The sequence below is a fragment of the Lissotriton vulgaris genome, unplaced genomic scaffold (genome assembly GCF_964263255.1).
Source record: "Lissotriton vulgaris unplaced genomic scaffold, aLisVul1.2 SCAFFOLD_170, whole genome shotgun sequence".
NCBI classification, from domain to species: Eukaryota; Metazoa; Chordata; class Amphibia; order Caudata; family Salamandridae; genus Lissotriton; species Lissotriton vulgaris.
The window spans coordinates 2029754-2173932 of NW_028241432.1; positions in this window are offsets into that span (position 1 = coordinate 2029754).

A 144179-nucleotide genomic window follows, 5' to 3' on the forward strand; every position below is an offset into this window, starting at 1 on the left:
GGCCAATTTACTCACTCTGAGTTCTCAAAAAGGGTTTCTTCACCCCGGGAAGTTAATTAAATACCATTTGGAGGCATTTAATGTTCGAGCAAAAACGGCTGATTTTCGACAAAAGAGATAACACCCCCCATTACGTCATGCTTCAGAAATGTGGAAAATGGTCCGTTTTCAAATGTTTTATTTTTGAACGTCAGTTCACATTTGTAGGTGGATCATCAGTGTTCGAGCTAAAATTAGCATGTTTAAAGTGATTTTCATGCTTCCAGGGGCTCGGGAAGTGAATTAAATACTATTTGGAGGCATTTAATGTTCAATCAAAAACAGCTGATTTTTGACAAAAGAGATATCACCCCCCCATTATGTCATGCTTCAGAAATGTGGAAAATGGTCCGTTTTCAAATGTTTTATTTTTGAACGTCAGTTCACATTTGTAGGTGGATCATCAGTGTTAGAGCTAAAATTAGCATGTTTAAAGTGATTTTCATGCTTCCAGGGGCCCTAAACACAAGATTTATGGAATGGTTAAAAGTGCATGAAAATGGCCAATTTACTCACTCTGAGTTCTCAAAAAGGGTTTCTTCACCCCGGGAAGTTAATTAAATACCATTTGGAGGCATTTAATGTTCGAGCAAAAACGGCTGATTTTCGACAAAAGAGATAACACCCCCCATTACGTCATACTTCAGAAATGTGGAAAATGGTCCGTTTTCAAATGTTTTATTTTTGAACCTCAGTTCACATTTGTAGGTGGATCATCAGTGTTAGAGCTAAAATTAGCATGTTTAAAGTGATTTTCATGCTTCCAGGGGCTCGGGAAGTGAATTAAATACTATTTGAAGGCATTTAACGTTCAATCAAAAACAGCTGATTTTTGACAAAAGAGATAACACCCCCACATTACCTCATGCTTCAGAAATGTGGAAAATGGTCCGTTTTCAAATGTTTTATTTTTGAACGTCAGTTCACATTTGTAGGTGGATCATCAGTGTTAGAGCTAAAATTAGCATGTTTAAAGTGATTTTCATGCTTCCAGGGGCCCTAAACACAAGATTTAAGGAATGGTTAAAAGTGCATGAAAATGGCCAATTTACTCACTCTGAGTTCTCAAGAAGGGTTTCTTCACCCCGGGAAGTTAATTAAATACCATTTGGAGGCATTTAACGTTCGAGCAAAAACGTCTGATTTTCGACAAAAGAGATAACACCCCCCATTACGTCATGCTTCAGAAATGTGGAAAATGGTCCGTTTTCAAATGTTTTATTTTTGAACCTCAGTTCACATTTGTAGGTGGATCATCAGTGTTAGAGCTAAAATTAGCATGTTTAAAGTGATTTTCATGCTTCCAGGGGCTCGGGAAGTGAATTAAATACTATTTGGAGGCATTTAATGTTCAAGCAAAAACAGCTGATTTTTGACAAAAGAGATAACACCCCCCCATTACGTCATGCTTCAGAAATGTGGAAAATGGTCCGTTTTCAAATGTTTTATTTTTGAACGTCAGTTCACATTTGTAGGTGGATCATCAGTGTTAGAGCTAAAATGAGCATGTTTAAAGTGATTTTCATGCTTCCAGGGGCTCGGGAAGTGAATTAAATACTATTTGGAGGCATTTAATGTTCAATCAAAAACAGCTGATTTTTGACAAAAGAGATAACACCCCCCATTACGTCATGCTTCAGAAATGTGGAAAATGGTCCGTTTTCAAATGTTTTATTTTTGAATGTCAGTTCACATTTGTAGGTGGATCATCAGTGTTAGAGCTCAAATTAGCATGTTTAAAGTGATTTTCATGCTTCCAGGGGCCCTAAACACAAGATTTATGGAATGGTTAAAAGTGCATGAAAATGGCCAATTTACTCACTCTGAGTTCTCAAAAAGGGTTTCTTCACCCCGGGAAGTTAATTAAATACCATTTGGAGGCATTTAATGTTCAATCAAAAACAGCTGATTTTTGACAAAAGAGATAACACCCCCCTATTACGTCATGCTTCAGAAATGTGGAAAATGGTCCGTTTTCAAATGTTTTATTTTTGAACGTCAGTTCACATTTGTAGGTGGATCATCAGTGTTAGAGCTAAAATTAGCAAGTTTAAAGTGATTTTCATGCTTCCAGGGGCTCGGGAAGTGAATTAAATACTATTTGGAGGCATTTACAGCCTGATTCATGTACGGGCCGTTTTGCGTGGCCCTAATAGCGAATCATAGCGACTCGCTATTGAGGACACGCAAAACGGCATTCATGTAGGAATTGCTAAATCAATAGCGATTCCTACATGTTCTCTATTTGCGAGTAGCAATTTGCTACTCGCAAAAAAAGGAATTTCTCCCCATTCAATCCTATGGGCCAAAAGGCCCATAGGAATGAATGGGGAGTATCCCTTATTTGCGAGTAGCAATTTGCTACTCGCAAATCAGATAGCGATTTTAAGGGTGCCAGGGGTGTCCAAAGGACACCCTGTAGCACCCCTAAAATGCACATTTGAACAGGTGTTGCGCACACACATGTCCAAAGGACATGTGTGTGTGCAACATGCAACTTAGAAAAATGCTTTTAAAAGCATTTTTCTATGTTTTTGCTATTTACCGAGAGGTCTGACCTCTCGGTAAATAGCGGCCCAATTTTGCTAAATCGCAATGTTTGCAAGTGTCATGAATAGCATTTAAGGAATCTCTAATAGAGATTCCTTAAATGCTAATCCTCGCATATTTGCTAATTCCTCATTAGCGATTTTAGCATTTGGGATTGTGAATCCCAAATGCCAAAATTGCACTCGCAAAAGGCAAGATTCTGAGAATCTTGCCCTTTGCGAGTGCAATTTTGCTTCATGAATCAGGCGGTTAATGTTCAATCAAAAACAGCTGATTTTTGACAAAAGAGATAACACCCCCCATTACGTCATGCTTCAGAAATGTGGAAAATGGTCCGTTTTCAAATGTTTTATTTTTGAACCTCAGTTCACATTTGTAGGTGGATCATCAGTGTTAGAGCTAAAATTAGCATGTTTAAAGTGATTTTCATGCTTCCAGGGGCTCGGGAACTGAATTAAATACTATTTGGAGGCATTTAATGTTCAAGCAAAAACAGCTGATTTTTGACAAAAGAGATAACACCCCCCATTACGTCATGCTTCAGAAATGTGGAAAATGGTCCGTTTTCAAATGTTTTATTTTTGAACCTCAGTTCACATTTGTAGGTGGATCATCAGTGTTAGAGCTAAAATTAGCATGTTTAAAGTGATTTTCATGCTTCCAGGGGCTCGGGAACTGAATTAAATACTATTTGGAGGCATTTAATGTTCAAGCAAAAACAGCTGATTTTTGACAAAAGAGATAACACCCCCCCATTACGCATGCTTCAGAAATGTGGAAAATGGTCCGTTTTCAAATGTTTTATTTTTGAACGTCAGTTCACATTTGTAGGTGGATCATCAGTGTTAGAGCTAAAATTAGCATGTTTAAAGTGATTTTCATGCTTCCAGGGGCCCTAAACACAAGATTTATGGAATGGTTAAAAGTGCATGAAAATGGCCAATTTACTCACTCTGAGTTCTCAAGAAGGGTTTCTTCACCCCGGGAAGTTAATTAAATACCATTTGGAGGCATTTAATGTTCGAGCAAAAACGGCTGATTTTCGACAAAAGAGATAACACCCCCCCATTACGTCATGCTTCAGAAATGTGGAAAATGGTCCGTTTTCAAATGTTTTATTTTTGAACGTCAGTTCACATTTGTATGTGGATCATCAGTGTTAGAGCTAAAATTAGCATGTTTAAAGTGATTTTCATGCTTCCAGGGGCTCGGGAAGTGAATTAAATACTATTTGGAGGCATTTAATGTTCAAGCAAAAACAGCTGATTTTTGACAAAAGAGATAACACCCCCGCCATTACGTCATGCTTCAGAAATGTGGAAAATGGTCCGTTTTCAAATGTTTTATTTTTGAACGTCAGTTCACATTTGTAGGTGGATCATCAGTGTTAGAGCAAAAATTAGCATGTTTAAAGTGATTTTCATGCTTCCAGGGGCCCTAAACACAAGATTTATGGAATGGTTAAAAGTGCATGAAAATGGCCAATTTACTCACTCTGAGTTCTCAAAAAGGGTTTCTTCACCCCGGGAAGTTAATTAAATACCATTTGGAGGCATTTAATGTTCGAGCAAGAACGGCTGATTTTCGACAAAAGAGATAACACCCCCCATTACGTCATGCTTCAGAAATGTGGAAAATGGTCCGTTTTCAAATGTTTTATTTTTGAACGTCAGTTCACATTTGTAGGTGGATCATCAGTGTTAGAGCTAAAATTAGCATGTTTAAAGTGATTTTCATGCTTCCAGGGGCTCGGGAAGTGAATTAAATACTATTTGGAGGCATTTAATGTTCAATCAAAAACAGCTGGTTTTTGACAAAAGAGATAACACCCCCCATTACGTCATGCTTCAGAAATGTGGAAAATGGTCCGTTTTCAAATGTTTTATTTTTGAATGTCAGTTCACATTTGTAGGTGGATCATCAGTGTTAGAGCTCAAATTAGCATGTTTAAAGTGATTTTCATGCTTCCAGGGGCCCTAAACACAAGATTTATGGAATGGTTAAAAGTGCATGAAAATGGCCAATTTACTCACTCTGAGTTCTCAAAAAGGGTTTCTTCACCCCGGGAAGTTAATTAAATACCATTTGGAGGCATTTAATGTTCGAGCAAAAACGGCTGATTTTCGACAAAAGAGATAACACCCCCGCCATTACGTCATGCTTCAGAAATGTGGAAAATGGTCCGTTTTCAAATGTTTTATTTTTGAACGTCAGTTCACATTTGTAGGTGGATCATCAGTGTTAGAGCAAAAATTAGCATGTTTAAAGTGATTTTCATGCTTCCAGGGGCCCTAAACACAAGATTTATGGAATGGTTAAAAGTGCATGAAAATGGCCAATTTACTCACTCTGAGTTCTCAAAAAGGGTTTCTTCACCCCGGGAAGTTAATTAAATACCATTTGGAGGCATTTAATGTTCGAGCAAAAACGGCTGATTTTCGACAAAAGAGATAACACCCCCCATTACGTCATGCTTCAGAAATGTGGAAAATGGTCCGTTTTCAAATGTTTTATTTTTGAACGTCAGTTCACATTTGTAGGTGGATCATCAGTGTTCGAGCTAAAATTAGCATGTTTAAAGTGATTTTCATGCTTCCAGGGGCTCGGGAAGTGAATTAAATACTATTTGGAGGCATTTAATGTTCAATCAAAAACAGCTGATTTTTGACAAAAGAGATATCACCCCCCCATTACGTCATGCTTCAGAAATGTGGAAAATGGTCCGTTTTCAAATGTTTTATTTTTGAACGTCAGTTCACATTTGTAGGTGGATCATCAGTGTTAGAGCTAAAATTAGCATGTTTAAAGTGATTTTCATGCTTCCAGGGGCCCTAAACACAAGATTTATGGAATGGTTAAAAGTGCATGAAAATGGCCAATTTACTCACTCTGAGTTCTCAAAAAGGGTTTCTTCACCCCGGGAAGTTAATTAAATACCATTTGGAGGCATTTAATGTTCGAGCAAAAACGGCTGATTTTCGACAAAAGAGATAACACCCCCCATTACGTCATGCTTCAGAAATGTGGAAAATGGTCCGTTTTCAAATGTTTTATTTTTGAACCTCAGTTCACATTTGTAGGTGGATCATCAGTGTTAGAGCTAAAATTAGCATGTTTAAAGTGATTTTCATGCTTCCAGGGGCTCGGGAAGTGAATTAAATACTATTTGAAGGCATTTAACGTTCAATCAAAAACAGCTGATTTTTGACAAAAGAGATAACACCCCCACATTACCTCATGCTTCAGAAATGTGGAAAATGGTCCGTTTTCAAATGTTTTATTTTTGAACGTCAGTTCACATTTGTAGGTGGATCATCAGTGTTAGAGCTAAAATTAGCATGTTTAAAGTGATTTTCATGCTTCCAGGGGCCCTAAACACAAGATTTAAGGAATGGTTAAAAGTGCATGAAAATGGCCAATTTACTCACTCTGAGTTCTCAAGAAGGGTTTCTTCACCCCGGGAAGTTAATTAAATACCATTTGGAGGCATTTAACGTTCGAGCAAAAACGTCTGATTTTCGACAAAAGAGATAACACCCCCCATTACGTCATGCTTCAGAAATGTGGAAAATGGTCCGTTTTCAAATGTTTTATTTTTGAACCTCAGTTCACATTTGTAGGTGGATCATCAGTGTTAGAGCTAAAATTAGCATGTTTAAAGTGATTTTCATGCTTCCAGGGGCTCGGGAAGTGAATTAAATACTATTTGGAGGCATTTAATGTTCAAGCAAAAACAGCTGATTTTTGACAAAAGAGATAACACCCCCCATTACGTCATGCTTCAGAAATGTGGAAAATGGTCCGTTTTCAAATGTTTTATTTTTGAACGTCAGTTCACATTTGTAGGTGGATCATCAGTGTTAGAGCTAAAATTAGCATGTTTAAAGTGATTTTCATGCTTCCAGGGGCCCTAAACACAAGATTTATGGAATGGTTAAAAGTGCATGAAAATGGCCAATTTACTCACTCTGAGTTCTCAAAAAGGGTTTCTTCACCCCGGGAAGTTAATTAAATACCATTTGGAGGCATTTAATGTTCGAGCAAAAACGGCTGATTTTTGACAAAAGAGATAACACCCCCCCATTACGTCATGCTTCAGAAATGTGGAAAATGGTCCGTTTTCAAATGTTTTATTTTTGAACGTCAGTTCACATTTGTAGGTGGATCATCAGTGTTAGAGCTAAAATTAGCATGTTTAAAGTGATTTTCATGCTTCCAGGGGCTCGGGAAGTGAATTAAATACTATTTGGAGGCATTTAATGTTCAATCAAAAACAGCTGATTTTTGACAAAAGAGATAACACCCCCCATTACGTCATGCTTCAGAAATGTGGAAAATGGTCCGTTTTCAAATGTTTTATTTTTGAATGTCAGTTCACATTTGTAGGTGGATCATCAGTGTTAGAGCTCAAATTAGCATGTTTAAAGTGATTTTCATGCTTCCAGGGGCCCTAAACACAAGATTTATGGAATGGTTAAAAGTGCATGAAAATGGCCAATTTACTCACTCTGAGTTCTCAAAAAGGGTTTCTTCACCCCGGGAAGTTAATTAAATACCATTTGGAGGCATTTAATGTTCGAGCAAAAACGGCTGATTTTCGACAAAAGAGATAACACCCCCCTATTACGTCATGCTTCAGAAATGTGGAAAATGGTCCGTTTTCAAATGTTTTATTTTTGAACGTCAGTTCACATTTGTAGGTGGATCATCAGTGTTAGAGCTAAAATTAGCAAGTTTAAAGTGATTTTCATGCTTCCAGGGGCTCGGGAAGTGAATTAAATACTATTTGGAGGCATTTACAGCCTGATTCATGTACGGGCCGTTTTGCGTGGCCCTAATAGCGAATCATAGCGACTCGCTATTGAGGACACGCAAAACGGCATTCATGTAGGAATTGCTAAATCAATAGCGATTCCTACATGTTCTCTATTTGCGAGTAGCAATTTGCTACTCGCAAAAAAAGGAATTTCTCCCCATTCAATCCTATGGGCCAAAAGGCCCATAGGAATGAATGGGGAGTATCCCTTATTTGCGAGTAGCAATTTGCTACTCGCAAATCAGATAGCGATTTTAAGGGTGCCAGGGGTGTCCAAAGGACACCCTGTAGCACCCCTAAAATGCACATTTGAACAGGTGTTGCGCACACACATGTCCAAAGGACATGTGTGTGTGCAACATGCAACTTAGAAAAATGCTTTTAAAAGCATTTTTCTATGTTTTTGCTATTTACCGAGAGGTCTGACCTCTCGGTAAATAGCGGCCCAATTTTGCTAAATCGCAATGTTTGCAAGTGTCATGAATAGCATTTAAGGAATCTCTAATAGAGATTCCTTAAATGCTAATCCTCGCATTTTTGCTAATTCCTCATTAGCGATTTTAGCATTTGGGATTGTGAATCCCAAATGCCAAAATTGCACTCGCAAAAGGCAAGATTCTGAGAATCTTGCCCTTTGCGAGTGCAATTTTGCTTCATGAATCAGGCGGTTAATGTTCAATCAAAAACAGCTGATTTTTGACAAAAGAGATAACACCCCCCATTACGTCATGCTTCAGAAATGTGGAAAATGGTCCGTTTTCAAATGTTTTATTTTTGAACCTCAGTTCACATTTGTAGGTGGATCATCAGTGTTAGAGCTAAAATTAGCATGTTTAAAGTGATTTTCATGCTTCCAGGGGCTCGGGAACTGAATTAAATACTATTTGGAGGCATTTAATGTTCAAGCAAAAACAGCTGATTTTTGACAAAAGAGATAACACCCCCCCATTACGTCATGCTTCAGAAATGTGGAAAATGGTCCGTTTTCAAATGTTTTATTTTTGAACGTCAGTTCACATTTGTAGGTGGATCATCAGTGTTAGAGCTAAAATTAGCATGTTTAAAGTGATTTTCATGCTTCCAGGGGCTCGGGAAGTGAATTAAATACTATTTGGAGGCATTTAATGTTCAATCAAAAACAGCTGATTTTTGACAAAAGAGATAACACCCCCCCATTACGCATGCTTCAGAAATGTGGAAAATGGTCCGTTTTCAAATGTTTTATTTTTGAACGTCAGTTCACATTTGTAGGTGGATCATCAGTGTTAGAGCTAAAATTAGCATGTTTAAAGTGATTTTCATGCTTCCAGGGGCCCTAAACACAAGATTTATGGAATGGTTAAAAGTGCATGAAAATGGCCAATTTACTCACTCTGAGTTCTCAAGAAGGGTTTCTTCACCCCGGGAAGTTAATTAAATACCATTTGGAGGCATTTAATGTTCGAGCAAAAACGGCTGATTTTCGACAAAAGAGATAACACCCCCCCATTACGTCATGCTTCAGAAATGTGGAAAATGGTCCGTTTTCAAATGTTTTATTTTTGAACGTCAGTTCACATTTGTATGTGGATCATCAGTGTTAGAGCTAAAATTAGCATGTTTAAAGTGATTTTCATGCTTCCAGGGGCTCGGGAAGTGAATTAAATACTATTTGGAGGCATTTAATGTTCAAGCAAAAACAGCTGATTTTTGACAAAAGAGATAACACCCCCGCCATTACGTCATGCTTCAGAAATGTGGAAAATGGTCCGTTTTCAAATGTTTTATTTTTGAACGTCAGTTCACATTTGTAGGTGGATCATCAGTGTTAGAGCAAAAATTAGCATGTTTAAAGTGATTTTCATGCTTCCAGGGGCCCTAAACACAAGATTTATGGAATGGTTAAAAGTGCATGAAAATCGCCAATTTACTCACTCTGAGTTCTCAAAAAGGGTTTCTTCACCCCGGGAAGTTAATTAAATACCATTTGGAGGCATTTAATGTTCGAGCAAAAACGGCTGATTTTCGACAAAAGAGATAACACCCCCCATTACGTCATGCTTCAGAAATGTGGAAAATGGTCCGTTTTCAAATGTTTTATTTTTGAACGTCAGTTCACATTTGTAGGTGGATCATCAGTGTTCGAGCTAAAATTAGCATGTTTAAAGTGATTTTCATGCTTCCAGGGGCTCGGGAAGTGAATTAAATACTATTTGGAGGCATTTAATGTTCAATCAAAAACAGCTGATTTTTGACAAAAGAGATATCACCCCCCCATTACGTCATGCTTCAGAAATGTGGAAAATGGTCCGTTTTCAAATGTTTTATTTTTGAACGTCAGTTCACATTTGTAGGTGGATCATCAGTGTTAGAGCTAAAATTAGCATGTTTAAAGTGATTTTCATGCTTCCAGGGGCCCTAAACACAAGATTTATGGAATGGTTAAAAGTGCATGAAAATGGCCAATTTACTCACTCTGAGTTCTCAAAAAGGGTTTCTTCACCCCGGGAAGTTAATTAAATACCATTTGGAGGCATTTAATGTTCGAGCAAAAACGGCTGATTTTCGACAAAAGAGATCACACCCCCCCATTACGTCATGCTTCAGAAATGTGGAAAATGGTCCGTTTTCAAATGTTTTATTTTTGAACCTCAGTTCACATTTGTAGGTGGATCATCAGTGTTAGAGCTAAAATTAGCATGTTTAAAGTGATTTTCATGCTTCCAGGGGCTTGGGAAGTGAATTAAATACTATTTGAAGGCATTTAACGTTCAATCAAAAACAGCTGATTTTTGACAAAAGAGATAACACCCCCACATTACCTCATGCTTCAGAAATGTGGAAAATGGTCCGTTTTCAAATGTTTTATTTTTGAACGTCAGTTCACATTTGTAGGTGGATCATCAGTGTTAGAGCTAAAATTAGCATGTTTAAAGTGATTTTCATGCTTCCAGGGGCTCGGGAAGTGAATTAAATACTATTTGGAGGCATTTAATGTTCAAGCAAAAGCAGCCGATTTTTGACAAAAGAGATAACACCCCCCCATTACGTCATGCTTCAGAAATGTGGAAAATGGTCCGTTTTCAAATGTTTTATTTTTGAACGTCAGTTCACATTTGTAGGTGGATCATCAGTGTTAGAGCTAAAATTAGCATGTTTAAAGTGATTTTCATGCTTCCAGGGGCCCTAAACACAAGATTTATGGAATGGTTAAAAGTGCATGAAAATGGCCAATTTACTCACTCTGAGTTCTCAAAAAGGGTTTCTTCACCCCGGGAAGTTAATTAAATACCATTTGGAGGCATTTAATGTTCGAGCAAAAACGGCTGATTTTCGACAAAAGAGATAACACCCCCCCATTACGTCATGCTTCAGAAATGTGGAAAATGGTCCGTTTTCAAATGTTTTATTTTTGAACGTCAGTTCACATTTGTAGGTGGATCATCAGTGTTAGAGCTAAAATTAGCATGTTTAAAGTGATTTTCATGCTTCCAGGGGCTCGGGAACTGAATTAAATACTATTTGGAGGCATTTAATGTTCAATCAAAAACAGCTGATTTTTGACAAAAGAGATAACACCCCCCCATTACGTCATGCTTCAGAAATGTGGAAAATGGTCCGTTTTCAAATGTTTTATTTTTGAACGTCAGTTCACATTTGTAGGTGGATCATCAGTGTTAGAGCTAAAATTAGCATGTTTAAAGTGATTTTCATGCTTTCAGGGGCCCTAAACACAAGATTTATGGAATGGTTAAAAGTGCATGAAAATGGCCAATTTACTCACTCTGAGTTCTCAAAAAGGGTTTCTTCACCCCGGGAAGTTAATTAAATACCATTTGGAGGCATTTAATGTTCGAGCAAAAACGGCTGATTTTCGACAAAAGAGATAACACCCCCCTATCACGTCATGCTTCAGAAATGTGGAAAATGGTCCGTTTTCAAATGTTTTATTTTTGAACGTCAGTTCATATTTGTAGGTGGATCATCAGTGTTAGAGCTAAAATTAGCATGTTTAAAGTGATTTTCATGCTTCCAGGGGCTCGGGAAGTGAATTAAATACTATTTGGAGGCATTTAATGTTCGAGCAAAAACAGCTGATTTTCGACAAAAGAGATAACACCCCCCCATTACGTCATGCTTCAGAAATGTGGAAAATGGTCCGTTTTCAAATGTTTTATTTTTGAACCTCAGTTCACATTTGTAGGTGGATCATCAGTGTTAGAGCTAAAATTAGCATGTTTAAAGTGATTTTCATGCTTCCAGGGGCTCGGGAAGTGAAGTAAATACTATTTGGAGGCATTTAATGTTCAAGCAAAAACAGCTGATTTTTGACAAAAGAGATAACACCCCCCCATTACGTCATGCTTCAGAAATGTGGAAAATGGTCCGTTTTCAAATGTTTCATTTTTGAACGTCAGTTCACATTTGTAGGTGGATCATCGGTGTTAGAGCTAAAATTAGCATGTTTAAAGTGATTTTCATGCTTCCAGGGGCCCTAAACACAAGATTTATGGAATGGTTAAAAGTGCATGAAAATGGCCAATTTACTCACTCTGAGTTCTCAAGAAGGGTTTCTTCACCCCGGGAAGTTAATTAAATACCATTTGGAGGCATTTAATGTTCGAGCAAAAACGGCTGATTTTCGACAAAAGAGATAACACCCCCCCCATTACGTCATGCTTCAGAAATGTGGAAAATGGTCAGTTTTCAAATGTTTTATTTTTGAACGTCAGTTCACATTTGTATGTGGATCATCAGTGTTAGAGCTAAAATTAGCATGTTTAAAGTGATTTTCATGCTTCCAGGGGCTCGGGAAGTGAATTAAATACTATTTGGAGGCATTTAATGTTCAAGCAAAAACAGCTCATTTTTGACAAAAGAGATAACACCCCCGCCATTACGTCATGCTTCAGAAATGTGGAAAATGGTCCGTTTTCAAATGTTTTATTTTTGAACGTCAGTTCACATTTGTAGGTGGATCATCAGTGTTAGAGCAAAAATTAGCATGTTTAAAGTGATTTTCATGCTTCCAGGGGCCCTAAACACAAGATTTATGGAATGGTTAAAAGTGCATGAAAATGGCCAATTTACTCACTCTGAGTTCTCAAAAAGGGTTTCTTCACCCCGGGAAGTTAATTAAATACCATTTGGAGGCATTTAATGTTCGAGCAAAAACGGCTGATTTTCGACAAAAGAGATAACACCCCCCATTACGTCATGCTTCAGAAATGTGGAAAATGGTCCGTTTTCAAATGTTTTATTTTTGAACGTCAGTTCACATTTGTAGGTGGATCATCAGTGTTCGAGCTAAAATTAGCATGTTTAAAGTGATTTTCATGCTTCCAGGGGCTCGGGAAGTGAATTAAATACTATTTGGAGGCATTTAATGTTCAATCAAAAACAGCTGATTTTTGACAAAAGAGATATCACCCCCCCATTACGTCATGCTTCAGAAATGTGGAAAATGGTCCGTTTTCAAATGTTTTATTTTTGAACGTCAGTTCACATTTGTAGGTGGATCATCAGTGTTAGAGCTAAAATTAGCATGTTTAAAGTGATTTTCATGCTTCCAGGGGCCCTAAACACAAGATTTATGGAATGGTTAAAAGTGCATGAAAATGGCCAATTTACTCACTCTGAGTTCTCAAAAAGGGTTTCTTCACCCCGGGAAGTTAATTAAATACCATTTGGAGGCATTTAATGTTCGAGCAAAAACGGCTGATTTTCGACAAAAGAGATAACACCCCCCATTACGTCATGCTTCAGAAATGTGGAAAATGGTCCGTTTTCAAATGTTTTATTTTTGAACCTCAGTTCACATTTGTAGGTGGATCATCAGTGTTAGAGCTAAAATTAGCATGTTTAAAGTGATTTTCATGCTTCCAGGGGCTCGGGAAGTGAATTAAATACTATTTGAAGGCATTTAACGTTCAATCAAAAACAGCTGATTTTTGACAAAAGAGATAACACCCCCACATTACCTCATGCTTCAGAAATGTGGAAAATGGTCCGTTTTCAAATGTTTTATTTTTGAACGTCAGTTCACATTTGTAGGTGGATCATCAGTGTTAGAGCTAAAATTAGCATGTTTAAAGTGATTTTCATGCTTCCAGGGGCCCTAAACACAAGATTTAAGGAATGGTTAAAAGTGCATGAAAATGGCCAATTTACTCACTCTGAGTTCTCAAGAAGGGTTTCTTCACCCCGGGAAGTTAATTAAATACCATTTGGAGGCATTTAACGTTCGAGCAAAAACGTCTGATTTTCGACAAAAGAGATAACACCCCCCATTACGTCATGCTTCAGAAATGTGGAAAATGGTCCGTTTTCAAATGTTTTATTTTTGAACCTCAGTTCACATTTGTAGGTGGATCATCAGTGTTAGAGCTAAAATTAGCATGTTTAAAGTGATTTTCATGCTTCCAGGGGCTCGGGAAGTGAATTAAATACTATTTGGAGGCATTTAATGTTCAAGCAAAAACAGCTGATTTTTGACAAAAGAGATAACACCCCCCATTACGTCATGCTTCAGAAATGTGGAAAATGGTCCGTTTTCAAATGTTTTATTTTTGAACGTCAGTTCACATTTGTAGGTGGATCATCAGTGTTAGAGCTAAAATTAGCATGTTTAAAGTGATTTTCATGCTTCCAGGGGCCCTAAACACAAGATTTATGGAATGGTTAAAAGTGCATGAAAATGGCCAATTTACTCACTCTGAGTTCTCAAAAAGGGTTTCTTCACCCCGGGAAGTTAATTAAATACCATTTGGAGGCATTTAATGTTCGAGCAAAAACGTCTGATTTTCGACAAAAGAGATAACACCCCCCCATTACGTCATGCTTCAGAAATGTGGAAAATGGTCCGTTTTCAAATGTTTTATTTTTGAACCTCAGTTCACATTTGTAGGTGGATCATCAGTGTTAGAGCTAAAATTAGCATGTTTAAAGTGATTTTCATGCTTCCAGGGGCTTGGGAAGTGAATTAAATACTATTTGAAGGCATTTAACGTTCAATCAAAAACAGCTGATTTTTGACAAAAGAGATAACACCCCCACATTACCTCATGCTTCAGAAATGTGGAAAATGGTCCGTTTTCAAATGTTTTATTTTTGAACGTCAGTTCACATTTGTAGGTGGATCATCAGTGTTAGAGCTAAAATTAGCATGTTTAAAGTGATTTTCATGCTTCCAGGGGCCCTAAACACAAGATTTAAGGAATGGTTAAAAGTGCATGAAAATGGCCAATTTACTCACTCTGAGTTCTCAAGAAGGGTTTCTTCACCCCAGGAAGTTAATTAAATACCATTTGGAGGCATTTAACGTTCGAGCAAAAACGTCTGATTTTCGACAAAAGAGATAACACCCCCCATTACGTCATGCTTCAGAAATGTGGAAAATGGTCCGTTTTCAAATGTTTTATTTTTGAACGTCAGTTCACATTTGTAGGTGGATCATCAGTGTTAGAGCTAAAATTAGCATGTTTAAAGTGATTTTCATGCTTCCAGGGGCTCGGGAAGTGAATTAAATACTATTTGGAGGCATTTAATGTTCAAGCAAAAACAGCCGATTTTTGACAAAAGAGATAACACCCCCCCATTACGTCATGCTTCAGAAATGTGGAAAATGGTCCGTTTTCAAATGTTTTATTTTTGAACGTCAGTTCACATTTGTAGGTGGATCATTAGTGTTAGAGCTAAAATTAGCATGTTTAAAGTGATTTTCATGCTTTCAGGGGCCCTAAACACAAGATTTATGGAATGGTTAAAAGTGCATGAAAATGGCCAATTTACTCACTCTGAGTTCTCAAAAAGGGTTTCTTCACCCCGGGAAGTTAATTAAATACCATTTGGAGGCATTTAATGTTCGAGCAAAAACGGCTGATTTTCGACAAAAGAGATAACACCCCCCTATCACGTCATGCTTCAGAAATGTGGAAAATGGTCCGTTTTCAAATGTTTTATTTTTGAACGTCAGTTCATATTTGTAGGTGGATCATCAGTGTTAGAGCTAAAATTAGCATGTTTAAAGTGATTTTCATGCTTCCAGGGGCTCGGGAAGTGAATTAAATACTATTTGGAGGCATTTAATGTTCGAGCAAAAACAGCTGATTTTCGACAAAAGAGATAACACCCCCCCATTACGTCATGCTTCAGAAATGTGGAAAATGGTCCGTTTTCAAATGTTTTATTTTTGAACCTCAGTTCACATTTGTAGGTGGATCATCAGTGTTAGAGCTAAAATTAGCATGTTTAAAGTGATTTTCATGCTTCCAGGGGCTCGGGAAGTGAAGTAAATACTATTTGGAGGCATTTAATGTTCAAGCAAAAACAGCTGATTTTTGACAAAAGAGATAACACCCCCCCATTACGTCATGCTTCAGAAATGTGGAAAATGGTCCGTTTTCAAATGTTTCATTTTTGAACGTCAGTTCACATTTGTAGGTGGATCATCGGTGTTAGAGCTAAAATTAGCATGTTTAAAGTGATTTTCATGCTTCCAGGGGCCCTAAACACAAGATTTATGGAATGGTTAAAAGTGCATGAAAATGGCCAATTTACTCACTCTGAGTTCTCAAGAAGGGTTTCTTCACCCCGGGAAGTTAATTAAATACCATTTGGAGGCATTTAATGTTCGAGCAAAAACGGCTGATTTTCGACAAAAGAGATAACACCCCCCCCATTACGTCATGCTTCAGAAATGTGGAAAATGGTCAGTTTTCAAATGTTTTATTTTTGAACGTCAGTTCACATTTGTATGTGGATCATCAGTGTTAGAGCTAAAATTAGCATGTTTAAAGTGATTTTCATGCTTCCAGGGGCTCGGGAAGTGAATTAAATACTATTTGGAGGCATTTAATGTTCAAGCAAAAACAGCTCATTTTTGACAAAAGAGATAACACCCCCGCCATTACGTCATGCTTCAGAAATGTGGAAAATGGTCCGTTTTCAAATGTTTTATTTTTGAACGTCAGTTCACATTTGTAGGTGGATCATCAGTGTTAGAGCAAAAATTAGCATGTTTAAAGTGATTTTCATGCTTCCAGGGGCCCTAAACACAAGATTTATGGAATGGTTAAAAGTGCATGAAAATGGCCAATTTACTCACTCTGAGTTCTCAAAAAGGGTTTCTTCACCCCGGGAAGTTAATTAAATACCATTTGGAGGCATTTAATGTTCGAGCAAAAACGGCTGATTTTCGACAAAAGAGATAACACCCCCCATTACGTCATGCTTCAGAAATGTGGAAAATGGTCCGTTTTCAAATGTTTTATTTTTGAACGTCAGTTCACATTTGTAGGTGGATCATCAGTGTTCGAGCTAAAATTAGCATGTTTAAAGTGATTTTCATGCTTCCAGGGGCTCGGGAAGTGAATTAAATACTATTTGGAGGCATTTAATGTTCAATCAAAAACAGCTGATTTTTGACAAAAGAGATATCACCCCCCCATTACGTCATGCTTCAGAAATGTGGAAAATGGTCCGTTTTCAAATGTTTTATTTTTGAACGTCAGTTCACATTTGTAGGTGGATCATCAGTGTTAGAGCTAAAATTAGCATGTTTAAAGTGATTTTCATGCTTCCAGGGGCCCTAAACACAAGATTTATGGAATGGTTAAAAGTGCATGAAAATGGCCAATTTACTCACTCTGAGTTCTCAAAAAGGGTTTCTTCACCCCGGGAAGTTAATTAAATACCATTTGGAGGCATTTAATGTTCGAGCAAAAACGGCTGATTTTCGACAAAAGAGATAACACCCCCCATTACGTCATGCTTCAGAAATGTGGAAAATGGTCCGTTTTCAAATGTTTTATTTTTGAACCTCAGTTCACATTTGTAGGTGGATCATCAGTGTTAGAGCTAAAATTAGCATGTTTAAAGTGATTTTCATGCTTCCAGGGGCTCGGGAAGTGAATTAAATACTATTTGAAGGCATTTAACGTTCAATCAAAAACAGCTGATTTTTGACAAAAGAGATAACACCCCCACATTACCTCATGCTTCAGAAATGTGGAAAATGGTCCGTTTTCAAATGTTTTATTTTTGAACGTCAGTTCACATTTGTAGGTGGATCATCAGTGTTAGAGCTAAAATTAGCATGTTTAAAGTGATTTTCATGCTTCCAGGGGCCCTAAACACAAGATTTAAGGAATGGTTAAAAGTGCATGAAAATGGCCAATTTACTCACTCTGAGTTCTCAAGAAGGGTTTCTTCACCCCGGGAAGTTAATTAAATACCATTTGGAGGCATTTAACGTTCGAGCAAAAACGTCTGATTTTCGACAAAAGAGATAACACCCCCCATTACGTCATGCTTCAGAAATGTGGAAAATGGTCCGTTTTCAAATGTTTTATTTTTGAACCTCAGTTCACATTTGTAGGTGGATCATCAGTGTTAGAGCTAAAATTAGCATGTTTAAAGTGATTTTCATGCTTCCAGGGGCTCGGGAAGTGAATTAAATACTATTTGGAGGCATTTAATGTTCAAGCAAAAACAGCTGATTTTTGACAAAAGAGATAACACCCCCCATTACGTCATGCTTCAGAAATGTGGAAAATGGTCCGTTTTCAAATGTTTTATTTTTGAACGTCAGTTCACATTTGTAGGTGGATCATCAGTGTTAGAGCTAAAATTAGCATGTTTAAAGTGATTTTCATGCTTCCAGGGGCCCTAAACACAAGATTTATGGAATGGTTAAAAGTGCATGAAAATGGCCAATTTACTCACTCTGAGTTCTCAAAAAGGGTTTCTTCACCCCGGGAAGTTAATTAAATACCATTTGGAGGCATTTAATGTTCGAGCAAAAACGGCTGATTTTCGACAAAAGAGATAACACCCCCCCATTACGTCATGCTTCAGAAATGTGGAAAATGGTCCGTTTTCAAATGTTTTATTTTTGAACCTCAGTTCACATTTGTAGGTGGATCATCAGTGTTAGAGCTAAAATTAGCATGTTTAAAGTGATTTTCATGCTTCCAGGGGCTTGGGAAGTGAATTAAATACTATTTGAAGGCATTTAACGTTCAATCAAAAACAGCTGATTTTTGACAAAAGAGATAACACCCCCACATTACCTCATGCTTCAGAAATGTGGAAAATGGTCCGTTTTCAAATGTTTTATTTTTGAACGTCAGTTCACATTTGTAGGTGGATCATCAGTGTTAGAGCTAAAATTAGCATGTTTAAAGTGATTTTCATGCTTCCAGGGGCCCTAAACACAAGATTTATGGAATGGTTAAAAGTGCATGAAAATGGCCAATTTACTCACTCTGAGTTCTCAAAAAGGGTTTCTTCACCCCGGGAAGATAATTAAATACCATTTGGAGGCATTTAACGTTCGAGCAAAAACGTCTGATTTTCGACAAAAGAGATAACACCCCCCATTACGTCATGCTTCAGAAATGTGGAAAATGGTCCGTTTTCAAATGTTTTATTTTTGAACGTCAGTTCACATTTGTAGGTGGATCATCAGTGTTAGAGCTAAAATTAGCATGTTTAAAGTGATTTTCATGCTTCCAGGGGCTCGGGAAGTGAATTAAATACTATTTGGAGGCATTTAATGTTCAAGCAAAAACAGCCGATTTTTGACAAAAGAGATAACACCCCCCCATTACGTCATGCTTCAGAAATGTGGAAAATGGTCCGTTTTCAAATGTTTTATTTTTGAACGTCAGTTCACATTTGTAGGTGGATCATCAGTGTTAGAGCTAAAATTAGCATGTTTAAAGTGATTTTCATGCTTTCAGGGGCCCTAAACACAAGATTTATGGAATGGTTAAAAGTGCATGAAAATGGCCAATTTACTCACTCTGAGTTCTCAAAAAGGGTTTCTTCACCCCGGGAAGTTAATTAAATACCATTTGGAGGCATTTAATGTTCGAGCAAAAACGGCTGATTTTCGACAAAAGAGATAACACCCCCCTATCACGTCATGCTTCAGAAATGTGGAAAATGGTCCGTTTTCAAATGTTTTATTTTTGAACGTCAGTTCATATTTGTAGGTGGATCATCAGTGTTAGAGCTAAAATTAGCATGTTTAAAGTGATTTTCATGCTTCCAGGGGCTCGGGAAGTGAATTAAATACTATTTGGAGGCATTTAATGTTCGAGCAAAAACAGCTGATTTTCGACAAAAGAGATAACACCCCCCCATTACGTCATGCTTCAGAAATGTGGAAAATGGTCCGTTTTCAAATGTTTTATTTTTGAACCTCAGTTCACATTTGTAGGTGGATCATCAGTGTTAGAGCTAAAATTAGCATGTTTAAAGTGATTTTCATGCTTCCAGGGGCTCGGGAAGTGAAGTAAATACTATTTGGAGGCATTTAATGTTCAAGCAAAAACAGCTGATTTTTGACAAAAGAGATAACACCCCCCCATTACGTCATGCTTCAGAAATGTGGAAAATGGTCCGTTTTCAAATGTTTCATTTTTGAACGTCAGTTCACATTTGTAGGTGGATCATCAGTTTTAGAGCTAAAATTAGCATGTTTAAAGTGATTTTCATGCTTCCAGGGGCCCTAAACACAAGATTTATGGAATGGTTAAAAGTGCATGAAAATGGCCAATTTACTCACTCTGAGTTCTCAAGAAGGGTTTCTTCACCCCGGGAAGTTAATTAAATACCATTTGGAGGCATTTAATGTTCGAGCAAAAACGGCTGATTTTCGACAAAAGAGATAACACCCCCCCCATTACGTCATGCTTCAGAAATGTGGAAAATGGTCAGTTTTCAAATGTTTTATTTTTGAACGTCAGTTCACATTTGTATGTGGATCATCAGTGTTAGAGCTAAAATTAGCATGTTTAAAGTGATTTTCATGCTTCCAGGGGCTCGGGAAGTGAATTAAATACTATTTGGAGGCATTTAATGTTCAAGCAAAAACAGCTCATTTTTGACAAAAGAGATAACACCCCCGCCATTACGTCATGCTTCAGAAATGTGGAAAATGGTCCGTTTTCAAATGTTTTATTTTTGAACGTCAGTTCACATTTGTAGGTGGATCATCAGTGTTAGAGCAAAAATTAGCATGTTTAAAGTGATTTTCATGCTTCCAGGGGCCCTAAACACAAGATTTATGGAATGGTTAAAAGTGCATGAAAATGGCCAATTTACTCACTCTGAGTTCTCAAAAAGGGTTTCTTCACCCCGGGAAGTTAATTAAATACCATTTGGAGGCATTTAATGTTCGAGCAAAAACGGCTGATTTTCGACAAAAGAGATAACACCCCCCATTACGTCATGCTTCAGAAATGTGGAAAATGGTCCGTTTTCAAATGTTTTATTTTTGAACGTCAGTTCACATTTGTAGGTGGATCATCAGTGTTCGAGCTAAAATTAGCATGTTTAAAGTGATTTTCATGCTTCCAGGGGCTCGGGAAGTGAATTAAATACTATTTGGAGGCATTTAATGTTCAATCAAAAACAGCTGATTTTTGACAAAAGAGATATCACCCCCCCATTACGTCATGCTTCAGAAATGTGGAAAATGGTCCGTTTTCAAATGTTTTATTTTTGAACGTCAGTTCACATTTGTAGGTGGATCATCAGTGTTAGAGCTAAAATTAGCATGTTTAAAGTGATTTTCATGCTTCCAGGGGCCCTAAACACAAGATTTATGGAATGGTTAAAAGTGCATGAAAATGGCCAATTTACTCACTCTGAGTTCTCAAAAAGGGTTTCTTCACCCCGGGAAGTTAATTAAATACCATTTGGAGGCATTTAATGTTCGAGCAAAAACGGCTGATTTTCGACAAAAGAGATAACACCCCCCATTACGTCATGCTTCAGAAATGTGGAAAATGGTCCGTTTTCAAATGTTTTATTTTTGAACCTCAGTTCACATTTGTAGGTGGATCATCAGTGTTAGAGCTAAAATTAGCATGTTTAAAGTGATTTTCATGCTTCCAGGGGCTCGGGAAGTGAATTAAATACTATTTGAAGGCATTTAACGTTCAATCAAAAACAGCTGATTTTTGACAAAAGAGATAACACCCCCACATTACCTCATGCTTCAGAAATGTGGAAAATGGTCCGTTTTCAAATGTTTTATTTTTGAACGTCAGTTCACATTTGTAGGTGGATCATCAGTGTTAGAGCTAAAATTAGCATGTTTAAAGTGATTTTCATGCTTCCAGGGGCCCTAAACACAAGATTTAAGGAATGGTTAAAAGTGCATGAAAATGGCCAATTTACTCACTCTGAGTTCTCAAGAAGGGTTTCTTCACCCCGGGAAGTTAATTAAATACCATTTGGAGGCATTTAACGTTCGAGCAAAAACGTCTGATTTTCGACAAAAGAGATAACACCCCCCATTACGTCATGCTTCAGAAATGTGGAAAATGGTCCGTTTTCAAATGTTTTATTTTTGAACCTCAGTTCACATTTGTAGGTGGATCATCAGTGTTAGAGCTAAAATTAGCATGTTTAAAGTGATTTTCATGCTTCCAGGGGCTCGGGAAGTGAATTAAATACTATTTGGAGGCATTTAATGTTCAAGCAAAAACAGCTGATTTTTGACAAAAGAGATAACACCCCCCATTACGTCATGCTTCAGAAATGTGGAAAATGGTCCGTTTTCAAATGTTTTATTTTTGAACGTCAGTTCACATTTGTAGGTGGATCATCAGTGTTAGAGCTAAAATTAGCATGTTTAAAGTGATTTTCATGCTTCCAGGGGCCCTAAACACAAGATTTATGGAATGGTTAAAAGTGCATGAAAATGGCCAATTTACTCACTCTGAGTTCTCAAAAAGGGTTTCTTCACCCCGGGAAGTTAATTAAATACCATTTGGAGGCATTTAATGTTCGAGCAAAAACGGCTGATTTTCGACAAAAGAGATAACACCCCCCCCATTACGTCATGCTTCAGAAATGTGGAAAATGGTCCGTTTTCAAATGTTTTATTTTTGAACCTCAGTTCACATTTGTAGGTGGATCATCAGTGTTAGAGCTAAAATTAGCATGTTTAAAGTGATTTTCATGCTTCCAGGGGCTTGGGAAGTGAATTAAATACTATTTGAAGGCATTTAACGTTCAATCAAAAACAGCTGATTTTTGACAAAAGAGATAACACCCCCACATTACCTCATGCTTCAGAAATGTGGAAAATGGTCCGTTTTCAAATGTTTTATTTTTGAACGTCAGTTCACATTTGTAGGTGGATCATCAGTGTTAGAGCTAAAATTAGCATGTTTAAAGTGATTTTCATGCTTCCAGGGGCCCTAAACACAAGATTTAAGGAATGGTTAAAAGTGCATGAAAATGGCCAATTTACTCACTCTGAGTTCTCAAGAAGGGTTTCTTCACCCCAGGAAGTTAATTAAATACCATTTGGAGGCATTTAACGTTCGAGCAAAAACGTCTGATTTTCGACAAAAGAGATAACACCCCCCATTACGTCATGCTTCAGAAATGTGGAAAATGGTCCGTTTTCAAATGTTTTATTTTTGAACGTCAGTTCACATTTGTAGGTGGATCATCAGTGTTAGAGCTAAAATTAGCATGTTTAAAGTGATTTTCATGCTTCCAGGGGCTCGGGAAGTGAATTAAATACTATTTGGAGGCATTTAATGTTCAAGCAAAAACAGCCGATTTTTGACAAAAGAGATAACACCCCCCCATTACGTCATGCTTCAGAAATGTGGAAAATGGTCCGTTTTCAAATGTTTTATTTTTGAACGTCAGTTCACATTTGTAGGTGGATCATCAGTGTTAGAGCTAAAATTAGCATGTTTAAAGTGATTTTCATGCTTTCAGGGGCCCTAAACACAAGATTTATGGAATGGTTAAAAGTGCATGAAAATGGCCAATTTACTCACTCTGAGTTCTCAAAAAGGGTTTCTTCACCCCGGGAAGTTAATTAAATACCATTTGGAGGCATTTAATGTTCGAGCAAAAACGGCTGATTTTCGACAAAAGAGATAACACCCCCCTATCACGTCATGCTTCAGAAATGTGGAAAATGGTCCGTTTTCAAATGTTTTATTTTTGAACGTCAGTTCATATTTGTAGGTGGATCATCAGTGTTAGAGCTAAAATTAGCATGTTTAAAGTGATTTTCATGCTTCCAGGGGCTCGGGAAGTGAATTAAATACTATTTGGAGGCATTTAATGTTCGAGCAAAAACAGCTGATTTTCGACAAAAGAGATAACACCCCCCCATTACGTCATGCTTCAGAAATGTGGAAAATGGTCCGTTTTCAAATGTTTTATTTTTGAACCTCAGTTCACATTTGTAGGTGGATCATCAGTGTTAGAGCTAAAATTAGCATGTTTAAAGTGATTTTCATGCTTCCAGGGGCTCGGGAAGTGAAGTAAATACTATTTGGAGGCATTTAATGTTCAAGCAAAAACAGCTGATTTTTGACAAAAGAGATAACACCCCCCCATTACGTCATGCTTCAGAAATGTGGAAAATGGTCCGTTTTCAAATGTTTCATTTTTGAACGTCAGTTCACATTTGTAGGTGGATCATCGGTGTTAGAGCTAAAATTAGCATGTTTAAAGTGATTTTCATGCTTCCAGGGGCCCTAAACACAAGATTTATGGAATGGTTAAAAGTGCATGAAAATGGCCAATTTACTCACTCTGAGTTCTCAAGAAGGGTTTCTTCACCCCGGGAAGTTAATTAAATACCATTTGGAGGCATTTAATGTTCGAGCAAAAACGGCTGATTTTCGACAAAAGAGATAACACCCCCCCCATTACGTCATGCTTCAGAAATGTGGAAAATGGTCAGTTTTCAAATGTTTTATTTTTGAACGTCAGTTCACATTTGTATGTGGATCATCAGTGTTAGAGCTAAAATTAGCATGTTTAAAGTGATTTTCATGCTTCCAGGGGCTCGGGAAGTGAATTAAATACTATTTGGAGGCATTTAATGTTCAAGCAAAAACAGCTCATTTTTGACAAAAGAGATAACACCCCCGCCATTACGTCATGCTTCAGAAATGTGGAAAATGGTCCGTTTTCAAATGTTTTATTTTTGAACGTCAGTTCACATTTGTAGGTGGATCATCAGTGTTAGAGCAAAAATTAGCATGTTTAAAGTGATTTTCATGCTTCCAGGGGCCCTAAACACAAGATTTATGGAATGGTTAAAAGTGCATGAAAATGGCCAATTTACTCACTCTGAGTTCTCAAAAAGGGTTTCTTCACCCCGGGAAGTTAATTAAATACCATTTGGAGGCATTTAATGTTCGAGCAAAAACGGCTGATTTTCGACAAAAGAGATAACACCCCCCATTACGTCATGCTTCAGAAATGTGGAAAATGGTCCGTTTTCAAATGTTTTATTTTTGAACGTCAGTTCACATTTGTAGGTGGATCATCAGTGTTCGAGCTAAAATTAGCATGTTTAAAGTGATTTTCATGCTTCCAGGGGCTCGGGAAGTGAATTAAATACTATTTGGAGGCATTTAATGTTCAATCAAAAACAGCTGATTTTTGACAAAAGAGATATCACCCCCCATTACGTCATGCTTCAGAAATGTGGAAAATGGTCAGTTTTCAAATGTTTTATTTTTGAACGTCAGTTCACATTTGTAGGTGGATCATCAGTGTTAGAGCTAAAATTAGCATGTTTAAAGTGATTTTCATGCTTCCAGGGGCCCTAAACACAAGATTTATGGAATGGTTAAAAGTGCATGAAAATGGCCAATTTACTCACTCTGAGTTCTCAAAAAGGGTTTCTTCACCCCGGGAAGTTAATTAAATACCATTTGGAGGCATTTAATGTTCGAGCAAAAACGGCTGATTTTCGACAAAAGAGATAACACCCCCCATTACGTCATGCTTCAGAAATGTGGAAAATGGTCCGTTTTCAAATGTTTTATTTTTGAACCTCAGTTCACATTTGTAGGTGGATCATCAGTGTTAGAGCTAAAATTAGCATGTTTAAAGTGATTTTCATGCTTCCAGGGGCTCGGGAAGTGAATTAAATACTATTTGAAGGCATTTAACGTTCAATCAAAAACAGCTGATTTTTGACAAAAGAGATAACACCCCCACATTACCTCATGCTTCAGAAATGTGGAAAATGGTCCGTTTTCAAATGTTTTATTTTTGAACGTCAGTTCACATTTGTAGGTGGATCATCAGTGTTAGAGCTAAAATTAGCATGTTTAAAGTGATTTTCATGCTTCCAGGGGCCCTAAACACAAGATTTAAGGAATGGTTAAAAGTGCATGAAAATGGCCAATTTACTCACTCTGAGTTCTCAAGAAGGGTTTCTTCACCCCGGGAAGTTAATTAAATACCATTTGGAGGCATTTAACGTTCGAGCAAAAACGTCTGATTTTCGACAAAAGAGATAACACCCCCCATTACGTCATGCTTCAGAAATGTGGAAAATGGTCCGTTTTCAAATGTTTTATTTTTGAACCTCAGTTCACATTTGTAGGTGGATCATCAGTGTTAGAGCTAAAATTAGCATGTTTAAAGTGATTTTCATGCTTCCAGGGGCTCGGGAAGTGAATTAAATACTATTTGGAGGCATTTAATGTTCAAGCAAAAACAGCTGATTTTTGACAAAAGAGATAACACCCCCCATTACGTCATGCTTCAGAAATGTGGAAAATGGTCCGTTTTCAAATGTTTTATTTTTGAACGTCAGTTCACATTTGTAGGTGGATCATCAGTGTTAGAGCTAAAATTAGCATGTTTAAAGTGATTTTCATGCTTCCAGGGGCCCTAAACACAAGATTTATGGAATGGTTAAAAGTGCATGAAAATGGCCAATTTACTCACTCTGAGTTCTCAAAAAGGGTTTCTTCACCCCGGGAAGTTAATTAAATACCATTTGGAGGCATTTAATGTTCGAGCAAAAACGGCTGATTTTCGACAAAAGAGATAACACCCCCCCATTACGTCATGCTTCAGAAATGTGGAAAATGGTCCGTTTTCAAATGTTTTATTTTTGAACCTCAGTTCACATTTGTAGGTGGATCATCAGTGTTAGAGCTAAAATTAGCATGTTTAAAGTGATTTTCATGCTTCCAGGGGCTTGGGAAGTGAATTAAATACTATTTGAAGGCATTTAACGTTCAATCAAAAACAGCTGATTTTTGACAAAAGAGATAACACCCCCACATTACCTCATGCTTCAGAAATGTGGAAAATGGTCCGTTTTCAAATGTTTTATTTTTGAACGTCAGTTCACATTTGTAGGTGGATCATCAGTGTTAGAGCTAAAATTAGCATGTTTAAAGTGATTTTCATGCTTCCAGGGGCCCTAAACACAAGATTTAAGGAATGGTTAAAAGTGCATGAAAATGGCCAATTTACTCACTCTGAGTTCTCAAGAAGGGTTTCTTCACCCCAGGAAGTTAATTAAATACCATTTGGAGGCATTTAACGTTCGAGCAAAAACGTCTGATTTTCGACAAAAGAGATAACACCCCCCATTACGTCATGCTTCAGAAATGTGGAAAATGGTCCGTTTTCAAATGTTTTATTTTTGAACGTCAGTTCACATTTGTAGGTGGATCATCAGTGTTAGAGCTAAAATTAGCATGTTTAAAGTGATTTTCATGCTTCCAGGGGCTCGGGAAGTGAATTAAATACTATTTGGAGGCATTTAATGTTCAAGCAAAAACAGCCGATTTTTGACAAAAGAGATAACACCCCCCCATTACGTCATGCTTCAGAAATGTGGAAAATGGTCCGTTTTCAAATGTTTTATTTTTGAACGTCAGTTCACATTTGTAGGTGGATCATCAGTGTTAGAGCTAAAATTAGCATGTTTAAAGTGATTTTCATGCTTCCAGGGGCCCTAAACACAAGATTTATGGAATGGTTAAAAGTGCATGAAAATGGCCAATTTACTCACTCTGAGTTCTCAAAAAGGGTTTCTTCACCCCGGGAAGTTAATTAAATACCATTTGGAGGCATTTAATGTTCGAGCAAAAACGGCTGATTTTCGACAAAAGAGATAACACCCCCCCATTACGTCATGCTTCAGAAATGTGGAAAATGGTCCGTTTTCAAATGTTTTATTTTTGAACGTCAGTTCACATTTGTAGGTGGATCATCAGTGTTAGAGCTAAAATTAGCATGTTTAAAGTGATTTTCATGCTTCCAGGGGCTCGGGAAGTGAATTAAATACTATTTGGAGGCATTTAATGTTCAATCAAAAACAGCTGATTTTTGACAAAAGAGATAACACCCCCCCATTACGTCATGCTTCAGAAATGTGGAAAATGGTCCGTTTTCAAATGTTTTATTTTTGAACGTCAGTTCACATTTGTAGGTGGATCATCAGTGTTAGAGCTAAAATTAGCATGTTTAAAGTGATTTTCATGCTTTCAGGGGCCCTAAACACAAGATTTATGGAATGGTTAAAAGTGCATGAAAATGGCCAATTTACTCACTCTGAGTTCTCAAAAAGGGTTTCTTCACCCCGGGAAGTTAATTAAATACCATTTGGAGGCATTTAATGTTCGAGCAAAAACAGCTGATTTTCGACAAAAGAGATAACACCCCCCTATCACGTCATGCTTCAGAAATGTGGAAAATGGTCCGTTTTCAAATGTTTTATTTTTGAACGTCAGTTCATATTTGTAGGTGGATCATCAGTGTTAGAGCTAAAATTAGCATGTTTAAAGTGATTTTCATGCTTCCAGGGGCTCGGGAAGTGAATTAAATACTATTTGGAGGCATTTAATGTTCGAGCAAAAACAGCTGATTTTCGACAAAAGAGATAACACCCCCCCATTACGTCATGCTTCAGAAATGTGGAAAATGGTCCGTTTTCAAATGTTTTATTTTTGAACCTCAGTTCACATTTGTAGGTGGATCATCAGTGTTAGAGCTAAAATTAGCATGTTTAAAGTGATTTTCATGCTTCCAGGGGCTCGGGAACTGAATTAAATACTATTTGGAGGCATTTAATGTTCAAGCAAAAACAGCTGATTTTTGACAAAAGAGATAACACCCCCCCATAACGTCATGCTTCAGAAATGTGGAAAATGGTCCATTTTCAAATGTTTTATTTTTGAACTTCAGTTCACATTTGTAGGTGGATCATCAGTGTTAGAGATAAAATTAGCATGTTTAAAGTGATTTTCATGCTTCCAGGGGCCCTAAACACAAGATTTATGGAATGGTTAAAAGTGCATGAAAATGGCCAATTTACTCACTCTGAGTTCTCAAAAAGGGTTTCTTCACCCCGGGAAGTTAATTAAATACCATTTGGAGGCATTTAATGTTCGAGCAAAAACGGCTGATTTTCGACAAAAGAGATAACACCCCCCCATTACGTCATGCTTCAGAAATGTGGAAAATGGTCCGTTTTCAAATGTTTTATTTTTGAACGTCAGTTCACATTTGTAGGTGGATCATCAGTGTTAGAGCTAAAATTAGCATGTTTAAAGTGATTTTCATGCTTCCAGGGGCTCGGGAAGTGAAGTAAATACTATTTGGAGGCATTTAATGTTCAAGCAAAAACAGCTGATTTTTGACAAAAGAGATAACACCCCCCCATTACGTCATGCTTCAGAAATGTGGAAAATGGTCCGTTTTCAAATGTTTCATTTTTGAACGTCAGTTCACATTTGTAGGTGGATCATCGGTGTTAGAGCTAAAATTAGCATGTTTAAAGTGATTTTCATGCTTCCAGGGGCCCTAAACACAAGATTTATGGAATGGTTAAAAGTGCATGAAAATGGCCAATTTACTCACTCTGAGTTCTCAAGAAGGGTTTCTTCACCCCGGGAAGTTAATTAAATACCATTTGGAGGCATTTAATGTTCGAGCAAAAACGGCTGATTTTCGACAAAAGAGATAACACCCCCCCCATTACGTCATGCTTCAGAAATGTGGAAAATGGTCAGTTTTCAAATGTTTTATTTTTGAACGTCAGTTCACATTTGTATGTGGATCATCAGTGTTAGAGCTAAAATTAGCATGTTTAAAGTGATTTTCATGCTTCCAGGGGCTCGGGAAGTGAATTAAATACTATTTGGAGGCATTTAATGTTCAAGCAAAAACAGCTCATTTTTGACAAAAGAGATAACACCCCCGCCATTACGTCATGCTTCAGAAATGTGGAAAATGGTCCGTTTTCAAATGTTTTATTTTTGAACGTCAGTTCACATTTGTAGGTGGATCATCAGTGTTAGAGCAAAAATTAGCATGTTTAAAGTGATTTTCATGCTTCCAGGGGCCCTAAACACAAGATTTATGGAATGGTTAAAAGTGCATGAAAATGGCCAATTTACTCACTCTGAGTTCTCAAAAAGGGTTTCTTCACCCCGGGAAGTTAATTAAATACCATTTGGAGGCATTTAATGTTCGAGCAAAAACGGCTGATTTTCGACAAAAGAGATAACACCCCCCATTACGTCATGCTTCAGAAATGTGGAAAATGGTCCGTTTTCAAATGTTTTATTTTTGAACGTCAGTTCACATTTGTAGGTGGATCATCAGTGTTCGAGCTAAAATTAGCATGTTTAAAGTGATTTTCATGCTTCCAGGGGCTCGGGAAGTGAATTAAATACTATTTGGAGGCATTTAATGTTCAATCAAAAACAGCTGATTTTTGACAAAAGAGATATCACCCCCCCATTACGTCATGCTTCAGAAATGTGGAAAATGGTCCGTTTTCAAATGTTTTATTTTTGAACGTCAGTTCACATTTGTAGGTGGATCATCAGTGTTAGAGCTAAAATTAGCATGTTTAAAGTGATTTTCATGCTTCCAGGGGCCCTAAACACAAGATTTATGGAATGGTTAAAAGTGCATGAAAATGGCCAATTTACTCACTCTGAGTTCTCAAAAAGGGTTTCTTCACCCCGGGAAGTTAATTAAATACCATTTGGAGGCATTTAATGTTCGAGCAAAAACGGCTGATTTTCGACAAAAGAGATAACACCCCCCATTACGTCATGCTTCAGAAATGTGGAAAATGGTCCGTTTTCAAATGTTTTATTTTTGAACCTCAGTTCACATTTGTAGGTGGATCATCAGTGTTAGAGCTAAAATTAGCATGTTTAAAGTGATTTTCATGCTTCCAGGGGCTTGGGAAGTGAATTAAATACTATTTGAAGGCATTTAACGTTCAATCAAAAACAGCTGATTTTTGACAAAAGAGATAACACCCCCACATTACCTCATGCTTCAGAAATGTGGAAAATGGTCCGTTTTCAAATGTTTTATTTTTGAACGTCAGTTCACATTTGTAGGTGGATCATCAGTGTTAGAGCTAAAATTAGCATGTTTAAAGTGATTTTCATGCTTCCAGGGGCCCTAAACACAAGATTTAAGGAATGGTTAAAAGTGCATGAAAATGGCCAATTTACTCACTCTGAGTTCTCAAGAAGGGTTTCTTCACCCCAGGAAGTTAATTAAATACCATTTGGAGGCATTTAACGTTCGAGCAAAAACGTCTGATTTTCGACAAAAGAGATAACACCCCCCATTACGTCATGCTTCAGAAATGTGGAAAATGGTCCGTTTTCAAATGTTTTATTTTTGAACGTCAGTTCACATTTGTAGGTGGATCATCAGTGTTAGAGCTAAAATTAGCATGTTTAAAGTGATTTTCATGCTTCCAGGGGCTCGGGAAGTGAATTAAATACTATTTGGAGGCATTTAATGTTCAAGCAAAAACAGCCGATTTTTGACAAAAGAGATAACACCCCCCCATTACGTCATGCTTCAGAAATGTGGAAAATGGTCCGTTTTCAAATGTTTTATTTTTGAACGTCAGTTCACATTTGTAGGTGGATCATCAGTGTTAGAGCTAAAATTAGCATGTTTAAAGTGATTTTCATGCTTCCAGGGGCCCTAAACACAAGATTTATGGAATGGTTAAAAGTGCATGAAAATGGCCAATTTACTCACTCTGAGTTCTCAAAAAGGGTTTCTTCACCCCGGGAAGTTAATTAAATACCATTTGGAGGCATTTAATGTTCGAGCAAAAACGGCTGATTTTCGACAAAAGAGATAACACCCCCCCATTACGTCATGCTTCAGAAATGTGGAAAATGGTCCGTTTTCAAATGTTTTATTTTTGAACGTCAGTTCACATTTGTAGGTGGATCATCAGTGTTAGAGCTAAAATTAGCATGTTTAAAGTGATTTTCATGCTTCCAGGGGCTCGGGAAGTGAATTAAATACTATTTGGAGGCATTTAATGTTCAATCAAAAACAGCTGATTTTTGACAAAAGAGATAACACCCCCCCATTACGTCATGCTTCAGAAATGTGGAAAATGGTCCGTTTTCAAATGTTTTATTTTTGAACGTCAGTTCACATTTGTAGGTGGATCATCAGTGTTAGAGCTAAAATTAGCATGTTTAAAGTGATTTTCATGCTTTCAGGGGCCCTAAACACAAGATTTATGGAATGGTTAAAAGTGCATGAAAATGGCCAATTTACTCACTCTGAGTTCTCAAAAAGGGTTTCTTCACCCCGGGAAGTTAATTAAATACCATTTGGAGGCATTTAATGTTCGAGCAAAAACGGCTGATTTTCGACAAAAGAGATAACACCCCCCTATCACGTCATGCTTCAGAAATGTGGAAAATGGTCCGTTTTCAAATGTTTTATTTTTGAACGTCAGTTCATATTTGTAGGTGGATCATCAGTGTTAGAGCTAAAATTAGCATGTTTAAAGTGATTTTCATGCTTCCAGGGGCTCGGGAAGTGAATTAAATACTATTTGGAGGCATTTAATGTTCGAGCAAAAACAGCTGATTTTCGACAAAAGAGATAACACCCCCCCATTACGTCATGCTTCAGAAATGTGGAAAATGGTCCGTTTTCAAATGTTTTATTTTTGAACCTCAGTTCACATTTGTAGGTGGATCATCAGTGTTAGAGCTAAAATTAGCATGTTTAAAGTGATTTTCATGCTTCCAGGGGCTCGGGAACTGAATTAAATACTATTTGGAGGCATTTAATGTTCAAGCAAAAACAGCTGATTTTTGACAAAAGAGATAACACCCCCCCATAACGTCATGCTTCAGAAATGTGGAAAATGGTCCATTTTCAAATGTTTTATTTTTGAACTTCAGTTCACATTTGTAGGTGGATCATCAGTGTTAGAGATAAAATTAGCATGTTTAAAGTGATTTTCATGCTTCCAGGGGCCCTAAACACAAGATTTATGGAATGGTTAAAAGTGCATGAAAATGGCCAATTTACTCACTCTGAGTTCTCAAAAAGGGTTTCTTCACCCCGGGAAGTTAATTAAATACCATTTGGAGGCATTTAATGTTCGAGCAAAACCGGCTGATTTTCGACAAAAGAGATAACACCCCCCCATTACGTCATGCTTCAGAAATGTGGAAAATGGTCCGTTTTCAAATGTTTTATTTTTGAACGTCAGTTCACATTTGTAGGTGGATCATCAGTGTTAGAGCTAAAATTAGCATGTTTAAAGTGATTTTCATGCTTCCAGGGGCTCGGGAAGTGAAGTAAATACTATTTGGAGGCATTTAATGTTCAAGCAAAAACAGCTGATTTTTGACAAAAGAGATAACACCCCCCCATTACGTCATGCTTCAGAAATGTGGAAAATGGTCCGTTTTCAAATGTTTCATTTTTGAACGTCAGTTCACATTTGTAGGTGGATCATCGGTGTTAGAGCTAAAATTAGCATGTTTAAAGTGATTTTCATGCTTCCAGGGGCCCTAAACACAAGATTTATGGAATGGTTAAAAGTGCATGAAAATGGCCAATTTACTCACTCTGAGTTCTCAAGAAGGGTTTCTTCACCCCGGGAAGTTAATTAAATACCATTTGGAGGCATTTAATGTTCGAGCAAAAACGGCTGATTTTCGACAAAAGAGATAACACCCCCCCCATTACGTCATGCTTCAGAAATGTGGAAAATGGTCAGTTTTCAAATGTTTTATTTTTGAACGTCAGTTCACATTTGTATGTGGATCATCAGTGTTAGAGCTAAAATTAGCATGTTTAAAGTGATTTTCATGCTTCCAGGGGCTCGGGAAGTGAATTAAATACTATTTGGAGGCATTTAATGTTCAAGCAAAAACAGCTCATTTTTGACAAAAGAGATAACACCCCCGCCATTACGTCATGCTTCAGAAATGTGGAAAATGGTCCGTTTTCAAATGTTTTATTTTTGAACGTCAGTTCACATTTGTAGGTGGATCATCAGTGTTAGAGCAAAAATTAGCATGTTTAAAGTGATTTTCATGCTTCCAGGGGCCCTAAACACAAGATTTATGGAATGGTTAAAAGTGCATGAAAATGGCCAATTTACTCACTCTGAGTTCTCAAAAAGGGTTTCTTCACCCCGGGAAGTTAATTAAATACCATTTGGAGGCATTTAATGTTCGAGCAAAAACGGCTGATTTTCGACAAAAGAGATAACACCCCCCATTACGTCATGCTTCAGAAATGTGGAAAATGGTCCGTTTTCAAATGTTTTATTTTTGAACGTCAGTTCACATTTGTAGGTGGATCATCAGTGTTCGAGCTAAAATTAGCATGTTTAAAGTGATTTTCATGCTTCCAGGGGCTCGGGAAGTGAATTAAATACTATTTGGAGGCATTTAATGTTCAATCAAAAACAGCTGATTTTTGACAAAAGAGATATCACCCCCCCATTACGTCATGCTTCAGAAATGTGGAAAATGGTCCGTTTTCAAAAGTTTTATTTTTGAACGTCAGTTCACATTTGTAGGTGGATCATCAGTGTTAGAGCTAAAATTAGCATGTTTAAAGTGATTTTCATGCTTCCAGGGGCCCTAAACACAAGATTTATGGAATGGTTAAAAGTGCATGAAAATGGCCAATTTACTCACTCTGAGTTCTCAAAAAGGGTTTCTTCACCCCGGGAAGTTAATTAAATACCATTTGGAGGCATTTAATGTTCGAGCAAAAACGGCTGATTTTCGACAAAAGAGATAACACCCCCCATTACGTCATGCTTCAGAAATGTGGAAAATGGTCCGTTTTCAAATGTTTTATTTTTGAACCTCAGTTCACATTTGTAGGTGGATCATCAGTGTTAGAGCTAAAATTAGCATGTTTAAAGTGATTTTCATGCTTCCAGGGGCTCGGGAAGTGAATTAAATACTATTTGAAGGCATTTAACGTTCAATCAAAAACAGCTGATTTTTGACAAAAGAGATAACACCCCCACATTACCTCATGCTTCAGAAATGTGGAAAATGGTCCGTTTTCAAATGTTTTATTTTTGAACGTCAGTTCACATTTGTAGGTGGATCATCAGTGTTAGAGCTAAAATTAGCATGTTTAAAGTGATTTTCATGCTTCCAGGGGCCCTAAACACAAGATTTAAGGAATGGTTAAAAGTGCATGAAAATGGCCAATTTACTCACTCTGAGTTCTCAAGAAGGGTTTCTTCACCCCGGGAAGTTAATTAAATACCATTTGGAGGCATTTAACGTTCGAGCAAAAACGTCTGATTTTCGACAAAAGAGATAACACCCCCCATTACGTCATGCTTCAGAAATGTGGAAAATGGTCCGTTTTCAAATGTTTTATTTTTGAACCTCAGTTCACATTTGTAGGTGGATCATCAGTGTTAGAGCTAAAATTAGCATGTTTAAAGTGATTTTCATGCTTCCAGGGGCTCGGGAAGTGAATTAAATACTATTTGGAGGCATTTAATGTTCAAGCAAAAACAGCTGATTTTTGACAAAAGAGATAACACCCCCCATTACGTCATGCTTCAGAAATGTGGAAAATGGTCCGTTTTCAAATGTTTTATTTTTGAACGTCAGTTCACATTTGTAGGTGGATCATCAGTGTTAGAGCTAAAATTAGCATGTTTAAAGTGATTTTCATGCTTCCAGGGGCCCTAAACACAAGATTTATGGAATGGTTAAAAGTGCATGAAAATGGCCAATTTACTCACTCTGAGTTCTCAAAAAGGGTTTCTTCACCCCGGGAAGTTAATTAAATACCATTTGGAGGCATTTAATGTTCGAGCAAAAACGGCTGATTTTCGACAAAAGAGATAACACCCCCCATTACGTCATGCTTCAGAAATGTGGAAAATGGTCCGTTTTCAAATGTTTTATTTTTGAACGTCAGTTCACATTTGTAGGTGGATCATCAGTGTTCGAGCTAAAATTAGCATGTTTAAAGTGATTTTCATGCTTCCAGGGGCTCGGGAAGTGAATTAAATACTATTTGGAGGCATTTAATGTTCAATCAAAAACAGCTGATTTTTGACAAAAGAGATATCACCCCCCCATTACGTCATGCTTCAGAAATGTGGAAAATGGTCCGTTTTCAAATGTTTTATTTTTGAACGTCAGTTCACATTTGTAGGTGGATCATCAGTGTTAGAGCTAAAATTAGCATGTTTAAAGTGATTTTCATGCTTCCAGGGGCCCTAAACACAAGATTTATGGAATGGTTAAAAGTGCATGAAAATGGCCAATTTACTCACTCTGAGTTCTCAAAAAGGGTTTCTTCACCCCGGGAAGTTAATTAAATACCATTTGGAGGCATTTAATGTTCGGGCAAAAACGGCTGATTTTCGACAAAAGAGATAACACCCCCCATTACGTCATGCTTCAGAAATGTGGAAAATGGTCCGTTTTCAAATGTTTTATTTTTGAACCTCAGTTCACATTTGTAGGTGGATCATCAGTGTTAGAGCTAAAATTAGCATGTTTAAAGTGATTTTCATGCTTCCAGGGGCTCGGGAAGTGAATTAAATACTATTTGAAGGCATTTAACGTTCAATCAAAAACAGCTGATTTTTGACAAAAGAGATAACACCCCCACATTACCTCATGCTTCAGAAATGTGGAAAATGGTCCGTTTTCAAATGTTTTATTTTTGAACGTCAGTTCACATTTGTAGGTGGATCATCAGTGTTAGAGCTAAAATTAGCATGTTTAAAGTGATTTTCATGCTTCCAGGGGCCCTAAACACAAGATTTAAGGAATGGTTAAAAGTGCATGAAAATGGCCAATTTACTCACTCTGAGTTCTCAAGAAGGGTTTCTTCACCCCGGGAAGTTAATTAAATACCATTTGGAGGCATTTAACATTCGAGCAAAAACGTCTGATTTTCGACAAAAGAGATAACACCCCCCATTACGTCATGCTTCAGAAATGTGGAAAATGGTCCGTTTTCAAATGTTTTATTTTTGAACCTCAGTTCACATTTGTAGGTGGATCATCAGTGTTAGAGCTAAAATTAGCATGTTTAAAGTGATTTTCATGCTTCCAGGGGCTCGGGAAGTGAATTAAATACTATTTGGAGGCATTTAATGTTCAAGCAAAAACAGCTGATTTTTGACAAAAGAGATAACACCCCCCATTACGTCATGCTTCAGAAATGTGGAAAATGGTCCGTTTTCAAATGTTTTATTTTTGAACGTCAGTTCACATTTGTAGGTGGATCATCAGTGTTAGAGCTAAAATTAGCATGTTTAAAGTGATTTTCATGCTTCCAGGGGCCCTAAACACAAGATTTATGGAATGGTTAAAAGTGCATGAAAATGGCCAATTTACTCACTCTGAGTTCTCAAAAAGGGTTTCTTCACCCCGGGAAGTTAATTAAATACCATTTGGAGGCATTTAATGTTCGAGCAAAAACGGCTGATTTTTGACAAAAGAGATAACACCCCCCCATTACGTCATGCTTCAGAAATGTGGAAAATGGTCCGTTTTCAAATGTTTTATTTTTGAACGTCAGTTCACATTTGTAGGTGGATCATCAGTGTTAGAGCTAAAATTAGCATGTTTAAAGTGATTTTCATGCTTCCAGGGGCTCGGGAAGTGAATTAAATACTATTTGGAGGCATTTAATGTTCAATCAAAAACAGCTGATTTTTGACAAAAGAGATAACACCCCCCATTACGTCATGCTTCAGAAATGTGGAAAATGGTCCGTTTTCAAATGTTTTATTTTTGAATGTCAGTTCACATTTGTAGGTGGATCATCAGTGTTAGAGCTCAAATTAGCATGTTTAAAGTGATTTTCATGCTTCCAGGGGCCCTAAACACAAGATTTATGGAATGGTTAAAAGTGCATGAAAATGGCCAATTTACTCACTCTGAGTTCTCAAAAAGGGTTTCTTCACCCCGGGAAGTTAATTAAATACCATTTGGAGGCATTTAATGTTCGAGCAAAAACGGCTGATTTTCGACAAAAGAGATAACACCCCCCTATTACGTCATGCTTCAGAAATGTGGAAAATGGTCCGTTTTCAAATGTTTTATTTTTGAACGTCAGTTCACATTTGTAGGTGGATCATCAGTGTTAGAGCTAAAATTAGCAAGTTTAAAGTGATTTTCATGCTTCCAGGGGCTCGGGAAGTGAATTAAATACTATTTGGAGGCATTTACAGCCTGATTCATGTACGGGCCGTTTTGCGTGGCCCTAATAGCGAATCATAGCGACTCGCTATTGAGGACACGCAAAACGGCATTCATGTAGGAATTGCTAAATCAATAGCGATTCCTACATGTTCTCTATTTGCGAGTAGCAATTTGCTACTCGCAAAAAAAGGAATTTCTCCCCATTCAATCCTATGGGCCAAAAGGCCCATAGGAATGAATGGGGAGTATCCCTTATTTGCGAGTAGCAATTTGCTACTCGCAAATCAGATAGCGATTTTAAGGGTGCCAGGGGTGTCCAAAGGACACCCTGTAGCACCCCTAAAATGCACATTTGAACAGGTGTTGCGCACACACATGTCCAAAGGACATGTGTGTGTGCAACATGCAACTTAGAAAAATGCTTTTAAAAGCATTTTTCTATGTTTTTGCTATTTACCGAGAGGTCTGACCTCTCGGTAAATAGCGGCCCAATTTTGCTAAATCGCAATGTTTGCAAGTGTCATGAATAGCATTTAAGGAATCTCTAATAGAGATTCCTTAAATGCTAATCCTCGCATATTTGCTAATTCCTCATTAGCGATTTTAGCATTTGGGATTGTGAATCCCAAATGCCAAAATTGCACTCGCAAAAGGCAAGATTCTGAGAATCTTGCCCTTTGCGAGTGCAATTTTGCTTCATGAATCAGGCGGTTAATGTTCAATCAAAAACAGCTGATTTTTGACAAAAGAGATAACACCCCCCATTACGTCATGCTTCAGAAATGTGGAAAATGGTCCGTTTTCAAATGTTTTATTTTTGAACCTCAGTTCACATTTGTAGGTGGATCATCAGTGTTAGAGCTAAAATTAGCATGTTTAAAGTGATTTTCATGCTTCCAGGGGCTCGGGAACTGAATTAAATACTATTTGGAGGCATTTAATGTTCAAGCAAAAACAGCTGATTTTTGACAAAAGAGATAACACCCCCCCATTACGTCATGCTTCAGAAATGTGGAAAATGGTCCGTTTTCAAATGTTTTATTTTTGAACGTCAGTTCACATTTGTAGGTGGATCATCAGTGTTAGAGCTAAAATTAGCATGTTTAAAGTGATTTTCATGCTTCCAGGGGCCCTAAACACAAGATTTATGGAATGGTTAAAAGTGCATGAAAATGGCCAATTTACTCACTCTGAGTTCTCAAAAAGGGTTTCTTCACCCCGGGAAGTTAATTAAATACCATTTGGAGGCATTTAATGTTCGAGCAAAAACGGCTGATTTTCGACAAAAGAGATAACAACCCCCCCATTACGTCATGCTTCAGAAATGTGGAAAATGGTCCGTTTTCAAATGTTTTATTTTTGAACGTCAGTTCACATTTGTAGGTGGATCATCAGTGTTAGAGCTAAAATTAGCATGTTTAAAGTGATTTTCATGCTTCCAGGGGCTCGGGAAGTGAATTAAATACTATTTGGAGGCATTTAATGTTCAATCAAAAACAGCTGATTTTTGACAAAAGAGATAACACCCCCCCCCCATTACGTCATGCTTCAGAAATGTAGAAAATGGTCCGTTTTCAAATGTTTTATTTTTGAACGTCAGTTCACATTTGTAGGTGGATTATCAGTTTTAGAGCTAAAATTAGCATGTTTAAAGTGATTTTCATGCTTCCAGGGGCCCTAAACACAAGATTTATGGAATGGTTAAAAGTGCATGAAAATGGCCAATTTACTCACTCTGAGTTCTCAAAAAGGATTTCTTCACCCCGGGAAGTTAATTAAATACCATTTGGAGGCATTTAATGTTCGAGCAAAAACGGCTGATTTTCGACAAAAGAGATAACACCCCCCCATTACGTCATGCTTCAGAAATGTGGAAAATGGTCCGTTTTCAAATGTTTTATTTTTTAACGTCAGTTCACATTTGTAGGTGGATCATCAGTGTTAGAGCAAAAATTAGCATGTTTAAAGTGATTTTCATGCTTCCAGGGGCCCTAAACACAAGATTTATGGAATGGTTAAAAGTGCATGAAAATGGCCAATTTACTCACTCTGAGTTCTCAAAAAGGGTTTCTTCACCCCGGGAAGTTAATTAAATACCATTTGGAGGCATTTAATGTTCGAGCAAAAACGGCTGATTTTCGACAAAAGAGATAACACCCCCCATTACGTCATGCTTCAGAAATGTGGAAAATGGTCCGTTTTCAAATGTTTTATTTTTGAACGTCAGTTCACATTTGTAGGTGGATCATCAGTGTTCGAGCTAAAATTAGCATGTTTAAAGTGATTTTCATGCTTCCAGGGGCTCGGGAAGTGAATTAAATACTATTTGGAGGCATTTAATGTTCAATCAAAAACAGCTGATTTTTGACAAAAGAGATATCACCCCCCCATTACGTCATGCTTCAGAAATGTGGAAAATGGTCCGTTTTCAAATGTTTTATTTTTGAACGTCAGTTCACATTTGTAGGTGGATCATCAGTGTTAGAGCTAAAATTAGCATGTTTAAAGTGATTTTCATGCTTCCAGGGGCCCTAAACACAAGATTTATGGAATGGTTAAAAGTGCATGAAAATGGCCAATTTACTCACTCTGAGTTCTCAAAAAGGGTTTCTTCACCCCGGGAAGTTAATTAAATACCATTTGGAGGCATTTAATGTTCGAGCAAAAACGGCTGATTTTCGACAAAAGAGATAACACCCCCCATTACGTCATGCTTCAGAAATGTGGAAAATGGTCCGTTTTCAAATGTTTTATTTTTGAACCTCAGTTCACATTTGTAGGTGGATCATCAGTGTTAGAGCTAAAATTAGCATGTTTAAAGTGATTTTCATGCTTCCAGGGGCTCGGGAAGTGAATTAAATACTATTTGAAGGCATTTAACGTTCAATCAAAAACAGCTGATTTTTGACAAAAGAGATAACACCCCCACATTACCTCATGCTTCAGAAATGTGGAAAATGGTCCGTTTTCAAATGTTTTATTTTTGAACGTCAGTTCACATTTGTAGGTGGATCATCAGTGTTAGAGCTAAAATTAGCATGTTTAAAGTGATTTTCATGCTTCCAGGGGCCCTAAACACAAGATTTAAGGAATGGTTAAAAGCGCATGAAAATGGCCAATTTACTCACTCTGAGTTCTCAAGAAGGGTTTCTTCACCCCGGGAAGTTAATTAAATACCATTTGGAGGCATTTAACGTTCGAGCAAAAACGTCTGATTTTCGACAAAAGAGATAACACCCCCCATTACGTCATGCTTCAGAAATGTGGAAAATGGTCCGTTTTCAAATGTTTTATTTTTGAACCTCAGTTCACATTTGTAGGTGGATCATCAGTGTTAGAGCTAAAATTAGCATGTTTAAAGTGATTTTCATGCTTCCAGGGGCTCGGGAAGTGAATTAAATACTATTTGGAGGCATTTAATGTTCAAGCAAAAACAGCTGATTTTTGACAAAAGAGATAACACCCCCCATTACGTCATGCTTCAGAAATGTGGAAAATGGTCCGTTTTCAAATGTTTTATTTTTGAACGTCAGTTCACATTTGTAGGTGGATCATCAGTGTTAGAGCTAAAATTAGCATGTTTAAAGTGATTTTCATGCTTCCAGGGGCCCTAAACACAAGATTTATGGAATGGTTAAAAGTGCATGAAAATGGCCAATTTACTCACTCTGAGTTCTCAAAAAGGGTTTCTTCACCCCGGGAAGTTAATTAAATACCATTTGGAGGCATTTAATGTTCGAGCAAAAACGGCTGATTTTCGACAAAAGAGATAACACCCCCCCATTACGTCATGCTTCAGAAATGTGGAAAATGGTCCGTTTTCAAATGTTTTATTTTTGAACCTCAGTTCACATTTGTAGGTGGATCATCAGTGTTAGAGCTAAAATTAGCATGTTTAAAGTGATTTTCATGCTTCCAGGGGCTTGGGAAGTGAATTAAATACTATTTGAAGGCATTTAACGTTCAATCAAAAACAGCTGATTTTTGACAAAAGAGATAACACCCCCACATTACCTCATGCTTCAGAAATGTGGAAAATGGTCCGTTTTCAAATGTTTTATTTTTGACGGTCAGTTCACATTTGTAGGTGGATCATCAGTGTTAGAGCTAAAATTAGCATGTTTAAAGTGATTTTCATGCTTCCAGGGGCCCTAAACACAAGATTTAAGGAATGGTTAAAAGTGCATGAAAATGGCCAATTTACTCACTCTGAGTTCTCAAGAAGGGTTTCTTCACCCCAGGAAGTTAATTAAATACCATTTGGAGGCATTTAACGTTCGAGCAAAAACGTCTGATTTTCGACAAAAGAGATAACACCCCCCATTACGTCATGCTTCAGAAATGTGGAAAATGGTCCGTTTTCAAATGTTTTATTTTTGAACGTCAGTTCACATTTGTAGGTGGATCATCAGTGTTAGAGCTAAAATTAGCATGTTTAAAGTGATTTTCATGCTTCCAGGGGCTCGGGAAGTGAATTAAATACTATTTGGAGGCATTTAATGTTCAAGCAAAAACAGCTGATTTTTGACAAAAGAGATAACACCCCCCATTACGTCATGCTTCAGAAATGTGGAAAATGGTCCGTTTTCAAATGTTTTATTTTTGAACGTCAGTTCACATTTGTAGGTGGATCATCAGTGTTAGAGCTAAAATTAGCATGTTTAAAGTGATTTTCATGCTTCCAGGGGCCCTAAACACAAGATTTATGGAATGGTTAAAAGTGCATGAAAATGGCCAATTTACTCACTCTGAGTTCTCAAAAAGGGTTTCTTCACCCCGGGAAGTTAATTAAATACCATTTGGAGGCATTTAATGTTCGAGCAAAAACGGCTGATTTTCGACAAAAGAGATAACACCCCCCCATTACGTCATGCTTCAGAAATGTGGAAAATGGTCCGTTTTCAAATGTTTTATTTTTGAACCTCAGTTCACATTTGTAGGTGGATCATCAGTGTTAGAGCTAAAATTAGCATGTTTAAAGTGATTTTCATGCTTCCAGGGGCTTGGGAAGTGAATTAAATACTATTTGAAGGCATTTAACGTTCAATCAAAAACAGCTGATTTTTGACAAAAGAGATAACACCCCCACATTACCTCATGCTTCAGAAATGTGGAAAATGGTCCGTTTTCAAATGTTTTATTTTTGACGGTCAGTTCACATTTGTAGGTGGATCATCAGTGTTAGAGCTAAAATTAGCATGTTTAAAGTGATTTTCATGCTTCCAGGGGCCCTAAACACAAGATTTAAGGAATGGTTAAAAGTGCATGAAAATGGCCAATTTACTCACTCTGAGTTCTCAAGAAGGGTTTCTTCACCCCAGGAAGTTAATTAAATACCATTTGGAGGCATTTAACGTTCGAGCAAAAACGTCTGATTTTCGACAAAAGAGATAACACCCCCCATTACGTCATGCTTCAGAAATGTGGAAAATGGTCCGTTTTCAAATGTTTTATTTTTGAACGTCAGTTCACATTTGTAGGTGGATCATCAGTGTTAGAGCTAAAATTAGCATGTTTAAAGTGATTTTCATGCTTCCAGGGGCTCGGGAAGTGAATTAAATACTATTTGGAGGCATTTAATGTTCAAGCAAAAACAGCCGATTTTTGACAAAAGAGATAACACCCCCCCATTACGTCATGCTTCAGAAATGTGGAAAATGGTCCGTTTTCAAATGTTTTATTTTTGAACGTCAGTTCACATTTGTAGGTGGATCATCAGTGTTAGAGCTAAAATTAGCATGTTTAAAGTGATTTTCATGCTTCCAGGGGCCCTAAACACAAGATTTATGGAATGGTTAAAAGTGCATGAAAATGGCCAATTTACTCACTCTGAGTTCTCAAAAAGGGTTTCTTCACCCCGGGAAGTTAATTAAATACCATTTGGAGGCATTTAATGTTCGAGCAAAAACGGCTGATTTTCGACAAAAGAGATAACACCCCCCCATTACGTCATGCTTCAGAAATGTGGAAAATGGTCCGTTTTCAAATGTTTTATTTTTGAACGTCAGTTCACATTTGTAGGTGGATCATCAGTGTTAGAGCTAAAATTAGCATGTTTAAAGTGATTTTCATGCTTCCAGGGGCTCGGGAAGTGAATTAAATACTATTTGGAGGCATTTAATGTTCAATCAAAAACAGCTGATTTTTGACAAAAGAGATAACACCCCCCCATTACGTCATGCTTCAGAAATGTGGAAAATGGTCCGTTTTCAAATGTTTTATTTTTGAACGTCAGTTCACATTTGTAGGTGGATCATCAGTGTTAGAGCTAAAATTAGCATGTTTAAAGTGATTTTCATGCTTTCAGGGGCCCTAAACACAAGATTTATGGAATGGTTAAAAGTGCATGAAAATGGCCAATTTACTCACTCTGAGTTCTCAAAAAGGGTTTCTTCACCCCGGGAAGTTAATTAAATACCATTTGGAGGCATTTAATGTTCGAGCAAAAACGGCTGATTTTCGACAAAAGAGATAACACCCCCCTATCACGTCATGCTTCAGAAATGTGGAAAATGGTCCGTTTTCAAATGTTTTATTTTTGAACGTCAGTTCATATTTGTAGGTGGATCATCAGTGTTAGAGCTAAAATTAGCATGTTTAAAGTGATTTTCATGCTTCCAGGGGCTCGGGAAGTGAATTAAATACTATTTGGAGGCATTTAATGTTCGAGCAAAAACAGCTGATTTTCGACAAAAGAGATAACACCCCCCCATTACGTCATGCTTCAGAAATGTGGAAAATGGTCCGTTTTCAAATGTTTTATTTTTGAACCTCAGTTCACATTTGTAGGTGGATCATCAGTGTTAGAGCTAAAATTAGCATGTTTAAAGTGATTTTCATGCTTCCAGGGGCTCGGGAACTGAATTAAATACTATTTGAAGGCATTTAATGTTCAAGCAAAAACAGCTGATTTTTGACAAAAGAGATAACACCCCCCCATAACGTCATGCTTCAGAAATGTGGAAAATGGTCCATTTTCAAATGTTTTATTTTTGAACTTCAGTTCACATTTGTAGGTGGATCATCAGTGTTAGAGATAAAATTAGCATGTTTAAAGTGATTTTCATGCTTCCAGGGGCCCTAAACACAAGATTTATGGAATGGTTAAAAGTGCATGAAAATGGCCAATTTACTCACTCTGAGTTCTCAAAAAGGGTTTCTTCACCCCGGGAAGTTAATTAAATACCATTTGGAGGCATTTAATGTTCGAGCAAAAACGGCTGATTTTCGACAAAAGAGATAACACCCCCCCATTACGTCATGCTTCAGAAATGTGGAAAATGGTCCGTTTTCAAATGTTTTATTTTTGAACGTCAGTTCACATTTGTAGGTGGATCATCAGTGTTAGAGCTAAAATTAGCATGTTTAAAGTGATTTTCATGCTTCCAGGGGCTCGGGAAGTGAAGTAAATACTATTTGGAGGCATTTAATGTTCAAGCAAAAACAGCTGATTTTTGACAAAAGAGATAACACCCCCCCATTACGTCATGCTTCAGAAATGTGGAAAATGGTCCGTTTTCAAATGTTTCATTTTTGAACGTCAGTTCACATTTGTAGGTGGATCATCGGTGTTAGAGCTAAAATTAGCATGTTTAAAGTGATTTTCATGCTTCCAGGGGCCCTAAACACAAGATTTATGGAATGGTTAAAAGTGCATGAAAATGGCCAATTTACTCACTCTGAGTTCTCAAGAAGGGTTTCTTCACCCCGGGAAGTTAATTAAATACCATTTGGAGGCATTTAATGTTCGAGCAAAAACGGCTGATTTTCGACAAAAGAGATAACACCCCCCCCATTACGTCATGCTTCAGAAATGTGGAAAATGGTCAGTTTTCAAATGTTTTATTTTTGAACGTCAGTTCACATTTGTATGTGGATCATCAGTGTTAGAGCTAAAATTAGCATGTTTAAAGTGATTTTCATGCTTCCAGGGGCTCGGGAAGTGAATTAAATACTATTTGGAGGCATTTAATGTTCAAGCAAAAACAGCTCATTTTTGACAAAAGAGATAACACCCCCGCCATTACGTCATGCTTCAGAAATGTGGAAAATGGTCCGTTTTCAAATGTTTTATTTTTGAACGTCAGTTCACATTTGTAGGTGGATCATCAGTGTTAGAGCAAAAATTAGCATGTTTAAAGTGATTTTCATGCTTCCAGGGGCCCTAAACACAAGATTTATGGAATGGTTAAAAGTGCATGAAAATGGCCAATTTACTCACTCTGAGTTCTCAAAAAGGGTTTCTTCACCCCGGGAAGTTAATTAAATACCATTTGGAGGCATTTAATGTTCGAGCAAAAACGGCTGATTTTCGACAAAAGAGATAACACCCCCCATTACGTCATGCTTCAGAAATGTGGAAAATGGTCCGTTTTCAAATGTTTTATTTTTGAACGTCAGTTCACATTTGTAGGTGGATCATCAGTGTTCGAGCTAAAATTAGCATGTTTAAAGTGATTTTCATGCTTCCAGGGGCTCGGGAAGTGAATTAAATACTATTTGGAGGCATTTAATGTTCAATCAAAAACAGCTGATTTTTGACAAAAGAGATATCACCCCCCCATTACGTCATGCTTCAGAAATGTGGAAAATGGTCCGTTTTCAAATGTTTTATTTTTGAACGTCAGTTCACATTTGTAGGTGGATCATCAGTGTTAGAGCTAAAATTAGCATGTTTAAAGTGATTTTCATGCTTCCAGGGGCCCTAAACACAAGATTTATGGAATGGTTAAAAGTGCATGAAAATGGCCAATTTACTCACTCTGAGTTCTCAAAAAGGGTTTCTTCACCCCGGGAAGTTAATTAAATACCATTTGGAGGCATTTAATGTTCGAGCAAAAACGGCTGATTTTCGACAAAAGAGATAACACCCCCCATTACGTCATGCTTCAGAAATGTGGAAAATGGTCCGTTTTCAAATGTTTTATTTTTGAACCTCAGTTCACATTTGTAGGTGGATCATCAGTGTTAGAGCTAAAATTAGCATGTTTAAAGTGATTTTCATGCTTCCAGGGGCTCGGGAAGTGAATTAAATACTATTTGAAGGCATTTAACGTTCAATCAAAAACAGCTGATTTTTGACAAAAGAGATAACACCCCCACATTACCTCATGCTTCAGAAATGTGGAAAATGGTCCGTTTTCAAATGTTTTATTTTTGAACGTCAGTTCACATTTGTAGGTGGATCATCAGTGTTAGAGCTAAAATTAGCATGTTTAAAGTGATTTTCATGCTTCCAGGGGCCCTAAACACAAGATTTAAGGAATGGTTAAAAGTGCATGAAAATGGCCAATTTACTCACTCTGAGTTCTCAAGAAGGGTTTCTTCACCCCGGGAAGTTAATTAAATACCATTTGGAGGCATTTAACGTTCGAGCAAAAACGTCTGATTTTCGACAAAAGAGATAACACCCCCCATTACGTCATGCTTCAGAAATGTGGAAAATGGTCCGTTTTCAAATGTTTTATTTTTGAACCTCAGTTCACATTTGTAGGTGGATCATCAGTGTTAGAGCTAAAATTAGCATGTTTAAAGTGATTTTCATGCTTCCAGGGGCTCGGGAAGTGAATTAAATACTATTTGGAGGCATTTAATGTTCAAGCAAAAACAGCTGATTTTTGACAAAAGAGATAACACCCCCCATTACGTCATGCTTCAGAAATGTGGAAAATGGTCCGTTTTCAAATGTTTTATTTTTGAACGTCAGTTCACATTTGTAGGTGGATCATCAGTGTTAGAGCTAAAATTAGCATGTTTAAAGTGATTTTCATGCTTCCAGGGGCCCTAAACACAAGATTTATGGAATGGTTAAAAGTGCATGAAAATGGCCAATTTACTCACTCTGAGTTCTCAAAAAGGGTTTCTTCACCCCGGGAAGTTAATTAAATACCATTTGGAGGCATTTAATGTTCGAGCAAAAACGGCTGATTTTTGACAAAAGAGATAACACCCCCCCATTACGTCATGCTTCAGAAATGTGGAAAATGGTCCGTTTTCAAATGTTTTATTTTTGAACGTCAGTTCACATTTGTAGGTGGATCATCAGTGTTAGAGCTAAAATTAGCATGTTTAAAGTGATTTTCATGCTTCCAGGGGCTCGGGAAGTGAATTAAATACTATTTGGAGGCATTTAATGTTCAATCAAAAACAGCTGATTTTTGACAAAAGAGATAACACCCCCCATTACGTCATGCTTCAGAAATGTGGAAAATGGTCCGTTTTCAAATGTTTTATTTTTGAATGTCAGTTCACATTTGTAGGTGGATCATCAGTGTTAGAGCTCAAATTAGCATGTTTAAAGTGATTTTCATGCTTCCAGGGGCCCTAAACACAAGATTTATGGAATGGTTAAAAGTGCATGAAAATGGCCAATTTACTCACTCTGAGTTCTCAAAAAGGGTTTCTTCACCCCGGGAAGTTAATTAAATACCATTTGGAGGCATTTAATGTTCGAGCAAAAACGGCTGATTTTCGACAAAAGAGATAACACCCCCCTATTACGTCATGCTTCAGAAATGTGGAAAATGGTCCGTTTTCAAATGTTTTATTTTTGAACGTCAGTTCACATTTGTAGGTGGATCATCAGTGTTAGAGCTAAAATTAGCAAGTTTAAAGTGATTTTCATGCTTCCAGGGGCTCGGGAAGTGAATTAAATACTATTTGGAGGCATTTACAGCCTGATTCATGTACGGGCCGTTTTGCGTGGCCCTAATAGCGAATCATAGCGACTCGCTATTGAGGACACGCAAAACGGCATTCATGTAGGAATTGCTAAATCAATAGCGATTCCTACATGTTCTCTATTTGCGAGTAGCAATTTGCTACTCGCAAAAAAAGGAATTTCTCCCCATTCAATCCTATGGGCCAAAAGGCCCATAGGAATGAATGGGGAGTATCCCTTATTTGCGAGTAGCAATTTGCTACTCGCAAATCAGATAGCGATTTTAAGGGTGCCAGGGGTGTCCAAAGGACACCCTGTAGCACCCCTAAAATGCACATTTGAACAGGTGTTGCGCACACACATGTCCAAAGGACATGTGTGTGTGCAACATGCAACTTAGAAAAATGCTTTTAAAAGCATTTTTCTATGTTTTTGCTATTTACCGAGAGGTCTGACCTCTCGGTAAATAGCGGCCCAATTTTGCTAAATCGCAATGTTTGCAAGTGTCATGAATAGCATTTAAGGAATCTCTAATAGAGATTCCTTAAATGCTAATCCTCGCATATTTGCTAATTCCTCATTAGCGATTTTAGCATTTGGGATTGTGAATCCCAAATGCCAAAATTGCACTCGCAAAAGGCAAGATTCTGAGAATCTTGCCCTTTGCGAGTGCAATTTTGCTTCATGAATCAGGCGGTTAATGTTCAATCAAAAACAGCTGATTTTTGACAAAAGAGATAACACCCCCCATTACGTCATGCTTCAGAAATGTGGAAAATGGTCCGTTTTCAAATGTTTTATTTTTGAACCTCAGTTCACATTTGTAGGTGGATCATCAGTGTTAGAGCTAAAATTAGCATGTTTAAAGTGATTTTCATGCTTCCAGGGGCTCGGGAACTGAATTAAATACTATTTGGAGGCATTTAATGTTCAAGCAAAAACAGCTGATTTTTGACAAAAGAGATAACACCCCCCCATTACGTCATGCTTCAGAAATGTGGAAAATGGTCCGTTTTCAAATGTTTTATTTTTGAACGTCAGTTCACATTTGTAGGTGGATCATCAGTGTTAGAGCTAAAATTAGCATGTTTAAAGTGATTTTCATGCTTCCAGGGGCCCTAAACACAAGATTTATGGAATGGTTAAAAGTGCATGAAAATGGCCAATTTACTCACTCTGAGTTCTCAAAAAGGGTTTCTTCACCCCGGGAAGTTAATTAAATACCATTTGGAGGCATTTAATGTTCGAGCAAAAACGGCTGATTTTCGACAAAAGAGATAACAACCCCCCCATTACGTCATGCTTCAGAAATGTGGAAAATGGTCCGTTTTCAAATGTTTTATTTTTGAACGTCAGTTCACATTTGTAGGTGGATCATCAGTGTTAGAGCTAAAATTAGCATGTTTAAAGTGATTTTCATGCTTCCAGGGGCTCGGGAAGTGAATTAAATACTATTTGGAGGCATTTAATGTTCAATCAAAAACAGCTGATTTTTGACAAAAGAGATAACACCCCCCCCATTACGTCATGCTTCAGAAATGTAGAAAATGGTCCGTTTTCAAATGTTTTATTTTTGAACGTCAGTTCACATTTGTAGGTGGATTATCAGTTTTAGAGCTAAAATTAGCATGTTTAAAGTGATTTTCATGCTTCCAGGGGCCCTAAACACAAGATTTATGGAATGGTTAAAAGTGCATGAAAATGGCCAATTTACTCACTCTGAGTTCTCAAAAAGGATTTCTTCACCCCGGGAAGTTAATTAAATACCATTTGGAGGCATTTAATGTTCGAGCAAAAACGGCTGATTTTCGACAAAAGAGATAACACCCCCCCATTACGTCATGCTTCAGAAATGTGGAAAATGGTCCGTTTTCAAATGTTTTATTTTTTAACGTCAGTTCACATTTGTAGGTGGATCATCAGTGTTAGAGCTAAAATTAGCATGTTTAAAGTGATTTTCATGCTTCCAGGGGCTCGGGAAGTGAATTAAATACTATTTGGAGGCATTTAATGTTCGAGCAAAAACAGCTGATTTTCGACAAAAGAGATAACACCCCCCCATTACGTCATGCTTCAGAAATGTGGAAAATGGTCCGTTTTCAAATGTTTTATTTTTGAACCTCAGTTCACATTTGTAGGTGGATCATCAGTGTTAGAGCTAAAATTAGCATGTTTAAAGTGATTTTCATGCTTCCAGGGGCTCGGGAACTGAATTAAATACTATTTGGAGGCATTTAATGTTCAAGCAAAAACAGCAGATTTTTGACAAAAGAGATAACACCCCCCCCATTACGTCATGCTTCAGAAATGTGGAAAATGGTCCGTTTTCAAATGTTTTATTTTTGAACGTCAGTTCACATTTGTAGGTGGATCATCAGTTTTAGAGCTAAAATTAGCATGTTTAAAGTGATTTTCATGCTTCCAGGGGCCCTAAACACAAGATTTATGGAATGGTTAAAAGTGCATGAAAACGGCCAATTTACTCACTCTGAGTTCTCAAAAAGGATTTCTTCACCCCGGGAAGTTAATTAAATACCATTTGGAGGCATTTAATGTTCGAGCAAAAACGGCTGATTTTCGACAAAAGAGATAACACCCCTCCATTACGTCATGCTTCAGAAATGTGGAAAATGGTCCGTTTTCAAATGTTTTATTTTTTAACGTCAGTTCACATTTGTAGGTGGATCATCAGTGTTAGAGCTAAAATTAGCATGTTTAAAGTGATTTTCATGCTTCCAGGGGCTCGGGAAGTGAATTAAATACTTTTTTGAGGCATTTAATGTTCAAGCAAAAAACAGCTGATTTTTGACAAAAGAGATAACACCCCCCCATTATGTCATGCTTCAGAAATGTGGAAAATGGTCCGTTTTCAAATGTTTTATTTTTGAACGTCAGTTCACATTTGTAGGTGGATCATCAGTGTTAGAGCTAAAATTAGCATGTTTAAAGTGATTTTCATGCTTCCAGGGGCCCTAAACACAAGATTTATGGAATGGTTAAAAGTGCATGAAAATGGCCAATTTACTCACTCTGAGTTCTCAAAAAGGGTTTCTTCACCCCGGGAAGTTAATTAAATACCATTTGGAGGCATTTAATGTTCGAGCAAAAACGGCTGATTTTCGACAAAAGAGATAACACCCCCCCCATTACGTCATGCTTCAGAAATGTGGAAAATGGTCCGTTTTCAAATGTTTTATTTTTGAACCTCAGTTCACATTTGTAGGTGGATATTCAGTGTTAGAGCTAAAATTAGCATGTTTAAAGTGATTTTCATGCTTCCAGGGGCTCGGGAAGTGAATTAAATACTATTTGAAGGCATTTAACGTTCAATCAAAAACAGCTGATTTTTGACAAAAGAGATAACACCCCCCCATTACGTCATGCTTCAGAAATGTGGAAAATGGTCCGTTTTCAAATGTTTTATTTTTGAACGTCAGTTCACATTTGTAGGTGGATCATCAGTGTTAGAGCTAAAATTAGCATGTTTAAAGTGATTTTCATGCTTCCAGGGGCCCTAAACACAAGATTTATGGAATGGTTAAAAGTGCATGAAAATGGCCAATTTACTCACTCTGAGTTCTCAAAAAGGGTTTCTTCACCCCGGGAAGTTAATTAAATACCATTTGGAGGCATTTAATGTTCGAGCAAAAACGGCTGATTTTCGACAAAAGAGATAACACCCCCCCATTATGTCATGCTTCAGAAATGTGGAAAATGGTCCGTTTTCAAATGTTTTATTTTTGAACCTCAGTTCACATTTGTAGGTGGATCATCAGTGTTAGAGCTAAAATTAGCATGTTTAAAGTGATTTTCATGCTTCCAGGGGCCCTAAACACAAGATTTAAGGAATGGTTAAAAGTGCATGAAAATGGCCAATTTACTCACTCTGAGTTCTCGAGAAGGGTTTCTTCACCCCGGGAAGTTAATTAAATACCATTTGGAGGCATTTAATGTTCGGGCAAAAACGGCTGATTTTCGACAAAAGAGATAACACCCCCCATTACGTCATGCTTCAGAAATGTGGAAAATGGTCCGTTTTCAAATGTTTTATTTTTGAACGTCAGTTCACATTTGTAGGTGGATCATCAGTGTTAGAGCTAAAATTAGCATGTTTAAAGTGATTTTCATGCTTCCAGGGGCTCGGGAAGTGAATTAAATACTATTTGGAGGCATTTAATGTTCAAGCAAAAACAGCTGATTTTTGACAAAAGAGATAACACCCCCTCATTACGTCATGCTTCAGAAATGTGGAAAATGGTCCGTTTTCAAATGTTTTATTTTTGAACGTCAGTTCACATTTGTAGGTGGATCATCAGTGTTAGAGCTAAAATTAGCATGTTTAAAGTGATTTTCATGCTTCCAGGGGCCCTAAACACAAGATTTATGGAATGGTTAAAAGTGCATGAAAATGGCCAATTTACTCACTCTGAGTTCTCAAAAAGGGTTTCTTCACCCCGGGAAGTTAATTAAATACCATTTCGAGGCATTTAATGTTCGAGCAAAAATGGCTGATTTTCGACAAAAGAGATAACACCCCCCCATTACGTCATGCTTCAGAAATGTGGAAAATGGTCCGTTTTCAAATGTTTTATTTTTGAACGTCAGTTCACATTTGTAGGTGGATCATCAGTGTTAGAGCTAAAATTAGCATGTTTAAAGTGATTTTCATGCTTCCAGGGGCTCGAGAAGTGAATTAAATACTATTTGGAGGCATTTAATGTTCAATCAAAAACAGCTGATTTTTGACAAAAGAGATAACACCTCCCCATTACGTCATGCTTCAGAAATGTGGAAAATGGTCCGTTTTCAAATGTTTTCTTTTTGAACGTCAGTTCACATTTGTAGGTGGATCATCAGTGTTAGAGCTAAAATTAGCATGTTTAAAGTGATTTTCATGCTTCCAGGGGCCCTAAACACAAGATTTATGGAATGGTTAAAAGTCCATGAAAATGGCCAATTTACTCACTCTGAGTTCTCAAAAAGGGTTTCTTCACCCCGTGAAGATAATTAAATACCATTTGGAGGCATTTAATGTTCGAGCAAAAACAGCTGATTTTCGACAAAAGAGATAACACCCCACCATTACGTCATGCTTCAGAAATGTGGAAAATGGTCCGTTTTCAAATGTTTTATTTTTGAACCTCAGTTCACATTTGTAGGTGGATCATCAGTGTTAGAGCTAAAATTAGCATGTTTAAAGTGATTTTCTTGCTTCCAGGGGCTCGGGAAGTGAATTAAATACTATTTGGAGGCATTTAATGTTCAATCAAAAACAGCTGATTTTTGACAAAAGAGATAACACCCCCCCATTACGTCATGCTTCAGAAATGTGGAAAATGGTCCGTTTTCAAATGTTTTATTTTTGAACGTCAGTTCACATTTGTAGGTGGATCATCAGTGTTAGAGCTAAAATTAGCATGTTTAAAGTGATTTTCATGCTTCCAGGGGCCCTAAACACAAGATTTATGGAATGGTTAAAAGTGCATGAAAATGGCCAATTTACTCACTCTGAGTTCTCAAAAAGGGTTTCTTCACCCCGGGAAGTTAATTAAATACCATTTGGAGGCATTTAATGAATTAATGTTCGAGCAAAAACGGCAGATTTTCGACAAAAGAGATAACAACCCCCCATTACGTCATGCTTCAGAAATGTGGAAAATGGTCAGTTTTCAAATGTTTTATTTTTGAACCTCAGTTCACATTTGTAGGTGGATCATCAGTGTTAGAGCTAAAATTAGCATGTTTAAAGTGATTTTCATGCTTCCAGGGGCTCGGGAAGTGAATTAAATACTATTTGGAGGCATTTAATGTTCAAGCAAAAACAGCCGATTTTTGACAAAAGAGATAACACCCCCCCATTACGTCATGCTTCAGAAATGTGGAAAATGGTCCGTTTTCAAATGTTTTATTTTTGAACGTCAGTTCACATTTGTAGGTGGATCATCAGTGTTAGAGCTAAAATTAGCATGTTTAAAGTGATTTTCATGCTTCCAGTGGCTCGGGAAGTGAAGTAAATACTATTTGGAGGCATTTAATGTTCAAGCAAAAACAGCTGATTTTTGACAACAGAGATAACACCCCCCCATTACGTCATGCTTCAGAAATGTGGAAAATGGTCCGTTTTCAAATGTTTCATTTTTGAACGTCAGTTCACATTTGTAGGTGGATCATTGGTGTTAGAGCTAAAATTAGCATGTTTAAAGTGATTTTCATGCTTCCAGGGGCCCTAAACACAAGATTTATGGAATGGTTAAAAGTGCATGAAAATGGCCAATTTACTCACTCTGAGTTCTCAAGAAGGGTTTCTTCACCCCGGGAAGTTAATTAAATACCATTTGGAGGCATTTAATGTTCGAGCAAAAACGGCAGATTTTCGACAAAAGAGATAACACCCCCCCCCATTACGTCATGCTTCAGAAATGTGGAAAATGGTCCGTTTTCAAATGTTTTATTTTTGAACGTCAGTTCACATTTGTATGTGGATCATCAGTGTTAGAGCTAAAATTAGCATGTTTAAAGTGATTTTCATGCTTCCAGGGGCTCGGGAAGTGAATTAAATACTATTTGGAGGCATTTAATGTTCAAGCAAAAACAGCTGATTTTTGACAAAAGAGATAACACCCCCCCATTACGTCATGCTTCAGAAATGTGGAAAATGGTCCGTTTTCAAATGTTTTATTTTTGAACGTCAGTTCACATTTGTAGGTGGATCATCAGTGTTAGAGCTAAAATTAGCATGTTTAAAGTGATTTTCATGCTTCCAGGGGCCCTAAACACAAGATTTATGGAATGGTTAAAAGTGCATGAAAATGGCCAATTTACTCACTCTGAGTTCTCAAAAAGGGTTTCTTCACCCCGGGAAGTTAATTAAATACCATTTGGAGGCATTTAATGTTCGAGCAAAAACGGCTGATTTTCGACAAAAGAGATAACACTCCCCATTACGTCATGCTTCAGAAATGTGGAAAATGGTCCGTTTTCAAATGTTTTATTTTTTAACGTCAGTTCACATTTGTAGGTGGATCATCAGTGTTACAGCTAAAATTAGCATGTTTAAAGTGATTTTCATGCTTCCAGGGGCTCGGGAAGTGAATTAAATACTTTTTGGAGGCATTTAATGTTCAAGCAAAAACAGCAGATTTTTGACAAAAGAGATAACACCCCCCCATTATGTCATGCTTCGGAAATGTGGAAAATGGTCCGTTTTCAAATGTTTTATTTTTGAACGTCAGTTCACATTTGTAGGTGGATCATCAGTGTTAGAGCTAAAATTAGCATGTTTAAAGTGATTTTCATGCTTCCAGGGGCCCTAAACACAAGATTTATGGAATGGTTAAAAGTGCATGAAAATGGCCAATTTACTCGCTCTGAGTTCTCAAAAAGGGTTTCTTCACCCCGGGAAGTTAATTAAATACCATTTGGAGGCATTTAATGTTCGAGCAAAAACGGCTGATTTTCGACAAAAGAGATAACACCCCCCCATTACGTCATGCTTCAGAAATGTGGAAAATGGTCCGTTTTCAAATGTTTTATTTTTGAACGTCAGTTCACATTTGTAGGTGGATCATCAGTGTTAGAGCTAAAATTAGCATGTTTAAAGTGATTTTCATGCTTCCAGGGGCTCGGGAAGTGAAGTAAATACTATTTGGAGGCATTTAATGTTCAAGCAAAAACAGCTGATTTTTGACAAAAGAGATAACACCCCCCCATTACGTCATGCTTCAGAAATGTGGAAAATGGTCAGTTTTCAAATGTTTCATTTTTGAACGTCAGTTCACATTTGTAGGTGGATCATCGGTGTTAGAGCTAAAATTAGCATGTTTAAAGTGATTTTCATGCTTCCAGGGGCCCTAAACACAAGATTTATGGAATGGTTAAAAGTGCATGAAAATGGCCAATTTACTCACTCTGAGTTCTCAAGAAGGGTTTCTTCACCCCGGGAAGTTAATTAAATACCATTTGGAGGCATTTAATGTTCGAGCAAAAACGGCTGATTTTCGACAAAAGAGATAACACCCCCCCCATTACGTCATGCTTCAGAAATGTGGAAAATGGTACGTTTTCAAATGTTTTATTTTTGAACGTCAGTTCACATTTGTAGGTGGATCATCAGTGTTCGAGCTAAAATTAACATGTTTAAAGTGATTTTCATGCTTCCAGGGGCTCGGGAAGTGAATTAAATACTATTTGGAGGCATTTAATGTTCAATCAAAAACAGCTGATTTTTGACAAAAGAGATAACACCCCCCCATTACGTCATGCTTCAGAAATGTGGAAAATGGTCGTTTTTCAAATGTTTTATTTTTGAACGTCAGTTCACATTTGTAGGTGGATCATCAGTGTTAGATCTAAAATTAGCATGTTTAAAGTGATTTTCATGCTTCCAGGGGCCCTAAACACAAGATTTATGGAATGGTTAAAAGTGCATGAAAATGGCCAATATACTCACTCTGAGTTCTCAAAAAGGGTTTCTTCACCCCGGGAAGTTAATTAAATACCATTTGGAGGCATTTAATGTTCGAGCAAAAACGGCTGATTTTCGACAAAAGAGATAACACCCCCCCATTACGTCATGCTTCAGAAATGTGGAAAATGGTCCGTTTTCAAATGTTTTATTTTTGAACATCAGTTCACATTTGTAGGTGGATCATCAGTGTTAGAGCTAAAATTAGCATGTTTAAAGTGATTTTCTTGCTTCCAGGGGCTCGGGAAGTGAATTAAATACTATTTGGAGGCATTTAATGTTCAATCAAAAACAGCTGATTTTTGACAAAAGAGATAACACCCCCCCATTACGTCATGCTTCAGAAATGTGGAAAATGGTCCGTTTTCAAATGTTTTATTTTTGAACGTCAGTTCACATTTGTAGGTGGATCATCAGTGTTTGAGCTAAAATTAGCATGTTTAAAGTGATTTTCATGCTTCCAGGGGCCCTAAACACAAGATTTATGGAATGGTTAAAAGTGCATGAAAATGGCCAATTTACTCACTCTGAGTTCTCAAAAAGGGTTTCTTCACCCCGGGAAGTTAATTAAATACCATTTGGAGGCATTTAATGAATTAATGTTCGAGCAAAAACGGCAGATTTTCGACAAAAGAGATAACAACCCCCCATTACGTCATGCTTCAGAAATGTGGAAAATGGTCAGTTTTCAAATGTTTTATTTTTGAACCTCAGTTCACATTTGTAGGTGGATCATCAGTGTTAGAGCTAAAATTAGCATGTTTAAAGTGATTTTCATGCTTCCAGGGGCTCGGGAAGTGAATTAAATACTATTTGGAGGCATTTAATGTTCAAGCAAAAACAGCTGATTATTGACAAAAGATATAACACCCCCCCCATTACGTCATGCTTCAGAAATGTGGAAAATGGTCCGTTTTCAAATGTTTTATTTTTGAACGTCAGTTCACATTTGTAGGTGGATCATCAGTGTTAGAGCTAAAATTAGCATGTTTAAAGTGATTTTCATGCTTCCAGGGGCTCGGGAAGTGAAGTAAATACTATTTGGAGGCATTTAATGTTCAAGCAAAAACAGCTGATTTTTGACAACAGAGATAACACCCCCCCATTACGTCATGCTTCAGAAATGTGGAAAATGGTCCGTTTTCAAATGTTTCATTTTTGAACGTCAGTTCACATTTGTAGGTGGATCATTTGTGTTAGAGCTAAAATTAGCATGTTTAAAGTGATTTTCATGCTTCCAGGGGCCCTAAACACAAGATTTATGGAATGGTTAAAAGTGCATGAAAATGGCCAATTTACTCACTCTGAGTTCTCAAGAAGGGTTTCTTCACCCCGGGAAGTTAATTAAATACCATTTGGAGGCATTTAATGTTCGAGCAAAAACGGCAGATTTTCGACAAAAGAGATAACACCCCCCCCCATTACGTCATGCTTCAGAAATGTGGAAAATGGTCCGTTTTCAAATGTTTTATTTTTGAACGTCAGTTCACATTTGTATGTGGATCATCAGTGTTAGAGCTAAAATTAGCATGTTTAAAGTGATTTTCATGCTTCCAGGGGCTCGGGAAGTGAATTAAATACTATTTGGAGGCATTTAATGTTCAAGCAAAAACAGCTGATTTTTGACAAAAGAGATAACACCCCCCCATTACGTCATGCTTCAGAAATGTGGAAAATGGTCCGTTTTCAAATGTTTTATTTTTGAACGTCAGTTCACATTTGTAGGTGGATCATCAGTTTTAGAGCTAAAATTAGCATGTTTAAAGTGATTTTCATGCTTCCAGGGGCCCTAAACACAAGATTTATGGAATGGTTAAAAGTGCATGAAAATGGCCAATTTACTCACTCTGAGTTCTCAAAAAGGGTTTCTTCACCCCGGGAAGTTAATTAAATACCATTTGGAGGCATTTAATGTTCGAGCAAAAACGGCTGATTTTCGACAAAAGAGATAACACTCCCCATTACGTCATGCTTCAGAAATGTGGAAAATGGTCCGTTTTCAAATGTTTTATTTTTTAACGTCAGTTCACATTTGTAGGTGGATCATCAGTGTTACAGCTAAAATTAGCATGTTTAAAGTGATTTTCATGCTTCCAGGGGCTCGGGAAGTGAATTAAATACTTTTTGGAGGCATTTAATGTTCAAGCAAAAACAGCTGATTTTTGACAAAAGAGATAACACCCCCCCATTATGTCATGCTTCGGAAATGTGGAAAATGGTCCGTTTTCAAATGTTTTATTTTTGAACGTCAGTTCACATTTGTAGGTGGATCATCAGTGTTAGAGCTAAAATTAGCATGTTTAAAGTGATTTTCATGCTTCCAGGGGCCCTAAACACAAGATTTATGGAATGGTTAAAAGTGCATGAAAATGGCCAATTTACTCGCTCTGAGTTCTCAAAAAGGGTTTCTTCACCCCGGGAAGTTAATTAAATACCATTTGGAGGCATTTAATGTTCGAGCAAAAACGGCTGATTTCGACAAAAGAGATAACACCCCCCCCATTACGTCAGGCTTCAGAAATGTGGAAAATGGTCCGTTTTCAAATGTTTTATTTTTGAACGTCAGTTCACATTTGTAGGTGGATCATCAGTGTTAGAGCTAAAATTAGCATGTTTAAAGTGATTTTCATGCTTCCAGGGGCTCGGGAAGTGAAGTAAATACTATTTGGAGGCATTTAATGTTCAAGCAAAAACAGCTGATTTTTGACAAAAGAGATAACACCCCCCCATTACGTCATGCTTCAGAAATGTGGAAAATGGTCAGTTTTCAAATGTTTCATTTTTGAACGTCAGTTCACATTTGTAGGTGGATCATCGGTGTTAGAGCTAAAATTAGCATGTTTAAAGTGATTTTCATGCTTCCAGGGGCCCTAAACACAAGATTTATGGAATGGTTAAAAGTGCATGAAAATGGCCAATTTACTCACTCTGAGTTCTCAAGAAGGGTTTCTTCACCCCGGGAAGTTAATTAAATACCATTTGGAGGCATTTAATGTTCGAGCAAAAACGGCTGATTTTCGACAAAAGAGATAACACCCCCCCATTACGTCATGCTTCAGAAATGTGGAAAATGGTACGTTTTCAAATGTTTTATTTTTGAACGTCAGTTCACATTTGTAGGTGGATCATCAGTGTTCGAGCTAAAATTAACATGTTTAAAGTGATTTTCATGCTTCCAGGGGCTCGGGAAGTGAATTAAATACTATTTGGAGGCATTTAATGTTCAATCAAAAACAGCTGATTTTTGACAAAAGAGATAACACCCCCCCATTACGTCATGCTTCAGAAATGTGGAAAATGGTCCGTTTTCAGATGTTTTATTTTTGAACGTCAGTTCACATTTGTAGGTGGATCATCAGTGTTAGAGCTAAAATTAGCATGTTTAAAGTGATTTTCATGCTTCCAGGGGCCCTAAACACAAGATTTATGGAATGGTTAAAAGTGCATGAAAATGGCCAATTTACTCACTCTGAGTTCTCAAAAAGGGTTTCTTCACCCCGGGAAGTTAATTAAATACCATTTGGAGGCATTTAATGTTCGAGCAAAAACGGCTGATTTTCGACAAAAGAGATAACACCCCCCTATTACGTCATGCTTCAGAAATGTGGAAAATGGTCCGTTTTCAAATGTTTTATTTTTGAAAGTCAGTTCACATTTGTAGGTGGATCATCAGTGTTAGAGCTAAAATTAGCATGTTTAAAGTGATTTTCATGCTTCCAGGGGCTCTGGAAGTGAATTAAATACTATTTGGAGGCATTTAATGTTCAAGCAAAAACAGCTGATTTTTGACAAAAGAGATAACACCCCCCTATTACGTCATGCTTCAGAAATGTGGAAAATGGTCCGTTTTCAAATGTTTTATTTTTGAACGTCAGTTCACATTTGTAGGTGGATCATCAGTGTTAAAGCTAAAATTAGCATGTTTAAAGTGATTTTCATGCTTCCAGGGGCCCTAAACACAAGATTTATGAAATGGTTAAAAGTGCAAGAAAATGGCCAATTTACTCACTCTGAGTTCTCAAAAAGGGTTTCTTCACCCCGGGAAGTTAATTAAATACCATTTGGAGGCATTTAATGAATTAATGTTCGAACAAAAACGGCTGATTTTCGACAAAAGAGATAACACCCCCCCATTACGTCATGCTTCAGAAATGTGGAAAATGGTCCGTTTTCAAATGTTTTATTTTTGAACCTCAGTTCACATTTGTAGGTGGATCATCAGTGTTAGAGCTAAAATTAGCATGTTTAAAGTGATTTTCATGCTTCCAGGGGCTCGGGAAGTGAATTAAATACTTTTTGGAGGCATTTAATGTTCAAGCAAAAACAGCTGATTTTTGACAAAAGAGATAACACACCCCATTACGTCATGCTTCAGAAATGTGGAAAATGGTCCGTTTTCAAATGTTTTATTTTTGAACGTCAGTTCACATTTGTAGGTGGATCATCAGTGTTAGAGCTAAAATTAGCATGTTTAAAGTGATTTTCATGCTTCCAGGGGCCCTAAACACAAGATTTATGGAATGGTTAAAAGTGCATGAAAATGGCCAATTTACTCACTCTGAGTTCTCAAAAAGGGTTTCTTCACCCCGGGAAGTTAATTAAATACCATTTGGAGGCATTTAATGTTCGAGCAAAAACGGCTGATTTTCGACAAAAGAGATAACACCCCCCCATTACGTCATGCTTCAGAAATGTGGAAAATGGTCCGTTTTCAAATGTTTCATTTTTGAACGTCAGTTCACATTTGTAGGTGGATCATTGGTGTTAGAGCTAAAATTAGCATGTTTAAAGTGATTTTCATGCTTCCAGGGGCCCTAAACACAAGATTTATGGAATGGTTAAAAGTGCATGAAAATGGCCAATTTACTCACTCTGAGTTCTCAAGAAGGGTTTCTTCACCCCGGGAAGTGAATTAAATACCATTTGGAGGCATTTAATGTTCGAGCAAAAACGGCTGATTTTCGACAAAAGAGATAACACCCCCCCATTACGTCATGCTTCAGAAATGTGGAAAATGGTCCGTTTTCAAATGTTTTATTTTTGAACGTCAGTTCACATTTGTAGGTGGATCATCAGTGTTAGAGCTAAAATTAGCATGTTTAAAGTGATTTTCATGCTTCCAGGGGCTCGGGAAGTGAAGTAAATACTATTTGGAGTCATTTAATGTTCAAGCAAAAACAGCTGATTTTTGACAAAAGATATAACACCCCCCCCCATTACGTCATGCTTCAGAAATGTGGAAAATGGTCCGTTTTCAAATGTTTTATTTTTGAACGTCAGTTCACATTTGTAGGTGGATCATCAGTGTTAGAGCTAAAATTAGCATGTTTAAAGTGATTTTCATGCTTCCAGGGGCTCGGGAAGTGAAGTAAATACTATTTGGAGGCATTTAATGTTCAAGCAAAAACAGCTGATTTTTGACAACAGAGATAACACCCCCCCATTACGTCATGCTTCAGAAATGTGGAAAATGGTCCGTTTTCAAATGTTTCATTTTTGAACGTCAGTTCACATTTGTAGGTGGATCATTTGTGTTAGAGCTAAAATTAGCATGTTTAAAGTGATTTTCATGCTTCCAGGGGCCCTAAACACAAGATTTATGGAATGGTTAAAAGTGCATGAAAATGGCCAATTTACTCACTCTGAGTTCTCAAGAAGGGTTTCTTCACCCCGGGAAGTTAATTAAATACCATTTGGAGGCATTTAATGTTCGAGCAAAAACGGCAGATTTTCGACAAAAGAGATAACACCCCCCCCATTACGTCATGCTTCAGAAATGTGGAAAATGGTCCGTTTTCAAATGTTTTATTTTTGAACGTCAGTTCACATTTGTATGTGGATCATCAGTGTTAGAGCTAAAATTAGCATGTTTAAAGTGATTTTCATGCTTCCAGGGGCTCGGGAAGTGAATTAAATACTATTTGGAGGCATTTAATGTTCAAGCAAAAACAGCTGATTTTTGACAAAAGAGATAACACCCCCCCATTACGTCATGCTTCAGAAATGTGGAAAATGGTCCGTTTTCAAATGTTTTATTTTTGAACGTCAGTTCACATTTGTAGGTGGATCATCAGTTTTAGAGCTAAAATGAGCATGTTTAAAGTGATTTTCATGCTTCCAGGGGCCCTAAACACAAGATTTATGGAATGGTTAAAAGTGCATGAAAATGGCCAATTTACTCACTCTGAGTTCTCAAAAAGGGTTTCTTCACCCCGGGAAGTTAATTAAATACCATTTGGAGGCATTTAATGTTCGAGCAAAAATGGCTGATTTTCGACAAAAGAGATAACACTCCCCATTACGTCATGCTTCAGAAATGTGGAAAATGGTCCGTTTTCAAATGTTTTATTTTTTAACGTCAGTTCACATTTGTAGGTGGATCATCAGTGTTACAGCTAAAATTAGCATGTTTAAAGTGATTTTCATGCTTCCAGGGGCTCGGGAAGTGAATTAAATACTTTTTGGAGGCATTTAATGTTCAAGCAAAAACAGCTGATTTTTGACAAAAGAGATAACACCCCCCCATTATGTCATGCTTCGGAAATGTGGAAAATGGTCCGTTTTCAAATGTTTTATTTTTGAACGTCAGTTCACATTTGTAGGTGGATCATCAGTGTTAGAGCTAAAATTAGCATGTTTAAAGTGATTTTCATGCTTCCAGGGGCCCTAAACACAAGATTTATGGAATGGTTAAAAGTGCATGAAAATGGCCAATTTACTCGCTCTGAGTTCTCAAAAAGGGTTTCTTCACCCCGGGAAGTTAATTAAATACCATTTGGAGGCATTTAATGTTCGAGCAAAAACGGCTGATTTTCGACAAAAGAGATAACACCCCCCCATTACGTCAGGCTTCAGAAATGTGGAAAATGGTCCGTTTTCAAATGTTTTATTTTTGAACGTCAGTTCACATTTGTAGGTGGATCATCAGTGTTAGAGCTAAAATTAGCATGTTTAAAGTGATTTTCATGCTTCCAGGGGCTCGGGAAGTGAAGTAAATACTATTTGGAGGCATTTAATGTTCAAGCAAAAACAGCTGATTTTTGACAAAAGAGATAACACCCCCCCATTACGTCATGCTTCAGAAATGTGGAAAATGGTCAGTTTTCAAATGTTTCATTTTTGAACGTCAGTTCACATTTGTAGGTGGATCATCGGTGTTAGAGCTAAAATTAGCATGTTTAAAGTGATTTTCATGCTTCCAGGGGCCCTAAACACAAGATTTATGGAATGGTTAAAAGTGCATGAAAATGGCCAATTTACTCACTCTGAGTTCTCAAGAAGGGTTTCTTCACCCCGGGAAGTTAATTAAATACCATTTGGAGGCATTTAATGTTCGAGCAAAAACGGCTGATTTTCGACAAAAGAGATAACACCCCCCCATTACGTCATGCTTCAGAAATGTGGAAAATGGTACGTTTTCAAATGTTTTATTTTTGAACGTCAGTTCACATTTGTAGGTGGATCATCAGTGTTCGAGCTAAAATTAACATGTTTAAAGTGATTTTCATGCTTCCAGGGGCTCGGGAAGTGAATTAAATACTATTTGGAGGCATTTAATGTTCAATCAAAAACAGCTGATTTTTGACAAAAGAGATAACACCCCCCCATTACGTCATGCTTCAGAAATGTGGAAAATGGTCCGTTTTCAGATGTTTTATTTTTGAACGTCAGTTCACATTTGTAGGTGGATCATCAGTGTTAGAGCTAAAATTAGCATGTTTAAAGTGATTTTCATGCTTCCAGGGGCCCTAAACACAAGATTTATGGAATGGTTAAAAGTGCATGAAAATGGCCAATTTACTCACTCTGAGTTCTCAAAAAGGGTTTCTTCACCCCGGGAAGTTAATTAAATACCATTTGGAGGCATTTAATGTTCGAGCAAAAACGGCTGATTTTCGACAAAAGAGATAACACCCCCCTATTACGTCATGCTTCAGAAATGTGGAAAATGGTCCGTTTTCAAATGTTTTATTTTTGAAAGTCAGTTCACATTTGTAGGTGGATCATCAGTGTTAGAGCTAAAATTAGCATGTTTAAAGTGATTTTCATGCTTCCAGGGGCTCTGGAAGTGAATTAAATACTATTTGGAGGCATTTAATGTTCAAGCAAAAACAGCTGATTTTTGACAAAAGAGATAACACCCCCCTATTACGTCATGCTTCAGAAATGTGGAAAATGGTCCGTTTTCAAATGTTTTATTTTTGAACGTCAGTTCACATTTGTAGGTGGATCATCAGTGTTAAAGCTAAAATTAGCATGTTTAAAGTGATTTTCATGCTTCCAGGGGCCCTAAACACAAGATTTATGAAATGGTTAAAAGTGCAAGAAAATGGCCAATTTACTCACTCTGAGTTCTCAAAAAGGGTTTCTTCACCCCGGGAAGTTAATTAAATACCATTTGGAGGCATTTAATGAATTAATGTTCGAACAAAAACGGCTGATTTTCGACAAAAGAGATAACACCCCCCCATTACGTCATGCTTCAGAAATGTGGAAAATGGTCCGTTTTCAAATGTTTTATTTTTGAACCTCAGTTCACATTTGTAGGTGGATCATCAGTGTTAGAGCTAAAATTAGCATGTTTAAAGTGATTTTCATGCTTCCAGGGGCTCGGGAAGTGAATTAAATACTTTTTGGAGGCATTTAATGTTCAAGCAAAAACAGCTGATTTTTGACAAAAGAGATAACACACCCCATTACGTCATGCTTCAGAAATGTGGAAAATGGTCCGTTTTCAAATGTTTTATTTTTGAACGTCAGTTCACATTTGTAGGTGGATCATCAGTGTTAGAGCTAAAATTAGCATGTTTAAAGTGATTTTCATGCTTCCAGGGGCCCTAAACACAAGATTTATGGAATGGTTAAAAGTGCATGAAAATGGCCAATTTACTCACTCTGAGTTCTCAAAAAGGGTTTCTTCACCCCGGGAAGTTAATTAAATACCATTTGGAGGCATTTAATGTTCGAGCAAAAACGGCTGATTTTCGACAAAAGAGATAACACCCCCCCATTACGTCATGCTTCAGAAATGTGGAAAATGGTCCGTTTTCAAATGTTTCATTTTTGAACGTCAGTTCACATTTGTAGGTGGATCATTGGTGTTAGAGCTAAAATTAGCATGTTTAAAGTGATTTTCATGCTTCCAGGGGCCCTAAACACAAGATTTATGGAATGGTTAAAAGTGCATGAAAATGGCCAATTTACTCACTCTGAGTTCTCAAGAAGGGTTTCTTCACCCCGGGAAGTGAATTAAATACCATTTGGAGGCATTTAATGTTCGAGCAAAAACGGCTGATTTTCGACAAAAGAGATAACACCCCCCCATTACGTCATGCTTCAGAAATGTGGAAAATGGTCCGTTTTCAAATGTTTTATTTTTTAACGTCAGTTCACATTTGTAGGTGGATCATCAGTGTTAGAGCTAAAATTAGCATGTTAAAGTGATTTTCATGCTTCCAGGTGCTCGGGAAGTGAATTAAATACTTTTTGGAGACATTTAATGTTCAAGCAAAAACAGCTGATTTTTGACAAAAGAGATAACACCCCCCCATTATGTCATGCTTCAGAAATGTGGAAAATGGTCCGTTTTCAAATGTTTTATTTTTGAACGTCAGTTCACATTTGTAGGTGGATCATCAGTGTTAGAGCTAAAATTAGCATGTTTAAAGTGATTTTCATGCTTCCAGGGGCCCTAAACACAAGATTTATGGAATGGTTGAAAGTGCATGAAAATGGCCAATTTACTCACTCTGAGTTCTCAAAAAGGGTTTCTTCATCCCGGGAAGTTAATTAAATACCATTTGGAGGCATTTAATGTTCGAGCAAAAACGGCTGATTTTCGACAAAAGAGATAACACCCCCCTATTACGTCATGCTTCAGAAATGTGGAAAATGGTCCGTTTTCAAATGTTTTATTTTTGAAAGTCAGTTCACATTTGTAGGTGGATCATCAGTGTTAGAGCTAAAATTAGCATGTTTAAAGTGATTTTCATGCTTCCAGGGGCTCGGGAAGTGAATTAAATACTATTTGGAGGCATTTAATGTTCAATCAAAAACAGCTGATTTTTGACAAAAGAGATAACACCCCCCCATTACGTCATGCTTCAGAAATGTGGAAAATGGTCCGTTTTTAAATGTTTTATTTTTGAACGTCAGTTCACATTTGTAGGTGGATCATCAGTGTTAAAGCTAAAATTAGCATGTTTAAAGTGATTTTCATGCTTCCAGGGGCCCTAAACACAAGATTTATGGAATGGTTAAAAGTGCATGAAAATGGCCAATTTACTCACTCTGAGTTCTCAAAAAGGGTTTCTTCACCCCGGGAAGTTAATTAAATACCATTTGGAGGCATTTAATGTTCGAGCAAAAACGGCTGATTTTCGACAAAAGAGATAACACCCCCCCCCCATTACGTCATGCTTCAGAAATGTGGAAAATGGCCCGTTTTCAAATGTTTTATTTTTGAACGTCAGTTCACATTTGTAGGTGGATCATCAGTGTTAGAGCTAAAATTAGCATGTTTAAAGTGATTTTCATGCTTCCAGGGGCTCGGGAAGTGAATTAAATACTATTTGGAGGCATTTAATGTTCAATCAAAAACAGCTGATTTTTGACAAAAGAGATAACACCCCCCCATTACGCATGCTTCAGAAATGTGGAAAATGGTCCGTTTTCAAATGTTTTATTTTTGAACGTCAGTTCACATTTGTAGGTGGATCATCAGTGTTAGAGCTAAAATTAGCATTTTTAAAGTGATTTTCATGCTTCCAGGGGCCCTAAACACAAGATTTATGGAGTGGTTAAAAGTGCATGAAAATGGCCAATTTACTCATTCTGAGTTCTCAAAAAGGGTTTCTTCACCCCGGGAAGTTAATTAAATACCATTTGGAGGCATTTAATGTTCGAGCAAAAACGGCTGATTTTCGTCAAAAGAGATAACACCCCCCCCATTACGTCATGCTTCAGAAATGTGGAAAATGGTCCGTTTTCAAATGTTTTATTTTTGAACGTCAGTTCACATTTGTAGGTGGATCATCAGTGTTAGAGCTAAAATTAGCATGTTTAAAGTGATTTTCATGCTTCCAGGGGCTCGGGAAGTGAAGTAAATACTATTTGGAGGCATTTAATGTTCAAGCAAAAACAGCTGATTTTTGACAAAAGAGATAACACCCCCCCATTACGTCATGCTTCAGAAATGTGGAAAATGGTCCGTTTTCAAATGTTTCATTTTTGAACGTCAGTTCACATTTGTAGGTGGATCATCGGTGTTAGAGCTAAAATTAGCATGTTTAAAGTGATTTTCATGCTTCCAGGGGCCCTAAACACAAGATTTATGGAATGGTTAAAAGTGCATGAAAATGGCCAATTTACTCACTCTGAGTTCTCAAGAAGGGTTTCTTCACCCCGGGAAGTTAATTAAATACCATTTGGAGGCATTTAATGTTCGAGCAAAAAGGGCTGATTTTCGACAAAAGAGATAACACCCCCCCCCATTACGTCCTGCTTCAGAAATGTGGAAAATGGTCCGTTTTCAAATGTTTTATTTTTGAACGTCAGTTCACATTTGTATGTGGATCATCAGTGTTAGAGCTAAAATTAGCATGTTTAAAGTGATTTTCATGCTTCCAGGGGCTCGGGAAGTGAATTAAATACTATTTGGAGGCATTTAATGTTCAAGCAAAAACAGCTGATTTTTGACAAAAGAGATAACACCCCCCCATTACGTCATGCTTCAGAAATGTGGAAAATGGTCCGTTTTCAAATGTTTTATTTTTGAACGTCAGTTCACATTTGTAGGTGGATCATCAGTGTTAGAGCAAAAATTAGCATGTTTAAAGTGATTTTCATGCTTCCAGGGGCCCTAAACACAAGATTTATGGAATGGTTAAAAGTGCATGAAAATGGCCAATTTACTCACTCTGAGTTCTCAAAAAGGGTTTCTTCACCCCGGGAAGTTAATTAAATACCATTTGGAGGCATTTAATGTTCGAGCAAAAACGGCTGATTTTCGACAAAAGAGATAACACCCCCCCATTACGTCATGCTTCAGAAATGTGGAAAATGATCCGTTTTCAAATGTTTTATTTTTGAACGTCAGTTCACATTTGTAGGTGGATCATCGGTGTTCGAGCTAAAATTAGCATGTTTAAAGTGATTTTCATGCTTCCAGGGGCTCGGGAAGTGAATTAAATACTATTTGGAGGCATTTAATGTTCAATCAAAAACAGCTGATTTTTGACAAAAGAGATAACACCCCCCCATTACGTCATGCTTCAGAAATGTGGAAAATGGTCCGTTTTCAGATGTTTTATTTTTGAACGTCAGTTCACATTTGTAGGTGGATCATCAGTTTTAGAGCTAAAATTAGCATGTTTAAAGTGATTTTCATGCTTCCAGGGGCCCTAAACACAAGATTTATGGAATGGTTAAAAGTGCATGAAAATGGCCAATTTACTCACTCTGAGTTCTCAAAAAGGGTTTCTTCACCCCGGGAAGTTAATTAAATACCATTTGGAGGCATTTAATGTTCGAGCAAAAACGGCTGATTTTCGACAAAAGAGATAACACCCCCTCATTACGTCATGCTTCAGAAATGTGGAAAATGGTCCGTTTTCAAATGTTTTATTTTTTAACGTCAGTTCACATTTGTAGGTGGATCATCAGTGTTAGAGCTAAAATTAGCATGTTTAAAGTGATTTTCATGCTTCCAGGGGCTCGGGAAGTGAATTAAATACTTTTTGGAGGCATTTAATGTTCAAGCAAAAACAGCTGATTTTTTACAAAGAGATAACACCCCCCCATTATGTCATGCTTCAGAAATGTGGAAAATGGTCCGTTTTCAAATGTTTTATTTTTGAACGTCAGTTCACATTTGTAGGTGGATCATCAGTGTTAGAGCTAAAATTAGCATGTTTAAAGTGATTTTCATGCTTCCAGGGGCTCGGGAAGTGAATTAAATACTATTTGGAGGCATTTAATGTTCAAGCAAAAACAGCTGATTTTTGACAAAAGAGATAACACCCCCCCATTAAGTCATGCTTCAGAAATGTGGAAAATGGTCCGTTTTCAAATGTTTTATTTTTGAACGTCAGTTCACATTTGTCGGTGGATCATCAGTGTTAGAGCTAAAATTAGCATGTTTAAAGTGATTTTCATGTGTGGAAATACAGTTTTTAGTAATGGACGAAAGCTCCTCCATTTTGTGTTTCCCAGACACCATTTTGTATTAGTCTCTTTAGCCTGCCACCTCAGCACATATGGTGTGGCCGCTTCATCTGCACAAAGAAATGTTAATACACCAATCGACCCCAGAGCATATGTTTGCACTTCACTTTATGACGCACAAGTAGAGCAGGGTGTATTGTTTAAAGGTCAATGACTCATTTGCTCAACTTTCCTATCTAAGTAATGCCAATGTATTACAGTTAACTAAATACTGCTGATGGAGACAAATTACTGTTGACACAAGGAGATGTAACCTTTTGTTCTATATCCGATTGAGTAATCAAGTGAGCGCCTGACTCTGTAACCACAGGCCTGTCTATGTTTATACTTGGCACAAGCAATGCATAGTTCTGCTTTATTCATGTGGGCCACACAATTACTGATGACAGATGTGATTTAGTGAATCATCTTTATATTTGTGTTTTACATGCCATGTATACATATTTCCAGAGTGACTGGTCCTGACTAGTACGTGGGACCGTCCCGGGATCGTTAATCATCCTTGGCAGTTGCTGATTTGTCATATCCATTCCCACCTACGCTTATTCCAGCACAAAAGTATATAAGGCTGTCTATGACTTTGTAAGTTGTCCACTTCCCTCATAGCCACATGGAGCTGTGAGGTGGTGTACCCGCTCGAGCGCAATAAATCTTTTTATGTTTCAGTTACCTCCGACTGCTGGTCTTCCTTTGTAAGCATACCTGGCCGAGGTAGAAGAAATCCACTTCGTCAGCTGGCGACTCTGGTGGGACCTCTCCGTGGGACATCCAACGGCTACCTGAGTCCGTGGTTGAGAGGTGCGACTGAGGACCGAATGATCGTAGGGGCCCCTGCACGAAGGAGACAGCGTTTCTCCGCAGCAGCTGCCATCTGAAGTCCCGACTGGCCTCTTGACAACAGGATTCCCCGGCAGAGGTCCACGAGCTGCTCCCTTTTGAAACAGACGTGTTGTCCGAAGACCAACAGTCGGACGACTTAAGGACGATTCAAGGACACACCACAGATTGGTGAGATTGTTCTGTTGCATTTTTTGTTAAAAATAAGTTTGGTTAACTAAGAGTTTTTAATAAAGTGTGAGTAAAAGGGTAAAAGAATAGTTATAACTAAAAATAATAGGAACAATGAAGAAATGCATTTCTAAAACGTTCTGTTGTGTAAGTTCAGGTTACCGGTTGGAATAAAGCGTCCCCAACCCTGTTGAAGACAGTCCTGGTTGGATATTAATGATAAAAAAGGGAGTATCAGTGAACCTATACAATAGAATATGGCATGAGTATACAAAAAAAGATAAGGAATTACAGTTTCCTATTGATGGTACCTTTGATTTAGCTAAATTACAGTATTTACAGCAATGTATGATGGAACGAAAAGTCCGACCTGCTATGTTTGAGGCATTTCAAACGTGGGAGAAATCTGCTAGAACTAGGGCCATGAAACAAAAACAAGACAGGGAAAGAGAAAAGAATAAAACAACTACGGCCAAGGTAGCAGAATATAATGATATAAAGATAAACGAAAATATTGAATAGCAGGACAGAGAATTTCGGATGAAAACAGAAAAGTGTTTTGTTGCGGTAGACAAAAGAAATTGCCCGCCTGTCGATGGGGTATTAGAGGACTTGTTAGACAAGCCCCCCCCATATAATATCCAAAATCCTGTTCCCCCAGGTCCCGGTATTGGGGGCCAACAACTTAACATTGTTGCCCCACCACAAACTCAGCATGTGCTCCCTTCTGCTGTGCCGGTCCAACAAGCATCTGCCCCTGTTGTGCCAGCTCAGGCCCAACAAACAGCCTCTCCTACTAATAGTTCGCAGGGCGCACATGGATCTGTAGGAAACACCCCAGCAACACCGTCCGCCCCAACACTCTCCAGCGTGACACTTCCAGTACCAATAACGCCACTTGCTTCACAAAGTGATTCCCCCGCAGTAAATACACAAAGAGCAAACATGTGGCCGAATTCCCCGTGGTTTACATCACCAATGACACGTAGACGAACACCAGACATGTATGTTAGACACACCCGATTAGGATTTAATGAAAAAGAAACTATAAAAAAGATGGCACAAAAATGGATGGATCTTGGGGACATAACAAAGAGAGGAGCCTGGGAAACGTTTGAGGGAATGAGGGAACTAAGAGCTAGAAATCTTGTTATTAATAGCATGGCGACCAGATTGCTTGAATACTGTGAACTCTTGCTAGAGAATACTACTGTTCCTTTCAGAGTACCATTGTGGTTGCACAAATTATGGAGGGAAAGCGAGCAATCCATATTAACAGATAGAGAATGTGAAGATGCGTTTAATACTTGTTATCACTACCACAAAGAGCTAGATATTATTATGCATAATGCCACCGGTCAACATATCTCCCAACATTTTGGTCCAGACCACGAGCATGATACCTCAGCTTACCCTATGAGAGAGGTACATCCTCTTCCTAATCCAGGAGGTGCAAATCTCGCCGCTATCCCACAATTTGTGCACACTCCCTGGACTAGGGCAGATTTATTGGCCCTAAAAAAAGAGTTACCTGACCCTAGAAGTAATCCAAAATTATTTTATGAAAACCTTGAGTCCGCTCTTAATTTAACACCCATGCTACTAAAAGATATTGATTTTCTATTCGATTTTCTGGTACCACAAGAACTATGGCGCCCAGTCAGGGATCATGATTCTCCAAATATTAACTGGGGAGCCATAAGGGCTGCGGATGCTGCTAGGGCAGCAGGAGAGGATGTGCCGCAAGTTCTAAAAAATTTACCTGGACACATTATAGCACGCATGCAGCAAATTTTGCCTAGACAGAAAGTGGACTGGGATAAAATGACCGCCTGTAGGCAGAAAGAGGGAGAAGAAGTGACTGATTTTTTCAGCAGGATAGAAGAGGTTTTTAAAGGATATAGTGGACAGGACATTCAGACGGTACAAGGAAAGCGCATTTTTGCCAACCAGTTCGTTAACAACATTTTACCTGACTTATCGGACAGTATAAAGACATACGAAAGTACCTGGACTGCTAAAGATCCAGCTGAGTTATTAACAATGGCTTGTTATTATGAGAATAAGAGAAATTCAGAGAAGGGAAAGAAGGATAAGCAAATGAAGGAATTAAAAACAAAGGCATTGATGCAGCAAGCTTTTCCTGACAGAGGAAGGTCAATAGGACGTACAAATTTTCAGAGGGGAGGTGGACGTAGTCGTGGGGTTGGTCGAGCTGTTTCAGCTCCGACGCAACAGAGAGCAGGGTTAGGATACAATCAATGTGCTAACTGCTATCAGGAGGGACATTGGAAGAATGAGTGCCCTTTGTTACAGGGCCAGGGTCAAACTATGAGAAATAACGCAAACACTTACAGAGGAAGCTCAGCTCCCCGTGTAGACAGAGGTAGAGGTAGAGGACAACAGAGAAATTACAGTGACGCTGAGCAGACAAATTATTTTGACAATAGAAACAAAAACAATGCGTATTTTACTCAAGATTATGCACAATATGATGACAACGAGGACTGGACACAATAGGGATGCCCAGGAGAGGACAGGGAGCGAGTGCAGATACCAGTGGATTCTTCAGGCCCATATGTAAAAATGGTAGTTGAAGGTGAAGAGAGAAAATTTCTTCTAGATACTGGTGCCACTAACACATCCATTTCCCACCGCTTGCTCCCCCATGTTCCTCTCTCGGGAAGATTAGATAAGTCGGTGGGATTTTCAAATGCTGTTGTCACAAGCCCCATTTCGCGACCATTGGATTTCACAATTGGTCCTATAACAGGGAGTATGCCATTTGTACTAACAGAAAAATGTTCGCTAAATTTGCTTGGTTTAAAGGCTTTGAAAATGATGCATGCCACTATATACTGCACGCCGGATGGTGTCTATCTAACTTGTAAGAAACAAGGAGTGTCCAGACAATACATGGTTTCAGACAAAAATTACATACCACCCGAACTGCAGGATATTGATCCAAAATTATGGGCACATGGACCAAATGATGTAGGTGAAATGGATATTGAGCCAGTACATATTACATTAAAGCCAAATGTCAGATTGCCTCGCATTCCCCAATATAAAATATCAAAAGAAGGTGAGGAGGGTATTAGATTAGTCATATCAGACTTAGTACAACGCAAAATCATACAAGAAGTTACAAGCAGTCCATGTAACAGTCCAATTTTACCTGTGGTTAAACGTGATGATGGAACGGGACAGGTCAAATATAGGATGATTGTTGATTTGAGAGCCATAAACAAAATAGTGGAACCACAATACCCAGTTGTACCTGACATTACAGCAATGTTTTCATCTGTACCACCTTCAGCCCAGTGGTTTACTGTCATAGACCTGAAGAACGCTTTCTTCAGTATCCCCATACACCCAGACAGTCAGTATTTGTTCAGTTTCAGTTTCCAAGGGCGATCATATAAATTCTGTTGTGTTCCCCAGGGGTATACTGAAAGCCCTAGCATCTATAGCCAGGCATTAAAGAGACAATTAGATGACTGCGCGTTGCCACCAGGTACAGTATTACTGCAATATGTAGACGACTTACTAATCACAGCTGAGACAGAGGACATTTGTAAGCAGGCTACGCATGATGTTCTAGCATTTCTTGCTCTGCATGGACACAAGGTTTCGCCAGCTAAGTTACAATATTGTCGACAGGAAGTGACTTACTTAGGTCATCTCCTGTCGAAAGGTGGGAGGAGATTATCATCTGAAAGAATACAAACAGTGCAGAACATTCCCAGACCTAGAACTCAAAAAGATGTGCGTGCATTTCTTGGAATGGTCTCCTTTTGTAGACAATGGGTACCAAATTTTTCTTACCTGGCCAAACCATTACTGTCCTTAACTCACAAAGATGTGGAAGATCCTGTTCCTTGGGATAAAGAACATCAAGATAGCTTTGTGGCTTTGAAAACTGCTTTATGTAATGCACCTGCTTTGGGCACACCAGATTACACTAAGAACTTTGCACTGTTCGTACATGAGAGAGAAGGATGCGCAATGGCTGTACTAACCCAGAAAAATGGAGAGAAGAATAGACCATGTGCCTATTTTTCCTCAACATTGGATCCGGTAGCAAGAGGTCTACCGAACTGCCTCAGAAATATTGCTGCCGCGGCTGCTGCAGTAAGACAGGCAGAATCTATTGTGCTTGGACATCCAGTTATGGTTTACGTACCTCATTCAGTAGACATACTGCTGAATAAAACCAAAACTCAGCATTTAACTAATGCTAGGTTGACTCAGTATGAGCTAATACTGATGGCCACTAATGTGACCTTGCAGAGGTGTAACACCATAAACCCAGCTACTCTGATGCCTCTCCCTTCGGAGCAGGATGAAGTACAACATGATTGCGTGATTGTCACTGAAACTGAAACGAAGGGTCGAGTAGATCTGGCAGACACAAGAGGTCAAGAGGTCGATGGAACACTATTTGTGGATGGCTCTTGTCTAAAGAGACCGGATGGAACTACCTCTGCAGCCTATGCAATCACAACTAATAAAACAGTTGTTGAAACATGTAAAATAGAACAGATGTCTGCTCAGGCAGCTGAGTTGATTGCCCTAACTAGAGCATGTGAGCTTTCAGAAAACTTAGCCGTAAACATTTACACTGATAGTCAGTATGCATGGGGGGTGGCACATAACTTCGGCCGATTATGGGCCGAAAGGGGGTACATCACATCTGGAGGTGCGAAAATACAACACGGCACCTTGATCACAAGACTACTAAATGCCCTTGCATTACCAACTAAGTTGGCCATCATGAAGTGTAGCGCACACAAGAAAATCACAGACCATGTAGGTCAGGGAAACGCCTTTGCCGATGAAACAGCAAAACACACTGCATTGAATGAGTACACTTTAACATATGTAGTGTCAAAGACTGATGAGGAGGAGACAAACATTGATCCCTACAAAGAGATAAAGGACATTCAAGAATTTGCAAGTGAAGATGAGAGGAAGCAGTGGGTTAAGGAAGGATATTACTTTGACACGCACTTTGGGGCTTGGATGCACACACTGGGACATTTGAAAAAGTGGGTCCTGCCAGACAGTTTTCTCCTACCCATGCTTCACATGGTTCATGGCCCGCACACTTGGGGGCTGATGGAATGACAAATACCATTGAAAAGATATGGGTCAACAAAAACATTAGGAAGACAGCTGTAAAATTATCCAAGAACTGTATGACCTGTGCTCTCCACAATGTGGGAAAGGGAATACAAGTACCACCTGGTCATTTCAGATTGCCAGAATACCCCTTTGAATGCCTACAGATGGATTACATAGAAATGCCCCCTGCCAATGGCAAAAGATATGTCTTGGTCGTTATATGTAGTTTCAGTAACTGGGTGGAGGCATTCGCTTTAAAAGACAATACCGCATTGAGCACAGCTAAAATGTTGTTGAGAGAGTACTTTACCCGCTATGGCTTGGCCAGAAGTCTCTGGAGTGACAACGGGGTACATTTTTCGAATAAAATAATGGACCTAGTCTGCCAAGGGTTGGGGATAAAGCAAAGCTTTCATTCAGTTTATCACCCAAAAGCAGCAGGGCTTGTGGAACGCTGTAACGCTACATTGAAAAATAAACTGCAAAAAATATGTGCATCAAGCACTCTCAGCTGGGTAGATGCATTACCCTTAGCCTTGTTCTCCATGAGGACAACTGTTACATCCAAAAACAGACTCTCCCCATATGAGCTTGTTATGGGGAAACCAGCAAATGTATATGGGTTTGCCTCTCCACCAAAATTGCAAGAATTGACGCATTCTGCTTTGTTGGATTATTGTAAAGAACTAACTTCTGCCCTGTCTACCATTCCCCAACAGGTCAGAGACACATGGTCCCCGCCTCTGGAAGGAGAAGTACACAACATCAAACCCGGGGACTGGGTCCTGACCAAGAACTTTGTAAGGAAGAACAGTCTGCAGCCCAGGTGGAAAGGGCCAGCGCAGGTTCTGTTAGTCACACAGACGGCGGTTCGATGTGACGGACACAAAAATTGGATTCATCTATCAAATGTGAAGAGAGCACCACCGTTCTGGCCAGCACTGCCCCCGGAAGAGGACCGTTCCCACCGAAGGACTGGTGACTGCATTCCTGCACGCATTGATGATCAACAAGCTGCATCAGGATACAATCTATGCCCAAGGAAGATGAAGAGTGCTTAGGACGGAGCAAGCACCAACTGCCACGCACTGAATAGTGCCAACTTTAAAGGACTAACTTGTGCAGTGAGGTTAGTATAATAAGGACACTGCCAACTCTGAGCTGAAAAAAGAATAAAGAAATACCTCCGAAGCCCAGCGACCCATAGGAGGAGAGGGTGTGAGGTCAAATTTGCCAATCGCAAGGTCTGTAACAGTGAGGCTTATAACGAACACTGTTGAACTGCCGCACTTGTGAGATTATATAAATTGAAATTCTGAGAGCGAATGGTATTTCCATTTGGAAGAACAACTAGACATCTTCCTTTACTAGAAATGGAGGATACATATTCCACTCTTAATGTGAACAAAAAGGGGCGTTGGTACTCCAAACTATGCATATTCTGTATGTTATTTTGCATAATGTCTTTGGTCATTGGATTATTATATCTCCTAGAGGTCTACCATCCTATTGCAAAAACAGCCCCGCTCCCATCAGAGCTTCCCTCCGACTTTGTCCCCTCAGTTACAGTACCACCAGAGGATATGGACCACCGAGAGGAGATGCGTCATAATTCTTTCCTTACCTTACTTCATCAGACCCATCAAGTGATTGATAAAAATAATTGTTGGATCTGTATGCAATTCCCAGCCTATGTAGACGAAGGTATACCCCTTCTCCAAGTACCCCTGCCATTTGAAGCGTCTTGTTATGCATTACACATTGCAATGCTGAAAGTTGAGCTAATAAGGGTCTTCAGCAACTTAGTAACTTCCCGTTCTACCACTAGAACACCAACTGCCTCCTTGTACACCCATTATGATAAAGACATTCTCCAGTCAGGGAATTGCTCTGAAGTTATTTTACCAAATGCAACGTTCCCATTTTCTAACATATTCACCCCACTGTTTTTGGTAAAAAATGATAGCACACCTCCGCTCCATAGGGACACCAGAGAGATACCCTTTTTTAAAATGAGGCAGCGTAGTGTTCTTGGGAGCATATGTATTAGGAGCAACGGTACCGCCAACATGGGGAATAGTACCAATTGCAATATGACATTTGAAGTGTCTTCCCAGGAAATAACTGTTCCACTCTATATCGGTGACTCAGTTTATTTCATTTGTGGTTCCAGGGCCTATATATGGCTACCAGTGAATTGGGGTGGCTGTTGTCACCTAGGCCTTGTAACACCAGCAATGTCTGTAAAAAGTACTGCAGAAGTGAATAAAGCATCCAGAACTCTGAGGGGTAGGAGGAGTGTTGATCAAGGAGATACAGCGGCTGAGATAGCTGGTGACGTACTAAAGGCCTTTGTTCCTTGGTATGGCCCTGCCATAAATTCTAGAAACATACGTAGGTTGTCCCGTCTATTAGAAGCTACTATAGAAGAGACAGCAGGCATAATTGAGAATATCACAGTTGAGCTTAAGGCTCTCAGATTAGTTTCTCTTCAAAACAGGATTGTGCTAGACATGATGTTAGCAGAACGAGGTGGAGTCTGTAGAGTGATCGGGTCCTCTTGCTGCACGTATATTCCTGACTCATCATCGGTTAGGCAGGCTGTCAAAAGGCTATATGATATAGGTGCCCAGGCCCATAGTGATGTTGGCCCCTGGGATCCTGTAGGTTCCATTTGGAATGCCTTGTCTGCTTGGGGCTGGAAGATAGGGATGTTTCTAGTGGCTATCTTCCTTGTGGTAATCGGGTGCTGCGTTCTCATTAATTGTCTGCCCATGTGTTGCCAGTGTTTGGGGCGATTGCTAAAACCACCCCCAATGCCCCCAGTGACTGTGACTAATGCTCTTATAATGAGGGATGTTGTAACGCAACAATTGATGGATATTGATATCTCGGATCATAACCCTCCTGATGACAGTTTGGTTGATTACGTCAATGAGCGCAGTGAGGCCTATAGTAACACCCGCCATACCTATGAACATGTACCGTAGGGCCTCAACAAAATGTTGGACCTTGCGTCCAAAGGGCCGATTGTGGAAATACAGTTTTTAGTAATGGACGAAAGCTCCTCCATTTTGTGTTTCCCAGACACCATTTTGTATTAGTCTCTTTAGCCTGCCACCTCAGCACATATGGTGTGGCCGCTTCATCTGCACAAAGAAATGTTAATACACCAGTCGACCCCAGAGCATATGTTTGCACTTCACTTTATGACGCACAAGTAGAGCAGGGTGTATTGTTTAAAGGTCAATGACTCATTTGCTCAACTTTCCTATCTAAGTAATGCCAATGTATTACAGTTAACTAAATACTGCCGATGGAGACAAATTACTGTTGACACAAGGAGATGTAACCTTTTGTTCTATATCCGATTGAGTAATCAAGTGAGCGCCTGACTCTGTAACCACAGGCCTGTCTATGTTTATACTTGGCACAAGCAATGCATAGTTCTGCTTTATTCATGTGGGCCACACAATTACTGATGACAGATGTGATTTAGTGAATCATCTTTATATTTGTGTTTTACATGCCATGTATACATATTTCCAGAGTGACTGGTGCTGACTAGTACGTGGGACCGTCCCGGGATCGTTAATCATCCTTGGCAGTTGCTGATTTGTCATATCCATTCCCACCTACGCTTATTCCAGCACAAAAGTATATAAGGCTGTCTATGACTTTGTAAGTTGTCCACTTCCCTCATAGCCACATGGAGCTGTGAGGTGGTGTACCCGCTCGAGCGCAATAAATCTTTTTATGTTTCAGTTACCTCCGACTGCTGGTCTTCCTTTGTAAGCATACCTGGCCGAGGTAGAAGAAATCCACTTCGTCACATGCTTCCAGGGGCCCTAAACACAAGATTTATGGAATGGTTAAAAGTGCATGAAAATGGCCAATTTACTCACTCTGAGTTCTCAAAAAGGGTTTCTTCACCCCGGGAAGTTAATTAAATACCATTTGGAGGCATTTAATGTTCAAGCAAAAACGGCTGATTTTCGACAAAAGAGATAACACCCCCCCATTACGTCATGCTTCAGAAATGTGGAAAATGGTCCATTTTCAAATGTTTTATTTTTTAACGTCAGTTCACATTTGTAGGTGGATCATCAGTGTTAGAGCTAAAATTAGCATGTTTAAAGTGATTTTCATGCTTCCAGGGGCTCGGGAAGTGAATTAAATACTTTTTGGAGGCATTTAATGTTCAAGCAAAAACAGCTGATTTTTGACAAAAGAGATAACACCCCCCCATTATGTCATGCTTCAGAAATGTGGAAAATGGTCCGTTTTCAAATGTTTTATTTTTGAACGTCAGTTCACATTTGTAGGTGGATCATCAGTGTTAGAGCTAAAATTAGCATGTTTAAAGTGATTTTCATGCTTCCAGGGGCCCTAAACACAAGATTTATGGAATGGTTAAAAGTGCATGAAAATGGCCAATTTACTCACTCTGAGTTCTCAAAAAGGGTTTCTTCACCCCGGGAAGTTAATTAAATACCATTTGGAGGCATTTAATGTTCGAGCAAAAACGGCTGATTTTCGTCAAAAGAGATAACACCCCCCCCATTACGTCATGCTTCAGAAATGTGGAAAATGGTCCGTTTTCAAATGTTTTATTTTTGAACGTCAGTTCACATTTGTAGGTGGATCATCAGTGTTAGAGCTAAAATTAGCATGTTTAAAGTGATTTTCATGCTTCCAGGGGCTCGGGAAGTGAAGTAAATACTATTTGGAGGCATTTAATGTTCAAGCAAAAACAGCTGATTTTTGACAAAAGAGATAACACCCCCCCATTACGTCATGCTTCAGAAATGTGGAAAATGGTCCGTTTTCAAATGTTTTATTTTTGAACGTCAGTTCACATTTGTATGTGGATCATCAGTGTTAGAGCTAAAATTAGCATGTTTAAAGTGATTTTCATGCTTCCAGGGGCTCGGGAAGTGAATTAAATACTATTTGGAGGCATTTAATGTTCAAGCAAAAACAGCTGATTTTTGACAAAAGAGATAACACCCCCCCATTACGTCATGCTTCAGAAATGTGGAAAATGGTCCGTTTTCAAATGTTTTATTTTTGAACGTCAGTTCACATTTGTAGGTGGATCATCAGTGTTAGAGCAAAAATTAGCATGTTTAAAGTGATTTTCATGCTTCCAGGGACCCTAAACACAAGATTTATGGAATGGTTAAAAGTGCATGAAAATGGCCAATTTACTCACTCTGAGTTCTCAAAAAGGGTTTCTTCACCCCGGGAAGTTAATTAAATACCATTTGGAGGCATTTAATGTTCGAGCAAAAACGGCTGATTTTCGACAAAAGAGATAACACCCCCCCATTACGTCATGCTTCAGAAATGTGGAAAATGGTCCGTTTTCAAATGTTTTATTTTTGAACGTCAGTTCACATTTGTAGGTGGATCATCAGTGTTCGAGCTAAAATTAGCATGTTTAAAGTGATTTTCATGCTTCCAGGGGCTCGGGAAGTGAATTAAATACTTTTTGGAGGCATTTAATGTTCAAGCAAAAACAGCTGATTTTTGACAAAAGAGATAACACCCCCCCATTATGTCATGCTTCAGAAATGTGGAAAATGGTCCGTTTTCAAATGTTTTATTTTTGAACGTCAGTTCACATTTGTAGGTGGATCATCAGTGTTAGAGCTAAAATTAGCATGTTTAAAGTGATTTTCATGCTTCCAGGGGCCCTAAACACAAGATTTATGGAATGGTTAAAAGTGCATGAAAATGGCCAATTTACTCACTCTGAGTTCTCAAAAAGGGTTTCTTCACCCTGGGAAGTTAATTAAATACCATTTGGAGGCATTTAATGTTCGAGCAAAAACGGCTGATTTTCGACAAAAGAGATAACACCCCCCTATTACGTCATGCTTCAGAAATGTGGAAAATGGTCCGTTTTCAAATGTTTTATTTTTGAACGTCAGTTCACATTTGTAGGTGGATCATCAGTGTTAGAGCTAAAAGTAGCATGTTTAAAGTGATTTTCATGCTTTCAGGGGCTCGGGAAGTGAATTAAATACTATTTGGAGGCATTTAATGTTCAATCAAAAACAGCTGATTTTTGACAAAAGAGATAACAGCCCCCATTACGTCATGCTTCAGAAATGTGGGAAATGGTCCGTTTTCAAATGTTTTATTTTTGAACGTCAGTTCACATTTGTAGGTGGATCATCAGTGTTAGAGCTAAAATTAGCATGTTTAAAGTGATTTTCATGCTTCCAGGGGCCCTAAACACAAGATTTATGGAATGGTTAAAAGTGCATGAAAATGGCCAATTTACTCACTCTGAGTTCTCAAAAAGGGTTTCTTCACCCCGGGAAGTTAATTAAATACCATTTGGAGGCATTTAATGTTCGAGCAAAAACGGCTGATTTTCGACAAAAGAGATAACACCCCCCTATTACGTCATGCTTCAGAAATGTGGAAAATGGTCCGTTTTCAAATGTTTTATTTTTGAACGTCAGTTCACATTTGTAGGTGGATCATCAGTGTTAGAGCTAAAATTAGCATGTTTAAAGTGATTTTCATGCTTCCAGGGGCTCGGGAAGTGAATTAAATACTATTTGAAGGCATTTAATGTTCGAGCAAAAACGGCTGATTTTCGACAAAAGAGATAACACCCCCCCATTACGTCATGCTTCAGAAATGTGGAAAATGGTCCGTTTTCAAATGTTTTATTTTTGAACCTCAGTTCACATTTGTAGGTGGATCATCAGTGTTAGAGCTAAAATTAGCATGTTTAAAGTGATTTTCATGCTTCCAGGGGCTCGGGAAGTGAGTTAAATACTATTTGGAGGCATTTAATGTTCAATCAAAAACAGCTGATTTTTGACAAAAGAGATAACACCCCCCATTACGTCATGCTTCAGAAATGTGGAAAATGGTCCGTTTTCAAATGTTTTATTTTTGAACGTCAGTTCACATTTGTAGGTGGATCATCAGTGTTAGAGCTAAAATTAGCATGTTTAAAGTGATTTTCATGCTTCCAGGGGCCCTAAACACAAGATTTATGGAATGGTTAAAAGTGCATGAAAATGGCCAATTTACTCACTCTGAGTTCTCAAAAAGGGTTTCTTCACCCCGGGAAGTTAATTAAATACCATTTGGAGGCATTTAATGTTCGAGCAAAAACGGCTGATTTTTGACAAAAGAGATAACACCCCCCCCCATTACGTCATGCTTCAGAAATGTGGAAAATGGTCCGTTTTCAAATGTTTTATTTTTGAACATCAGTTCACATTTGTAGGTGGATCATCAGTGTTAGAGCTAAAATTAGCATGTTTAAAGTGATTTTCATGCTTCCAGGGGCTCGGGAAGTGAATTAAATACTTTTTTGAGGCATTTAATGTTCAAGCAAAAACAGCTGATTTTTGACAAAAGAGATAACACCCCCCATTATGTCATGCTTCAGAAATGTGGAAAATGGTCCGTTTTCAAATGTTTTATTTTTGAACGTCAGTTCACATTTGTAGGTGGATCATCAGTGTTCGAGCTAAAATTAGCATGTTTAAAGTGATTTTCATGCTTCCAGGGGCTCGGGAAGTGAATTAAATACTTTTTGGAGGCATTTAATGTTCAAGCAAAAACAGCTGATTTTTGACAAAAGAGATAACACCCCCCCATTATGTCATGCTTCAGAAATGTGGAAAATGGTCCGTTTTCAAATGTTTTATTTTTGAACGTCAGTTCACATTTGTAGGTGGATCATCAGTGTTAGAGCTAAAATTAGCATGTTTAAAGTGATTTTCATGCTTCCAGGGGCCCTAAACACAAGATTTATGGAATGGTTAAAAGTGCATGAAAATGGCCAATTTACTCACTCTGAGTTCTCAAAAAGGGTTTCTTCACCCTGGGAAGTTAATTAAATACCATTTGGAGGCATTTAATGTTCGAGCAAAAACGGCTGATTTTCGACAAAAGAGATAACACCCCCCTATTACGTCATGCTTCAGAAATGTGGAAAATGGTCCGTTTTCAAATGTTTTATTTTTGAACGTCAGTTCACATTTGTAGGTGGATCATCAGTGTTAGAGCTAAAAGTAGCATGTTTAAAGTGATTTTCATGCTTTCAGGGGCTCGGGAAGTGAATTAAATACTATTTGGAGGCATTTAATGTTCAATCAATAACAGCTGATTTTTGACAAAAGAGATAACAGCCCCCATTGCGTCATGCTTCAGAAATGTGGGAAATGGTCCGTTTTCAAATGTTTTATTTTTGAACGTCAGTTCACATTTGTAGGTGGATCATCAGTGTTAGAGCTAAAATTAGCATGTTTAAAGTGATTTTCATGCTTCCAGGGGCCCTAAACACAAGATTTATGGAATGGTTAAAAGTGCATGAAAATGGCCAATTTACTCACTCTGAGTTCTCAAAAAGGGTTTCTTCACCCCGGGAAGTTAATTAAATACAATTTGGAGGCATTTAATGTTCGAGCAAAAACGGCTGATTTTCGACAAAAGAGATAACACCCCCCTATTACGTCATGCTTCAGAAATGTGGAAAATGGTCCGTTTTCAAATGTTTTATTTTTGAACGTCAGTTCACATTTGTAGGTGGATCATCAGTGTTAGAGCTAAAATTAGCATGTTTAAAGTGATTTTCATGCTTCCAGGGGCTCGGGAAGTGAATTAAATACTATTTGAAGGCATTTAATGTTCGAGCAAAAACGGCTGATTTTCGACAAAAGAGATAACACCCCCCCATTACGTCATGCTTCAGAAATGTGGAAAATGGTCCGTTTTCAAATGTTTTATTTTTGAACCTCAGTTCACATTTGTAGGTGGATCATCAGTGTTAGAGCTAAAATTAGCATGTTTAAAGTGATTTTCATGCTTCCAGGGGCTCGGGAAGTGAGTTAAATACTATTTGGAGGCATTTAATGTTCAAGCAAAAACAGCTGATTTTTGACAAAAGAGATAACACCCCCCCCATTACGTCATGCTTCAGAAATGTGGAAAATGGTCCGTTTTCAAATGTTTTATTTTTGAACGTCAGTTCACATTTGTAGGTGGATCATCAGTGTTAGAGCTAAAATTAGCATGTTTAAAGTGATTTTCATGCTTCCAGGGGCCCTAAACACAAGATTTATGGAATGGTTAAAAGTGCATGAAAATGGCCAATTTACTCACTCTGAGTTCTCAAAAAGGGTTTCTTCACCCCGGGAAGTTAATTAAATACCATTTGGAGGCATTTAATGTTCGAGCAAAAACGGCTGATATATGACAAAAGAGATAACACCCCCCCCATTACGTCATGCTTCAGAAATGTGGAAAATGGTCCGTTTTCAAATGTTTTATTTTTGAACATCAGTTCACATTTGTAGGTGGATCATCAGTGTTAGAGCTAAAATTAGCACGTTTAAAGTGATTTTCATTCTTCCAGGGGCTCGGGAAGTGAATTAAATACTATTTGGAGGCATTTAATGTTCAATCAAAAACAGCTGATTTTTGACAAAAGAGATAACACCCCCCATTACGTCATGCTTCAGAAATGTGGAAAATGGTCCGTTTTCAAATGTTTTATTTTTGAACGTCAGTTCACATTTGTAGGTGGATCATCAGTTTTAGAGCTAAAATTAGCATGTTTAAAGTGATTTTCATGCTTCCAGGGGCCCTAAACACAAGATTTATGGAATGGTTAAAAGTGCATGAAAATGGCCAATTTACTCACTCTGAGTTCTCAAAAAGGATTTCTTCACCCCGGGAAGTTAATTAAATACCATTTGGAGGCATTTAATGTTCGAGCAAAAACGGCTGATTTTCGACAAAAGAGATAACACCCCCCCATTACGTCATGCTTCAGAAATGTGGAAAATGGTCCGTTTTCAAATGTTTCATTTTTGAACGTCAGTTCACATTTGTAGGTGGATCATTGGTGTTAGAGCTAAAATTAGCATGTTTAAAGTGATTTTCATGCTTCCAGGGGCCCTAAACACAAGATTTATGGAATGGTTAAAAGTGCATGAAAATGGCCAATTTACTCACTCTGAGTTCTCAAGAAGGGTTTCTTCACCCAGGGAAGTGAATTAAATACCATTTGGAGGCATTTAATGTTCGAGCAAAAACGGCTGATTTTCGACAAAAGAGATAACACCCCCCCATTACGTCATGCTTCAGAAATGTGGAAAATGGTCCGTTTTCAAATGTTTTATTTTTTAACGTCAGTTCACATTTGTAGGTGGATCATCAGTGTTAGAGCTAAAATTAGCATGTTAAAGTGATTTTCATGCTTCCAGGTGCTCGGGAAGTGAATTAAATACTTTTTGGAGACATTTAATGTTCAAGCAAAAACAGCTGATTTTTGACAAAAGAGATAACACCCCCCCATTATGTCATGCTTCAGAAATGTGGAAAATGGTCCGTTTTCAAATGTTTTATTTTTGAACGTCAGTTCACATTTGTAGGTGGATCATCAGTGTTAGAGCTAAAATTAGCATGTTTAAAGTGATTTTCATGCTTCCAGGGGCTCGGGAAGTGAATTAAATACTTTTTTGAGGCATTTAATGTTCAAGCAAAAACAGCTGATTTTTGACAAAAGAGATAACACCCCCCATTATGTCATGCTTCAGAAATGTGGAAAATGGTCCGTTTTCAAATGTTTTATTTTTGAACGTCAGTTCACATTTGTAGGTGGATCATCAGTGTTAGAGCTAAAATTAGCATGTTTAAAGTGATTTTCATGCTTCCAGGGGCCCTAAACACAAGATTTATGGATTGGTTAAAAGTGCATGAAAATGGCCAATATACTCACTCTGAGTTCTCAAAAAGGGTTTCTTCACCCCGGGAAGTTAATTAAATACCATTTGGAGGCATTTAATGTTCGAGCAAAAACGGCTGATTTCGACAAAAGAGATAACACCCCCCCATTACGTCATGCTTCAGAAATGTGGAAAATGGTCCGTTTTCAAATGTTTTATTTTTGAACGTCAGTTCACATTTGTAGGTGGATCATCAGTGTTAGAGCTAAAATTAGCATGTTTAAAGTGATTTTCATGCTTCCAGGGGCTCGGGAAGTGAATTAAATACTTTTTTGAGGCATTTAATGTTCAAGCAAAAACAGCTGATTTTTGACAAAAGAGATAACACCCCCCCCATTATGTCATGCTTCAGAAATGTGGAAAATGGTCCGTTTTCAAATGTTTTATTTTTGAACGTCAGTTCACATTTGTAGGTGGATCATCAGTGTTAGAGCTAAAATTAGCATGTTTAAAGTGATTTTCATGCTTCCAGGGGCCCTAAACACAAGATTTATGGAATGGTTAAAAGTGCATGAAAATGGCCAATTTACTCACTCTGAGTTCTCAAAAAGGGTTTCTTCACCCCGGGAAGTTAATTAAATACCATTTGGAGGCATTTAATGTTCGAGCAAAAACGGCTGATTTTCGACAAAAGAGATAACACCCCCCCATTACGTCATGCTTCAGAAATGTGGAAAATGGTCCGTTTTCAGATGTTTTATTTTTGAACGTCAGTTCACATTTGTAGGTGGATCATCAGTTTTAGAGCTAAAATTAGCATGTTTAAAGTGATTTTCATGCTTCCAGGGGCCCTAAACACAAGATTTATGGAATGGTTAAAAGTGCATGAAAATGGCCAATTTACTCACTCTGAGTTCTCAAAAAGGGTTTCTTCACCCCGGGAAGTTAATTAAATACCATTTGGAGGCATTTAATGTTCAAGCAAAAACGGCTGATTTTCGACAAAAGAGATAACACCCCCCCATTACGTCATGCTTCAGAAATGTGGAAAATGGTCCATTTTCAAATGTTTTATTTTTTAACGTCAGTTCACATTTGTAGGTGGATCATCAGTGTTAGAGCTAAAATTAGCATGTTTAAAGTGATTTTCATGCTTCCAGGGGCTCGGGAAGTGAATTAAATACTTTTTGGAGGCATTTAATGTTCAAGCAAAAACAGCTGATTTTTGACAAAAGAGATAACACCCCCCCATTATGTCATGCTTCAGAAATGTGGAAAATGGTCCGTTTTCAAATGTTTTATTTTTGAACGTCAGTTCACATTTGTAGGTGGATCATCAGTGTTAGAGCTAAAATTAGCATGTTTAAAGTGATTTTCATGCTTCCAGGGGCCCTAAACACAAGATTTATGGAATGGTTAAAAGTGCATGAAAATGGCCAATTTACTCACTCTGAGTTCTCAAGAAGGGTTTCTTCACCCCGGAAAGTTAATTAAATACCATTTGGAGGCATTTAATGTTCGAGCAAAAACGGCTGATTTTCGACAAAAGAGATAACACCCCCCCCATTACGTCATGCTTCAGAAATGTGGAAAATGGTCCGTTTTCAAATGTTTTATTTTTGAACAAGAGTTCACATTTGTATGTGGATCATCAGTGTTAGAGCTAAAATTAGCATGTTTAAAATGATTTTCATGCTTCCAGGGGCTCGGGAAGTGAATTAAATACTATTTGGAGGCATTTAATGTTCAAGCAAAAACAGCTGATTTTTGACAAAAGAGATAACACCCCCCCATTACGTCATGCTTCAGAAATGTGGAAAATGGTCAGTTTTCAAATGTTTTATTTTTGAACGTCAGTTCACATTTGTAGGTGGATCATCAGTGTTAGAGCAAAAATTTGCATGTTTAAAGTGATTTTCATGCTTCCAGGGGCCCTAAACACAAGATTTATGGAATGGTTAAAAGTGCATGAAAATGGCCAATTTACTCACTCTGAGTTCTCAAAAAGGGTTTCTTCACCCCGGGAAGTTAATTAAATACCATTTGGAGGCATTTAATGTTCGAGCAAAAACGGCTGATTTTCGACAAAAGAGATAACACCCCCCTATTACGTCATGCTTCAGAAATGTGGAAAATGGTCCGTTTTCAAATGTTTTATTTTTGAACGTCAGTTCACATTTGTAGGTGGATCATCAGTGTTAGAGCTAAAATTAGCATGTTTAAAGTGATTTTCATGCTTTCAGGGGCTCGGGAAGTGAATTAAATACTATTTGGAGGCATTTAATGTTCAATCAAAAACAGCTGATTTTTGACAAAAGAGATAACACCCCCCATTACATCATGCTTCAGAAATGTGGAAAATGGTCCGTTTTCAAATGTTTTATTTTTGAACGTCAGTTCACATTTGTAGGTGGATCATCAGTGTTAGAGCTAAAATTAGCATGTTTAAAGTGATTTTCATGCTTCCAGGGGCCCTAAACACAAGATTTATGGAATGGTTAAAAGTGCATGAAAATGGCCAATTTACTCACTATGAGTTCTCAAAAAGGGTTTCTTCACCCCGGGAAGTTAATTAAATACCATTTGGAGGCATTTAATGTTCGAGCAAAAACGGCTGATTTTCGACAAAAGAGATAACACCCCCCTATTACGTCATGCTTCAGAAATGTGGAAAATGGTCCGTTTTCAAATGTTTTATTTTTGAACGTCAGTTCACATTTGTAGGTGGATCATCAGTGTTAGAGCTAAAATTAGCATGTTTAAAGTGATTTTCATGCTTCCAGGGGCTCGGGAAGTGAATTAAATACTATTTGAAGGCATTTAATGTTCGAGCAAAAACGGCTGATTTTCGACAAACGAGATAACACCCCCCCATTACGTCATGCTTCAGAAATGTGGAAAATGGTCCGTTTTCAAATGTTTTATTTTTGAACGTCAGTTCACATTTGTAGGTGGATCATCAGTGTTAGAGCTAAAATTAGCATGTTTAAAGTGATTTTCATGCTTCCAGGGGCCCTAAACACAAGATTTATGGAATGGTTAAAAGTGCATGAAAATGGCCAATTTACTCACTCTGAGTTCTCAAAAAGGGTTTCTTCACCCCGGGAAGTTAATTAAATACCATTTGGAGGCATTTAATGTTCGAGCAAAAACGGCAGATTTTTGACAAAAGAGATAACACCCCCCCCATTACGTCATGCTTCAGAAATGTGGAAAATGGTCCGTTTTCAAATGTTTTATTTTTGAACATCAGTTCACATTTGTAGGTGGATCATCAGTGTTAGAGCTAAAATTAGCACGTTTAAAGTGATTTTCATTCTTCCAGGGGCTCGGGAAGTGAATTAAATACTATTTGGAGGCATTTAATGTTCAATCAAAAACAGCTGATTTTTGACAAAAGAGATAACACCCCCCATTACGTCATGCTTCAGAAATGTGGAAAATGGTCCGTTTTCAAATGTTTTATTTTTGAACGTCAGTTCACATTTGTAGGTGGATCATCAGTTTTAGAGCTAAAATTAGCATGTTTAAAGTGATTTTCATGCTTCCAGGGGCCCTAAACACAAGATTTATGGAATGGTTAAAAGTGCATGAAAATGGCCAATTTACTCACTCTGAGTTCTCAAAAAGGATTTCTTCACCCCGGGAAGTTAATTAAATACCATTTGGAGGCATTTAATGTTCGAGCAAAAACGGCTGATTTTCGACAAAAGAGATAACACCCCCCCCATTACGTCATGCTTCAGAAATGTGGAAAATGGTCCGTTTTCAAATGTTTTATTTTTTAACGTCAGTTCACATTTGTAGGTGGATCATCAGTGTTAGAGCTAAAATTAGCATGTTTAAAGTGATTTTCATGCTTCCAGGGGCTCGGGAAGTGAATTAAATACTTTTTTGAGGCATTTAATGTTCAAGCAAAAACAGCTGATTTTTGACAAAAGAGATAACACCCCCCATTATGTCATGCTTCAGAAATGTGGAAAATGGTCCGTTTTCAAATGTTTTATTTTTGAACGTCAGTTCACATTTGTAGGTGGATCATCAGTGTTAGAGCAAAAATTAGCATGTTTAAAGTGATTTTCATGCTTCCAGGGGCCCTAAACACAAGATTTATGGAATGGTTAAAAGTGCACGAAAATGGCCAATTTACTCACTCTGAGTTCTCAAAAAGGGTTTCTTCACCCCGGGAAGTTAATTAAATACCATTTGGAGGCATTTAATGTTCGAGCAAAAACGGCTGATTTTCGACAAAAGAGATAACACCCCCCTATTACGTCATGCTTCAGAAATGTGGAAAATGGTCCGTTTTCAAATGTTTTATTTTTGAACGTCAGTTCACATTTGTAGGTGGATCATCAGTGTTAGAGCTAAAATTAGCATGTTTAAAGTGATTTTCATGCTTCCAGGGGCTCGGGAAGTGATTAAATACTATTTGGAGGCATTTAATGTTCAATCAAAAACAGCTGATTTTTGACAAAAGAGATAACACCCCCCCATTACGTAATGCTTCAGAAATGTGGAAAATGGTCCGTTTTCAAATGTTTTATTTTTGAACGTCAGTTCACATTTGTAGGTGGATCATCAGTGTTAGAGCTAAAATTAGCATGTTTAAAGTGATTTTCATGCTTCCAGGGGCTCGGGAAGTGAATTAAATACTTTTTGGAGGCATTTAATGTTCAAGCAAAAACAGCTGATTTTTGACAAAAGAGATAACACCCCCCCATTATGTCATGCTTCAGAAATGTGGAAAATGGTCAGTTTTCAAATGTTTTATTTTTGAACGTCAGTTCACATTTGTAGGTGGATCATCAGTGTTAGAGCTAAAATTAGCATGTTTAAAGTGATTTTCATGCTTCCAGGGGCCCTAAACACAAGATTTATGGAATGGTTAAAAGTGCATGAAAATGGCCAATTTACTCACTCTGAGTTCTCAAGAAGGGTTTCTTCACCCCGGAAAGTGAATTAAATACCATTTGGAGGCATTTAATGTTCGAGCAAAAACGGCTGATTTTCGACAAAAGAGATAACACCCCCCCATTACGTCATGCTTCAGAAATGTGGAAAATGGTCCGTTTTCAAATGTTTTATTTTTGAACGTCAGTTCACATTTGTAGGTGGATCATCAGTGTTAGAGCTAAAATTAGCATGTTTAAAGTGATTTTCATGCTTCCAGGGGCTCGGGAAGTGAATTAAATACTTTTTTGAGGCATTTAATGTTCAAGCAAAAACAGCTGATTTTTGACAAAAGAGATAACACATTATGTCATGCTTCAGAAATGTGGAAAATGGTCCGTTTTCAAATGTTTTATTTTTGAACGTCAGTTCACATTTGTAGGTGGATCATCAGTGTTAGAGCTAAAATTAGCATGTTTAAGGTGATTTTCATGCTTCCAGGGGCCCTAAACACAAGATTTATGGAATGGTTAAAAGTGCATGAAAATGGCCAATTTACTCACTCTGAGTTCTCAAAAAGGGTTTCTTCACCCCGGGAAGTTAATTAAATACCATTTGGAGGCATTTAATGTTCAAGCAAAAACGGCTGATTTTCGACAAAAGAGATAACACCCCCCTATTACGTCATGCTTCAGAAATGTGGAAAATGGTCCGTTTTCAAATGTTTTATTTTTGAACGTCAGTTCACATTTGTAGGTGGATCATCAGTGTTAGAGCTAAAATTAGCATGTTTAAAGTGATTTTCATGCTTCCAGGGGCTCGGGAAGTGAAGTAAATACTATTTGGAGGCATTTAATGTTCAAGCAAAAACAACTGATTTTTGACAAAAGAGATAACACCTACGTCATGCTTCAGAAATGTGGAAAATGGTCCGTTTTCAAATGTTTTATTTTTGAACGTCAGTTCACATTTGTAGGTGGATCATCAGTGTTAGAGCTAAAATTAGCATGTTTAAAGTGATTTTCATGCTTCCAGGGGCTCGGGAAGTGAATTAAATACTATTTGAAGGCATTTAATGTTCGAGCAAAAACGGCTGATTTTCGACAAAAGAGATAACACCCCCCCATTACGTCATGCTTCAGAAATGTGGAAAATGGTCCGTTTTCAAATGTTTTATTTTTGAACCTCAGTTCACATTTGTAGGTGGATCATCAGTGTTAGAGCTAAAATTAGCATGTTTAAAGTGATTTTCATGCTTCCAGGGGCTCGGGAAGTGAGTTAAATACTATTTGGAGGCATTTAATGTTCAAGCAAAAACAGCTGATTTTTGACAAAAGAGATAACACCCCCCCATTACGTCATGCTTCAGAAATGTGGAAAATGGTCCGTTTTCAAATGTTTTATTTTTGAACGTCAGTTCACATTTGTAGGTGGATCATCAGTGTTAGAGCTAAAATTAGCATGTTTAAAGTGATTTTCATGCTTCCAGGGGCCCTAAACACAAGATTTATGGAATGGTTAAAAGTGCATGAAAATGGCCAATTTACTCACTCTGAGTTCTCAAAAAGGGTTTCTTCACCCCGGGAAGTTAATTAAATACCATTTGGAGGCATTTAATGTTCGAGCAAAAACGGCTGATTTTTGACAAAAGAGATAACACCCCCCCCATTACGTCATGCTTCAGAAATGTGGAAAATGGTCCGTTTTCAAATGTTTTATTTTTGAACATCAGTTCACATTTGTAGGTGGATCATCAGTGTTAGAGCTAAAATTAGCACGTTTAAAGTGATTTTCATTCTTCCAGGGGCTCGGGAAGTGAATTAAATACTATTTGGAGGCATTTAATGTTCAATCAAAAACAGCTGATTTTTGACAAAAGAGATAACACCCCCCATTACGTCATGCTTCAGAAATGTGGAAAATGGTCCGTTTTCAAATGTTTTATTTTTGAACGTCAGTTCACATTTGTAGGTGGATCATCAGTTTTAGAGCTAAAATTAGCATGTTTAAAGTGATTTTCATGCTTCCAGGGGCCCTAAACACAAGATTTATGGAATGGTTAAAAGTGCATGAAAATGGCCAATTTACTCACTCTGAGTTCTCAAAAAGGATTTCTTCACCCCGGGAAGTTAATTAAATACCATTTGGAGGCATTTAATGTTCGAGCAAAAACGGCTGATTTTCGACAAAAGAGATAACACCCCCCCATTACGTCATGCTTCAGAAATGTGGAAAATGGTCCGTTTTCAAATGTTTTATTTTTTAACGTCAGTTCACATTTGTAGGTGGATCATCAGTGTTAGAGCTAAAATTAGCATGTTTAAAGTGATTTTCATGCTTCCAGGGGCTCGGGAAGTGAATTAAATACTTTTTTGAGGCATTTAATGTTCAAGCAAAAACAGCTGATTTTTGACAAAAGAGATAACACCCCCCATTATGTCATGCTTCAGAAATGTGGAAAATGGTCCGTTTTCAAATGTTTTATTTTTGAACGTCAGTTCACATTTGTAGGTGGATCATCAGTGTTAGAGCAAAAATTAGCATGTTTAAAGTGATTTTCATGCTTCCAGGGGCCCTAAACACAAGATTTATGGAATGGTTAAAAGTGCATGAAAATGGCCAATTTACTCACTCTGAGTTCTCAAAAAGGGTTTCTTCACCCCGGGAAGTTAATTAAATACCATTTGGAGGCATTTAATGTTCGAGCAAAAACGGCTGATTTTCGACAAAAGAGATAACACCCCCCCATTATGTCATGCTTCAGAAATGTGGAAAATGGTCCGTTTTCAAATGTTTTATTTTTGAACGTCAGTTCACATTTGTAGGTGGATCATCAGTGTTAGAGCTAAAATTAGCATGTTTAAAGTGATTTTCATGCTTCCAGGGGCTCGGGAAGTGAATTAAATACTTTTTTGAGGCATTTAATGTTCAAGCAAAAACAGCTGATTTTTGACAAAAGAGATAACACCCCCCATTATGTCATGCTTCAGAAATGTGGAAAATGGTCCGTTTTCAAATGTTTTATTTTTGAACGTCAGTTCACATTTGTAGGTGGATCATCAGTGTTAGAGCTAAAATTAGCATGTTTAAAGTGATTTTCATGCTTCCAGGGGCCCTAAACACAAGATTTATGGATTGGTTAAAAGTGCATGAAAATGGCCAATATACTCACTCTGAGTTCTCAAAAAGGGTTTCTTCACCCCGGGAAGTTAATTAAATACCATTTGGAGGCATTTAATGTTCGAGCAAAAACGGCTGATTTCGACAAAAGAGATAACACCCCCCCATTACGTCATGCTTCAGAAATGTGGAAAATGGTCCGTTTTCAAATGTTTTATTTTTGAACGTCAGTTCACATTTGTAGGTGGATCATCAGTGTTAGAGCTAAAATTAGCATGTTTAAAGTGATTTTCATGCTTCCAGGGGCTCGGGAAGTGAATTAAATACTTTTTTGAGGCATTTAATGTTCAAGCAAAAACAGCTGATTTTTGACAAAAGAGATAACACCCCCCCCATTATGTCATGCTTCAGAAATGTGGAAAATGGTCCGTTTTCAAATGTTTTATTTTTGAACGTCAGTTCACATTTGTAGGTGGATCATCAGTGTTAGAGCTAAAATTAGCATGTTTAAAGTGATTTTCATGCTTCCAGGGGCCCTAAACACAAGATTTATGGAATGGTTAAAAGTGCATGAAAATGGCCAATTTACTCACTCTGAGTTCTCAAAAAGGGTTTCTTCACCCCGGGAAGTTAATTAAATACCATTTGGAGGCATTTAATGTTCGAGCAAAAACGGCTGATTTTCGACAAAAGAGATAACACCCCCCCATTACGTCATGCTTCAGAAATGTGGAAAATGGTCCGTTTTCAGATGTTTTATTTTTGAACGTCAGTTCACATTTGTAGGTGGATCATCAGTTTTAGAGCTAAAATTAGCATGTTTAAAGTGATTTTCATGCTTCCAGGGGCCCTAAACACAAGATTTATGGAATGGTTAAAAGTGCATGAAAATGGCCAATTTACTCACTCTGAGTTCTCAAAAAGGGTTTCTTCACCCCGGGAAGTTAATTAAATACCATTTGGAGGCATTTAATGTTCAAGCAAAAACGGCTGATTTTCGACAAAAGAGATAACACCCCCCCATTACGTCATGCTTCAGAAATGTGGAAAATGGTCCATTTTCAAATGTTTTATTTTTTAACGTCAGTTCACATTTGTAGGTGGATCATCAGTGTTAGAGCTAAAATTAGCATGTTTAAAGTGATTTTCATGCTTCCAGGGGCTCGGGAAGTGAATTAAATACTTTTTGGAGGCATTTAATGTTCAAGCAAAAACAGCTGATTTTTGACAAAAGAGATAACACCCCCCCATTATGTCATGCTTCAGAAATGTGGAAAATGGTCCGTTTTCAAATGTTTTATTTTTGAACGTCAGTTCACATTTGTAGGTGGATCATCAGTGTTAGAGCTAAAATTAGCATGTTTAAAGTGATTTTCATGCTTCCAGGGGCCCTAAACACAAGATTTATGGAATGGTTAAAAGTGCATGAAAATGGCCAATTTACTCACTCTGAGTTCTCAAGAAGGGTTTCTTCACCCCGGAAAGTTAATTAAATACCATTTGGAGGCATTTAATGTTCGAGCAAAAACGGCTGATTTTCGACAAAAGAGATAACACCCCCCCCATTACGTCATGCTTCAGAAATGTGGAAAATGGTCCGTTTTCAAATGTTTTATTTTTGAACAAGAGTTCACATTTGTATGTGGATCATCAGTGTTAGAGCTAAAATTAGCATGTTTAAAATGATTTTCATGCTTCCAGGGGCTCGGGAAGTGAATTAAATACTATTTGGAGGCATTTAATGTTCAAGCAAAAACAGCTGATTTTTGACAAAAGAGATAACACCCCCCCATTACGTCATGCTTCAGAAATGTGGAAAATGGTCAGTTTTCAAATGTTTTATTTTTGAACGTCAGTTCACATTTGTAGGTGGATCATCAGTGTTAGAGCAAAAATTTGCATGTTTAAAGTGATTTTCATGCTTCCAGGGGCCCTAAACACAAGATTTATGGAATGGTTAAAAGTGCATGAAAATGGCCAATTTACTCACTCTGAGTTCTCAAAAAGGGTTTCTTCACCCCGGGAAGTTAATTAAATACCATTTGGAGGCATTTAATGTTCGAGCAAAAACGGCTGATTTTCGACAAAAGAGATAACACCCCCCTATTACGTCATGCTTCAGAAATGTGGAAAATGGTCCGTTTTCAAATGTTTTATTTTTGAACGTCAGTTCACATTTGTAGGTGGATCATCAGTGTTAGAGCTAAAATTAGCATGTTTAAAGTGATTTTCATGCTTTCAGGGGCTCGGGAAGTGAATTAAATACTATTTGGAGGCATTTAATGTTCAATCAAAAACAGCTGATTTTTGACAAAAGAGATAACACCCCCCATTACATCATGCTTCAGAAATGTGGAAAATGGTCCGTTTTCAAATGTTTTATTTTTGAACGTCAGTTCACATTTGTAGGTGGATCATCAGTGTTAGAGCTAAAATTAGCATGTTTAAAGTGATTTTCATGCTTCCAGGGGCCCTAAACACAAGATTTATGGAATGGTTAAAAGTGCATGAAAATGGCCAATTTACTCACTATGAGTTCTCAAAAAGGGTTTCTTCACCCCGGGAAGTTAATTAAATACCATTTGGAGGCATTTAATGTTCGAGCAAAAACGGCTGATTTTCGACAAAAGAGATAACACCCCCCTATTACGTCATGCTTCAGAAATGTGGAAAATGGTCCGTTTTCAAATGTTTTATTTTTGAACGTCAGTTCACATTTGTAGGTGGATCATCAGTGTTAGAGCTAAAATTAGCATGTTTAAAGTGATTTTCATGCTTCCAGGGGCTCGGGAAGTGAATTAAATACTATTTGAAGGCATTTAATGTTCGAGCAAAAACGGCTGATTTTCGACAAACGAGATAACACCCCCCCATTACGTCATGCTTCAGAAATGTGGAAAATGGTCCGTTTTCAAATGTTTTATTTTTGAACGTCAGTTCACATTTGTAGGTGGATCATCAGTGTTAGAGCTAAAATTAGCATGTTTAAAGTGATTTTCATGCTTCCAGGGGCCCTAAACACAAGATTTATGGAATGGTTAAAAGTGCATGAAAATGGCCAATTTACTCACTCTGAGTTCTCAAAAAGGGTTTCTTCACCCCGGGAAGTTAATTAAATACCATTTGGAGGCATTTAATGTTCGAGCAAAAACGGCTGATTTTTGACAAAAGAGATAACACCCCCCCCATTACGTCATGCTTCAGAAATGTGGAAAATGGTCCGTTTTCAAATGTTTTATTTTTGAACATCAGTTCACATTTGTAGGTGGATCATCAGTGTTAGAGCTAAAATTAGCACGTTTAAAGTGATTTTCATTCTTCCAGGGGCTCGGGAAGTGAATTAAATACTATTTGGAGGCATTTAATGTTCAATCAAAAACAGCTGATTTTTGACAAAAGAGATAACACCCCCCATTACGTCATGCTTCAGAAATGTGGAAAATGGTCCGTTTTCAAATGTTTTATTTTTGAACGTCAGTTCACATTTGTAGGTGGATCATCAGTTTTAGAGCTAAAATTAGCATGTTTAAAGTGATTTTCATGCTTCCAGGGGCCCTAAACACAAGATTTATGGAATGGTTAAAAGTGCATGAAAATGGCCAATTTACTCACTCTGAGTTCTCAAAAAGGATTTCTTCACCCCGGGAAGTTAATTAAATACCATTTGGAGGCATTTAATGTTCGAGCAAAAACGGCTGATTTTCGACAAAAGAGATAACACCCCCCCCATTACGTCATGCTTCAGAAATGTGGAAAATGGTCCGTTTTCAAATGTTTTATTTTTTAACGTCAGTTCACATTTGTAGGTGGATCATCAGTGTTAGAGCTAAAATTAGCATGTTTAAAGTGATTTTCATGCTTCCAGGGGCTCGGGAAGTGAATTAAATACTTTTTTGAGGCATTTAATGTTCAAGCAAAAACAGCTGATTTTTGACAAAAGAGATAACACCCCCCATTATGTCATGCTTCAGAAATGTGGAAAATGGTCCGTTTTCAAATGTTTTATTTTTGAACGTCAGTTCACATTTGTAGGTGGATCATCAGTGTTAGAGCAAAAATTAGCATGTTTAAAGTGATTTTCATGCTTCCAGGGGCCCTAAACACAAGATTTATGGAATGGTTAAAAGTGCACGAAAATGGCCAATTTACTCACTCTGAGTTCTCAAAAAGGGTTTCTTCACCCCGGGAAGTTAATTAAATACCATTTGGAGGCATTTAATGTTCGAGCAAAAACGGCTGATTTTCGACAAAAGAGATAACACCCCCCTATTACGTCATGCTTCAGAAATGTGGAAAATGGTCCGTTTTCAAATGTTTTATTTTTGAACGTCAGTTCACATTTGTAGGTGGATCATCAGTGTTAGAGCTAAAATTAGCATGTTTAAAGTGATTTTCATGCTTCCAGGGGCTCGGGAAGTGATTAAATACTATTTGGAGGCATTTAATGTTCAATCAAAAACAGCTGATTTTTGACAAAAGAGATAACACCCCCCCATTACGTCATGCTTCAGAAATGTGGAAAATGGTCCGTTTTCAAATGTTTTATTTTTGAACGTCAGTTCACATTTGTAGGTGGATCATCAGTGTTAGAGCTAAAATTAGCATGTTTAAAGTGATTTTCATGCTTCCAGGGGCTCGGGAAGTGAATTAAATACTTTTTGGAGGCATTTAATGTTCAAGCAAAAACAGCTGATTTTTGACAAAAGAGATAACACCCCCCCATTATGTCATGCTTCAGAAATGTGGAAAATGGTCAGTTTTCAAATGTTTTATTTTTGAACGTCAGTTCACATTTGTAGGTGGATCATCAGTGTTAGAGCTAAAATTAGCATGTTTAAAGTGATTTTCATGCTTCCAGGGGCCCTAAACACAAGATTTATGGAATGGTTAAAAGTGCATGAAAATGGCCAATTTACTCACTCTGAGTTCTCAAGAAGGGTTTCTTCACCCCGGAAAGTGAATTAAATACCATTTGGAGGCATTTAATGTTCGAGCAAAAACGGCTGATTTTCGACAAAAGAGATAACACCCCCCCATTACGTCATGCTTCAGAAATGTGGAAAATGGTCCGTTTTCAAATGTTTTATTTTTGAACGTCAGTTCACATTTGTAGGTGGATCATCAGTGTTAGAGCTAAAATTAGCATGTTTAAAGTGATTTTCATGCTTCCAGGGGCTCGGGAAGTGAATTAAATACTTTTTTGAGGCATTTAATGTTCAAGCAAAAACAGCTGATTTTTGACAAAAGAGATAACACATTATGTCATGCTTCAGAAATGTGGAAAATGGTCCGTTTTCAAATGTTTTATTTTTGAACGTCAGTTCACATTTGTAGGTGGATCATCAGTGTTAGAGCTAAAATTAGCATGTTTAAGGTGATTTTCATGCTTCCAGGGGCCCTAAACACAAGATTTATGGAATGGTTAAAAGTGCATGAAAATGGCCAATTTACTCACTCTGAGTTCTCAAAAAGGGTTTCTTCACCCCGGGAAGTTAATTAAATACCATTTGGAGCCATTTAATGTTCAAGCAAAAACGGCTGATTTTCGACAAAAGAGATAACACCCCCCTATTACGTCATGCTTCAGAAATGTGGAAAATGGTCCGTTTTCAAATGTTTTATTTTTGAACGTCAGTTCACATTTGTAGGTGGATCATCAGTGTTAGAGCTAAAATTAGCATGTTTAAAGTGATTTTCATGCTTCCAGGGGCTCGGGAAGTGAAGTAAATACTATTTGGAGGCATTTAATGTTCAAGCAAAAACAACTGATTTTTGACAAAAGAGATAACACCTACGTCATGCTTCAGAAATGTGGAAAATGGTCCGTTTTCAAATGTTTTATTTTTGAACGTCAGTTCACATTTGTAGGTGGATCATCAGTGTTAGAGCTAAAATTAGCATGTTTAAAGTGATTTTCATGCTTCCAGGGGCTCGGGAAGTGAATTAAATACTATTTGAAGGCATTTAATGTTCGAGCAAAAACGGCTGATTTTCGACAAAAGAGATAACACCCCCCCATTACGTCATGCTTCAGAAATGTGGAAAATGGTCCGTTTTCAAATGTTTTATTTTTGAACCTCAGTTCACATTTGTAGGTGGATCATCAGTGTTAGAGCTAAAATTAGCATGTTTAAAGTGATTTTCATGCTTCCAGGGGCTCGGGAAGTGAGTTAAATACTATTTGGAGGCATTTAATGTTCAAGCAAAAACAGCTGATTTTTGACAAAAGAGATAACACCCCCCCATTACGTCATGCTTCAGAAATGTGGAAAATGGTCCGTTTTCAAATGTTTTATTTTTGAACGTCAGTTCACATTTGTAGGTGGATCATCAGTGTTAGAGCTAAAATTAGCATGTTTAAAGTGATTTTCATGCTTCCAGGGGCCCTAAACACAAGATTTATGGAATGGTTAAAAGTGCATGAAAATGGCCAATTTACTCACTCTGAGTTCTCAAAAAGGGTTTCTTCACCCCGGGAAGTTAATTAAATACCATTTGGAGGCATTTAATGTTCGAGCAAAAACGGCTGATTTTTGACAAAAGAGATAACACCCCCCCCATTACGTCATGCTTCAGAAATGTGGAAAATGGTCCGTTTTCAAATGTTTTATTTTTGAACATCAGTTCACATTTGTAGGTGGATCATCAGTGTTAGAGCTAAAATTAGCACGTTTAAAGTGATTTTCATTCTTCCAGGGGCTCGGGAAGTGAATTAAATACTATTTGGAGGCATTTAATGTTCAATCAAAAACAGCTGATTTTTGACAAAAGAGATAACACCCCCCATTACGTCATGCTTCAGAAATGTGGAAAATGGTCCGTTTTCAAATGTTTTATTTTTGAACGTCAGTTCACATTTGTAGGTGGATCATCAGTTTTAGAGCTAAAATTAGCATGTTTAAAGTGATTTTCATGCTTCCAGGGGCCCTAAACACAAGATTTATGGAATGGTTAAAAGTGCATGAAAATGGCCAATTTACTCACTCTGAGTTCTCAAAAAGGATTTCTTCACCCCGGGAAGTTAATTAAATACCATTTGGAGGCATTTAATGTTCGAGCAAAAACGGCTGATTTTCGACAAAAGAGATAACACCCCCCCATTACGTCATGCTTCAGAAATGTGGAAAATGGTCCGTTTTCAAATGTTTTATTTTTTAACGTCAGTTCACATTTGTAGGTGGATCATCAGTGTTAGAGCTAAAATTAGCATGTTTAAAGTGATTTTCATGCTTCCAGGGGCTCGGGAAGTGAATTAAATACTTTTTTGAGGCATTTAATGTTCAAGCAAAAACAGCTGATTTTTGACAAAAGAGATAACACCCCCCATTATGTCATGCTTCAGAAATGTGGAAAATGGTCCGTTTTCAAATGTTTTATTTTTGAACGTCAGTTCACATTTGTAGGTGGATCATCAGTGTTAGAGCAAAAATTAGCATGTTTAAAGTGATTTTCATGCTTCCAGGGGCCCTAAACACAAGATTTATGGAATGGTTAAAAGTGCATGAAAATGGCCAATTTACTCACTCTGAGTTCTCAAAAAGGGTTTCTTCACCCCGGGAAGTTAATTAAATACCATTTGGAGGCATTTAATGTTCGAGCAAAAACGGCTGATTTTCGACAAAAGAGATAACACCCCCCTATTACGTCATGCTTCAGAAATGTGGAAAATGGTCCGTTTTCAAATGTTTTATTTTTGAACGTCAGTTCACATTTGTAGGTGGATCATCAGTGTTAGAGCTAAAATTAGCATGTTTAAAGTGATTTTCATGCTTCCAGGGGCTCGGGAAGTGATTAAATACTATTTGGAGGCATTTAATGTTCAATCAAAAACAGCTGATTTTTGACAAAAGAGATAACACCCCCCCATTACGTCATGCTTCAGAAATGTGGAAAATGGTCCGTTTTCAAATGTTTTATTTTTGAACGTCAGTTCACATTTGTAGGTGGATCATCAGTGTTAGAGCTAAAATTAGCATGTTTAAAGTGATTTTCATGCTTCCAGGGGCCCTAAACACAAGATTTATGGATTGGTTAAAAGTGCATGAAAATGGCCAATATACTCACTCTGAGTTCTCAAAAAGGGTTTCTTCACCCCGGGAAGTTAATTAAATACCATTTGGAGGCATTTAATGTTCGAGCAAAAACGGCTGATTTTCGACAAAAGAGATAACACCCCCCCATTACGTCATGCTTCAGAAATGTGGAAAATGGTCCGTTTTCAAATGTTTTATTTTTGAACGTCAGTTCACATTTGTAGGTGGATCATCAGTGTTAGAGCTAAAATTAGCATGTTTAAAGTGATTTTCATGCTTCCAGGGGCTCGGGAAGTGAATTAAATACTTTTTTGAGGCATTTAATGTTCAAGCAAAAACAGCTGATTTTTGACAAAAGAGATAACACATTATGTCATGCTTCAGAAATGTGGAAAATGGTCCGTTTTCAAATGTTTTATTTTTGAACGTCAGTTCACATTTGTAGGTGGATCATCAGTGTTAGAGCTAAAATTAGCATGTTTAAAGTGATTTTCATGCTTCCAGGGGCCCTAAACACAAGATTTATGGAATGGTTAAAAGTGCATGAAAATGGCCAATTTACTCACTCTGAGTTCTCAAAAAGGGTTTCTTCACCCCGGGAAGTTAATTAAATACCATTTGGAGGCATTTAATGTTCGAGCAAAAACGGCTGATTTTCGACAAAAGAGATAACACCCCCCCATTACGTCATGCTTCAGAAATGTGGAAAATGGTCCGTTTTCAGATGTTTTATTTTTGAACGTCAGTTCACATTTGTAAGTGGATCATCAGTTTTAGAGCTAAAATTAGCATGTTTAAAGTGATTTTCATGCTTCCAGGGGCCCTAAACACAAGATTTATGGAATGGTTAAAAGTGCATGAAAATGGCCAATTTACTCACTCTGAGTTCTCAAAAAGGGTTTCTTCACCCCGGGAAGTTAATTAAATACCATTTGGAGGCATTTAATGTTCAAGCAAAAACGGCTGATTTTCGACAAAAGAGATAACACCCCCCCATTACGTCATGCTTCAGAAATGTGGAAAATGGTCCATTTTCAAATGTTTTATTTTTTAACGTCAGTTCACATTTGTAGGTGGATCATCAGTGTTAGAGCTAAAATTAGCATGTTTAAAGTGATTTTCATGCTTCCAGGGGCTCGGGAAGTGAATTAAATACTTTTTGGAGGCATTTAATGTTCAAGCAAAAACAGCTGATTTTTGACAAAAGAGATAACACCCCCCCATTATGTCATGCTTCAGAAATGTGGAAAATGGTCCGTTTTCAAATGTTTTATTTTTGAACGTCAGTTCACATTTGTAGGTGGATCATCAGTGTTAGAGCTAAAATTAGCATGTTTAAAGTGATTTTCATGCTTCCAGGGGCCCTAAACACAAGATTTATGGAATGGTTAAAAGTGCATGAAAATGGCCAATTTACTCACTCTGAGTTCTCAAGAAGGGTTTCTTCACCCCGGAAAGTTAATTAAATACCATTTGGAGGCATTTAATGTTCGAGCAAAAACGGCTGATTTTCGACAAAAGAGATAACACCCCCCCATTACGTCATGCTTCAGAAATGTGGAAAATGGTCCGTTTTCAAATGTTTTATTTTTGAACGTCAGTTCACATTTGTAGGTGGATCATCAGTGTTAGAGCTAAAATTAGCATGTTTAAAGTGATTTTCATGCTTCCAGGGGCTCGGGAAGTGAATTAAATACTTTTTTGAGGCATTTAATGTTCAAGCAAAAACAGCTGATTTTTGACAAAAGAGATAACACCCCCCATTATGTCATGCTTCAGAAATGTGGAAAATGGTCCGTTTTCAAATGTTTTATTTTTGAACGTCAGTTCACATTTGTAGGTGGATCATCAGTGTTAGAGCAAAAATTAGCATGTTTAAAGTGATTTTCATGCTTCCAGGGGCCCTAAACACAAGATTTATGGAATGGTTAAAAGTGCATGAAAATGGCCAATTTACTCACTCTGAGTTCTCAAAAAGGGTTTCTTCACCCCGGGAAGTTAATTAAATACCATTTGGAGGCATTTAATGTTCGAGCAAAAACGGCTGATTTTCGACAAAAGAGATAACACCCCCCTATTACGTCATGCTTCAGAAATGTGGAAAATGGTCCGTTTTCAAATGTTTTATTTTTGAACGTCAGTTCACATTTGTAGGTGGATCATCAGTGTTAGAGCTAAAATTAGCATGTTTAAAGTGATTTTCATGCTTCCAGGGGCTCGGGAAGTGATTAAATACTATTTGGAGGCATTTAATGTTCAATCAAAAACAGCTGATTTTTGACAAAAGAGATAACACCCCCCCATTACGTCATGCTTCAGAAATGTGGAAAATGGTCCGTTTTCAAATGTTTTATTTTTGAACGTCAGTTCACATTTGTAGGTGGATCATCAGTGTTAGAGCTAAAATTAGCATGTTTAAAGTGATTTTCATGCTTCCAGGGGCCCTAAACACAAGATTTATGGATTGGTTAAAAGTGCATGAAAATGGCCAATATACTCACTCTGAGTTCTCAAAAAGGGTTTCTTCACCCCGGGAAGTTAATTAAATACCATTTGGAGGCATTTAATGTTCGAGCAAAAACGGCTGATTTTCGACAAAAGAGATAACACCCCCCCATTACGTCATGCTTCAGAAATGTGGAAAATGGTCCGTTTTCAAATGTTTTATTTTTGAACGTCAGTTCACATTTGTAGGTGGATCATCAGTGTTAGAGCTAAAATTAGCATGTTTAAAGTGATTTTCATGCTTCCAGGGGCTCGGGAAGTGAATTAAATACTTTTTTGAGGCATTTAATGTTCAAGCAAAAACAGCTGATTTTTGACAAAAGAGATAACACATTATGTCATGCTTCAGAAATGTGGAAAATGGTCCGTTTTCAAATGTTTTATTTTTGAACGTCAGTTCACATTTGTAGGTGGATCATCAGTGTTAGAGCTAAAATTAGCATGTTTAAAGTGATTTTCATGCTTCCAGGGGCCCTAAACACAAGATTTATGGATTGGTTAAAAGTGCATGAAAATGGCCAATATACTCACTCTGAGTTCTCAAAAAGGGTTTCTTCACCCCGGGAAGTTAATTAAATACCATTTGGAGGCATTTAATGTTCGAGCAAAAACGGCAGATTTTCGACAAAAGAGATAACACCCCCCCATTACGTCATGCTTCAGAAATGTGGAAAATGGTCCGTTTTCAAATGTTTTATTTTTGAACGTCAGTTCACATTTGTAGGTGGATCATCAGTGTTAGAGCTAAAATTAGCATGTTTAAAGTGATTTTCATGCTTCCAGGGGCTCGGGAAGTGAATTAAATACTTTTTTGAGGCATTTAATGTTGAAGCAAAAACAGCTGATTTTTGACAAAAGAGATAACACATTATGTCATGCTTCAGAAATGTGGAAAATGGTCCGTTTTCAAATGTTTTATTTTTGAACGTCAGTTCACATTTGTAGGTGGATCATCAGTGTTAGAGCTAAAATTAGCATGTTTAAAGTGATTTTCATGCTTCCAGGGGCCCTAAACACAAGATTTATGGAATGGTTAAAAGTGCATGAAAATGGCCAATTTACTCACTCTGAGTTCTCAAAAAGGGTTTCTTCACCCTGGGAAGTTAATTAAATACCATTTGGAGGCATTTAATGTTCGAGCAAAAACGGCTGATTTTCGACAAAAGAGATAACACCCCCCCATTACGTCATGCTTCAGAAATGTGGAAAATGGTCCGTTTTCAGATGTTTTATTTTTGAACGTCAGTTCACATTTGTAAGTGGATCATCAGTTTTAGAGCTAAAATTAGCATGTTTAAAGTGATTTTCATGCTTCCAGGGGCCCTAAACACAAGATTTATGGAATGGTTAAAAGTGCATGAAAATGGCCAATTTACTCACTCTGAGTTCTCAAAAAGGGTTTCTTCACCCCGGGAAGTTAATTAAATACCATTTGGAGGCATTTAATGTTCAAGCAAAAACGGCTGATTTTCGACAAAAGAGATAACACCCCCCCATTACGCCACGCTTCAGAAATGTGGAAAATGGTCCATTTTCAAATGTTTTATTTTTTAACGTCAGTTCACATTTGTAGGGTGGATCATCAGTGTTAGAGCTAAAATTAGCATGTTTAAAGTGATTTTCATGCTTCCAGGGGCTCGGGAAGTGAATTAAATACTTTTTGGAGGCATTTAATGTTCAAGCAAAAACAGCTGATTTTTGACAAAAGAGATAACACCCCCCCATTATGTCATGCTTCAGAAATGTGGAAAATGGTCCGTTTTCAAATGTTTTATTTTTGAACGTCAGTTCACATTTGTAGGTGGATCATCAGTGTTAGAGCTAAAATTAGCATGTTTAAAGTGATTTTCATGCTTCCAGGGGCCCTAAACACAAGATTTATGGAATGGTTAAAAGTGCATGAAAATGGCCAATTTACTCACTCTGAGTTCTCAAGAAGGGTTTCTTCACCCCGGAAAGTTAATTAAATACCATTTGGAGGCATTTAATGTTCGAGCAAAAACGGCTGATTTTCGACAAAAGAGATAACACCCCCCCATTACGTCATGCTTCAGAAATGTGGAAAATGGTCCGTTTTCAAATGTTTTATTTTTGAACGTCAGTTCACATTTGTAGGTGGATCATCAGTGTTAGAGCTAAAATTAGCATGTTTAAAGTGATTTTCATGCTTCCAGGGGCTCGGGAAGTGAATTAAATACTTTTTTGAGGCATTTAATGTTCAAGCAAAAACAGCTGATTTTTGACAAAAGAGATAACACATTATGTCATGCTTCAGAAATGTGGAAAATGGTCCGTTTTCAAATGTTTTATTTTTGAACGTCAGTTCACATTTGTAGGTGGATCATCAGTGTTAGAGCTAAAATTAGCATGTTTAAAGTGATTTTCATGCTTCCAGGGGCCCTAAACACAAGATTTATGGAATGGTTAAAAGTGCATGAAAATGGCCAATTTACTCACTCTGAGTTCTCAAAAAGGGTTTCTTCACCCCGGGAAGTTAATTAAATACCATTTGGAGGCATTTAATGTTCGAGCAAAAACGGCTGATTTTCGACAAAAGAGATAACACCCCCCCATTACGTCATGCTTCAGAAATGTGGAAAATGGTCCGTTTTCAGATGTTTTATTTTTGAACGTCAGTTCACATTTGTAAGTGGATCATCAGTTTTAGAGCTAAAATTAGCATGTTTAAAGTGATTTTCATGCTTCCAGGGGCCCTAAACACAAGATTTATGGAATGGTTAAAAGTGCATGAAAATGGCCAATTTACTCACTCTGAGTTCTCAAAAAGGGTTTCTTCACCCCGGGAAGTTAATTAAATACCATTTGGAGGCATTTAATGTTCAAGCAAAAACGGCTGATTTTCGACAAAAGAGATAACACCCCCCCATTACGTCATGCTTCAGAAATGTGGAAAATGGTCCATTTTCAAATGTTTTATTTTTTAACGTCAGTTCACATTTGTAGGTGGATCATCAGTGTTAGAGCTAAAATTAGCATGTTTAAAGTGATTTTCATGCTTCCAGGGGCTCGGGAAGTGAATTAAATACTTTTTGGAGGCATTTAATGTTCAAGCAAAAACAGCTGATTTTTGACAAAAGAGATAACACCCCCCCATTATGTCATGCTTCAGAAATGTGGAAAATGGTCCGTTTTCAAATGTTTTATTTTTGAACGTCAGTTCACATTTGTAGGTGGATCATCAGTGTTAGAGCTAAAATTAGCATGTTTAAAGTGATTTTCATGCTTCCAGGGGCCCTAAACACAAGATTTATGGAATGGTTAAAAGTGCATGAAAATGGCCAATTTACTCACTCTGAGTTCTCAAGAAGGGTTTCTTCACCCCGGAAAGTTAATTAAATACCATTTGGAGGCATTTAATGTTCGAGCAAAAACGGCTGATTTTCGACAAAAGAGATAACACCCCCCCCATTACGTCATGCTTCAGAAATGTGGAAAATGGTCCGTTTTCAAATGTTTTATTTTTGAACAAGAGTTCACATTTGTATGTGGATCATCAGTGTTAGAGCTAAAATTAGCATGTTTAAAATGATTTTCATGCTTCCAGGGGCTCGGGAAGTGAATTAAATACTATTTGGAGGCATTTAATGTTCAAGCAAAAACAGCTGATTTTTGACAAAAGAGATAACACCCCCCCATTACGTCATGCTTCAGAAATGTGGAAAATGGTCAGTTTTCAAATGTTTTATTTTTGAACGTCAGTTCACATTTGTAGGTGGATCATCAGTGTTAGAGCAAAAATTAGCATGTTTAAAGTGATTTTCATGCTTCCAGGGGCCCTAAACACAAGATTTATGGAATGGTTAAAAGTGCATGAAAATGGCCAATTTACTCACTCTGAGTTCTCAAAAAGGGTTTCTTCACCCCGGGAAGTTAATTAAATACCATTTGGAGGCATTTAATGTTCGAGCAAAAACGGCTGATTTTCGACAAAAGAGATAACACCCCCCTATTACGTCATGCTTCAGAAATGTGGAAAATGGTCCGTTTTCAAATGTTTTATTTTTGAACGTCAGTTCACATTTGTAGGTGGATCATCAGTGTTAGAGCTAAAATTAGCATGTTTAAAGTGATTTTCATGCTTTCAGGGGCTCGGGAAGTGAATTAAATACTATTTGGAGGCATTTAATGTTCAATCAAAAACAGCTGATTTTTGACAAAAGAGATAACACCCCCCATTATGTCATGCTTCAGAAATGTGGAAAATGGTCCGTTTTCAAATGTTTTATTTTTGAACGTCAGTTCACATTTGTAGGTGGATCATCAGTGTTAGAGCTAAAATTAGCATGTTTAAAGTGATTTTCATGCTTCCAGGGGCCCTAAACACAAGATTTATGGAATGGTTAAAAGTGCATGAAAATGGCCAATTTACTCACTCTGAGTTCTCAAAAAGGGTTTCTTCACCCCGGGAAGTTAATTAAATACCATTTGGAGAAATTTAATGTTCGAGCAAAAACGGCTGATTTTCGACAAAAGAGATAACACCCCCCTATTACGTCATGCTTCAGAAATGTGGAAAATGGTCCGTTTTCAAATGTTTTATTTTTGAACGTCAGTTCACATTTGTAGGTGGATCATCAGTGTTAGAGCTAAAATTAGCATGTTTAAAGTGATTTTCATGCTTCCAGGGGCTCGGGAAGTGAATTAAATACTATTTGAAGGCATTTAATGTTCGAGCAAAAACGGCTGATTTTCGACAAAAGAGATAACACCCCCCCATTACGTCATGCTTCAGAAATGTGGAAAATGGTCCGTTTTCAAATGTTTTATTTTTGAACCTCAGTTCACATTTGTAGGTGGATCATCAGTGTTAGAGCTAAAATTAGCATGTTTAAAGTGATTTTCATGCTTCCAGGGGCTCGGGAAGTGAGTTAAATACTATTTGGAGGCATTTAATGTTCAAGCAAAAACAGCTGATTTTTGACAAAAGAGATAACACCCCCCCATTACGTCATGCTTCAGAAATGTGGAAAATGGTCCGTTTTCAAATGTTTTATTTTTGAACGTCAGTTCACATTTGTAGGTGGATCATCAGTGTTAGCGCTAAAATTAGCATGTTTAAAGTGATTTTCATGCTTCCAGGGGCCCTAAACACAAGATTTATGGAATGGTTAAAAGTGCATGAAAATGGCCAATTTACTCACTCTGAGTTCTCAAAAAGGGTTTCTTCACCCCGGGAAGTTAATTAAATACCATTTGGAGGCATTTAATGTTCGAGCAAAAACGGCTGATTTTTGACAAAAGAGATAACACCACCCCATTACGTCATGCTTCAGAAATGTGGAAAATGGTCCGTTTTCAAATGTTTTATTTTTGAACATCAGTTCACATTTGTAGGTGTTAGAGCTAAAATTAGCACGTTTAAAGTGATTTTCATTCTTCCAGGGGCTCGGGAAGTGAATTAAATACTATTTGGAGGCATTTAATGTTCAATCAAAAACAGCTGATTTTTGACAAAAGAGATAACACCCCCCATTACGTCATGCTTCAGAAATGTGGAAAATGGTCCGTTTTCAAATGTTTTATTTTTGAACGTCAGTTCACATTTGTAGGTGGATCATCAGTTTTAGAGCTAAAATTAGCATGTTTAAAGTGATTTTCATGCTTCCAGGGGCCCTAAACACAAGATTTATGGAATGGTTAAAAGTGCATGAAAATGGCCAATTTACTCACTCTGAGTTCTCAAAAAGGATTTCTTCACCCCGGGAAGTTAATTAAATACCATTTGGAGGCATTTAATGTTCGAGCAAAAACGGCTGATTTTCGACAAAAGAGATAACACCCCCCCATTACGTCATGCTTCAGAAATGTGGAAAATGGTCCGTTTTCAAATGTTTTATTTTTTAACGTCAGTTCACATTTGTAGGTGGATCATCAGTGTTAGAGCTAAAATTAGCATGTTTAAAGTGATTTTCATGCTTCCAGGGGCTCGGGAAGTGAATTAAATACTTTTTTGAGGCATTTAATGTTCAAGCAAAAACAGCTGATTTTTGACAAAAGAGATAACACCCCCCATTATGTCATGCTTCAGAAATGTGGAAAATGGTCCGTTTTCAAATGTTTTATTTTTGAACGTCAGTTCACATTTGTAGGTGGATCATCAGTGTTAGAGCAAAAATTAGCATGTTTAAAGTGATTTTCATGCTTCCAGGGGCCCTAAACACAAGATTTATGGAATGGTTAAAAGTGCATGAAAATGGCCAATTTACTCACTCTGAGTTCTCAAAAAGGGTTTCTTCACCCCGGGAAGTTAATTAAATACCATTTGGAGGCATTTAATGTTCGAGCAAAAACGGCTGATTTTCGACAAAAGAGATAACACCCCCCCCATTACGTCATGCTTCAGAAATGTGGAAAATGGTCCGTTTTCAAATGTTTTATTTTTGAACAAGAGTTCACATTTGTATGTGGATCATCAGTGTTAGAGCTAAAATTAGCATGTTTAAAATGATTTTCATGCTTCCAGGGGCTCGGGAAGTGAATTAAATACTATTTGGAGGCATTTAATGTTCAAGCAAAAACAGCTGATTTTTGACAAAAGAGATAACACCCCCCCATTACGTCATGCTTCAGAAATGTGGAAAATGGTCAGTTTTCAAATGTTTTATTTTTGAACGTCAGTTCACATTTGTAGGTGGATCATCAGTGTTAGAGCAAAAATTAGCATGTTTAAAGTGATTTTCATGCTTCCAGGGGCCCTAAACACAAGATTTATGGAATGGTTAAAAGTGCATGAAAATGGCCAATTTACTCACTCTGAGTTCTCAAAAAGGGTTTCTTCACCCCGGGAAGTTAATTAAATACCATTTGGAGGCATTTAATGTTCGAGCAAAAACGGCTGATTTTCGACAAAAGAGATAACACCCCCCTATTACGTCATGCTTCAGAAATGTGGAAAATGGTCCGTTTTCAAATGTTTTATTTTTGAACGTCAGTTCACATTTGTAGGTGGATCATCAGTGTTAGAGCTAAAATTAGCATGTTTAAAGTGATTTTCATGCTTTCAGGGGCTCGGGAAGTGAATTAAATACTATTTGGAGGCATTTAATGTTCAATCAAAAACAGCTGATTTTTGACAAAAGAGATAACACCCCCCATTATGTCATGCTTCAGAAATGTGGAAAATGGTCCGTTTTCAAATGTTTTATTTTTGAACGTCAGTTCACATTTGTAGGTGGATCATCAGTGTTAGAGCTAAAATTAGCATGTTTAAAGTGATTTTCATGCTTCCAGGGGCCCTAAACACAAGATTTATGGAATGGTTAAAAGTGCATGAAAATGGCCAATTTACTCACTCTGAGTTCTCAAAAAGGGTTTCTTCACCCCGGGAAGTTAATTAAATACCATTTGGAGAAATTTAATGTTCGAGCAAAAACGGCTGATTTTCGACAAAAGAGATAACACCCCCCTATTACGTCATGCTTCAGAAATGTGGAAAATGGTCCGTTTTCAAATGTTTTATTTTTGAACGTCAGTTCACATTTGTAGGTGGATCATCAGTGTTAGAGCTAAAATTAGCATGTTTAAAGTGATTTTCATGCTTCCAGGGGCTCGGGAAGTGAATTAAATACTATTTGAAGGCATTTAATGTTCGAGCAAAAACGGCTGATTTTCGACAAAAGAGATAACACCCCCCCATTACGTCATGCTTCAGAAATGTGGAAAATGGTCCGTTTTCAAATGTTTTATTTTTGAACCTCAGTTCACATTTGTAGGTGGATCATCAGTGTTAGAGCTAAAATTAGCATGTTTAAAGTGATTTTCATGCTTCCAGGGGCTCGGGAAGTGAGTTAAATACTATTTGGAGGCATTTAATGTTCAAGAAAAAACAGCTGATTTTTGACAAAAGAGATAACACCCCCCCATTACGTCATGCTTCAGAAATGTGGAAAATGGTCCGTTTTCAAATGTTTTATTTTTGAACGTCAGTTCACATTTGTAGGTGGATCATCAGTGTTAGCGCTAAAATTAGCATGTTTAAAGTGATTTTCATGCTTCCAGGGGCCCTAAACACAAGATTTATGGAATGGTTAAAAGTGCATGAAAATGGCCAATTTACTCACTCTGAGTTCTCAAAAAGGGTTTCTTCACCCCGGGAAGTTAATTAAATACCATTTGGAGGCATTTAATGTTCGAGCAAAAACGGCTGATTTTTGACAAAAGAGATAACACCACCCCATTACGTCATGCTTCAGAAATGTGGAAAATGGTCCGTTTTCAAATGTTTTATTTTTGAACATCAGTTCACATTTGTAGGTGTTAGAGCTAAAATTAGCATGTTTAAAGTGATTTTCATTCTTCCAGGGGCTCGGGAAGTGAATTAAATACTATTTGGAGGCATTTAATGTTCAATCAAAAACAGCTGATTTTTGACAAAAGAGATAACACCCCCCATTACGTCATGCTTCAGAAATGTGGAAAATGGTCCGTTTTCAAATGTTTTATTTTTGAACGTCAGTTCACATTTGTAGGTGGATCATCAGTTTTAGAGCTAAAATTAGCATGTTTAAAGTGATTTTCATGCTTCCAGGGGCCCTAAACACAAGATTTATGGAATGGTTAAAAGTGCATGAAAATGGCCAATTTACTCACTCTGAGTTCTCAAAAAGGATTTCTTCACCCCGGGAAGTTAATTAAATACCATTTGGAGGCATTTAATGTTCGAGCAAAAACGGCTGATTTTCGACAAAAGAGATAACACCCCCCCATTACGTCATGCTTCAGAAATGTGGAAAATGGTCCGTTTTCAAATGTTTTATTTTTTAACGTCAGTTCACATTTGTAGGTGGATCATCAGTGTTAGAGCTAAAATTAGCATGTTTAAAGTGATTTTCATGCTTCCAGGGGCTCGGGAAGTGAATTAAATACTTTTTTGAGGCATTTAATGTTCAAGCAAAAACAGCTGATTTTTGACAAAAGAGATAACACCCCCCATTATGTCATGCTTCAGAAATGTGGAAAATGGTCCGTTTTCAAATGTTTTATTTTTGAACGTCAGTTCACATTTGTAGGTGGATCATCAGTGTTAGAGCAAAAATTAGCATGTTTAAAGTGATTTTCATGCTTCCAGGGGCCCTAAACACAAGATTTATGGAATGGTTAAAAGTGCATGAAAATGGCCAATTTACTCACTCTGAGTTCTCAAAAAGGGTTTCTTCACCCCGGGAAGTTAATTAAATACCATTTGGAGGCATTTAATGTTCGAGCAAAAACGGCTGATTTTCGACAAAAGAGATAACACCCCCCTATTACGTCATGCTTCAGAAATGTGGAAAATGGTCCGTTTTCAAATGTTTTATTTTTGAACGTCAGTTCACATTTGTAGGTGGATCATCAGTGTTAGAGCTAAAATTAGCATGTTTAAAGTGATTTTCATGCTTCCAGGGGCTCGGGAAGTGATTAAATACTATTTGGAGGCATTTAATGTTCAATCAAAAACAGCTGATTTTTGACAAAAGAGATAACACCCCCCCATTACGTCATGCTTCAGAAATGTGGAAAATGGTCCGTTTTCAAATGTTTTATTTTTGAACGTCAGTTCACATTTGTAGGTGGATCATCAGTGTTAGAGCTAAAATTAGCATGTTTAAAGTGATTTTCATGCTTCCAGGGGCCCTAAACACAAGATTTATGGATTGGTTAAAAGTGCATGAAAATGGCCAATATACTCACTCTGAGTTCTCAAAAAGGGTTTCTTCACCCCGGGAAGTTAATTAAATACCATTTGGAGGCATTTAATGTTCGAGCAAAAACGGCTGATTTTCGACAAAAGAGATAACACCCCCCCATTACGTCATGCTTCAGAAATGTGGAAAATGGTCCGTTTTCAAATGTTTTATTTTTGAACGTCAGTTCACATTTGTAGGTGGATCATCAGTGTTAGAGCTAAAATTAGCATGTTTAAAGTGATTTTCATGCTTCCAGGGGCTCGGGAAGTGAATTAAATACTTTTTTGAGGCATTTAATGTTCAAGCAAAAACAGCTGATTTTTGACAAAAGAGATAACACATTATGTCATGCTTCAGAAATGTGGAAAATGGTCCGTTTTCAAATGTTTTATTTTTGAACGTCAGTTCACATTTGTAGGTGGATCATCAGTGTTAGAGCTAAAATTAGCATGTTTAAAGTGATTTTCATGCTTCCAGGGGCCCTAAACACAAGATTTATGGAATGGTTAAAAGTGCATGAAAATGGCCAATTTACTCACTCTGAGTTCTCAAAAAGGGTTTCTTCACCCCGGGAAGTTAATTAAATACCATTTGGAGGCATTTAATGTTCGAGCAAAAATGGCTGATTTTCGACAAAAGAGATAACACCCCCCCATTACGTCATGCTTCAGAAATGTGGAAAATGGTCCGTTTTCAGATGTTTTATTTTTGAACGTCAGTTCACATTTGTAGGTGGATCATCAGTTTTAGAGCTAAAATTAGCATGTTTAAAGTGATTTTCATGCTTCCAGGGGCCCTAAACACAAGATTTATGGAATGGTTAAAAGTGCATGAAAATGGCCAATTTACTCACTCTGAGTTCTCAAAAAGGGTTTCTTCACCCCGGGAAGTTAATTAAATACCATTTGGAGGCATTTAATGTTCGAGCAAAAACGGCTGATTTTCGACAAAAGTGATAACACCCCCCTATTACGTCATGCTTCAGAAATGTGGAAAATGGTCAGTTTTCAAATGTTTTATTTTTGAACGTCAGTTCACATTTGTAGGTGGATCATCAGTGTTAGAGCTAAAATTAGCATGTTTAAAGTGATTTTCATGCTTCCAGGGGCTCGGGAAGTGAATTAAATACTATTTGGAGGCATTTAATGTTCAATCAAAAACAGCAGATTTTTGACAAAAGAGATAACACCCCCATTACGTCATGCTTCAGAAATGTGGAAAATGGTCCGTTTTCAAATGTTTTATTTTTGAACGTCAGTTCACATTTGTAGGTGGATCATCAGTGTTAGAGCTAAAATTAGCATGTTTAAAGTGATTTTCATGCTTCCAGGGGCCCTAAACACAAGATTTATAGAATGGTTAAAAGTGCATGAAAATGGCCAATTTACTCACTCTGAGTTCTCAAAAAGGGTTTCTTCACCCCGGGAAGTTAATTAAATACCATTTGGAGGCATTTAATGTTCGAGCAAAAACGGCTGATTTTCGACAAAAGAGATAACACCCCCCTATTACGTCATGCTTCAGAAATGTGGAAAATGGTCAGTTTTCAAATGTTTTATTTTTGAACGTCAGTTCACATTTGTAGGTGGATCATCAGTGTTAGAGCTAAAATTAGCATGTTTAAAGTGATTTTCATGCTTCCAGGGGCCCTAAACACAAGATTTATGGAATGGTTAAAAGTGCATGAAAATGGCCAATTTACTCACTCTGAGTTCTCAAGAAGGGTTTCTTCACCCCGGGAAGTTAATTAAATACCATTTGGAGGCATTTAATGTTCGAGCAAAAACGGCTGATTTTCGACAAAAGAGATAACACCCCCCCATTACGTCATGCTTCAGAAATGTGGAAAATGGTCCGTTTTCAAATGTTTTATTTTTGAACGTCAGTTCACATTTGTATGTGGATCATCAGTGTTAGAGCTAAAATTAGCATGTTTAAAGTGATTTTCATGCTTCCAGGGGCTCGGGAAGTGAATTAAATACTATTTGGAGGCATTTAATGTTCAAGCAAAAACAGCTGATTTTTGACAAAAGAGATAACACCCCCCCATTACGTCATGCTTCAGAAATGTGGAAAATGGTCCGTTTTCAAATGTTTTATTTTTGAACGTCAGTTCACATTTGTAGGTGGATCATCAGTGTTAGAGCAAAAATTAGCATGTTTAAAGTGATTTTCATGCTTCCAGGGCCCTAAACACAAGATTTATGGAATGGTTAAAAGTGCATGAAAATGGCCAATTTACTCACTCTGAGTTCTCAAAAAGGGTTTCTTCACCCCGGGAAGTTAATTAAATACCATTTGGAGGCATTTAAAGTTCGAGCAAAAACGGCTGATTTTCGACAAAAGAGATAACACCCCCCTATTACGTCATGCTTCAGAAATGTGGAAAATGGTCAGTTTTCAAATGTTTTATTTTTGAACGTCAGTTCACATTTGTAGGTGGATCATCAGTGTTAGAGCTAAAATTAGCATGTTTAAAGTGATTTTCATGCTTCCAGGGGCTCGGGAAGTGAAGTAAATACTATTTGGAGGCATTTAATGTTCAAGCAAAAACAACTGATTTTTGACAAAAGAGATAACACCCCCCCATTACGTCATGCTTCAGAAATGTGGAAAATGGTCCGTTTTCAAATGTTTCATTTTTGAACGTCAGTTCACATTTGTAGGTGGATCATCGGTGTTAGAGCTAAAATTAGCATGTTTAAAGTGATTTTCATGCTTCCAGGGGCCCTAAACACAAGATTTATGGAATGGTTAAAAGTGCATGAAAATGGCCAATTTACTCACTCTGAGTTCTCAAGAAGGGTTTCTTCACCCCGGGAAGTTAATTAAATACCATTTGGAGGCATTTAATGTTCGAGCAAAAACGGCTGATTTTCGACAAAAGAGATAACACCCCCCCCATTACGTCATGCTTCAGAAATGTGGAAAATGGTCCGTTTTCAAATGTTTTATTTTTGAACGTCAGTTCACATTTGTATGTGGATCATCAGTGTTAGAGCTAAAATTAGCATGTTTAAAGTGATTTTCATGCTTCCAGGGGCTCGGGAAGTGAATTAAATACTATTTGGAGGCATTTAATGTTCAAGCAAAAACAGCTGATTTTTGACAAAAGAGATAACACCCCCCCATTACGTCATGCTTCAGAAATGTGGAAAATGGTCCGTTTTCAAATGTTTTATTTTTGAACGTCAGTTCACATTTGTAGGTGGATCATCAGTGTTAGAGCAAAAATTAGCATGTTTAAAGTGATTTTCATGCTTCCAGGGGCCCTAAACACAAGATTTATGGAATCGTTAAAAGTGCATGAAAATGGCCAATTTACTCACTCTGAGTTCTCAAAAAGGGTTTCTTCACCCCGGGAAGTGAATTAAATACCATTTGGAGGCATTTAATGTTCGAGCAAAAACGGCTGATTTTCGACAAAAGAGATAACACCCCCCCATTACGTCATGCTTCAGAAATGTGGAAAATGGTCCGTTTTCAAATGTTTTATTTTTGAACGTCAGTTCACATTTGTAGGTGGATCATCAGTGTTCGAGCTAAAATTAGCATGTTTAAAGTGATTTTCATGCTTCCAGGGGCTCGGGAAGTGAATTAAATACTTTTTGGAGGCATTTAATGTTCAAGCAAAAACAGCTGATTTTTGACAAAAGGGATAACACCCCCCCATTATGTCATGCTTCAGAAATGTGGAAAATGGTCCGTTTTCAAATGTTTTATTTTTGAACGTCAGTTCACATTTGTAGGTGGATCATCAGTGTTAGAGCTAAAATTAGCATGTTTAAAGTGATTTTCATGCTTCCAGGGGCCCTAAACACAAGATTTATGGAATGGTTAAAAGTGCATGAAAATGGCCAATTTACTCACTCTGAGTTCTCAAAAAGGGTTTCTTCACCCCGGGAAGTTAATTAAATACCATTTGGAGGCATTTAATGTTCGAGCAAAAACGGCTGATTTTCGACAAAAGAGATAACACCCCCCTATTACGTCATGCTTCAGAAATGTGGAAAATGGTCCGTTTTCAAATGTTTTATTTTTGAACGTCAGTTCACATTTGTAGGTGGATCATCAGTGTTCGAGCTAAAATTAGCATGTTTAAAGTGATTTTCATGCTTCCAGGGGCTCGGGAAGTGAATTAAATACTTTTTGGAGGCATTTAATGTTCAAGCAAAAACAGCTGATTTTTGACAAAAGAGATAACACCCCCCCATTATGTCATGCTTCAGAAATGTGGAAAATGGTCCGTTTTCAAATGTTTTATTTTTGAACGTCAGTTCACATTTGTAGGTGGATCATCAGTGTTAGAGCTAAAATTAGCATGTTTAAAGTGATTTTCATGCTTCCAGGGGCCCTAAACACAAGATTTATGGAATGGTTAAAAGTGCATGAAAATGGCCAATTTACTCACTCTGAGTTCTCAAAAAGTTTTTCTTCACCCCGGGAAGTTAATTAAATACCATTTGGAGGCATTTAATGTTCGAGCAAAAACGGCTGATTTTCGACAAAAGAGATAACACCCCCCTATTACGTCATGCTTCAGAAATGTGGAAAATGGTCCGTTTTCAAATGTTTTATTTTTGAACGTCAGTTCACATTTGTAGGTGGATCATCAGTGTTAGAGCTAAAATTAGCATGTTTAAAGTGATTTTCATGCTTTCAGGGGCTCGGGAAGTGAATTAAATACTATTTGGAGGCATTTAATGTTCAATCAAAAACAGCTGATTTTTGACAAAAGAGATAACACCCCCCATTACGTCATGCTTCAGAAATGTGGAAAATGGTCCGTTTTCAAATGTTTTATTTTTGAACGTCAGTTCACATTTGTAGGTGGATCATCAGTGTTAGAGCTAAAATTAGCATGTTTAAAGTGATTTTCATGCTTCCAGGGGCCCTAAACACAAGATTTATGGATTGGTTAAAAGTGCATGAAAATGGCCAATATACTCACTCTGAGTTCTCAAAAAGGGTTTCTTCACCCCGGGAAGTTAATTAAATACCATTTGGAGGCATTTAATGTTCGAGCAAAAACGGCTGATTTTCGACAAAAGAGATAACACCCCCCCATTACGTCATGCTTCAGAAATGTGGAAAATGGTCCGTTTTCAAATGTTTTATTTTTGAACGTCAGTTCACATTTGTAGGTGGATCATCAGTGTTAGAGCTAAAATTAGCATGTTTAAAGTGATTTTCATGCTTCCAGGGGCTCGGGAAGTGAATTAAATACTTTTTTGAGGCATTTAATGTTCAAGCAAAAACAGCTGATTTTTGACAAAAGAGATAACACATTATGTCATGCTTCAGAAATGTGGAAAATGGTCCGTTTTCAAATGTTTTATTTTTGAACGTCAGTTCACATTTGTAGGTGGATCATCAGTGTTAGAGCTAAAATTAGCATGTTTAAAGTGATTTTCATGCTTCCAGGGGCCCTAAACACAAGATTTATGGAATGGTTAAAAGTGCATGAAAATGGCCAATTTACTCACTCTGAGTTCTCAAAAAGGGTTTCTTCACCCCGGGAAGTTAATTAAATACCATTTGGAGGCATTTAATGTTCGAGCAAAAATGGCTGATTTTCGACAAAAGAGATAACACCCCCCCATTACGTCATGCTTCAGAAATGTGGAAAATGGTCCGTTTTCAGATGTTTTATTTTTGAACGTCAGTTCACATTTGTAGGTGGATCATCAGTTTTAGAGCTAAAATTAGCATGTTTAAAGTGATTTTCATGCTTCCAGGGGCCCTAAACACAAGATTTATGGAATGGTTAAAAGTGCATGAAAATGGCCAATTTACTCACTCTGAGTTCTCAAAAAGGGTTTCTTCACCCCGGGAAGTTAATTAAATACCATTTGGAGGCATTTAATGTTCGAGCAAAAACGGCTGATTTTCGACAAAAGAGATAACACCCCCCTATTACGTCATGCTTCAGAAATGTGGAAAATGGTCAGTTTTCAAATGTTTTATTTTTGAACGTCAGTTCACATTTGTAGGTGGATCATCAGTGTTAGAGCTAAAATTAGCATGTTTAAAGTGATTTTCATGCTTCCAGGGGCTCGGGAAGTGAATTAAATACTATTTGGAGGCATTTAATGTTCAATCAAAAACAGCAGATTTTTGACAAAAGAGATAACACCCCCATTACGTCATGCTTCAGAAATGTGGAAAATGGTCCGTTTTCAAATGTTTTATTTTTGAACGTCAGTTCACATTTGTAGGTGGATCATCAGTGTTAGAGCTAAAATTAGCATGTTTAAAGTGATTTTCATGCTTCCAGGGGCCCTAAACACAAGATTTATAGAATGGTTAAAAGTGCATGAAAATGGCCAATTTACTCACTCTGAGTTCTCAAAAAGGGTTTCTTCACCCCGGGAAGTTAATTAAATACCATTTGGAGGCATTTAATGTTCGAGCAAAAACGGCTGATTTTCGACAAAAGAGATAACACCCCCCTATTACGTCATGCTTCAGAAATGTGGAAAATGGTCAGTTTTCAAATGTTTTATTTTTGAACGTCAGTTCACATTTGTAGGTGGATCATCAGTGTTAGAGCTAAAATTAGCATGTTTAAAGTGATTTTCATGCTTCCAGGGGCCCTAAACACAAGATTTATGGAATGGTTAAAAGTGCATGAAAATGGCCAATTTACTCACTCTGAGTTCTCAAGAAGGGTTTCTTCACCCCGGGAAGTTAATTAAATACCATTTGGAGGCATTTAATGTTCGAGCAAAAACGGCTGATCTTCGACAAAAGAGATAACACCCCCCTATTACGTCATGCTTCAGAAATGTGGAAAATGGTCCGTTTTCAAATGTTTTATTTTTGAACGTCAGTTCACATTTGTAGGTGGATCATCAGTGTTAGAGCTAAAATTAGCATGTTTAAAGTGATTTTCATGCTTCCAGGGGCTCGGGAAGTGAATTAAATACTATTTGAAGGCATTTAATGTTCGAGCAAAAACGGCTGATTTTCGACAAAAGAGATAACAACCCCCCATTACGTCATGCTTCAGAAATGTGGAAAATGGTCCATTTTCAAATGTTTTATTTTTGAACCTCAGTTCACATTTGTAGGTGGATCATCAGTGTTAGAGCTAAAATTAGCATGTTTAAAGTGATTTTCATGCTTCCAGGGGCTCGGGAAGTGAGTTAAATACTATTTGGAGGCATTTAATGTTCAAGCAAAAACAGCTGATTTTTGACAAAAGAGATAACACCCCCCCATTACGTCATGCTTCAGAAATGTGGAAAATGGTCCGTTTTCAAATGTTTTATTTTTGAACGTCAGTTCACATTTGTAGGTGGATCATCAGTGTTAGCGCTAAAATTAGCATGTTTAAAGTGATTTTCATGCTTCCAGGGGCCCTAAACACAAGATTTATGGAATGGTTAAAAGTGCATGAAAATGGCCAATTTACTCACTCTGAGTTCTCAAAAAGGGTTTCTTCACCCCGGGAAGTTAATTAAATACCATTTGGAGGCATTTAATGTTCGAGCAAAAACGGCTGATTTTTGACAAAAGAGATAACACCACCCCATTACGTCATGCTTCAGAAATGTGGAAAATGGTCCGTTTTCAAATGTTTTATTTTTGAACATCAGTTCACATTTGTAGGTGTTAGAGCTAAAATTAGCACGTTTAAAGTGATTTTCATTCTTCCAGGGGCTCGGGAAGTGAATTAAATACTATTTGGAGGCATTTAATGTTCAATCAAAAACAGCTGATTTTTGACAAAAGAGATAACACCCCCCATTACGTCATGCTTCAGAAATGTGGAAAATGGTCCGTTTTCAAATGTTTTATTTTTGAACGTCAGTTCACATTTGTAGGTGGATCATCAGTTTTAGAGCTAAAATTAGCATGTTTAAAGTGATTTTCATGCTTCCAGGGGCCCTAAACACAAGATTTATGGAATGGTTAAAAGTGCATGAAAATGGCCAATTTACTCACTCTGAGTTCTCAAAAAGGATTTCTTCACCCCGGGAAGTTAATTAAATACCATTTGGAGGCATTTAATGTTCGAGCAAAAACGGCTGATTTTCGACAAAAGAGATAACACCCCCCCATTACGTCATGCTTCAGAAATGTGGAAAATGGTCCGTTTTCAAATGTTTTATTTTTTAACGTCAGTTCACATTTGTAGGTGGATCATCAGTGTTAGAGCTAAAATTAGCATGTTTAAAGTGATTTTCATGCTTCCAGGGGCTCGGGAAGTGAATTAAATACTTTTTTGAGGCATTTAATGTTCAAGCAAAAACAGCTGATTTTTGACAAAAGAGATAACACCCCCCATTATGTCATGCTTCAGAAATGTGGAAAATGGTCCGTTTTCAAATGTTTTATTTTTGAACGTCAGTTCACATTTGTAGGTGGATCATCAGTGTTAGAGCAAAAATTAGCATGTTTAAAGTGATTTTCATGCTTCCAGGGGCCCTAAACACAAGATTTATGGAATGGTTAAAAGTGCATGAAAATGGCCAATTTACTCACTCTGAGTTCTCAAAAAGGGTTTCTTCACCCCGGGAAGTTAATTAAATACCATTTGGAGGCATTTAATGTTCGAGCAAAAACGGCTGATTTTCGACAAAAGAGATAACACCCCCCCCATTACGTCATGCTTCAGAAATGTGGAAAATGGTCCGTTTTCAAATGTTTTATTTTTGAACAAGAGTTCACATTTGTATGTGGATCATCAGTGTTAGAGCTAAAATTAGCATGTTTAAAATGATTTTCATGCTTCCAGGGGCTCGGGAAGTGAATTAAATACTATTTGGAGGCATTTAATGTTCAAGCAAAAACAGCTGATTTTTGACAAAAGAGATAACACCCCCCCATTACGTCATGCTTCAGAAATGTGGAAAATGGTCAGTTTTCAAATGTTTTATTTTTGAACGTCAGTTCACATTTGTAGGTGGATCATCAGTGTTAGAGCAAAAATTAGCATGTTTAAAGTGATTTTCATGCTTCCAGGGGCCCTAAACACAAGATTTATGGAATGGTTAAAAGTGCATGAAAATGGCCAATTTACTCACTCTGAGTTCTCAAAAAGGGTTTCTTCACCCCGGGAAGTTAATTAAATACCATTTGGAGGCATTTAATGTTCGAGCAAAAACGGCTGATTTTCGACAAAAGAGATAACACCCCCCTATTACGTCATGCTTCAGAAATGTGGAAAATGGTCCGTTTTCAAATGTTTTATTTTTGAACGTCAGTTCACATTTGTAGGTGGATCATCAGTGTTAGAGCTAAAATTAGCATGTTTAAAGTGATTTTCATGCTTTCAGGGGCTCGGGAAGTGAATTAAATACTATTTGGAGGCATTTAATGTTCAATCAAAAACAGCTGATTTTTGACAAAAGAGATAACACCCCCCATTATGTCATGCTTCAGAAAGGTGGAAAATGGTCCGTTTTCAAATGTTTTATTTTTGAACGTCAGTTCACATTTGTAGGTGGATCATCAGTGTTAGAGCTAAAATTAGCATGTTTAAAGTGATTTTCATGCTTCCAGGGGCCCTAAACACAAGATTTATGGAATGGTTAAAAGTGCATGAAAATGGCCAATTTACTCACTCTGAGTTCTCAAAAAGGGTTTCTTCACCCCGGGAAGTTAATTAAATACCATTTGGAGAAATTTAATGTTCGAGCAAAAACGGCTGATTTTCGACAAAAGAGATAACACCCCCCTATTACGTCATGCTTCAGAAATGTGGAAAATGGTCCGTTTTCAAATGTTTTATTTTTGAACGTCAGTTCACATTTGTAGGTGGATCATCAGTGTTAGAGCTAAAATTAGCATGTTTAAAGTGATTTTCATGCTTCCAGGGGCTCGGGAAGTGAATTAAATACTATTTGAAGGCATTTAATGTTCGAGCAAAAACGGCTGATTTTCGACAAAAGAGATAACACCCCCCCATTACGTCATGCTTCAGAAATGTGGAAAATGGTCCGTTTTCAAATGTTTTATTTTTGAACCTCAGTTCACATTTGTAGGTGGATCATCAGTGTTAGAGCTAAAATTAGCATGTTTAAAGTGATTTTCATGCTTCCAGGGGCTCGGGAAGTGAGTTAAATACTATTTGGAGGCATTTAATGTTCAAGCAAAAACAGCTGATTTTTGACAAAAGAGATAACACCCCCCCATTACGTCATGCTTCAGAAATGTGGAAAATGGTCCGTTTTCAAATGTTTTATTTTTGAACGTCAGTTCACATTTGTAGGTGGATCATCAGTGTTAGCGCTAAAATTAGCATGTTTAAAGTGATTTTCATGCTTCCAGGGGCCCTAAACACAAGATTTATGGAATGGTTAAAAGTGCATGAAAATGGCCAATTTACTCACTCTGAGTTCTCAAAAAGGGTTTCTTCACCCCGGGAAGTTAATTAAATACCATTTGGAGGCATTTAATGTTCGAGCAAAAACGGCTGATTTTTGACAAAAGAGATAACACCACCCCATTACGTCATGCTTCAGAAATGTGGAAAATGGTCCGTTTTCAAATGTTTTATTTTTGAACATCAGTTCACATTTGTAGGTGTTAGAGCTAAAATTAGCACGTTTAAAGTGATTTTCATTCTTCCAGGGGCTCGGGAAGTGAATTAAATACTATTTGGAGGCATTTAATGTTCAATCAAAAACAGCTGATTTTTGACAAAAGAGATAACACCCCCCATTACGTCATGCTTCAGAAATGTGGAAAATGGTCCGTTTTCAAATGTTTTATTTTTGAACGTCAGTTCACATTTGTAGGTGGATCATCAGTTTTAGAGCTAAAATTAGCATGTTTAAAGTGATTTTCATGCTTCCAGGGGCCCTAAACACAAGATTTATGGAATGGTTAAAAGTGCATGAAAATGGCCAATTTACTCACTCTGAGTTCTCAAAAAGGATTTCTTCACCCCGGGAAGTTAATTAAATACCATTTGGAGGCATTTAATGTTCGAGCAAAAACGGCTGATTTTCGACAAAAGAGATAACACCCCCCCATTACGTCATGCTTCAGAAATGTGGAAAATGGTCCGTTTTCAAATGTTTTATTTTTTAACGTCAGTTCACATTTGTAGGTGGATCATCAGTGTTAGAGCTAAAATTAGCATGTTTAAAGTGATTTTCATGCTTCCAGGGGCTCGGGAAGTGAATTAAATACTTTTTTGAGGCATTTAATGTTCAAGCAAAAACAGCTGATTTTTGACAAAAGAGATAACACCCCCCATTATGTCATGCTTCAGAAATGTGGAAAATGGTCCGTTTTCAAATGTTTTATTTTTGAACGTCAGTTCACATTTGTAGGTGGATCATCAGTGTTAGAGCAAAAATTAGCATGTTTAAAGTGATTTTCATGCTTCCAGGGGCCCTAAACACAAGATTTATGGAATGGTTAAAAGTGCATGAAAATGGCCAATTTACTCACTCTGAGTTCTCAAAAAGGGTTTCTTCACCCCGGGAAGTTAATTAAATACCATTTGGAGGCATTTAATGTTCGAGCAAAAACGGCTGATTTTCGACAAAAGAGATAACACCCCCCTATTACGTCATGCTTCAGAAATGTGGAAAATGGTCCGTTTTCAAATGTTTTATTTTTGAACGTCAGTTCACATTTGTAGGTGGATCATCAGTGTTAGAGCTAAAATTAGCATGTTTAAAGTGATTTTCATGCTTCCAGGGGCTCGGGAAGTGATTAAATACTATTTGGAGGCATTTAATGTTCAATCAAAAACAGCTGATTTTTGACAAAAGAGATAACACCCCCCCATTACGTCATGCTTCAGAAATGTGGAAAATGGTCCGTTTTCAAATGTTTTATTTTTGAACGTCAGTTCACATTTGTAGGTCGATCATCAGTGTTAGAGCTAAAATTAGCATGTTTAAAGTGATTTTCATGCTTCCAGGGGCCCTAAACACAAGATTTATGGATTGGTTAAAAGTGCATGAAAATGGCCAATATACTCACTCTGAGTTCTCAAAAAGGGTTTCTTCACCCCGGGAAGTTAATTAAATACCATTTGGAGGCATTTAATGTTCGAGCAAAAACGGCTGATTTTCGACAAAAGAGATAACACCCCCCCATTACGTCATGCTTCAGAAATGTGGAAAATGGTCCGTTTTCAAATGTTTTATTTTTGAACGTCAGTTCACATTTGTAGGTGGATCATCAGTGTTAGAGCTAAAATTAGCATGTTTAAAGTGATTTTCATGCTTCCAGGGGCTCGGGAAGTGAATTAAATACTTTTTTGAGGCATTTAATGTTCAAGCAAAAACAGCTGATTTTTGACAAAAGAGATAACACATTATGTCATGCTTCAGAAATGTGGAAAATGGTCCGTTTTCAAATGTTTTATTTTTGAACGTCAGTTCACATTTGTAGGTGGATCATCAGTGTTAGAGCTAAAATTAGCATGTTTAAAGTGATTTTCATGCTTCCAGGGGCCCTAAACACAAGATTTATGGAATGGTTAAAAGTGCATGAAAATGGCCAATTTACTCACTCTGAGTTCTCAAAAAGGGTTTCTTCACCCCGGGAAGTTAATTAAATACCATTTGGAGGCATTTAATGTTCGAGCAAAAATGGCTGATTTTCGACAAAAGAGATAACACCCCCCCATTACGTCATGCTTCAGAAATGTGGAAAATGGTCCGTTTTCAGATGTTTTATTTTTGAACGTCAGTTCACATTTGTAGGTGGATCATCAGTTTTAGAGCTAAAATTAGCATGTTTAAAGTGATTTTCATGCTTCCAGGGGCCCTAAACACAAGATTTATGGAATGGTTAAAAGTGCATGAAAATGGCCAATTTACTCACTCTGAGTTCTCAAAAAGGGTTTCTTCACCCCGGGAAGTTAATTAAATACCATTTGGAGGCATTTAATGTTCGAGCAAAAACGGCTGATTTTCGACAAAAGAGATAACACCCCCCTATTACGTCATGCTTCAGAAATGTGGAAAATGGTCAGTTTTCAAATGTTTTATTTTTGAACGTCAGTTCACATTTGTAGGTGGATCATCAGTGTTAGAGCTAAAATTAGCATGTTTAAAGTGATTTTCATGCTTCCAGGGGCTCGGGAAGTGAATTAAATACTATTTGGAGGCATTTAATGTTCAATCAAAAACAGCAGATTTTTGACAAAAGAGATAACACCCCCATTACGTCATGCTTCAGAAATGTGGAAAATGGTCCGTTTTCAAATGTTTTATTTTTGAACGTCAGTTCACATTTGTAGGTGGATCATCAGTGTTAGAGCTAAAATTAGCATGTTTAAAGTGATTTTCATGCTTCCAGGGGCCCTAAACACAAGATTTATAGAATGGTTAAAAGTGCATGAAAATGGCCAATTTACTCACTCTGAGTTCTCAAAAAGGGTTTCTTCACCCCGGGAAGTTAATTAAATACCATTTGGAGGCATTTAATGTTCGAGCAAAAACGGCTGATTTTCGACAAAAGAGATAACACCCCCCTATTACGTCATGCTTCAGAAATGTGGAAAATGGTCAGTTTTCAAATGTTTTATTTTTGAACGTCAGTTCACATTTGTAGGTGGATCATCAGTGTTAGAGCTAAAATTAGCATGTTTAAAGTGATTTTCATGCTTCCAGGGGCCCTAAACACAAGATTTATGGAATGGTTAAAAGTGCATGAAAATGGCCAATTTACTCACTCTGAGTTCTCAAGAAGGGTTTCTTCACCCCGGGAAGTTAATTAAATACCATTTGGAGGCATTTAATGTTCGAGCAAAAACGGCTGATTTTCGACAAAAGAGATAACACCCCCCCATTACGTCATGCTTCAGAAATGTGGAAAATGGTCCGTTTTCAAATGTTTTATTTTTGAACGTCAGTTCACATTTGTATGTGGATCATCAGTGTTAGAGCTAAAATTAGCATGTTTAAAGTGATTTTCATGCTTCCAGGGGCTCGGGAAGTGAATTAAATACTATTTGGAGGCATTTAATGTTCAAGCAAAAACAGCTGATTTTTGACAAAAGAGATAACACCCCCCCATTACGTCATGCTTCAGAAATGTGGAAAATGGTCCGTTTTCAAATGTTTTATTTTTGAACGTCAGTTCACATTTGTAGGTGGATCATCAGTGTTAGAGCAAAAATTAGCATGTTTAAAGTGATTTTCATGCTTCCAGGGCCCTAAACACAAGATTTATGGAATGGTTAAAAGTGCATGAAAATGGCCAATTTACTCACTCTGAGTTCTCAAGAAGGGTTTCTTCACCCCGGGAAGTTAATTAAATACCATTTGGAGGCATTTAATGTTCGAGCAAAAACGGCTGATTTTCGACAAAAGAGATAACACCCCCCCCATTACGTCATGCTTCAGAAATGTGGAAAATGGTCCGTTTTCAAATGTTTTATTTTTGAACGTCAGTTCACATTTGTATGTGGATCATCAGTGTTAGAGCTAAAATTAGCATGTTTAAAGTGATTTTCATGCTTCCAGGGGCTCGGGAAGTGAATTAAATACTATTTGGAGGCATTTAATGTTCAAGCAAAAACAGCTGATTTTTGACAAAAGAGATAACACCCCCCCATTACGTCATGCTTCAGAAATGTGGAAAATGGTCCGTTTTCAAATGTTTTATTTTTGAACGTCAGTTCACATTTGTAGGTGGATCATCAGTGTTAGAGCAAAAATTAGCATGTTTAAAGTGATTTTCATGCTTCCAGGGGCCCTAAACACAAGATTTATGGAATGGTTAAAAGTGCATGAAAATGGCCAATTTACTCACTCTGAGTTCTCAAAAAGGGTTTCTTCACCCCGGGAAGTGAATTAAATACCATTTGGAGGCATTTAATGTTCGAGCAAAAACGGCTGATTTTCGACAAAAGAGATAACACCCCCCCATTACGTCATGCTTCAGAAATGTGGAAAATGGTCCGTTTTCAAATGTTTTATTTTTGAACGTCAGTTCACATTTGTAGGTGGATCATCAGTGTTCGAGCTAAAATTAGCATGTTTAAAGTGATTTTCATGCTTCCAGGGGCTCGGGAAGTGAATTAAATACTTTTTGGAGGCATTTAATGTTCAAGCAAAAACAGCTGATTTTTGACAAAAGGGATAACACCCCCCCATTATGTCATGCTTCAGAAATGTGGAAAATGGTCCGTTTTCAAATGTTTTATTTTTGAACGTCAGTTCACATTTGTAGGTGGATCATCAGTGTTAGAGCTAAAATTAGCATGTTTAAAGTGATTTTCATGCTTCCAGGGGCCCTAAACACAAGATTTATGGAATGGTTAAAAGTGCATGAAAATGGCCAATTTACTCACTCTGAGTTCTCAAAAAGGGTTTCTTCACCCCGGGAAGTTAATTAAATACCATTTGGAGGCATTTAATGTTCGAGCAAAAACGGCTGATTTTCGACAAAAGAGATAACACCCCCCTATTACGTCATGCTTCAGAAATGTGGAAAATGGCCCGTTTTCAAATGTTTTATTTTTGAACGTCAGTTCACATTTGTAGGTGGATCATCAGTGTTCGAGCTAAAATTAGCATGTTTAAAGTGATTTTCATGCTTCCAGGGGCTCGGGAAGTGAATTAAATACTTTTTGGAGGCATTTAATGTTCAAGCAAAAACAGCTGATTTTTGACAAAAGAGATAACACCCCCCCATTATGTCATGCTTCAGAAATGTGGAAAATGGTCCGTTTTCAAATGTTTTATTTTTGAACGTCAGTTCACATTTGTAGGTGGATCATCAGTGTTAGAGCTAAAATTAGCATGTTTAAAGTGATTTTCATGCTTCCAGGGGCCCTAAACACAAGATTTATGGAATGGTTAAAAGTGCATGAAAATGGCCAATTTACTCACTCTGAGTTCTCAAAAAGTTTTTCTTCACCCCGGGAAGTTAATTAAATACCATTTGGAGGCATTTAATGTTCGAGCAAAAACGGCTGATTTTCGACAAAAGAGATAACACCCCCCTATTACGTCATGCTTCAGAAATGTGGAAAATGGTCCGTTTTCAAATGTTTTATTTTTGAACGTCAGTTCACATTTGTAGGTGGATCATCAGTGTTAGAGCTAAAATTAGCATGTTTAAAGTGATTTTCATGCTTTCAGGGGCTCGGGAAGTGAATTAAATACTATTTGGAGGCATTTAATGTTCAATCAAAAACAGCTGATTTTTGACAAAAGAGATAACACCCCCCATTACGTCATGCTTCAGAAATGTGGAAAATGGTCCGTTTTCAAATGTTTTATTTTTGAACGTCAGTTCACATTTGTAGGTGGATCATCAGTGTTAGAGCTAAAATTAGCATGTTTAAAGTGATTTTCATGCTTCCAGGGGCCCTAAACACAAGATTTATGGATTGGTTAAAAGTGCATGAAAATGGCCAATATACTCACTCTGAGTTCTCAAAAAGGGTTTCTTAACCCCGGGAAGTTAATTAAATACCATTTGGAGGCATTTAATGTTCGAGCAAAAACGGCTGATTTTCGACAAAAGAGATAACACCCCCCCATTACGTCATGCTTCAGAAATGTGGAAAATGGTCCGTTTTCAAATGTTTTATTTTTGAACGTCAGTTCACATTTGTAGGTGGATCATCAGTGTTAGAGCTAAAATTAGCATGTTTAAAGTGATTTTCATGCTTCCAGGGGCTCGGGAAGTGAATTAAATACTTTTTTGAGGCATTTAATGTTCAAGCAAAAACAGCTGATTTTTGACAAAAGAGATAACACATTATGTCATGCTTCAGAAATGTGGAAAATGGTCCGTTTTCAAATGTTTTATTTTTGAACGTCAGTTCACATTTGTAGGTGGATCATCAGTGTTAGAGCTAAAATTAGCATGTTTAAAGTGATTTTCATGCTTCCAGGGGCCCTAAACACAAGATTTATGGAATGGTTAAAAGTGCATGAAAATGGCCAATTTACTCACTCTGAGTTCTCAAAAAGGGTTTCTTCACCCCGGGAAGTTAATTAAATACCATTTGGAGGCATTTAATGTTCGAGCAAAAATGGCTGATTTTCGACAAAAGAGATAACACCCCCCCATTACGTCATGCTTCAGAAATGTGGAAAATGGTCCGTTTTCAGATGTTTTATTTTTGAACGTCAGTTCACATTTGTAGGTGGATCATCAGTTTTAGAGCTAAAATTAGCATGTTTAAAGTGATTTTCATGCTTCCAGGGGCCCTAAACACAAGATTTATGGAATGGTTAAAAGTGCATGAAAATGGCCAATTTACTCACTCTGAGTTCTCAAAAAGGGTTTCTTCACCCCGGGAAGTTAATTAAATACCATTTGGAGGCATTTAATGTTCGAGCAAAAACGGCTGATTTTCGACAAAAGAGATAACACCCCCCTATTACGTCATGCTTCAGAAATGTGGAAAATGGTCAGTTTTCAAATGTTTTATTTTTGAACGTCAGTTCACATTTGTAGGTGGATCATCAGTGTTAGAGCTAAAATTAGCATGTTTAAAGTGATTTTCATGCTTCCAGGGGCTCGGGAAGTGAATTAAATACTATTTGGAGGCATTTAATGTTCAATCAAAAACAGCAGATTTTTGACAAAAGAGATAACACCCCCATTACGTCATGCTTCAGAAATGTGGAAAATGGTCCGTTTTCAAATGTTTTATTTTTGAACATCAGTTCACATTTGTAGGTGGATCATCAGTGTTAGAGCTAAAATTAGCATGTTTAAAGTGATTTTCATGCTTCCAGGGGCCCTAAACACAAGATTTATAGAATGGTTAAAAGTGCATGAAAATGGCCAATTTACTCACTCTGAGTTCTCAAAAAGGGTTTCTTCACCCCGGGAAGTTAATTAAATACCATTTGGAGGCATTTAATGTTCGAGCAAAAACGGCTGATTTTCGACAAAAGAGATAACACCCCCCTATTACGTCATGCTTCAGAAATGTGGAAAATGGTCAGTTTTCAAATGTTTTATTTTTGAACGTCAGTTCACATTTGTAGGTGGATCATCAGTGTTAGAGCTAAAATTAGCATGTTTAAAGTGATTTTCATGCTTCCAGGGGCCCTAAACACAAGATTTATGGAATGGTTAAAAGTGCATGAAAATGGCCAATTTACTCACTCTGAGTTCTCAAGAAGGGTTTCTTCACCCCGGGAAGTTAATTAAATACCATTTGGAGGCATTTAATGTTCGAGCAAAAACGGCTGATTTTCGACAAAAGAGATAACACCCCCCCATTACGTCATGCTTCAGAAATGTGGAAAATGGTCCGTTTTCAAATGTTTTATTTTTGAACGTCAGTTCACATTTGTATGTGGATCATCAGTGTTAGAGCTAAAATTAGCATGTTTAAAGTGATTTTCATGCTTCCAGGGGCTCGGGAAGTGAATTAAATACTATTTGGAGGCATTTAATGTTCAAGCAAAAACAGCTGATTTTTGACAAAAGAGATAACACCCCCCCATTACGTCATGCTTCAGAAATGTGGAAAATGGTCCGTTTTCAAATGTTTTATTTTTGAACGTCAGTTCACATTTGTAGGTGGATCATCAGTGTTAGAGCAAAAATTAGCATGTTTAAAGTGATTTTCATGCTTCCAGGGCCCTAAACACAAGATTTATGGAATGGTTAAAAGTGCATGAAAATGGCCAATTTACTCACTCTGAGTTCTCAAAAAGGGTTTCTTCACCCCGGGAAGTTAATTAAATACCATTTGGAGGCATTTAATGTTCGAGCAAAAACGGCTGATTTTCGACAAAAGAGATAACACCCCCCTATTACGTCATGCTTCAGAAATGTGGAAAATGGTCCGTTTTCAAATGTTTTATTTTTGAACGTCAGTTCACATTTGTAGGTGGATCATCAGTGTTAGAGCTAAAATTAGCATGTTTAAAGTGATTTTCATGCTTTCAGGGGCTCGGGAAGTGAATTAAATACTATTTGGAGGCATTTAATGTTCAATCAAAAACAGCTGATTTTTGACAAAAGAGATAACACCCCCCATTACGTCATGCTTCAGAAATGTGGAAAATGGTCCGTTTTCAAATGTTTTATTTTTGAACGTCAGTTCACATTTGTAGGTGGATCATCAGTGTTAGAGCTAAAATTAGCATGTTTAAAGTGATTTTCATGCTTCCAGGGGCCCTAAACACAAGATTTATGGAATGGTTAAAAGTGCATGAAAATGGCCAATTTACTCACTCTGAGTTCTCAAAAAGGCTTTCTTCACCCCGGGAAGTTAATTAAATACCATTTGGAGGCATTTAATGTTCGAGCAAAAACGGCTGATTTTCGACAAAAGAGATAACACCCCCCTATTACGTCATGCTTCAGAAATGTGGAAAATGGTCCGTTTTCAAATGTTTTATTTTTGAACGTCAGTTCACATTTGTAGGTGGATCATCAGTGTTAGAGCTAAAATTAGCATGTTTAAAGTGATTTTCATGCTTCCAGGGGCTCGGGAAGTGAATTAAATACTATTTGAAGGCATTTAATGTTCGAGCAAAAACGGCTGATTTTCGACAAAAGAGATAACACCCCCCCATTACGTCATGCTTCAGAAATGTGGAAAATGGCCCGTTTTCAAATGTTTTATTTTTGAACCTCAGTTCACATTTGTAGGTGGATCATCAGTGTTAGAGCTAAAATTAGCATGTTTAAAGTGATTTTCATGCTTCCAGGGGCTCTGGAAGTGAGTTAAATACTATTTGGAGGCATTTAATGTTCAAGCAAAAACAGCTGATTTTTGACAAAAGAGATAACACCCCCCCATTACGTCATGCTTCAGAAATGTGGAAAATGGTCCGTTTTCAAATGTTTTATTTTTGAACGTCAGTTCACATTTGTAGGTGGATCATCAGTGTTAGAGCTAAAATTAGCATGTTTAAAGTGATTTTCATGCTTCCAGGGGCCCTAAACACAAGATTTATGGAATGGTTAAAAGTGCATGAAAATGGCCAATTTACTCACTCTGAGTTCTCAAAAAGGGTTTCTTCACCCCGGGAAGTTAATTAAATACCATTTGGAGGCATTTAATGTTCGAGCTAAAACGGCTGATTTTCGACAAAAGAGATAACACCCCCCCATTACGTCATGCTTCAGAAATGTGGAAAATGGTCCGTTTTCAGATGTTTTATTTTTGAACGTCAGTTCACATTTGTAGGTGGATCATCAGTTTTAGAGCTAAAATTAGCATGTTTAAAGTGATTTTCATGCTTCCAGGGGCCCTAAACACAAGATTTATGGAATGGTTAAAAGTGCATGAAAATGGCCAATTTACTCACTCTGAGTTCTCAAAAAGGGTTTCTTCACCCCGGGAAGTTAATTAAATACCATTTGGAGGCATTTAATGTTCGAGCAAAAACGGCTGATTTTCGACAAAAGAGATAACACCCCCCCCATTACGTCATGCTTCAGAAATGTGGAAAATGGTCCGTTTTCAAATGTTTTATTTTTGAACAAGAGTTCACATTTGTATGTGGATCATCAGTGTTAGAGCTAAAATTAGCATGTTTAAAATGATTTTCATGCTTCCAGGGGCTCGGGAAGTGAATTAAATACTATTTGGAGGCATTTAATGTTCAAGCAAAAACAGCTGATTTTTGACAAAAGAGATAACACCCCCCCATTACGTCATGCTTCAGAAATGTGGAAAATGGTCAGTTTTCAAATGTTTTATTTTTGAACGTCAGTTCACATTTGTAGGTGGATCATCAGTGTTAGAGCAAAAATTTGCATGTTTAAAGTGATTTTCATGCTTCCAGGGGCCCTAAACACAAGATTTATGGAATGGTTAAAAGTGCATGAAAATGGCCAATTTACTCACTCTGAGTTCTCAAAAAGGGTTTCTTCACCCCGGGAAGTTAATTAAATACCATTTGGAGGCATTTAATGTTCGAGCAAAAACGGCTGATTTTCGACAAAAGAGATAACACCCCCCCATTACGTCATGCTTCAGAAATGTGTAAAATGGTCCGTATTCAAATGTTTTATTTTTGAACGTCAGTTCACATTTGTAGGTGGATCATCAGTGTTCGAGCTAAAATTAGCATGTTTAAAGTGATTTTCATGCTTCCAGGGGCTCGGGAAGTGAATTAAATACTTTTTGGAGGCATTTAATGTTCGAGCAAAAATGGCTGATTTTCGACAAAAGAGATAACACCCCCCCATTACGTCATGCTTCAGAAATGTGGAAAATGGTCCGTTTTCAGATGTTTTATTTTTGAACGTCAGTTCACATTTGTAGGTGGATCATCAGTTTTAGAGCTAAAATTAGCATGTTTAAAGTGATTTTCATGCTTCCAGGGGCCCTAAACACAAGATTTATGGAATGGTTAAAAGTGCATGAAAATGGCCAATTTACTCACTCTGAGTTCTCAAAAAGGGTTTCTTCACCCCGGGAAGTTAATTAAATACCATTTGGAGGCATTTAATGTTCGAGCAAAAACGGCTGATTTTCGACAAAAGAGATAACACCCCCCTATTACGTCATGCTTCAGAAATGTGGAAAATGGTCAGTTTTCAAATGTTTTATTTTTGAACGTCAGTTCACATTTGTAGGTGGATCATCAGTGTTAGAGCTAAAATTAGCATGTTTAAAGTGATTTTCATGCTTCCAGGGGCTCGGGAAGTGAATTAAATACTATTTGGAGGCATTTAATGTTCAATCAAAAACAGCAGATTTTTGACAAAAGAGATAACACCCCCATTACGTCATGCTTCAGAAATGTGGAAAATGGTCCGTTTTCAAATGTTTTATTTTTGAACGTCAGTTCACATTTGTAGGTGAATCATCAGTGTTAGAGCTAAAATTAGCATGTTTAAAGTGATTTTCATGCTTCCAGGGGCCCTAAACACAAGATTTATAGAATGGTTAAAAGTGCATGAAAATGGCCAATTTACTCACTCTGAGTTCTCAAAAAGGGTTTCTTCACCCCGGGAAGTTAATTAAATACCATTTGGAGGCATTTAATGTTCGAGCAAAAACGGCTGATTTTCGACAAAAGAGATAACACCCCCCTATTACGTCATGCTTCAGAAATGTGGAAAATGGTCAGTTTTCAAATGTTTTATTTTTGAACGTCAGTTCACATTTGTAGGTGGATCATCAGTGTTAGAGCTAAAATTAGCATGTTTAAAGTGATTTTCATGCTTCCAGGGGCCCTAAACACAAGATTTATGGAATGGTTAAAAGTGCATGAAAATGGCCAATTTACTCACTCTGAGTTCTCAAGAAGGGTTTCTTCACCCCGGGAAGTTAATTAAATACCATTTGGAGGCATTTAATGTTCGAGCAAAAACGGCTGATTTTCGACAAAAGAGATAACACCCCCCCATTACGTCATGCTTCAGAAATGTGGAAAATGGTCCGTTTTCAAATGTTTTATTTTTGAACGTCAGTTCACATTTGTATGTGGATCATCAGTGCTAGAGCTAAAATTAGCATGTTTAAAGTGATTTTCATGCTTCCAGGGGCTCGGGAAGTGAATTAAATACTATTTGGAGGCATTTAATGTTCAAGCAAAAACAGCTGATTTTTGACAAAAGAGATAACACCCCCCCATTACGTCATGCTTCAGAAATGTGGAAAATGGTCCGTTTTCAAATGTTTTATTTTTGAACGTCAGTTCACATTTGTAGGTGGATCATCAGTGTTAGAGCAAAAATTAGCATGTTTAAAGTGATTTTCATGCTTCCAGGGCCCTAAACACAAGATTTATGGAATGGTTAAAAGTGCATGAAAATGGCCAATTTACTCACTCTGAGTTCTCAAAAAGGGTTTCTTCACCCCGGGAAGTTAATTAAATACCATTTGGAGGCATTTAATGTTCGAGCAAAAACGGCTGATTTTCGACAAAAGAGATAACACCCCCCTATTACGTCATGCTTCAGAAATGTGGAAAATGGTCAGTTTTCAAATGTTTTATTTTTGAACGTCAGTTCACATTTGTAGGTGGATCATCAGTGTTAGAGCTAAAATTAGCATGTTTAAAGTGATTTTCATGCTTCCAGGGGCTCGGGAAGTGAAGTAAATACTATTTGGAGGCATTTAATGTTCAAGCAAAAACAACTGATTTTTGACAAAAGAGATAACACCCCCCCATTACGTCATGCTTCAGAAATGTGGAAAATGGTCCGTTTTCAAATGTTTCATTTTTGAACGTCAGTTCACATTTGTAGGTGGATCATCGGTGTTAGAGCTAAAATTAGCATGTTTAAAGTGATTTTCATGCTTCCAGGGGCCCTAAACACAAGATTTATGGAATGGTTAAAAGTGCATGAAAATGGCCAATTTACTCACTCTGAGTTCTCAAGAAGGGTTTCTTCACCCCGGGAAGTTAATTAAATACCATTTGGAGGCATTTAATGTTCGAGCAAAAACGGCTGATTTTCGACAAAGGAGATAACACCCCCCCCCATTACGTCATGCTTCAGAAATGTGGAAAATGGTCCGTTTTCAAATGTTTTATTTTTGAACGTCAGTTCACATTTGTATGTGGATCATCAGTGTTAGAGCTAAAATTAGCATGTTTAAAGTGATTTTCATGCTTCCAGGGGCTCGGGAAGTGAATTAAATACTATTTGGAGGCATTTAATGTTCAAGCAAAAACAGCTGATTTTTGACAAAAGAGATAACACCCCCCCATTACGTCATGCTTCAGAAATGTGGAAAATGGTCCGTTTTCAAATGTTTTATTTTTGAACGTCAGTTCACATTTGTAGGTGGATCATCAGTGTTAGAGCAAAAATTAGCATGTTTAAAGTGATTTTCATGCTTCCAGGGGCCCTAAACACAAGATTTATGGAATGGTTAAAAGTGCATGAAAATGGCCAATTTACTCACTCTGAGTTCTCAAAAAGGGTTTCTTCACCCCGGGAAGTTAATTAAATACCATTTGGAGGCATTTAATGTTCGAGCAAAAACGGCTGATTTTCGACAAAAGAGATAACACCCCCCCATTACGTCATGCTTCAGAAATGTGGAAAATGGTCCGTTTTCAAATGTTTTATTTTTGAACGTCAGTTCACATTTGTAGGTGGATCATCAGTGTTCGAGCTAAAATTAGCATGTTTAAAGTGATTTTCATGCTTCCAGGGGCTCGGGAAGTGAATTAAATACTTTTTGGAGGCATTTAATGTTCAAGCAAAAACAGCTGATTTTTGACAAAAGGGATAACACCCCCCCATTATGTCATGCTTCAGAAATGTGGAAAATGGTCCGTTTTCAAATGTTTTATTTTTGAACGTCAGTTCACATTTGTAGGTGGATCATCAGTGTTAGAGCTAAAATTAGCATGTTTAAAGTGATTTTCATGCTTCCAGGGGCCCTAAACACAAGATTTATGGAATGGTTAAAAGTGCATGAAAATGGCCAATTTACTCACTCTGAGTTCTCAAAAAGGGTTTCTTCACCCCGGGAAGTTAATTAAATACCATTTGGAGGCATTTAATGTTCGAGCAAAAACGGCTGATTTTCGACAAAAGAGATAACACCCCCCTATTACGTCATGCTTCAGAAATGTGGAAAATGGTCCGTTTTCAAATGTTTTATTTTTGAACGTCAGTTCACATTTGTAGGTGGATCATCAGTGTTCGAGCTAAAATTAGCATGTTTAAAGTGATTTTCATGCTTCCAGGGGCTCGGGAAGTGAGTTAAATACTATTTGGAGGCATTTAATGTTCAAGCAAAAACAGCTGATTTTTGACAAAAGAGATAACACCCCCCCATTACGTCATGCTTCAGAAATGTGGAAAATGGTCCGTTTTCAAATGTTTTATTTTTGAACGTCAGTTCACATTTGTAGGTGGATCATCAGTGTTAGAGCTAAAATTAGCATGTTTAAAGTGATTTTCATGCTTCCAGGGGCCCTAAACACAAGATTTATGGAATGGTTAAAAGTGCATGAAAATGGCCAATTTACTCACTCTGAGTTCTCAAAAAGGGTTTCTTCACCCCGGGAAGTTAATTAAATACCATTTGGAGGCATTTAATGTTCGAGCAAAAACGGCTGATTTTCGACAAAAGAGATAACACCCCCCCCATTACGTCATGCTTCAGAAATGTGGAAAATGGTCCGTTTTCAAATGTTTTATTTTTGAACAAGAGTTCACATTTGTATGTGGATCATCAGTGTTAGAGCTAAAATTAGCATGTTTAAAATGATTTTCATGCTTCCAGGGGCTCGGGAAGTGAATTAAATACTATTTGGAGGCATTTAATGTTCAAGCAAAAACAGCTGATTTTTGACAAAAGAGATAACACCCCCCCATTACGTCATGCTTCAGAAATGTGGAAAATGGTCAGTTTTCAAATGTTTTATTTTTGAACGTCAGTTCACATTTGTAGGTGGATCATCAGTGTTAGAGCTAAAATTAGCATGTTTAAAGTGATTTTCATGCTTCCAGGGGCCCTAAACACAAGATTTATGGAATGGTTAAAAGTGCATGAAAATGGCCAATTTACTCACTCTGAGTTCTCAAAAAGGGTTTCTTCACCCCGGGAAGTTAATTAAATACCATTTGGAGGCATTTAATGTTCGAGCAAAAACGGCTGATTTTCGACAAAAGAGATAACACCCCCCCCATTACGTCATGCTTCAGAAATGTGGAAAATGGTCCGTTTTCAAATGTTTTATTTTTGAACAAGAGTTCACATTTGTATGTGGATCATCAGTGTTAGAGCTAAAATTAGCATGTTTAAAATGATTTTCATGCTTCCAGGGGCTCGGGAAGTGAATTAAATACTATTTGGAGGCATTTAATGTTCAAGCAAAAACAGCTGATTTTTGACAAAAGAGATAACACCCCCCCATTACGTCATGCTTCAGAAATGTGGAAAATGGTCAGTTTTCAAATGTTTTATTTTTGAACGTCAGTTCACATTTGTAGGTGGATCATCAGTGTTAGAGCAAAAATTTGCATGTTTAAAGTGATTTTCATGCTTCCAGGGGCCCTAAACACAAGATTTATGGAATGGTTAAAAGTGCATGAAAATGGCCAATTTACTCACTCTGAGTTCTCAAAAAGGGTTTCTTCACCCCGGGAAGTTAATTAAATACCATTTGGAGGCATTTAATGTTCGAGCAAAAACGGCTGATTTTCGACAAAAGAGATAACACCCCCCCCATTACGTCATGCTTCAGAAATGTGTAAAATGGTCCGTATTCAAATGTTTTATTTTTGAACGTCAGTTCACATTTGTAGGTGGATCATCAGTGTTCGAGCTAAAATTAGCATGTTTAAAGTGATTTTCATGCTTCCAGGGGCTCGGGAAGTGAATTAAATACTTTTTGGAGGCATTTAATGTTCAAGCAAAAACAGCTGATTTTTGACAAAAGAGATAACACCCCCCCATTATGTCATGCTTCAGAAATGTGAAAAATGGTCCGTTTTCAAATGTTTTATTTTTGAACGTCAGTTCACATTTGTAGGTGGATCATGAGTGTTAGAGCTAAAATTAGCATGTTTAAAGTGATTTTCATGCTTCCACGGGCCCTAAACACAAGATTTATGGAATGGTTAAAAGTGCATGAAAATGGCCAATTTACTCACTCTGAGTTCTCAAAAAGAGTTTCTTCACCCCGGGAAGTTAATTAAATACCATTTGGAGGCATTTAATGTTCGAGCAAAAACGGCTGATTTTCGACAAAAGAGATAACACCCCCCTATTACGTCATGCTTCAGAAATGTGGAAAATGGTCCGTTTTCAAATGTTTTATTTTTGAATGTCAGTTCACATTTGTAGGTGGATCATCAGTGTTAGAGCTAAAATTAGCATGTTTAAAGTGATTTTCATGCTTCCAGGGGCTCGGGAAGTGAATTAAATACTATTTGGAGGCATTTAATGTTCAATCAAAAACAGCAGATTTTTGACAAAAGAGATAACACCCCCATTACGTCATGCTTCAGAAATGTGGAAAATGGTCCGTTTTCAAATGTTTTATTTTTGAACGTCAGTTCACATTTGTAGGTGAATCATCAGTGTTAGAGCTAAAATTAGCATGTTTAAAGTGATTTTCATGCTTCCAGGGGCCCTAAACACAAGATTTATAGAATGGTTAAAAGTGCATGAAAATGGCCAATTTACTCACTCTGAGTTCTCAAAAAGGGTTTCTTCACCCCGGGAAGTTAATTAAATACCATTTGGAGGCATTTAATGTTCGAGCAAAAACGGCTGATTTTCGACAAAAGAGATAACACCCCCCTATTACGTCATGCTTCAGAAATGTGGAAAATGGTCAGTTTTCAAATGTTTTATTTTTGAACGTCAGTTCACATTTGTAGGTGGATCATCAGTGTTAGAGCTAAAATTAGCATGTTTAAAGTGATTTTCATGCTTCCAGGGGCCCTAAACACAAGATTTATGGAATGGTTAAAAGTGCATGAAAATGGCCAATTTACTCACTCTGAGTTCTCAAGAAGGGTTTCTTCACCCCGGGAAGTTAATTAAATACCATTTGGAGGCATTTAATGTTCGAGCAAAAACGGCTGATTTTCGACAAAAGAGATAACACCCCCCCATTACGTCATGCTTCAGAAATGTGGAAAATGGTCCGTTTTCAAATGTTTTATTTTTGAACGTCAGTTCACATTTGTATGTGGATCATCAGTGCTAGAGCTAAAATTAGCATGTTTAAAGTGATTTTCATGCTTCCAGGGGCTCGGGAAGTGAATTAAATACTATTTGGAGGCATTTAATGTTCAAGCAAAAACAGCTGATTTTTGACAAAAGAGATAACACCCCCCCATTACGTCATGCTTCAGAAATGTGGAAAATGGTCCGTTTTCAAATGTTTTATTTTTGAACGTCAGTTCACATTTGTAGGTGGATCATCAGTGTTAGAGCAAAAATTTGCATGTTTAAAGTGATTTTCATGCTTCCAGGGCCCTAAACACAAGATTTATGGAATGGTTAAAAGTGCATGAAAATGGCCAATTTACTCACTCTGAGTTCTCAAAAAGGGTTTCTTCACCCCGGGAAGTTAATTAAATACCATTTGGAGGCATTTAATGTTCGAGCAAAAACGGCTGATTTTCGACAAAAGAGATAACACCCCCCTATTACGTCATGCTTCAGAAATGTGGAAAATGGTCAGTTTTCAAATGTTTTATTTTTGAACGTCAGTTCACATTTGTAGGTGGATCATCAGTGTTAGAGCTAAAATTAGCATGTTTAAAGTGATTTTCATGCTTCCAGGGGCTCGGGAAGTGAAGTAAATACTATTTGGAGGCATTTAATGTTCAAGCAAAAACAACTGATTTTTGACAAAAGAGATAACACCCCCCCATTACGTCATGCTTCAGAAATGTGGAAAATGGTCCGTTTTCAAATGTTTCATTTTTGAACGTCAGTTCACATTTGTAGGTGGATCATCGGTGTTAGAGCTAAAATTAGCATGTTTAAAGTGATTTTCATGCTTCCAGGGGCCCTAAACACAAGATTTATGGAATGGTTAAAAGTGCATGAAAATGGCCAATTTACTCACTCTGAGTTCTCAAGAAGGGTTTCTTCACCCCGGGAAGTTAATTAAATACCATTTGGAGGCATTTAATGTTCGAGCAAAAACGGCTGATTTTCGACAAAAGAGATAACACCCCCCCCATTACGTCATGCTTCAGAAATGTGGAAAATGGTCCGTTTTCAAATGTTTTATTTTTGAACGTCAGTTCACATTTGTATGTGGATCATCAGTGTTAGAGCTAAAATTAGCATGTTTAAAGTGATTTTCATGCTTCCAGGGGCTCGGGAAGTGAATTAAATACTATTTGGAGGCATTTAATGTTCAAGCAAAAACAGCTGATTTTTGACAAAAGAGATAACACCCCCCCATTACGTCATGCTTCAGAAATGTGGAAAATGGTCCGTTTTCAAATGTTTTATTTTTGAACGTCAGTTCACATTTGTAGGTGGATCATCAGTGTTAGAGCAAAAATTAGCATGTTTAAAGTGATTTTCATGCTTCCAGGGGCCCTAAACACAAGATTTATGGAATGGTTAAAAGTGCATGAAAATGGCCAATTTACTCACTCTGAGTTCTCAAAAAGGGTTTCTTCACCCCGGGAAGTTAATTAAATACCATTTGGAGGCATTTAATGTTCGAGCAAAAACGGCTGATTTTCGACAAAAGAGATAACACCCCCCCATTACGTCAT